Here is a 144179-nt window from a genome sequence, read left to right on the forward strand (position 1 = left end):
TTATTTATTTATTTATTTATTTTTTTGACAGGCAGAGTGAACTGTGAGAGAGAGAGATAGAGAGAAAGGTCTTCCTTTTCCATTGGTTCACCCCCCAGTGGCCACTGTGGCCGGCGCACTGCACCAATCTGAAGCCAGGAGCCAGGTGCTTCCTCCTGGTCTCCCATGAAGGTGCAGGGCCCAAGCACTTGGGACATCCTCCACTGCCTTCCTGGGCCACAGCAGAGAGCTGGCCTGGAAGAGGAGCAACCGGGACAGAATCCGGCGCCCTGACCGGGACCAGAACCTGGGGTGCTGGCGCCGCAGGAGGAGGATTAGCCTATTGAACCACGGTGCGGGCCATGATTATGTTTATTTTGAACACATTTGGATGTTTACAGCATTGGACAAGAAGCTAAAATGTAGGTTAAACTGAACAGTAAACAGGAATGAAATTTGGTAATCTACACACATTTTACGTAAAACAACTTAACAATTGGTGGCTTTTTTTTTTTTAAGAAATCTGCATGATTAAATCATCTGCTGCCAATGCTGAAGTGAGAGAAAACTAATTGGTTATTAGGGAATGACCATCAGATAAAATACATTAATTTTTACCTCAAAGTAAATAGTTTCATAATATTCTACTTACTTTTTCCTGTATCAGAGTACAACAGTTGAGTCTCCCTCCTGATATGAGCACTCTGGATTCATGTACAAACAGGCATTTAAAGCAAACATAATACTAAAATTATGTGCAGAAAGTTAGCATGCATCAAAAATGTAAGACCTAGAAGTGATCGCCAGAAAAGCTTCTTAAAAATCAATTTCAAGTTTGCATGTTGGGTTGAGCTGCCTAAATGAAGTGGCACCACAGAATCACTCACAGTGTTTAAAATCATCAAGAGGAGACCAGGGAAGTTCATCTTGCACAAGTCACACTAAGTTAAGTTAAATGCATTAATAGACAAAGAGAAGCATGAATAATAGATAGAGACAATTAAATGTGCAGATGTTGATGGCCACTATTAATTATGGAAAGAAGAAAATTTTGCAAAATGGATTTAAAAATGTTAAGCTATGCAGCATGAAGGAACTGGGACTACTTGCCATTGCTTAGTTTTTCTTCAGCAGCACAATCCTCATGGGAGGAGTTATAAAGCTGGCTATTAGCTGTAACCCAAAAGCCAGAGTGCAGAGAGAACCCAATAATCAGCTTCATTTGCATATATTAGGAATGTTAAATCTTTCTGAGGCTGATTATTTCTTCCTATTAGCTTTCTGTCCTTTGGTTTCCTTTGACAACTCCTTACAGAGTTTGTTCTGACACATAACTATTCTATTAAGATCTTCAGTTTGATAAAGGGCATTTGCTTCAGTCTCCTAGGTAATGCTGTCCACCATCCTCATCTGCTAGACACTATGCGTCAGCTCTTCAGGAAGAGGGAGAGGAAAACCATAGGCTTTGCTACTAGCTCAACGTAGACTTTGTGTGTGTGCTTTACCACTTTAACATTTTAATAGTTTTGTATCTCTAGGATAGTAGGCATTTCTTGCTTCATTTCTTCATCTGTAAAGTGGGATATTAGCTATCCTTTGCTCTTGTGGGGTTACATGCAAAAATGACTTATCTCATTATTACTTCTGATCATTTTTTTTTAGAATATCATTAAGGAGTCTGTCTTCTTGTGAGGTTACATGAAAAAAATGGATAACCTCATTATTCTTATTTTTTTGAATTTTTTTTTTTTTTAGAATGTCAAGGAGTCTGCCTCCTGGGTAAGTACCTGTGTGTGTTCTTGCAGGCTGACCACAGATGACTTCAGGGTTTTAACTGACAGGGCTCAACTCCAATGAGTGCCCCCATGGGATGCTGGCATCACAGGCAGCAGCTTACTTAACCTTCTATGCCACAGAACTGGTCCCATTCTTGGTTTGTGAGTATGACAAAAATTGTCCATCTAGTGTTCTTGTGATAAATTTTGGAAGCATTGTCTATATTGATGCCTATATTCTAGTGATGGTTTGAGTTAAGATTTTTTGACTTAGGCCAGGCATTGTGGGTAAAGCTGCTTCCTGAGACACTGGTATCCCATATGGGATGGTTTGAAAAACAGGTACTTTTACTTTTCTTGTTTGGGTTTACTCTCAGATTTTTAATTTTTAAAATTCTTTCTATAAAGCTTTGTTTAACCAGTAAACTTAAGCACAAACATATAAAATGTTTTTAGTTTCTTTCTACCAACAAGTTTAAAACATGATACACAGATTCAGGTCCCACGAATTAAAATGTATCTTTGATTGATTTTAGCAGCTTAAATTTATGGACAATCTTATCTATAAGCCAATTAAAATAAAATTCTTAATAAAATTTTCTCATGTGGACATACAATATGTACACACATATAACATAACATAATAGACCAATATAGCAATTTTAATAATAGCTTTTAAAATCTTTAACTCTTTTTGTAGATTGCCAATTGATTTGAATTGCTTTTTGTTTTTAGTAACCTCAGTTAACCATACTTTCTCTCAGTTGGTACTGTCAATACATTATTGGCTTCATCTGTTTACAGAGCCATCCCAAAGTACTGAATACAATAGAAGTGGCTGGAAAAGTCTATAGGAACCTATAGGAGGACAGCTAAACACAGAACCAACAACGCTTTAGTTTTATGAGCAGCAAATCATATATAACTGTGGATGACAAAAGACTTTAAGTTGCCATGTTTAAAATTATAAACTCATCAACCAACAAGAGGCACTTGCTTACTTCACAGTATTTTTGAAAGCACCTGTAGGATTTTACAAGTATTTAACCCTTTAGGCCTCTGGGGCTTTCTCATTAAGATAACTATCATGTCTGGTAACACAAGATAATTAGACTTTTTAATTCTCAAACATTTGTATTAATAGCATTTTCCATTATAGAAACTCAAAATTTAGTACCACATCACATCTTGACAGTCCTTCTAATATAATCCAAATAGTCCGATTGGCTGGTGTCTCTATAAGATGAGTGACATAGGTCCTTCAATTTTTTCAGTTTGGCCCAAACTGGAAAAACCAAAGTCCAAGATTTACTGGAAATTTTAGAGTCCAGATTGTTTGAAACTTTGATTTTTTGAATGCAAGAATGCCAAGAAGGCTCAAAATCCAAAATATCTTGTTGAAATAAGATTCCTTAAAATCATGACATAATATAGACCAAGTTAGATATTTAAGAGGTGTTTCCAAATACATGATTCTTAAAATTTATAGAAGGCATTGGACCTTCTGGTAAATGTTTTCTTAAGTTGTTATCTAATGCTTGAAACCGTTTGCTAAGTATTCATGTGATATTGGTATTGTCAGCAAGCGGTCTAGGACTTGCTCCCTCATTTCGCTATTCTAAGCCCAACTTGTTCTTTCATTTCTCTATTCTCTTCAAGGTAGGAAACTAATTCTATTATGAAGGAATCTGTAGGACACAAAATTTAATCTTTAGACCTTATAAAAGAGATGGCTAACATTTTTCTGTAATAACTTAGCCAAAATAAGAGCTTAAATTATAATCTCATAGCTAGATTTATTTCACCATCAGTGAAGTAAACAGTAATTAGAAAAAACCTCCCTTTCAGACCAAAGGGAAAGAATGTTTTAAAGTGAGAATATAATTTTCCTCATGGGCATTGTCTACCTTAGAAAAACTACTACAGAACATGCCTGTGACTATAGACTTGTAGTTCAGGCCACCGAAGATTAGAGATGGGACTTGGGCACTCCCTTGACTTGCATCCTCTGGTCTGCTTTAACACAAACCAAGAGGAAAAGAAAGCTAGGCATCAGAAGCAATGGGTGGCAGGCCTATTAATGGCTGTTCTGTACAGTGATCTGCCCTCAAGGAGACCCAACAGTCCAGTCCACTGCAGTGGCTTTCAATGTGGTAAACCTGGGCTTCAGCAGAAGTCAACTTGTGAAGAGCCCTGGAAGCTCTGCCAAGAGTTGGATCACTGGAAATGGACCTGCCCTGGAGTTGAAGGATGCCCAGGTCAGAGCCACAGATTTTATTGGCTCTAAGCTTAAAAGCCCTTCACTCAGCCCAACTTCCAAAGTGACCACTGCAGCTGAGGGGACGGCCAAGTAGGGTCAGCAACATTACAGGCAGAACTGTAAATTTCGTGTTAGAGATGCCACCTGCCTTTACCTGGCCAGCTCTCCTCCCAGGCCAGCCAAGCAATGAAAGTCAACAGAGTGCCTTCCCCTAGGAGGTTCACACCTCCCTTAGGATGTACCCCATGTGAAGAGATAGATAGGTCTGGACCTCTTAACTTACAAGGCCTAAAGCCCACCAGATTATTATCAAGCCCCTTCTACCAGGTTCTATTTGCCTCTCAATCGGAAATCTTAATTGTAGCTTAGACAGCACCTTTCTTAGCTCCTCTAATAATGACTCTGTCCTTTGTTCTAGACCCTGGCTAGCGCACTTGGGCCTCATTCCTTTGTAATCATAACCTCTACTCTACCACCAATGGCTCTACTACTAACCTGTGTGTACTGATGGTCCTCTTCCCCACTTAATGCTGTATAATTGTTTAGACCTGGTTAATGCCATTCTTAGGATCATTGGTTACTATCCTCACCCTGTCTTTTATGACCTTGTCTAAATATGATTAGAGTTGGCGAACTTGGAAGGCTTCTATAGCCTTGGCAACTCATGATGACAGCCTAGGGTGTTTACTGGTGCCATAAACTAGAGTGTCAATTTGTTGGGTCAACAACAGGAGTCACTGTGCACTTGCTCCTCATGTGGGATCTCTGTCTTTAATGTGCTGTACATTGTGATTTAATGCTATAACTAGTACTCAAACAGTATGTTTCACTTTGTGTTTATATGTGAGTGCAAACTGTTGAAATCTTTACTTAACATATACTAAATTGATCTTCTGTATATAAAGAGAATTGAAAATGAATCTTGATGTGAATGGAAGGGGAGAGGGAGCGGGAGAGGGGAGGGTTGCAGGTGGGAGGGCAGTTATGGGAGAGGGGAGCCATTGTAATCCATAAGCTGTACATTGGAAATTTATATTCATTAAATAAAAGTAAAAAATTTTAAAAAGTTTTGTTTTATCTGTTTATTTCATTAAATGCTAGGAGGTAATTTATTATGTTGAATATTCTTTTACAATGAATTTTGTGGGTAATGTTTGCAGTGACACTGTAAAACTCATGCTGAAAATTTAGTAGCTTGCTAATTTAAAAATTTAAATCTTTGAGTCAGTGTCAATCCTGAAAAAAATAAAATATACTATAATAGAAAACCTGCAGTCATTTTCAAAATGTAGTTAGACACTCCAAATATGCATTATTCTCTTGAGGGTGCTTCAGGTATTTGCATCTTTAGGAACGCTTGTCAGAAATGTAGTTTATTTACATGTTCTACTCCAAATTGACAGGTTCCAATTTGCTGTTTTATTAGGACATCAAGCTAAATTCCAGGTGTCACTTATTCTGTTTGCCATCAAGTTGTCAATTCATATTTTATGAAATAAAGTGATGGTAAAAGGAGTTATTATAAGCTTAATTTAAGAGAATTTATTAAACATTACATTTAATGTCTCCAAATATTACCCTTACTAAATAAATGCGTTAACTTTTTAATTACTATAACCAGAAGAAAAAATAGAGTAAAAAAAAAAGATGTTAATGCAAGAATGATTATATGCAAGTCGATGTATTGCTGTTGTTGCTGTTTATATCTGGCAGTCATCCACTAGAGGGAATTTTGTGGAAATGTCTTCTAAATGAAGAATGACATTCTGCTTTGATTGGCTAGCACCTATTATCTGACTTAAATGTTACTTCATTAGTGAATACATATAAACAAATTACAAAAAATAGTTATGTTTCATCATTTTCAGCTATTGATTTCCAGATATTTATATTTTATGCCAAGTTATAAATGTACATGAGAAATATCTCAATAAAGATTCTTTTTAATGTTATTCCTATTCTCAAAAACTCCCCCATTCATGTTATTCATACCAGACAACACATCAGCTTTTCTTAGGATGTTATTTTGGGAAGGAATAACAATCAATGTCATTTTGGAATGTTTAGTTTTACTGATTACTTTATGTGATCTGTGAATAAAATAACCTTATTTTAGGTTGTCTGTGAACATAAATTATTTCTTGGAAAATTAAATTATAATTCTAAACAGTGTACAAGCAAAAAAGCATTTTGAAAAAGGCAATCTTAACATTGCAGACCCATTAATTTTGCTGAATAAATATATATTTTAATCCTAATTGAATTTTAATATTTGTTCAGAAACTAACCCTCCAAGTTATTACTGCTCCTATAAGATGGCTGGTATAAATTTCCTTACTGCTGATTATTAAAGTAATATACTGTCTACCCTACTGTTTATTGTATGTCTCTTCTATAAGCAACTTTTCTACAGAAAACACAAATAAAGTAGAAGTAGATAGAGTTTATGAATTTGGGGTGGGGCGGCTTATATAGAAGTGATTACAGGTAAATAGGGGCTGGGAAATAAATAACTTTAAGTTCTTGGATCCGAGATTCCTTTGCAAACATATGAGACTAAGGCCTGACATTACTAACATTACTACAACCACTGGCAATGATGGCTTCCAATTAGTTCTCCAAGAAGACATTGGGGAAGAAGTGAAAGCTGAGGGAAGCTATACATTCCTGACTGCAATGAAGAAATAACATGTTAAACTGATTCTCACGAAATATTGAAACATTAAATTGTTACTAATCTTATAGCTTATTTTCTATTTACAATTGTTTCCACAACTCAGACCAGAAATATGAACCCAAATATTTAAAGTATAAGATAGGAGAAAAATAGACTGACAATATAATTGAAGAGATATAAAATATTGAAGGATAAAATAAAAAAAAAATAATTTTTCAGTCATAGCACAAAGAATGAAAAGTATTGCAGTGATGTAAGTAGGACTTTTTAACACATGGAACTGCATTTTGTGTTTTTCAATATCTCTTCCTATTGTTATGACCCCTGCTATTTCTCTAATTATTAGTTTTTGTATTTACATAATAACTTCAGATTCAGGTGGTCATTTTCCTAGTCATAAAAGTGTATATATTAAGAACAAGTAATTCAGTTACCAAGGAACCTATCCAGTAAACTATCCAGTAAACTTTGTTTTGCATTCTCCTAATTCACTCATTATTTAGTCAAATATGTACATGCACCTTTATGCATGTACACACAGACACAAACAATTTTAAAAATCCTTGAATTAGGGTCAGCAACATTGCAGGCAGAACTGTAAATTTTTTGTTAGAGATGCCACCTGCCTTTACCTGGCCAGCTCTCCTCCCAGGCCAGCCAAGCAATGAAAGTCAACAGAGTGCCTTCCCCTAGGAGGTTCACACCTCCCTTAGGATATACCCCATGTGAAGAGATAGATAGGTCTGGGTCTCTTAACTTACAAGGCCTAAAGCCCACCAGATTATTATCAAGCCCCTTCTACCAGGTTCTATTTGCCTCTAAATCAGAAAACTTAATTGTAGCTTAGACAGCACCTTTCTTAGCTCCTCTAATAATGACTCTGTCCTTTGTTCTAGACCCTGGCTAGCGCACTTGGGCCTCATTCCTTTGTAATCATAACCTCTACTCTACCACCAATGGCTCTACTACTAACCTGTGTGTACTGATGGTCCTCTTCCCCACTTAATGCTGTATAATTGTTTAGACCTGGTTAATGCCATTCTTAGGATCATTGGTTACTATCCTCACCCTGTCTTTTATGACCTTGTCTAAATATGATCAGAGTCGGCAAACTTGGAAGGCTTCCATAGCCTTGGCAACTCATGACGACAGCCTAGGGTGTTTACTGGCACCATAAACTAGAGTGTCAATTTGTTGGGTCAACAACAGGAGCTACTGTGCACTTGCTCCTCATGTGGGATCTCTGTCCTTAATGTGCTGTACATTTTGATTTAATGCTCTAACTAGTACTCAAACAGTATGTTTCACTTTGTGTTTCTATGTGGGTGCAAACTGTTGAAATCTTTATACTAAATTGATCTTCTGTATATAAAGAGAATTGAAAATGAATCTTGATGTGAATGGAAGGGGAGAGGGAGCGGGAGAGGGGAGGGTTGCGGGTGGGAGGGAAGTTATGGGAGGGGGAAGCCATTGTAATCCATAAGCTGTACACTGGAAATTTATATTCATTAAATAAAAGTTAAAAAAAAATCCTTGAATTAGATGTAGAAGGTAATTTTCATTACAAAAATAACAATCCCAGAAAATATGGTGTCATTCCAATAAACCAGACAATTTCCTATATTGGTTATTTGCCAATAGCAAAGGAATCCTAACCAGTATATATATATATATATATGCAAATAACTTTTACTACCAGTGGTGTGAAATGCTGATTATTTTTTAGTGTATTAGAAAGAAAAATAAGCATGAAAGATAACATAGAATATGTTATACAGCTATTATGTCTTGAAATTCTTAGGACAATAATCATTTTGTCCATGTGATTCTATTTATTGTCTTGCCATATATTTGTTTTTGTTTTTTTTTATTTGACAGAGAGACAGAGAGAAACGTCTTCCTTCCGTTGGTTCACCCCACAAAATGGCCACCATGGCCAGCGCTACCCTGATCCGAAGCCAGGAGCCAGATGCTTCCTCCTGGTCTCCCTTGCGGGTGCAGGGCCCAAGCACTTGGGCCATCCTCCACTGCCTTCCTGGGCCACAGCAGAGAGCTGGTCTGGAAGAGGAGCAACCAGGACTAGAACCCAGCACCCATAGGGGATGCCGGTGCCGCAGGCAGAGGATTAACCAAGTAAGCCACGGCCCCAGCCCCCTTGCCATATATTTGTTAACTCACGCACTCCTTGAGTATAATATTCAACACATTGCTATGTGCCACATACCTACATTAATAGACTGTATGTATAAGCATGCACATACCCATATGTGGATACACATGTAATTACTTAACAATGTATTTCACAATTTTTGATCGCTTAGAGTAATGCAAAAAGTAAATAACAAGCCATGTTCAATTAAATAAAAATGCTTTCTGCTGTGATTTTGTAGGAATTTATAAAAAGAATTATTGGTCATTGAACTTCATACTAGCAGGTCGATGTGTGTGTGTGTATATGTATATATATATATATGTATATATATATTCTTCTACAGAAAATATACTCATTCACACAGTGTAAATTTTAAAAAGTGAAGTTGTTAAAATAATAATTTTGAATAATTTAGAAATGTATTATATTATTACAAATAAAATATAATTTTCATCAAACTGGTTTATCATTGCAAGATGATTAATATTACATCATCATAGGGAAAAATGTTATCCAGTCATTGCCTCATATCATAATATCCCCCAACTTACGTTGTTTTGGCCTCTGCTATCTTCTTGATGTACTCAGTATGTTCTTTATCTTTAAATGGGACACAGGAAAGAATAGTTCATTTGTCTACCCCTGCGTAATGGTTAAAAGCATTTTTTTTCAAAAAAGGGTTTTCAAAATTTCCCAGTGCTGAAATACTCTACAAGAAATATGATAAATGTAGCTGTGAGTTGAGATGCCCAGGATAGGAATTAAAATCAAAGTCACCTCTAGAGGTGTGATGTACAAACAGCTGACTACGGATTTCTTGAGATTCTGCTGTCTTTTTATCCATATAATGATCTTGGCACAGACATAAATCTATCATTGACATACTTGACCTGTCCCAAAAGTGAAATCTTGCTTTTTATGATATAAAATGTCAATGTCACATTTGAATGCCGATACAGAGCCAAAAAGAAGTCACCAGGGACAAATTCTACAAAAATTGAAATTTTAGGGTGAATTTCTACTGTTTTTCTACCTGCTTCATTTTCTGAACTATAAGATCCTTACATGATATGGAACCTTACACTGAGTGGTAACAATGTGTCACATATTAAGATAATTCAGCAGATTGATAAAAATAATTCTGATAAATTAATTGACTCTACTTCACCTAAATGTATAACATCTGTTATCCTTGCTTTTGACATTTTCAAGTATATTAATGTTCAATACTTGATGATAAATTTTCAGTTCTTAGGTCAGAACCTTTTGTTTTCTATTAAATAAGATAAATATTACTGGCTACAATAGACTATACTTTAGCTCGTAAGTTTCTTTGTGGAAGTTTCATATTCGCTATTACTTTTTTTTTTTTTTGACAGAGTTAGAGTGACAGAGAGAGAGACAGATAGAAAGGTCTTCCTTCCGTTGGTTCACCCCTCAAATAGCCGCTATAGCCGGTGCACTGCGCCAATCCGAAGCCAGGAGCCAGGTGCTTCTCCTGGTCTCCCACGCGGGTGCAGGGCCCAAGCACCTGGGCCATCCTCCACTGCCTTCCCGGGCCACAGCAGAGAGCTGGACTGGAAGAGGAGCAACAGGGACAGAATCCGGTGCCCCAACCGGGACTAGAACCCGGTGTGCCGGCACCACAGGCAGAGGATTAACCAGTGAGCCGCGGCGCTGGCCTATTACTTCTTAAAAAGCTTTTAGGTTGTCACAGCAATTTTTTCATCGCAGTGCTTCCATGCCAACAGAGAGGTCAAATGTAAACTGCCATTAAATGCGTTGTGTATTAAAAATGACTTTCAGGCGAATAAAAAAGCAGGAGACTGTGACCCTTTGTATGCAAATGCGTTTGCTGTATGCAGTTAATCCAAATAGTGAATAACTTTTTTTTTCAAGAAATTTGATTGTGCATTTTGACTTTGAATGTGCAAAGTTCAGTCTCTTTTCTCCTTTTACTTATTATAACAACTTTATTAGGATTTATTCCTACAGTAACCACAGAATAAACTATCACTATAGTACAACAGAAATTTATTTTCTCACAATTCTGGAGGCTGGAAGTCCAAATCAAGGCTACATTCTGCCTGAAGTTTCCTGTAGAATATGCCCCCATGCTTTGTCCAGTTTCTCATGATATATACCAACAACCAGTTCACTCCTGCCATGCCAGCCACATCCTGGAGCCCAGAAAACAATCCAAATGTTCCACATTACGTGGGCAATGTGCAACCAAGAACTTGAGTCATCATTTGCCGACTCCCATGGTGTGCATTAGAAGGAAGTTGGATGATGAGCTGAGCTGGGACTGGAGCCCAGGTACACTAATATAGGATGCAGGCATCTCATGTGGCTTCTTAACTGCTGTGTCAAACACCTGTTTCTAATTATTGTTATGGTTGTGTGCATAGTGTGGGTGTGTATGTGTGCACATGCACACAATTTCCCCCATCCCTCTGAAAGCCTAATATTTCAAGAACAAGAAACTAATAACATATAATTGGTGATGTGTGAATAAAAGGCAATATCTATTTTCATAAGGATGTGAATGAAATAACAAAATGAGTTTTATGATCAAGAGTATCTTTCTGTAGATGGCTGAATGTTTCCTGGCAAATGTTGAGATGAATCTGAGCCATAAATGGGTTCAGCTCAGCATTTTGTGTCTTCTCATTCTTCTACACACAATACATGCTGACCAATCAGCATCATCTCCTAGGATTCAGTAATTTAGGAAACCAGATGAGAAATAAGGCTGTCATCTTTGACATTGCTAACCAGAATGGAGATATATAAACAATTACTCTTACGTTAATAAAACACTGAAACTTTAGAAAATATTTTTCTACTATCAATAAATTTGTAAAGGTAGTTAGTTATTTTCATCATAATATTTGAAATTTAATTTATTTGAAATGTAAAGCAATTTTGTAATACATCTAAAGCTATGAGAACAAGGACCAACATTGTGCATTAGCAAGTCTTCTTAGGATTCAGATTCATAAAAATCATAGACAATCACTTCTTTATGACACTATTGTTTTTATTGTAATTTAGGAAACTATAATTGTATATATTTCACAGAGCATAAAATGTTGTGATAACAAAGAAATACATTGTATAATAATTATATCAACCTAATTAATTTATCTGTTGCCTCAAATTCTTATTTTTTGTGGTGAGGATATTTGCAACTTAGCATTTTTGAAATGTCCAATGCACCATTGTTAATAAAGTTCTCCACACTGTGTGATAGATCTCAAACAACAACAAAAACAAAACCCCTGGGACTGGTGTCTTCAGGAGAGACTTCAGAGTAGGAGTTACACATCTACTTTATCTTTAGTCCCTCTAGGCTTTCTTTTCTCTTTTCGTTCCTTTTCATTTTCTTTGTCTTTTTTTTTTCCTTTAAAAATATTCATTATTTATTTGAAAGTCAGAGTTACAGAGAGAGGTAGGGACACAGAGAGATGGAGTTTCCACCAGTTTGTTCACATCTGAGGTGGCCCCAATGTCTAGGAGACAGGAGCTTCTTCTGGGTCTACCATGTGAGTGACAGGAGCCCAAACACTTGGGCCATCTTTCACTGCTTTTCCCAGGTCATTGACAAGGAGTTGGATGGGAAGTGCAGCAGTTGGGAAGGCCATATGGGATACCACCATTAAAAGTGGCGGCTATTACCCACTGCTCCACAAAGTTGGACCCATTTTTTGATCTCTTCTAACTCATTCCTCAAGTGCCCGTGATGACCGGAGGAGGAGAGAACAAAGCCAAGAGACATCAAGGTAATCCAGGTCTCCAACATCAGTGGTAGGAAGCAATCACTGGAGCCATCACTGTTGCCTCCCAAGGTCAGCATTAGCATGAAGCCGGAGTCAGAAGACAGAGTTGGGTCTGAAACACAGGCACTCTGATTTGGGGTGCCAATGTGGTAACTGGTGGCTCAACCAATAGGCCAAATACTCACCCCTCTAGGTTTCCTGACAAGATGCTACCTTCTACCTTTGCACAAGCCTGATCCATACGATTTTGGTGAAGCAGCTCAGTAGCCCAGGAGCAGCCCTGGAAAAAAAGATGTAGGGTTAAGTTGTTGGGAGTGAGATTCACAGAGCTTAAGGGATGAGTGAGCAGAACCTGTAAATGAAGCCAATCGAGTCGTGAAATATGGAAGTACAGAGCTTTGAAATTATCAGTACTTCTCTAGGTTGCTCTTTTTTAAGGACTTATTTATTTATTCGAAAAAAAAAATGACATAAAGAGTAAGAGAGGGAACTCCATCCTGGTCTCACACATAGATGTGTGATGGCAGAGACCCAAACACCTGGGTCATTTTCTGCTGCATTCCTGGGCACATTAGCAGGAGGCTGGAACAGAAGTGATGGAGCTGGGACCAGCACTCCAATATGGGATGCTGTAGTCACAAGTAAATTAACCCATTGCATGAAACCATAAAGAACAGTGGCCCCTGCTTTTAAATATTGTAAATTACATATTTCTATGAAAATGAATTCTATTTTTGCATCTGTAAAATCAGAGAATTAATAGTTTCAAAAATTTCAGTGACAAAATAGGAAAACGCTAAGCAGCAAGAGTTGGGTATTATAGGTATATGTGAAATAACTGTATTAAAAAGTTGAAATATTTTGCTTCTCAGAATTCTCTAAAGGGCTTGCATCTATTAACTCAAAGTAACTCAAGAACAGCATATGAATTAATTTGGAAATACTTTTTCAAATATCAGATAGCTTGGGTTTATAAATTTTTAATAGAAAACAGTCCCTACTGATCTGTGATGCAAATCTCCATATATTTATTTATATTAATAATATACTTAAATTATCATTCTATGGTGAAGTAGTAGTCATTCAAATGTGATTAGAATGTATTCACAGAGGTTTAATATGTATAAGGAAATATGTATTTCTATAATCAATTCAAAACTGACATTTTTGAGAAAAAAAGGACTAAAAATAACTCAACATCACAGCATGTTTTCTCCTTACTCTTTATAGAATTTTTTGTTGTTAACCTCATGAGATAGCATTATAAAATATGAACAATAAATCAAATGTTTCATGAAAATAAAGGTATATTTAGTTTCATCAAAAATAATTCTCCTCCTTTCAGGATGCAAGAAGTTTATGTCTTGAAATTTTTATTATGTAGTTACAAATATATAGCTTTTCTAAAAATATTAGATGCAGTTTTATTTATAGATTATAAAATACATCATGTTTTAGATATGCTAGAAATCACAGCATTTTATGATACATGAAATATGTCAGTTTTGAAGTTGTTTTATGGCTATAAATGAATTATATTATGATAGATGTCTTAAAAATGAACACAAAGCAGAATAAAACAAAACTCCCACAAGAAAAACTTGTCACATCCTTGTTCTCCTCTCCTGCAAAATGACAATCAGATTGAAATGTTTGAAGTTAAGTCATTTGTGACGCACAGCTGCCTTCTTTGGAACACTTTATCTGTCTTGTGATTCAGGCAGATATACTCAAATTGTGGCTTCTGTTTTAATTCACAACTTCCCTCTCATAACTCAGTTGCCAGTGTGAACAATTTTGTTTATCACTTTAGAGCTCCATATTGATGTCATAAAAGCGTTTCACAGTTAGACACTCTTCAGAAACAAAAGCGCAGAGCCCTTCTGCACACACTTGACATTCTCAGTTTTAGTCTCAGTAAGCAACATTACTGTGCACTGAAATATTAGAGACATAATAGTTTCTAATGCTTGTGCTTTTATTTTCTTCATTCCCCCAGACATTTTATCATTAAGTGTATAATTTATAACTCACAAATATAGCTCAAATTTCCACCTTCCAAATTGCCATTATTCTGACTGTATTTTATGATTCTGTTTCTCATCTTCATTAACATCAGAGGCAGATATACTGGAAAATAAAACATGCAACTCACATACTTACTGTACCCAATTATTTTTTTTTTTTTTTGGAAAAAAGAATAAAGCCAAGATTCCCATTGACCTGGAACATTCTAAATACATATTATCTATTATTCTTACCTTAACCAGTTTTATTTTGATTAGTATTATGAATCTTAAGTTGATCTTTATCATTTTTTACTTACAATGTATTGCTGACACTTTTTTCACATTAATCTACAAGTTAACTTTTTTCTTTACTTTTATCTCATTTAGAACAAATAGTAAATTTCTATTTGCAAGGATACTATTTCTTATATGTAAACTACAATTTAATCCTTTTTAAAAATCCTTCACTGTTGACTAAAAGTATCATTTTTCTTGTTACTGTCTAAAATAACTTACTTTCAAACGTAGATATTATCATCTTTTTCTACTTTTTATGATTTCAGTATCTGTAACCCTATAACTTAATTAAGTTGGCTTTCTTCTGCCATGGCATGTTTCCTTTTGTTTTATAGTTTTATATCTTATGCTCATTTTCAGTTGAGTTAATTAGTGGAACATGTAAAATTGGAGTTGACAGTTTATTCCTGAGAATACGTTACATTCTTCTTCTTCTAAGTACTTAGACTGCTACATATCCAAGTCTAATTTCAGTAAATTATGTTTTTTTCTGTTTGGATAAGGCAACTATTGGAAATTCAACAATTAGATATGTTAGAGGGCAATTCTGTGATGAAAATTTCTCAAGGCACTTTCTTGTTACACATTGCTCAGACATACAAGTATTGGATTTCCTTATTAACCACTTCTTTTTGCAGTCTGTTCTGAACAAGATGCTCTTTTTGGTTCTGTAGCTGCCTATTACAATGTTGTCCTTTAAAATACTTTGTTAAGTTCCATACCATCTCTCATTCTCCAGGGAGAACCTTTAAAATTTCTACCCTCTCATGTACTGAAATGAGAAAATTCCACGAGGGCAGCTCAATTATTCTCATCTGGCAAGTTTAGAGCTCATTCTCTTTTTTTTGACTTTTGCATCATAGTTGTTCTAATTTTTGAAATCAGAAAAGAATTAATTTTTTATATTCAATATTTTATTACCAATTATTTCTATGGTAACTAGTTTTTATTTTATGCTATTATGTTTCCAGAAACAAAATTCTCATTTATTTTCAATAGTACAATATTAAATAACTTTTAAATAATAGCATCAAAACAGCTCTGAAAGTTAATTGCAATAATTTTTATTTCAGTGCTGGAGTTATAATTTGTTATCTGCTCAAATCTCATGAAGGACTTCCTGTGGCATGCAGGAATATAAATGTTTGGTGAAATCTCTTACATGTTAAGGTGTAATCATGTTCCCATTAAGTTGTATATTTGAGCCTCTGATTGATTTTCTCTTGTGTTTACTAAATGTGTTTGTAATTGTAGTCAACTTTCATTCTCTTGGATGTGTTCTAGCAAAACACATAATATAAATGCATGTATCCAATGTCTTGAACACTTGAGAAAAAGCAATAACAAATCACAAGAGTTATGGTATGAGGGTTTGAATTTACACCAAAGCTGCCTTGGGGACAAAGGACAATAATAAAATTGTTCAATCAAGGAGAAGTACAATAATCAGCATTCTGTATATGCTTTTAACATTTTAAAAGTGTTTAAAATGCATTTTACAAAATAAAACCTCTTAAGGAAAACTCAGTTAAAAGGAACATACAAATCTGGTACATTTCGCTAAGGTAAGCAAACTGGGGCTCTGAGGAGTATTGAGACTGTGGAACTTCAGAAAATAGGTGTTCTCCAAGGAGAACTGTCATAGACAGAAACACAGGAGAGTCAGCAAGAGACAGAACTGACCATAACTGACATTTGAGACCACAGAAATGGCCACTTTCTAGAACTACATTATGGAAGGAATACAAATGGAAACGAATGTGCTTCTGGACCTCTGGAGAGCATCTTCCAATAATCAGTAGGTTGCAGGTGTAACAAGCTGCCTAAAGGAATTCGAAAAGGAAAGTCTGTCATATATACAATATAAGGTAGAAGTAAGATAACCAAACAATAAGGACACTCAGAGGGTCAGGAGCCCAGTGCTCTTATTTCTTTTAGGACAATACTTAGAGGGCCAGTGCTGTGGCATTGCAGTTACAGCCTCCGCCTGCAGTGCTGGCATCCCATATGGGTACTGGGTTTGAGTCCTGACTGCTCCACTTTCAATCCAGCTTCTTGTTAAAGTGCCTGAAAAAGCAGAGGAAGATGACCCTAGTCCTTGGGCCCCTGCACTCACATGGGACACCCAGAAGGAATCCCAGGCTCCTGGCTTCAGATAGGCACAACTCAGCTGTTGCGGCCGTTTGGGCAGTGTACCAGCAAATGGAAGACCTCTCTCTCTCTGCCCCTCTTTGCCTCTGCCTCTTTGTAACTCTGACTTTAAATAAATAAATAAATCTTTAAAAAAAAGCAATACTCAGACACATCCTTGCCTATAGGTATTTATAGAGTGTCTGGCTCTCATTCAAAGTCCTGCTTTTAGCTCCCTCAGGATCAATTAGCTTCAAAGTAAAATTCAAAGGCGGTTTACACAATATTTTAAAACATGTATCAGACTGCAAGTTGAATTTTTCAGAGGTTTTATAAGATGTTGAATACGGTGTGGTAAATTTGTTATTCTCTGGTTTTTGTAGCTTTGGAGTATTTGTTATTATTGACATAAAATATACACGATTATAGAAAGAATGCATAATTCACTACCCAGATGCATACTTAAAGTTCATGAGACCCCTGTCCCCTCAATGTAACAAACATAAACCATTCTCTAGAATGGTAAAAGTGTTTTAACCTACATTCTGAAAAAATAACCTTATATACACATTTTAAGGGCCGTATGTTACCAGTGCATTCTTATGTTGAACACTGTGTATAATAATAAAAAAAAAAAGAAAATGTGTGCTTTTTGAAATTATCTTCTCTTCAATGATATTCAGGAAATCTAACAATCCTAAATGTCAGATTAAATCACTGTGCATTAATATCACATATTGCAGAGAAACTAATAGAAAACTGTTTATATCAGTAATGTCAATGATACTCTGTCATTGCTGAGACTTTATCTCTTAAGTACTCTACCAATCTATTCCAATTCTCCATTTTCATTTATAGGCTATATTAACGGAACTTTTTATCGATTGAATGAGTATATGATTAAATGTATTCTTCCCATTTTTTTTTAAATTTATCAACTGATGTTCATGTTACTAGTCGATCTAAATTCCAAACCTGGGGAATGAATGTCTAGTAAGATACTAATATTATAGAACCTATATTCATATAATTTTTAGAAAATGTTTATATTTAATTTCCTTCTTGGAGATTCCTAATACATTTTACTGCATTATAGCAATGAGGACATTTATCCTACAAACATAATTTAGGTTCCGGAGTTGTGACATTTACATGGGTAAAGCCACTCCTATGATGCCTGCATCAACATGGGCATTGGTAGGAATCCTGTTGCTTCACTTCTGATCCAGCTCCCTGCTAACGGACAAGGAAAAGCCATGGATGACAGCTCAAGTGCTTGGGTCCCTGTCACCCACGTTGGACACCTGGAGAAAACTTCTGACTCCTGGGCTAGTCCAGGCCACTGTGACTTTCTGGGAAGTGAACCAGTGGTTGGAAGATCTCCCACTCTGTTTATTTGTCTATCCCTCTCTACTCTCTGTAGCTGATTTTTAAATAAATAAAATAATAAATAAATAAAATAAACCAGTGGATAGAAGATTTCTCCCTCGTTCTCTCTGCAATTCTCTTTTAAATAAATAAATACATACATCTTTAAAAAAGCCCCTTGTTTTCACATTAAAATTAGTCTTTAAATGTTTTTCTAAGTGTAACTTGGGAAATGCTTACCCTAATCAGTAAGCATCAAACATATTCTTGCAATTGTTCAGTCATGGATCTGTCTTTGACTTGGATCTGCATATCCATTGTTCACTGCATGTCTTAAGCACTTCATTGATAGTTTATTCTATTTCAATAATATTCTAGCTATTCACTTTCTTCCACAACCCTTTCAAACTGCTTCACCAAAAATCCTTTCAATCCGAGGCAGAAACTAGAATTTTATCTTGTTAAAATGTCAATCATTGTCATTCCTCTGCTCAAAACTCTCCAATGGTTTCCCATTTTACAGTAAAAACAAAATCACTTGAAGTCATGTATGTGGTCCCTACTAAATATGGCCTCCAGTGCTCCTTTGACTTCAGTATTAGTTTTTTTAAATCTTTTCACTATTTTTCTTTCATTTCACTCAGGTATACCAACTTCCCAGCATATCTACCTCTTGTATTTTGCACTTGTATTTTTTTTTATTAGAAATGTCTTCTCCCTGGGGACTCCAAAGCTAGTTTAATTATTAAACCCTGTTTATCCCACTTACTCAAAAATACATTACTTGGTTACACCATCCAAAATTTTGAATGTTTGAAATATTTTAATCTTTTACTCAATTAACATTAAGCTAATGATATATAAATTATTATGGTCTTATTAATTTTATATTTGTTCCACTCTTTAGAGTACTTTGACTATGTAGAAGGGAGAATTTTGTTTGATTCTGCTTTCTTTCTGATTTGTTCACTGACTGATTTATACCCTGCACAAATAAGTGAGCATTCAATAAATATTTTTAATGAGTTGATGAATGAGTGGATCAGTATAATCAGATGGAACTGCTTGCAAGACTTGAAAAAGAGATCTTCAGAGTGTATTGGTAGATATGGAATCTTCGAGCTGAGAATACAGCTGTTGGAGATACAGAGTTTACTTATCTTAGCAAAAGAATCTAGAGAGCATAGAATTACAATAAAGTTCTATATCTTCCTACTTACTGTAATATCTAGTGATGTAGAGAAGAATGAAAGGTTGGTATGCAATGATCAAAACAAGGGTGCAGAAAGCAAAAGGAAATCCAGGTCTATGTGATATCATGAAGTCAAATTGTAAGGCTGAAAATCAACCAATCAACAAGCAAAATGTAACATAAAAAAGTGTCATGACCTTTTTAATTATGATAAGTGAAGACTAAGGGATATTATTAATCAGATAAAGGTCACTGGTGAGTTAGTAAAAACAATATAAAACCAAATAGAAACTATTATATATCATAACCTCTTATGCAGGTAATAAGGCATCAGGAATTTGAGACATCACATGCTGTCTCCCAAAGAGCATTTTAACAGGCTGCTAGAATCAGAAGCAAAGTCAGACAGGTCTCAAAACAAACACTACATGATGGCATGTAGGCATCCCAAATGGTATCTCAGTCACTGTTCCAAATGGTCACCTCAGATTTTAAGATGTTCATGAACAAAAAAGACCAGTAAATTGGAGGAATGGAGTGAGCTGGCAGGGCAGAAATAGGAATCCAAGCAAGATTATCTACCCTGAAAAATAATTGCTTTAATGTGTCTCCTTTGTTACTGCCCTTAGCCTCTTTTGTGAAAGTGATTGCCTTGCCACTTTGAAAGATGGATGCTAAGGTTCTATATTTCTGTGAACTTAAGAATGGGATGGTGATTGCAGAGGCCAAAGTCAGCAGAGATACTGTCAATTCTGTGAAGATGCCCTATAGTTGGTTTCCAGGTAGCACGACCTTATAAGAAATACCTGTGACCAAGGCAGCACCTATAGTGCACTCAGAAGGAGTAAGGTTTATATGTTAGGATCCTTATCAGAAGAATGACTAATGACTGTGCTGTTTGCTTCCCCTTGTGATAGAGATTACATTCATTTGTGGGAATTTGTATATCCCCTCTTTAATCAGCAATCAAGTTTGTTTTCTACTACCAGATACCCTTAATTTTTCCATGAGGTATTCTTTGATTTTCAATGTGATTGGCAGTCAAACATAAATCTGTACACTTTATACCTGACTCTGCATGTACTAACCCTGTAAGAATAGTATACATCCTGTCATGAAACTTATGTTTGTTAGCAGCCAATTATCTGACTTCTTGTTTCCAGGTTTAAATCTTTAGTGATACTAAATGAATGAAATCTAACTTTTATTTTTTAGCTAGACTGTTTCAGTTGATGTTATTATAACAGACTCCTGTTTCTACTTTTCTTATATGATGCTGAACAAATTTATTATGTGGGGGTGGGTATTGTGGAGCAATGGCTTTGTTTTCCACTTGGAATGGCAGCATTTCATATCAGAGTGTCTGGTTTGAGTATTGGCTACTCCAAACTTCCAATCCAGCTTCCTGCTAATGCGTTTAGGAGGCAGTGGATGATAGTCCAAATACTTGTGTTTCTGCAAACATGAGAGAGACCCTGAAAATGTTCCTGGCTCCTGGTTTTGGCTTGAACCAAGTCCAGAATTCACAGAATTCTCCTAAAACTTCTGAATATTGTAGTGCATTTATTCCATTACTACTGTGAGTAGGAATCAGAACCTCAAAGTCGTAACACATCCCTCTTTCTCTAACAATCAATGCCTACAGTTAACCAGAACCAGAATTCATAGCCACCATCTAATATCTACCATCACTAGAATAAAAGAGCCTTTATTTGTTACCTCTATTTATTAACTTATATATATAGTAATTTAATGTAGTGAGAAAACAGGTCTCAAGCATAAGATTCTAGCTGGACTCTGATACTTATGGAATCTCATACAAGTAGTTAAGTTCTTTAGGGATTCATTTTCTTTTTTTTTTCCCACCTTCCAAAGAGACTTTATTTTTCACATAGCTGAAATGCAAAACATAAGCTGACCATTTTTAATAAGCACAATGAAGGTTTTAACCACAGAATATCTACAAGAATTAGAATTCACTTTCATCTCTGTAAATTTTTTTTTTTTTTTTGACAGGCAGAGTGGATAGTGAGAGAGAGAGAGAGAGAAAGGTCTTCCTTTTTGCCGTTGGTTCACCCTCCAATGGCTGCTGGGGCCAGCGCATGGCGCTGATCCGAAGCCAGGAGCCAGGTGCTTATCCTGGTCTCCCATGGGGTGCAGGACCCAAGGACTTGGGCCATCCTCCACTGCCTTCCCGGGCCATAGCAGAGAGCTGGCCTGGAAGAGGGGCAACCGGGATAGAATCCGGCGCCCCAACCGGGACTAGAACCTGGTGTGCCGGCGCCGCAAGGCGGAGGATTAGCCTGTTAAGCCATGGCACCGGCCACATCTCTATAAAATTTATGGCAAACTTATGCTGTAGAGTTTCCTACATTAATATTTTAAGCAATTTTTATAAATTGTTTTCTATTTTAAAGGTATTTGATAGTAATTGGAGATAAAATCTAAGGATAAATTACAATCCCCATGAATGTGATTTCTGTGTTGATTAATTTCTCAACCCTGCCATGATTTCTCTTTTTTTAAAACTCTGACAATTTGAGTCTGGTGTATTTACTTCACTTACCATAATGATCTCCAGTTGCATCCATCTTATTGCAAACATCAGAATCGTATTATTTCTTATGGCTGAGTAATATTCCATCTTGTATTAGATCACATTTTCTTTATCTGATCAACAGTTGTTGGGCATCTAGTTGATTCCATATCTTAGCTATTTGAGCTACTATAAACATGGGAGTGCAGGTAATAGTTTCATATGTTGATTTCATTTCCTTTGGATATATTCCCAAGAGGAGGATAGCTGGGACATATGGTAGATCCATTTTTAGTTTTCTGAGGAATCTGCATATTGTTTTCCATACTGGTTTTACAATTCTTTATCGTCACCATAATAACGTAGCTTTTGCTGCACATCCTCTGCAGCATTTGCTATTTTTTGAATCTTGGATAATGGCTATTCTAACTAGGGTAAGGTAATATCTCACTGTGATTTTTATTTCCATTTTTCTCATGTGTACAGTGATCTTGAGCAATTTTTCAGTATCTGTTGGTCATCTGAATTTCATGCATTGAAAAAGGCCTTTGCCCATTTCTGAATTGCATTATATGTCTTGTTATTGTTGAATTTCTTGTGTTCCTTTAGTATTCACAATGTTAATCTTTTATCAGAAATATGGCTTGCAAATGTATTCTCTCATTCTGTCAGTTGCCTCTTCACTTTATTAATTGTTTCCTTCTTAGCTTGGTGTAATCTCATTTGTCTATTTTCACTTTTATTGCCTGTGATTCTGGGTTCTTATCTTCGAAGTCTGTGCCTAAGCCAGTGTTTTGCATTGTTTATTCTGTGTCTTCCTCTAGTAATTTGATCGTTTTAGGTCTTAAGTTTAGATCCTTGATCCATGTGAGTTAATTTCTGCATAAGATGTAAGGTTGAGTTCTTGTTTCAATCTTCTGCATGTGGATATCCAATTTTCCCAGCACCATTTGTTGAAGAGACCACTTTATCCAGCGAATGATTTTAGCTTATTTGTCAAAGCTTGGTTGTAGATATTCAGTATAATTTCTGATCTCAGAAATTCAGTGGTTCTATAGCTCTATTTTTGTGCCAATAGTACTAGGATATTTTGAAGTAAAACATACCCAAAAAGAAAAATGCCATATGTTTTCTCTTTTTTATGGGAAGTCTAAATGAAGATAAAATTATTTTAGTATCTATTAGCACATAATTCTTAGTCTCAATTTCCAGACTTAATGATAAGAGTTTCACTTTCTCTATGCATAGGTTGACATCTCCCTTATGGAGGGTTTATCTTCTGCTTTCAAGAAGGAAAAATATGGAGAAGGTGTCAGGTACACCCTTTTGTATAATGGCTGCTTTAAAAAAAAAAAAAACAAAATAGTATATTAAGCACAAAATAGTCATTGTGCCATGGTGCCACCTAGTAGCATGGTTCATCATATTTCAATATCAAGCTATATTTTTTAATTTTTAATTTGTGTTCATATGATTCCTGAATTTTTCCATATTGTATAAGACCAAAAAAGTAGAATATGCTATTATAAGTTTCTTACATTAAACTAGCTCCAATATGCCTTCCAGAAAATGTCATATACATTTATAATTTGAATATTATTTTATAAAATGGTTAAGTCATTAGTGCCAAGTTCTTTCTCAGATGTACATCATTGAGATTATCATCCTCAGGGAAGCTCTAAGTAATGTACTTGATCACTAAAGAAGAATGTATAAATATGATTGCATGTGTGATATTGAAAAATATTTCTATATTATAGCAACAGAACTTTAATTTCATTGTGAATTAATTTTATTATGGTGCATTTTTTTAATAATTCAAGGCCAATAAAAGCAAACAAGGATATGTTTGTTTATATTATATTAAAAATTTTGAAGACTTCAGAATTGGAAAATTTTCAAAGGAAGATGAAATTCCTTACTATTTATATGATGTTAAAATTTAAAATAAATACTTTCAGAATTCATTCATTTAAAAAGAGTTTTCTCTATTTGTTAATAGAGATTTACATTCTTAAACAGTTAACTACTTTTGCCAAAAGAAAAAAGTGTAGCCTAAGAAAGCATCAAACAAAATGGAAAGAAAATGGGGCACTCTGTGGCATAGCAGGGTAAGATGTAGGACCAGCAGCATTCCATGTGTGCAACTGTTTGAGTTTCAGCTGCTCTGCTTCTGATCCAGCTCTCTGCTAATGGCCTGGGAAAGCAGTAGAAGATGTGCCAAGTCCTTGGACTTCTGTACCCACATGGGAGACATGGAAGAAGCTCCTGGCTTCCGGCTCTGACTCCAGCCTGGCACAGCGCTGGCTGTTGTGGCCATTTGGAAAGTGAATCCAGGTATGGAAGACCTCTGTCTCGCTGTCTCTCCCTCTCTCTCTCTGTAATTCTTTTAAATAAATAAATTAAATCTTCAGGAATAATGGAAAGAAAATATAAATCTTCATAACCCTTGGCATATTTCTTTATTTCCCAATCATTTTGCACATTTCTTTGAAAACTTAAGTACTTATATTTCGATTTTAATTACCATTATTCAGCAGTGTGAATATTAACTCTCACAGTGATAAAATGGGAGTGAATTCAAAAAGGAAAAGCTTAAGCTAATAGTTTCTCCAACTAACATTTTGCACAAAGAAACAATAGCTTTGGTTTTCCCAATTTCTGACTTTTAGATTTTAAGCAAATCAAGGAATCTTCTTGGGTTTTGTTGTTGTTTGTTTGTTTTGCTTTTTTAAAAAATTGTTTATTTATTTGGAAGTGAGTTACAGAGAGAGAGGGAGAGACAGAGAGATATCTTCCATCTGCGGGTTCACTGCACGTAAGCCATAGGAGCCAGGAGCTTCTTCCAGGTGTCCCACATGGGAGCAGGGACCCAATCCCTTAGGCCATATTCTGCTCTTTTTCCCAAGTCATTAGAGGGAAGTTGGATTGGAAGTGGAGCAACAGGGGCACTAACTGGCACTTATATGGGATGCAGGTCTTACCAGCAGTGGCTTTATTCTCTACAGAACAACACCTGCCCCTCATGGAGTCTTTTGACTTCTACTTGCTTTTGCCATCTGCCAACACTTAGTGCCAGGTCCCTTCAGCTACATGGAGTGGCAAATATGCCAGACAGACAGGGAAACTAAGGTCTAGGAAGGCAAAGTTTTTCACTCAGTATTATAAAGTATATCAATTTACAGATTCAGAGTAAGGACTGGGACTATGCTCTCCCTTTCTATTATTATCCAAATACTATCAGAAAAGTAGAATTGGTTTAAGTTGCTTTAAAACCCTTTGGAGACAAATTTATATTTAGTTTTAAATATTAATATGTGCTCATGTTTGTGTTCAGGAATTAAATCCCTAAGAATCACATATGATGCCTTAAAAATTAAAAATTTGATGCAAATGTGTACTAGGAAAAGACTGTGCAATGATTTGGAGCTTTGTTGTGTCTAAGTAAACATACCTAATTCCATTTCCCATAAGCTTTTTGGAGTGTTCTCATGCACTAGGTCACCCTGACTCTGAAAGCAGAGAACCTCAATCTGCTAACTTTAGATTCCTATATAAATGTAAATGGTTAAATTGCAATACAGTTAAAAAGCAGAGGAATCATTTGTGAAATCTCTATCCCATCAAGTCTATAATAAAATGAAATTAGGGCAGGGAAAGGATGGATGGCAATGAAGGAATTGAATCCTCTGATATACACAAAATAAATAAACTAATTAAATACTGAGTGGGGAATAGAAAAATAAAATTCCTTTTCTATTACTATTAGGAGAATAATGTGCAGCAATGAAGTATTTTAAATAGTCAAGAAAACTGAAATGTTCACTAAGGTTGACACATGAAAGAAAATTGTAATGAATTTCTAAAAGTATATAAACTTGTGTTCCTGTATTTGGGAATATCACTCTGATGTAACTCCTTGTGCATCTTATAGCTGAAACATCAATCATACTATCTCCTCTGGGCTTGAAGAGTGATGAAAAGGAATAGTTTCATATCATCTCTCCTAAAGATACTGGTTTGCATCTTGCTACTTTTTCACTTGTTCTGTCTAATGAAGGGTTGAGAGAATCAAGAGAGCTTCACAGTAAATAATTTTAATGAGCTTTACTTTTTAGCAGCCCTTAGGAAAATATGACAAATACAATCATCCTGTAAACAGCTCCACCCATAAATTCTCAGATTTGCAGTGGTCCATAACTTGCATTAATCTACAGTGCCATGGCAGAGAAATAATAGATAAGCAATTATATCCTATCTAAACCAGTATTATTAACCTTGCTCTTTGCACATATCAAATTGCATTCTGTGAGTTAATTAATGGTGTGAAAAATATTTGCAACTAAATTGTCCCTAAGTATAGAAACAGCATTGAAATCTAGTTTCTGTTCATGTATAATCCGATATGTCACTGTTTAAAAAAACACCTGAAAAAGTATTGCAGTGTACCCTATGCATATGTATGCATGCATATTTGTATTTGTAGACCATAAAACTACAACAACTGATTAACAATTTTATAAATTTCATATGATTAGGAAAAGACTGAAACACCTAGAGAAGTACAAGATTTTTTCCCTCAAATAATGGATTCTAGTCTTTAGACCAATCTTATTGACATTTTTAAATTACATGGACCATTAGAGCTGGAGACACATAAAGAATAATTGCATCAATAAAATAAATTGCTTGACTAAATTCCTGATTTTGGTGATAAACCATTTATAAGCATGTTTAAAATTATCATTGTTTGTTATAGTACCTTTTAAAGCAATTTTTTTAAACTCCTAAGGAAAAAAATGCTTTGGCCTAAGATTTCAGTTTTAAATATTGCCTTCTTGGCCAACCAACATATATTTGTGAAATATGAAATGATATCATATTACAAATACTCCAAAGATTAGATGTGATGATAGAGATACAGAGTATGCTGGAGACACACTATATTTATTTATTTATTTTAAAGATTTATTTTATGTATTTGAAAGTCAGAGTTACAGAGAGAGTTATAGAGTTACAGAGTTACAGAGAGAGAGAGAGAGAGAGAGAGAGAGGTCTTCCATCCTCTGACTCACTCCCCAAATGACTGTAATGGCTAGAGTGGGCCAATCCAAAGCCAGGAGCCAGGAGCTTCTTCCAGGGCTCCCATGCAGGTGCAGGGGCCCCAGGATTTGGGCCATCTTCTACTGCTTTCCCAGGCCATAGCAGAGAGCTGGATCGGAAGCGGAGCAGCTGGGACTAGAACCGGTGCCCATATGGGACGCCGGCGCCTCAGGCCAGGGCTTTAACCTTCTGCACCATAGCACCAGCCCCAAGTGTAACACCTCTTTTACAATATATATAAGATAATTTTCACACAGAATTTACTTATTTTGTTTGAAAAATCAGAGTGACAGAGAGAGGGAGAGACAGCAATCTTCCATCAGCTGGCTCACTCCCCAAATGACCTGAATGGCTAGAACTGTGCCAATCTGCAGCCAAGAGCCAGGAGCTTCTTCCAGGTCTCCCACATGACTTCAGGGGCCTAAGCACTTCAGCCATCTTCCACTGCTTTCCCAGGCCATAACAGAGAACTAGGTTGGAAATGAAACAGCCAGGACTCGAACCTACACCTATATGGGGTGCCAGTACTGTAGGCAGTGGCTTTACCCACTATACCAGAACGCCGGCCCCACGACTCTCTTTCACAGATTTAATGCAGGTTCTAAAAACGCTGAAGCAGTAAAGTGTTTCTACTGACTCTTGTAAAATCCTTGACCCTCAACTATTCATCCCTCCTGCTAACTCAGTGTGAACAACTCTCTGACACTAAAATAATAGTATAGATCTATTAGACTATCACACTTAGGGAAACCAAAGTTATCTATACATCCTGAACTTAAAATAGTTAAAATTCTTAAATTGATATGCTCAGCTTAAGTCGGTTTCAGTGCTTGAGTGATAATATTAGGCCTAAAGTTGTCTCCATTATGCAGCAAACAAAAACCTAACCTACCTTGTCAACTGCAAACTGATTTAAGCGTATATTCTTGCAGCCGGTAGCAGAGTCTCAGCCAATCACAATCTGCTGACCAAACAGATCAAGTCTGTTGTGTCATCACATCATGCCCTAACAAAGTAAATGCTGACGATAGTCAGGTTGTTTCTGAATAACCTGCAACCCTTTCTTTGGCTATGCATGTAACCTGGGCATGTGATGGGTTGTGCATTCTGAACCAGCTGTGGAATTCTGTCTGATTCTGGAAATTGTCCCTTCCTAAACTATTTTATTTTTTAGTTTTCTTAAAAAGGTTTATTTATTTACTTGAAAGACAGAGTTACAGAGAGAGGAGCAGGTGTGTGTGTGTGTGAAGATAGAGCGAGCGAGCGCACTTCTATCTGCTGATTCACTCCCCGAATGGCTGCAATGACCAGGGCTGGGCCAAGCCTAAGTCAGGAGCTAGGAGCTTCATCTGTGTTTCTCATGTGAGTGCAAGGGCCCAAGAACTTGAGCATATTCCGCTGCTTTGCTCAGTCACATTAGCAGGGAGTTGGATAGGAAGTGAGGCAGCCAAGTTCAAATCGGCACCTATATGGGATCCCAGTGTCACAGGTGGTGGTATTACTCACTATGCCATAATGCCAGCCCCTTTTGAAAATATTTGATTGCCATCTAAAACTTGTCTGTTTGTATGGAGTACTGAGCAGTATTTCAACACATGCATATGAAATACAATCCGATATAACCCAATCAAACAGGACAACCAGCATTTCTGTTTGCTTATTTGATCTCCATGTTTAAAGCTTAGCAGCTACTCTCTTCCTCTTCATTATATAAATATTTAATATTTAAAATGGATGTCAAGGGCAAATGGTGTGACACAGTAGGTTAAGTTGCAGTGTGTTTGGAAGTCCTACATTCCATGTCAGAGTGACAGTTCAAGTCCCAGATACTCTGCTTCCAATTTATCTCTCTGTTAATGCTCCTAGGAAACAACAGATGAGGTTTCAAGCGCTTGGGTTTCTGCCACAAACTTGAAAGACCCAGCTGGAATTCCTGGATGCTGACTTCAACTTGGCCCAGCTCTGGCTGTTGTTGTCATTTGTAAACCAGCAGATGGAAAGCGTATCTCGCTCTCTCCCTCTCTCTTTGTCTTTCAAGTAAATATCATTCTTAAAAATGGATACTAAATAAAACAAGCCAATGAGTGGATACTAAATAAAACGAGCCAATGAGAGATAAATACTGTATACTCTTTCTCATATGTGAATGTTCAAAAATGTAGTCTATTTGAACTTAGAATAGTGATTAACAGAGGTTGCCAAGGTTAGAGAGATGGGGATGGAAGGAGGCTGGATTATGGGTACCAAAACATAGATGGGAAAATCAAATTCTAGTGTTACACTACATTGTGTGGAGACTATAGTTCACAAGAGTTTTTCATTTTTTAAGGAACTTCCACATCGTTCTCCCATAATGGTTGTGTTGGCATTCTTATCATTGTGCAAGGGTTCCCTGTTATCCACAACCACAAGCAATTACTTTTTGTTATTTTGATCATTGTCATCATAATTGGCCTGAAATAACACCTCACTATGGTTTTGACTTGCGTTTCCTGAAGGACTCATGATGCTATGCATTTTTCTTATGTATTTGTTATGGCTGTTTGCATGTCATTCTTTGAGAAAAGATCATTCAAATCCTTTACCCATTTCTTGATTGGGTGTTTTTTGTCATTGTTGTTGAAATTTTGGGGTTCCTTAAATACTCTATATATCAATACCTTTGCAGATGCACAGTTTGTAAATATTTTCTCGTATTCTTGTCTCTTCACTTTCCAACTGTTTATTTTGCTGTGCAGACGTCTTGGAATGATATAATCTCACTTGTCTAGTTTTGCTTTTGTTGCCTGTGTTTTGGGTGTTTTGTTCAAAAATGGTACTGCCTATTCCAATATCTTGAAGTGCTTTTCCTGTTTTCTTCTAGTAGTTTCATTGATTCAGATCATGTATGTGTATATACCTTTGACCTTTTTTGAGGTAAGTGTCATATAGTGGGGATGGGGGACCAAAGGTTTAATCTTCCACATTTAGATATCCAATTTTCCTGGTACTATTTGCTGAAGAAATTATCCTTTATCCAGTGCATATTTGTGGTTCCTTTATGGAAGATCAGTTATCTATGGATTTGTGGATTAATTTTGGGGATCATTATTCTATTCTGCCTGTTTAGTTGATGTTATTCTTGCTTATTTTTTGGAGATACAGTGAGAATGATGGAGATAGAGAGAGTGAGAGAGAAAAAACATTCCAACATACTGGTTTACTTACATATTCCTGCAATGGCTGGGGCTGAATCAGGGCCAAAGCCAAGAGCCAGTTACTCCATCTGAGTCTCACACATGGGTGATGAGAATTTCATTAATTCAGTTGTCACTTACTGCCTTCCAGGGTATGCATTAGCAGGAAAGTGGAGTCAGAGACCAGAGCTGGTAATTGAACTCAAGTGGGATGCAGGCATCCTAACTGGCATTGTAAAATGCTGGGCTAAACACCTGACCCTGTGTATCTGATTTTCACATCAGAACTATGCTGAATTCATTATTATAGCTCTGTGGTATGTTTTAAAATCTGTTATGATGCCTCCAAGTCTGTCCTATTTATTCAACATTGCATTGGTTATTTGGGTCTTCTGTGATTACACAGGAATTTTAAGATTATTTTCTAGTTCTATGAAAATTTCATTGTATTTTGATGAGGATTGTATTCAGTTTGCAAATAGCATTGTATTATATGGACATTTTAATAATACTGACTGACATATTGGAGTGCTCTCTGCCTGTTTTCTCTCTGTCTCCCCCTCTTTCCCTGTCTCTCCTCCCTTCAAATAAATAAATATGTTTAAAAAACAAATAACCTTTTAAAATTAATAATATTATTTTGTTTTCCTAATCAATAAATGTAGTGGGTCTCTCATCAGTGCTTTTTATTTTTCATTATAAATCTGAGGTTGGTTTTTCTCAATGGATGCATTGTTGGTGTATAGAGATGCTAGTAATTTTTATGTGTTGATTTCATATCTTCAACTTTACCAAATTCATGTATCGATTCTAATAATCGCTTGACACAATCTTTAGATTTCTCATTATATAGAATAGTATTACTTGCAAACAGGAGTAATTTGATTTCTTCCTTTCCTATTTGTTGCCTTTTGTTTTGACTCTTGACTCGTTGCTCTGGCTAAAACTTCCAACACCATATTGAAGAGGAGTGTTGAGAATAGGCACACTTGTCTGGTTCCAGATAAGAAATGTTCGCTTTTACTCATTCCACATGATATTGGCTGTGGATTTATTATATATACAGCCTTTTATATATTGATGTTTATTCCTTTTATACCTCATTTGTTCAAAGGTTTTATAATGAATGAATACTAAACTTTATCACAGTTTTTTCTTCTGTGAGGATCATATAATTTTATTATACTTTTATTATACTCTTCTTACTTTTGATGTAATTTATAGCTTTTATTGATTTGCATATATTGAACTTCATGCATCCCTGGGATAAATCCCAGCTGATCAACATGAATGATATTTTGCTGTAGCTAACTTCAACTGGTTGAAAATTTTTTGCATCTGTGTTCATCAGAAATATTGGTCCATAGTTTTCTTTTTGTGGTTGTTAGGTCCTTGTTTGGTTTTGGAATCCAGGTAATACTGGCCCTTTATACTATGTTTAAAATGATTTCCTCCTGTTCAACTTTTGTGTAGAGTCTGAGCAGAAATGGCATTAGTTCTTCCTTAAATATTTGGTAGACCTCAAGATGAAGACAACTGGTCTTGGACTTTTCTTTGAAGGGGTACTTGATGACTGATTTAATCTTAGTACTTATTATCTGCCTGTTCAGGTTTTCTGTGTTTTCCTGGTTCAATTTTGGTAAGTTGTATATAGCCAGAAAATTGTCCATTTCTTCTGGGTTTTCCAATATGTTTCCATGTAGCTATCCACAATAGTCTATAATAGTGCATTGTATTTCTGTGGCATCAACTGTAGGATCTACTTTTTCATCTCTTAATTAGAGTTTTCTACCTTTCCTTCTTATTCTAGCAATATTTGTCAAATTTATTTATTTTCTAAAAAAACACTTCATGTTATTGTTCTTTTATACTACATCTTTAGATTATATTTCATTTATCTCTGCTCTAATCTTTGTGTTTGCTTTGTTCTTGTTTATCTAGGTCCTTCTGATGCATTTTAGGTACATTATTTGATATATTTCTTTTTTTCATTTAGACTCTAAAAGTAATAAATTTCTGTCTTTTCACTACTTTCTGATATGTTGTGGTTTCATTTTATGAGTTTCAAGGCATTCTTTAATTTCCCTTTTGATTTTTTTTGGTGATTCATTGTTCATGCAGTAGCAAGTTGCTCAGTTCCTGTATATGTGTCTTATCTCTAGATTTCCTTTAATTGTACATTTTCATTTATATCTCAAAGTGATCAGAAGAAAATACATATCATTTTAATTCCTTTTAAGTTGGAGTACATTTGTTTTGTAGCATACTATGTGTTCTGACCTACAGAATGTTCCATATGCTGATGAAAATAATGTAAATTGTATAACTATTGGATAAGAATTTCTCTAAACATGTTACGTCTATTTGACCTATAGTGCAAAACAGATGTTGCATTGCTTGGAAGTGAGGGAGGGGTGACTTGGCACCTCTTTCCTTCCTCTTTATTCCATGAATCTTTCTGATGATATAACAACCAGGCATGTTGGTTGCCCACAGGGTTTCTTTGTTTCTTGTGAAAGTGACTTGGTGCCTGAGAGTTCAAATTGTTGTCTTTCAGGAGATGCTTCTTGGGAGTGTGCTGATCAGCAACAGTCTTGCTCTACCTCTTCAAACTTTTATTTTTTTCTCAAATAAATTTTGTTACATTTATCTCATCTCATATTTGTCCTTGACAATACTAAACTTTGACAATCATCAATTTAATATCAGAATGCTTTGGGTTGTGATAGGCATAAAGTGCAGCAGTTAAAATGTCGCCTCAGGTGCTCATATGCTATATCAGAGTGCCTGGTTAGTGTGCTGGCTCCTCTGCCTCCATTCCAGCTTCCTGTCGATATGCACTTTGGAAGGTGATGACTCAAGAACTTGGGCCTCTGACACACACTTGGTACCTGGCTTGAGTTCTTGGGTTCTAGGATTTGGCCTAGTCTAGCCTTGGCTATTAGATGGACCTACAAAGTGAACCAGTGGATTTCGAATAAGAATAAAATAAATCGATTTTACAAGAATGAATTTTCCTTTCAACCCGTAGGAAAAATTTGCATGTTCAGCTACTTACTGCAAGAATTTTTGTAGAGAACTTAAACAAATGGCTTGCACACATGTTAATGAGCTCTCTTCTGCCAAATTTCTGAGAACAGTACTCTACAAGTTGCTCAGTTGTAATTTTCCTGGGTTAAAAGTTTTTACATATCAATAATATCAGATAGACCTTTCAGCTTCCTTATTGCATCAAAGTCAACAATGTAGTTCCTCTGAGAAATGATGTGAGGAAAACGAAATCTATTATTTTATTTTCACTAGAATAAAAACTTTGTCTCCTTGGTCATTCATTATTTATGGAGCTCCCTTTTCTACTCAAGAGTAGTGATTCTTTATCTTTTAGTTAGCATTTGAATTAGCTGGCAGGTTCCTTAGATATGCCAGAGCTTCGGATTAAGTATTTATATAGTTGGAGTGAAAATATACTTTTATAAAAATTCCCTGGTGATACTGAGCTGATATTACAGGGAACACACTTAGAACCAAAGCTCCCAAGTCTTTTTTACTCCAGGGAAATGTTGAACTGAACTGTAGGACATTAGAATTTTTTTCCTTTTTGTTCTTTTTCAGGAAAGCCTATTTTAAAAGAAAATTTCTATTATACTCCTATTTTACACCATAGAAGCAATTGAAAAATTGACCACTTTTACAAGTGTCCTTTGAGGTCAAAGGAGGCTGAACGAGCAAATATTTTGAACATACACTATTACTTGAATTTACTCTCTTTATTATGTAAGAAATCAAGACAGTTTTTAAATAGTTTTATAATAAGTATCTCAATGGAATGATTTTATATAAAAGTATCTTAGTATTTTTATATTTTCTTTTTAAAATTTTACTTATTTATTTATTTATTTGACAGGCAGAGTTAAACAGTGAGAGAGAGAGAGAGAGACAGGGAGAAAGATCTTCCTTTTCCTGTTGGTTCACCCCCCAAATGGCTGCTATGGCCGGCGCGCCAATCCAAAGCCAGGAGCCGGGTGCTTCCTCCTGGTCTCCCATGCGGGTGCAGGGCCCAAGCACTTGGGCCATCCTCCACTGCACTCCCGGGCCACAGCAGAGAGCTGGCCTGGAAGAGGAGCAACCGGGACAGAATCTGGTGCCCCGACTGGGACTAGAACCTGGGGTGCTTAGTTTTATCTATAAACTCTTCTTTAGTTAGAAAGGTCACTAAATTTGTTTAATGGAAATAAGATAAATAATTCCTATTTGTAAAAGAAAATCATTTTCCTTTATGAGGGCAAACTAATAATTATTGTTCAATGTAAGATGATGTCAATTAAATAAATAAGCTTTCCAGTGTAGCAAAGCTTTAAAATAAGTAAATTGTATATAAAATGTGGGATTATTTTCTTCCTATATAAGTCATTTAAATAATTTCTGCTTCACTTAAGGTAATTTGTGTCATGATTTAATTTTTATATATATGTTACTTTAAATAACTTCTTTGGAAATGCTTTTACAACGTTTCATATGAATTATGCAGTTACAACTATCATTAGCTAAATGAAGTTAAGTTCCGCTTGTCTTATGAGTGCACCTACATTTTTTAAGTGAACAAAGCTAGCTACATATTGTGCATGGGTTTGAGATGCTGTTACTCATTCCTCACAAAATCTGCTTTATTCTTAAAGAGGCTTTATTTTTATTAACATTTTATGGCAAATATCTAGGAGTTCTTTATTTAGTTTCTTCTTTTGTCCTGTTATATACTGTATGAATATTGCATATTATAATGGATTTAGTGCCAACTTTTCTTTGAGAGTGTGCATGAATGTCCCTTAATCATTCTCTCTTTTTTAAAAGATTTATTTATTTACATGAAAGGCAGAGTTACAAAAAGAAGGAGCGACAGAAAGAGATCTTCCATCCACTGGTTCACTCCCTAAATAGCTGCAATGACTTGGCAGCAGAAGCCAGGAATCAGGAGCTTCTTCTGGATCTCCCACGTAGGTGGCAGGGGCCCAAACACTTGGGTCATCTTCCTCTACTTTCCCAGGTGCATAAGTAGGGAGCTGGATGGGAAGTTGAGTAGCTGGAACTTAAACTAGCACCCATGTGAGATGCCAGCATGGTAGGTAGAGTCTTAATCCACTAAGCCAAAATGCTTGCCTTCCTAAAGAATTCAACTATTAAAAGCATTTTTTTCTCAGCCGGCGCCGTGGCTTAACAGGCTAATCCTCCGCCTTGTGGCGCTGGCACACAGGGTTCTAGTCCCTGTTGGGGTGCCGGATTCTGTCCCGGTTGCCCCTCTTCCAGGCCAGCTCTCTGCTATGGCCCGGGAAGGCAGTGGAAGATGGCCCAGGTCTTTGGGCCCTGCACCTGCATGGGAGACCAGGAGAAGCACCTGGCTCCTGGCTTCGGATCAGCGTGATGTGCTGGCCGCAGCGGCCATTGGAGGGTGAACCAATGGCAAAAAGGAAGACCTTCCTCTCTGTCTCTCTCTCTCACTATCCACTCTGCCTATCAAAAAAAAAAAAAAAAGGCATTTTTTTTCTCAAAATACTATAATTAGATGAGGTTCCAATAACTTTTTTTCACTGATATGGAAGCCAAGATACTGTAGGATTAAATGATGGTTTTGCTCAAAATTGATTGTCCTTATCCTACTTACGCAAAATACGTAGTTCTATTTTTCAGATGTCTCTACTCCACTCGACTCCACTAAGCTGAGACCATGTATTTTAATCAAAGAAAGAAAGTACAGTTCTATCCATTTGCAAAGTTGTTTCATTTTTACTTCTTTACCCTCTAGAATAAACTAATAAGCATAGTAATGTTAATGACATTTAAATCAACATTATAAAAATAATTCATAAACATGTGAAACTAGAAATACTAAAAATTGTAGCATATTTCAAAAAATAATGAATTAAGAGATATTCAAAAGCAAATTTTTTCTAAAATATATAAATATATTTTATATAAATATATTCTGGAATTTTCTGTATTTTCCTGAGAAATTATTTCTTTTATAAATTCATAACATTTGGGCTTGGCACTGTGGCCAGGTGTTAAGCCTCTGCCTGCTGTGCCAGCATCCCATATGGGCACCTGTTCATGTCCTGGTTGCTCCACATCTGATTCAGCTCTCTGCTTATGGCCTGGGAAAGCAGTGGAAGATGGCCTAACTGCTTGGGCCCCTGCACCCATGTGGCAGACCAGGAAGAAGCTCCTGTCTCCTGGCTTTGGATCAGCTCAGCGTTGGACATGTTGTGGCTATTTGAGACGTGAACCAGCAATTGGAAGACCTCGCGCTCTCTCTCTCTCTCTCTCTCTCTCTCTCTCTCTGACTCTGTCTCTCAAATAAATGAAACCTTTTTAAAAAAATCATAACATTTATAGTAATCTCAATCCATTGGCCTCAATGGCTTCTACTTCACTCCTGGTAGCATTCTTTTGCTGTTTGAGTTATGAAATATTGTATATGAACAATTTTTTTTTAATTTGCTCTCAATCACAAATGCTTTTCTAACGAATACTCAGTGTTATGTTCATTTCTGTTGTTCTGTTACATAGGCTCTCAATTTTAATTCCTTACGTGATGTTGGCAGAATACCACATCTCTTCTTGTATGCCATTGAATCCAAGTTTTCACAAGCTTGAGAGACTATATTTGGCTGTGATAACCTCCTGTCTTCTTTGGAAACCATGAATGTGTCAACTGGATTTATTATTCTGGTTATATGTTTTTCTGTTCAGTTGCATGCACTGAACAGGTTATCTTTATTTCTAGTGTGTGTGTGTGTGTGTGTATAGGAAGATATGGTGTGTGAACTATATATATATATACTATATATGTGTGTATATATATATATATATATATATACAGTGACAGAATGTTTTTGTTACCAGTATTGTGATTTGTACATTAACATTGTTATTCTCTTTGGATTATTTTGTTCACTAATACTTTGATTTTGTGATTATGTTAACCATAATTTCAATTTTCAAAATCTTCCAAAATTTGGTTTTAAAGCAAATATTTTGTACAAGTTTAAATATTTCAAATTGATACTTTTAGCACTTTTATGATGACATTGTAGACATTTACAGTTAATATCACTGATTATGTAGTCCTCCCTATCCACACTTTCTATATTCATGTATTCAACCAACCTCATATCAAAAATACTATGAAAAAATTGTGTATACTTAATTTTTATAAGATTTTTCTTGATATCTGTCCTTAAATATTGCCTCATAACCATTCAGATAGCATTTACATTGTCTTGGGTCCTTTAACTAATCTAGATTATTTAAAGTACAAAAGAGGGTTGCAAGGTTATACACAAATGCTATGCCATTTCAAATAAGGGGTTTGTCATGAGCATGGTAGGATTTTTCTCCTCAAAACTGATGCAGGTGTTTAAGCTCAGATGTCTTAATGATAATGGTTGATGGATAAAGGACAGCGACTTGATCTAATTTTAATGGAAGGAGCTAGAACCCCTGGGAGATCTTTAGAATACTGGGGGTCTGTTTTCAGACCAAGATTTTTACAAAGAGTTGGTAATTATTTGGAGTTCAAGTTTAGCCTAGGTTTCCTTGCTTCCTGGCCTGCCATATGATCACTCGCCCATACTCACCATAAGCAGGTACCCTAGACGCCAGACTATGGGACATCCCGAACTGTAACCTTCAAACTTTAAGGTACAATAATCCTTTCCTTTCCCAAGGATCTTTTGTCTGGTATTTCAGTTAAAACAATGAAAGAAGACTAATGCAGGCATTTCAGACTTTGCTGTGTTATCAGGGTGAACTAGAACCAGTTTCCTGTGAATACTACGAAATGACTATGTTAATCATCTATGTCATTTATGTGTCTTGTTTTTTCATTTCTGCTAATTACTGATTATTATCACTAATTCATTTTTCCTACATATAAGTATTATTCAAAAACATTCATTAATATGAGCAATAGAACAAATAATTTTTAAATGCTAGCAATTTCTTTTTAGTGTCTTTTGAATTCATCTACTGACACCATCCCCATCTAATATATTATTGTATTCATCAATTATTATTTTAATATTTACTACTACATAAAATATTATAACTAGGTGAACAGTTGTAAAATATGAGCCAAGACTGTTTTCTTCCCTTATCATCGGAACATATCACATTGTCTCATTTGCAGTAGAGAATCTTAACCATTTGTTAAAATCATGAATGAATATTTTCATTATCACTTCTCTTTCCCAGAAACACCTCTGTAGGAATGAGCACAGAAGGTTACGTGAGGGCCGATAAATATCTGTGACTTCTTCCTGGGAAAACCAGATTTGCCATGGTATTTGTCAGTGAAATTGAACATTAGTGCCATGGTCACACTCCAACAGGAGCTTTAGGATTCAAAAGTACGAGAGAAATGTGTAGCCACACTTTTTCCTCTTTTTCTCTGTGCTGGATGTTTTCCAGATAGAAGCTGCTTCATCAGCTTGGAGCTGGAAAATAAGATGAGACAATGCATGATGAAAATGTAGCATGGAGAAATAAATCTTTGTGAGTCTCTGATATTTAGAGGACCATTTGTTGCCTCATAATGGTTACCTATGCTGACAGAGGCACTGGTTATTATAGTAAGCATTTCTTTTTACTCTGATCTTATGCTATCCACACCCAAGTTTTATCTTTCTCTCTCTCCCCCAGCTCCTTACACACACACACACACACACGCCTTCTTCAAAAAGTGTACAGAAAATGAATAGAAAATATTGTGCCAGGATTTCAAAAAGATTTGCATCAAAATAAACTGATATTGGCCGGCGCAGTGGCTCACTAGGCTAATCCTCTGCCTGCGGCGCCAGCACACCGGGTTCTAGTACCGGTCGGGGCTCCGGATTCTGTCCCGGTTGCCCCTCTTCCTGTCCAGCTCTCTGCTATGGCCCGGGAGTGCAGTGGAGGATGGCTCAGGTGCTTGGGCCCTGCACCCACATGGGAGACCAGGATAAGCACCTGGCTCCTGCCTTCGGAACAGCGTGGTGTGCCGGCCATGGCGGCCATTGGAGGGTGAACCAATGGCAAAAAGGAAGACCTTTCTCTCTGTCTCTCTCACTGTCCACTCTGCCTGTCAAAATAAATAAATAAATAAATAAATAAATAAACTGATACTGTCATTCCATTTCCATGTATTTTTGAAGTACCCTATATGCATACATACATACACACAGTTAAAGAGCTTATAAGGTATAAAACATAATATGTAAGAAAAGATGAAATGAATGATTATTGGCATATATTTATTTTAAAAAACTATTTATGGTATTATTTTACATATATGCTGTTTTCTTTTTAAAGATGTATTCATTTATTTATTTGAAAGACAGATTGTGTGTGTGTGTGAGTGTGTGAGTGTGTATGAGAGAGAGAGAGAGAGAGAGAGCACTCCCATATCCTTGTTCACTCTCCAAATAACCTCAACAGCAGGGAGTGGGCAAATTCAAAGCCAGGAGCTCAGAATTCCATTCAGTTATCCCACATGGGTGCTAGGGTGTCCAAGCACTTGTGCCATCATCCAAAGCATTTCTAAATACAGTAGCATGGAGCTGGATTAGAAATCAAGTAACTTGGATTTGAACTAGCCTTCTGATATTGGATGCAGGTATTGCAAACCACGCTTTAACCTATTATGCCACTTTGTTGGCCTTTGTTTTCCTTATTTATTATCATGTCATATAATAAGATATAGTGATAAGTCTAGTCACAACTGTCATTTTTATGTAATGATATTGTCAAGCAATATATGATAGAGACAACAATCCTACTGATGACAAAGTCACAAGTACTATAAGTACCACCAAAGCATTTGCTATGTTAGTGATTGAAATAAAATGCTGCCTTTTCAGTAGGAGGTCAGTAATAATAACAAGATTTTTATTTTCCAGGAACTTGAATTCTGTCTGTATATATCCAGAAGACTCTATGGACCACAACACAAAGAACTCATGAGAGAGCAGAGAGAAGATTATGACAAGGAGATACAGCTATGATTCTGCAGATGTTTGCAAAAGAGTGAGTAGACAGGGAAGGATTTTGTTTATCTTCATAATGATGGATACATAGAAAATGTGTATTACATTTTAAAATAATGAGTTATAAATACTATTGATGAACTATCTTACAAATCTTATCACAACAATTTCTTCAAAGATTTGACAGATTGCCAAATTGACAGCATAAAATATTTTTAATATTTAAAATTTAATGAAACATTAAAACAGAAGATGAACATAAAATATTGATTTTTAAAGTGAGCATATATTACAAAGATAGGTTCTGTACTGAGCTCCTGTCTCTTTCACGGCAGCATATTATTCATTAGCTCATGAAACTAAGAGCCCTGCCAAGGACCTATCACTTGTGATGGGGTGAAAATATGGAACTAAATCTGTATTCAGCTTGGGAGCACTCAGGTACACATATGTGTCACAGTAGGCAATATTAAGAAAGTAAATTCATCAACATCTGTTTTTATTAATGTACTTAGAGAGCTATTAAATTTAACCCACTTTTTCATATAGTGTGGAAATACATCATTGAACAGTGTTTAGTAAATGAGATCCCCTAAATCAAATAGTTTAACAGGCTTCAGCTACTGAAATATCATTGAGGATTTTCATTTTATACTTCAAAAATTGCCAATTAACTAACACAATAGGAACCATTTTTAAAGTAAATTCATAAACACCCTGGAAATAAAGTGGAATTTTTGCATGCATATTGGTATACTTTTATTATTATACATATATTTATATGATATATGCATACATGGAGAGAGAGAGTATAAAAGTGTATTGAAATGAGAAAGAGAGGGAGTATTGAAATATGTGTGTGTTGTGTTTTAAATAAAACATCTACTTTTTAAGCTCAGATAACTGAATTCCTAGAGACAGAGCAACATGAAACTAGAAAAGCATTTAGGAGAAAGTTGAAAATATTTTGAATTTTTCTTTACATATTCTTCACTTTAAGATTTCACAATTTGAGCATTTTATTTGACAAAAAGTAAGAGAGCATCCTAATAAGTGCCACCACTATTCCTTATGTCACTAATAAATAAAAATACTTCCAATTAAATGATGATACAATGGTTGTTTTCAACTATCTTCACAGCCCATGATGGATGTGAAATGCATTAAAGATCTTGCAAATTCCTGTGCCTTCAGTTGCATGTTATACTATTGCCAGCAATCCTTTTATAACACAGTTTCATTTACTTATGAGTGTTTTCCATTCTAATGTTCCATAAACATTCGGTTTGTGTTTTGCAAACAAACAAAATAAAATATAAAATGAATTCCTATGTTTCTTCCACCCACAGTATTTGTTCTAAGAATGTCAAATTTATGCCACTATCTTTGTTTCTAAAGCTATAATCTCTAGTTCCCTAATAGAGGTACATAAATGGCACTTTTCACTTTATTTCCAAATTACATTACAATTGTCATCTATTTGAGGTGTAGAGAGACAGTCATACAGACATAGGAGGCGCTCTCATCGACTGGTTTGCCATCCAAATGCTGACAGCCTGTAGGGCTGGGCTGGGCAGGGCTTGAAACCAGGAACCAGGAATTCAATCTGGGTCACCCAGGTGGGTGAGTGAAAAGCTCATCCTGTTATAAACTGCCTAGATGGATAGATAGGATTTTTCTGGAAGAGAGAAAGAGATAGAGATAGAGATAGAGATAGAGATAGAGATAGAGATAGAGAGAGAGAGAGAGAGAGAGAGATTAATACATTATTATAATCAAAGTCTTTTGGAATACAAGTCACATTTTTAAAACAATTTTTTCAGCTGGCTATTATTCTACATGAATTTTAGACTTGTGTTATTAATATTAATAAGTAAAAACTAGCAAAAATGCAGTTACTATTTTATTTGGGCATCTTAAGTATATATTTAACTTGGGAGGAAAATAGTATTTTATACAAATGAGTCTTCCCACTTAGTAACATACTGTGACCTCCATTTATATAATATTTCTTTAACGCTTTGCAATAGATTTATTATTTCAAATATATATAAAATATAGAATTGAGTATTTTACTACTGAAATAAAAGGAATTCCATAAAGTGTTAGAACAATATACAGATTAGCGTTGGTTCATACAGTTCCAATGCAATATTTTTATATTCTATTATTAGGTTGGCAGCATCCTGATGTCTCAATAATCAAGCAACTTATTAAAATCCTCTAATATTATTCGTTTGGAAGAGAATTACTTAGGCTCACCGATAGAATTCTATGTCCAATACTTCTGCTTAGGCTCACCCATAGAATTCTAATTCCAATACTACTAGCAGAATTCTTCTCTTTCACTAATGACCTATTTTGAGGGATAACACCTGACTTATAACAACAGCCCACTCATGTGTAATAATTTAAAATTCTCTTACAAATAATTCAAGGGAGAAGTCTTTTCATAGATAAATTTGCCATGCGTTTCACGGAAGAAAGCAAAGGCAATAAATCTGAACACCTAAGCAAAGCAATCCTTCCCGTCTTAGACTATTCTCATGGTTGCCAGCCTACTCAGCAATGTCCATATGCAGCATCCTAGGGAAAAGCATATTAATAATCTAGAATATAAACTCTGGAAAGTATCTCAGATCTCAAGACAAAATAGAAAAAAAAACATATTCAATTATTAATAAAAGTTATAAAATGTAAAGAATGAAATTTTAATATTGAAATTAAAAAAGAATACTTTAAATAAACAAAAATAGTTGAACAAAAAAAAATCAAAGAAATGAGAAAAGAGTATTTCCAAGAAATGAAAAACCCAAGTTTGAAAACTTAATTATTTATATCAAAGGCTGAGTAGACTCTGGCTGCTGTCAGGATGACAACTAAGATGAGGTATGAATTTTAACTGAGAAGATGCAAAGGAGAAAGACTGAGGGTAAAGAATTAGTGAGACTGTTGAAAATGCTTAACAAAAGCTTGTGCTTTCAGTATGTGCGTGTGTTTTGTGTGTGTGCGATTGTGCGGGTGTGGGTTTGTGTGTGCTAAAACATGACATACGGGTTGGATGCGCTACATAAGCACAGGAGCAGGGATCAGTGAGAACATCAGCAAAAACATATTTCAGGATTTTATTTCTCCTATTTATCTTTACTTTCCTCTCTCAACAAAGAGCTTACCTAAATGGTTGGTCTAAACTGAAACATATTCCTCTATGAAATCCATGATACTCAAGGAGGGTGAAAAAAATGAATAGAATAAAAAAAAATTTAAATTAAGGCCACAAGCAAAAGAGAAAACAGACAATAACACACATGAGGTACTTCAAATCATTAATGCAAAATGGAATTAGAAGACAATTTTAAGTTGGTGCAAATTTTTTGAAATTAATTTTTCTTTTCTTGTAAAGGCATAATAGCACTCATTTGATACCTTTTTCTCTAATATAAGCATCTAATGCTATATTTTCCCTCCAGCACTGTTTCAACTACGTCTCAGCAGTCTGACTCTTTGTTATTTTGTTCAGTTCAAAATATATCTAATTTCTCTTAGAATTTATTCTTGAAATGTATGTTATTTAGAAGTATGCTATTTTCATTCATCTTTTGAGAATTCCCAGCTATACTTCTGTTCTAAATACCTAATTTATATTTACCTTCTTCAAAAAAATACTTTTTGATAATTTCAATCGCTTTACCCTTGTTGAAATTTGTTTTATGGTATATAATTTTCTGTATGTATTTATAGAAAATTGTGTGTTCTGCTATTATTAGGGAAAGTGTTTAATGGAAACCCTTAGGCTATCAGAATAGAGTATTTCAAATTTTCTATTTCTTCCTGATTTTATGTCTACTTGCAATATCAATAGCCCACAATGAGGGTACTGAAGTTTAACTCTGAACTCTAATTATGTATCTGTTCCTACTTTGATTCTGTCACTTTCTGCATACTGTGAACTGTGACGTGCAATTTTCTTAAGGATGCTTCACCATGCATTTGAAGGCAAGTGAGTGTACAGTTATTTTCCGTGCTGAAGTAAAGTAAGCTAGCTTGCCCATGAATAAAGGATCTTTTACTGGGAACACATTTTTCTAAAATACAGTTAAAACTGTAATTACATTTTCCCCATTACAAATAAGTATATGACTATTTTCCTCCAAGGATGTAAACCCTTAAAGTATTCCAAAATTGCTACCAAATTTTTAAAAATTCAAGTATACTAGAATATATTGACAAAATATAGCACTGTTTATAAGATCAATAATTTGCATTTCATTGTGTTTTAAATTTACAATAAATCTGATGCAATTGCAAATTTGACTAGAAAGCAGGATATGCCAAGAGCAGCCTGTTCTTCAATTATCTCATGGGTCTAGCCAACCAGACCAAGATGGAATTGACTGTTTTTCTCTCTCTAATGTACTCTGAATTTTTTGAGAGTCAAAGTATATAAAGTGGTTCCTTCTGCTGCTGAAAATGGAGCAAAAATGTCTATAAGCAGAGATGATTAGAGGTACTGTCAGACAACTCGGTCCCAAGTGCAAAAACTTCCTTAAGTAGTACATGCCGTTCACAGCTTTAACTTTTTCCTACATCTCAGTTGACATTTCACTAGTTAGTAGAAATAGATAAATGGAGATCATTGTGGTGGTACAACACAGACTTCTGTTTAAAATCATTTATCACTTTCCTAAACCAAACCATTGCATATTTTGTATGTTCAAATCTAATCCTCAAACATTTCTGGCAATGATGAAGCAAAAGTGTGGCTATATTTACCATCCAACCTTGAACTACAGGAAAACATGTTTATGTGTGCACACACACACACATACCCCAAGTGTTTTCAGATTTTAAATAAAAATTAGAGAATTATGGTGATTTTTGGGAACTGGGAAACTCACTGGGCAAACCCTTACCTTGTTCAGGCCACTGTCTGGAGTATTTTTAGGATGCAATGCAGAGAAGGAAATTCATTCAGAAACAGATAGTATCAGATTGAGGAGAGACATCAAAGCAGCTAGAATTGGTGTGGCAGAGTATTGGAGAAGTAAAGAGCAGTGCAGAAAGAGTCCTCCATGATTACCCATTGTGTCTTTGGCAATGGACTCATAATTACTGGAGGAAATGAAGGAGCCTACGTGAAGTCACACCTTTCTGTTACAGAAATAAATACTGAAATAAGAGTCTAGTACAAGAGGATGAGCTAAGGTACCTGTGTTATATAAATATCTAAACTTCCTGTGGAACATATGGAGAGGGACCTCAGAACTAGGGAAGCAAAGAGAAACAAGACCAACTCAATCTTAGTTCAAATCTCTACGTCACAGCCCTCTGCTCACATGTACTAGATGTGCAAAACAGGATGTCAAGATTCCACTGCAGCAAACCACAAAAAGGTCCTGTTTCAGCAAAACAAGAAAAAGAAAGTCCTGTGTAGACACACAAAAATCACTCTTTTCCTGGTAACAGGAGCCACTGACTAAGTCTCCCATAGGCCCTTAAAGATTGACTTGCTCGTATGTTATAAATACCTTTGACCTGTGAATCTCAATGATTTGGTCTTTTCTCCAACAGCCCTTGCTTCTTCTGGGAGCCTTTTTGATGTCTTCCTAATAAACTTTGCTCCTCTTTCCTCCAATCCACTCCATTTTGTCATCCTTCTTCAACTCTCTGACACCAACCTGGATCTGATCCACAAAATTCTCACAAAGGTATGTTAAAGAGAGGGATAGACATTCAGCCTAGTGGCCAAGATTCCCACGTCCCACATCGGAGTATCTGGATTCAATTCCCAGGTCCAGCTCCTTAGTTCAGCTTTCTGCTAATGTGGACACTGGGAGCAGTTGATGACTCAAACAGTTGGGTTCCTGACACCCAAATAAGAGACCATGATTGAAATCTTGACTCCCGGCTCTGTTTCAGCCCATCCCTGGCCAACAAGGGCATTGGGAAGAGATTGAGCACATCGAGCAATCTCTCTTTTTTTTTCTCCTGTTTCTTATGTGTGTCTTTTGAAAGAGATGTGAATTAGAACATGATCATGACACTTGGGAGTTATATAAGAGCTTCAAGAGATGTTAAGATGAGGAGAAAGAAAACCAAGAAAAATATTTAAGAATGGGTCACACAGATTAAGGTGTAAAAGGACTGTGAAACAAAATATCAAAGTTCTTCCCTAGAGAAATGTGTGTTCATCTTAAATATGTGTATAATATTTGGCCATATAAATTCTCTGGAAATCCTTCTGAATTAAATTAACAATTTCAGATTTTTTTGCTTCAAATTTTTTATATGATTGGTATATTTTTCTTGCAGAATATTGTAAGTTTCATTTCAAACAATTAGTTTTGTGCACACTTAAGAATTATCAGTTAGACTTTGTGTAAGGCATTCTGCTATTCATCAACACCTGGAACAGAATTATAACTTGTTAAGCTTTTATTTTTAACAAGTGTCAAACATTGGTAAACAATGAGCCTGGGTGAGCAAGCAGGGAACTGACTTTTCTTTAGAGACTCTTTCAGATATAAAATAGATGAGACAATTATTTAGGAAGCTCTGAGAGTACAACATATGTCCATTATGGGATAGCATTACTTTCCCTTTGAAGTTGCAAAACAAAAGAGTAAGTGCTTGAAAATAGCAATGATTAAAGATTAAATTATGAAAGTGACAGAATTATAAATATGCATATGATTTACTATGACCTCTTTATGGCTAAGATTCTGACTTGTAAGAAAATTTTTGTGTCTGTAGAAAACTAAATATTAACATCCAAAGCAAAGTAGAAAAACAGCTGTACTTCTTAAGTTTATCTATTTTATTTTAAATATTATTTATCTTTATATGTAATGAAGATAACTTTATTAAGACTTTGGTTAAGAGTTATGTTTTGATTAAGTACTAAAACACCAGATGCTTCAAAATATTTTTATACTCTAATCTTATTTCAAAACAAGTTTCAAAGACCAGCATTGTGGCGTATCAGGTTAAGCCGCCACCTGCAGTGCCAGCATACAATATGGGTAATGGTTAGAGTCCAAGCCACACTACTTCTGGTCCAGCTTGCTGTTAATGTACCTGGGAAAGCAGAGGAAGATGCACCAGGGCTAATGCTCCCATGTGGGAGACCTGGAAGAAGCTCCTGGCTCCAAGTTGGTCTGGCCCAGCCTTGGCCTTTGTAGCCGTATAGAGAGTAAATAAGCAGATGGAAGACCTCTCTCTCTGTCTCCCTCTCTTTCTGTAACTCTGCCTTTCAAGTAAATAAAATAATTTTTTTTAAAAAAATGAGCTTTGTAATAGTATTAGTTGATTGAAAGGTGGCCTCCCAAAAATATGTCCGTATCCTAACTCCTCAAAGCTATGAATTTGACCTTATTCAGCTATTAAGGCGTTTGAATGTATAGGTAAAGACTTTGGAATAAGTTTCCTAAATCCAATGTCAAATTGTTCTTACAGTAGAAAAAAGAGGAAATATATAGACACAAAGGAGAAGGCTATGTGACGCTCAAGGCAAAATAGTGGGCAGAGGTTTAGCTTACTATACCACAGGACCAGCCCCTTTCATGAACTTTTTGAAGATCCTTCACATATAGTGCCTTCTACATTTTTGTGCCAAAATACACTTGTCTTTTACTTATACTTTCCATAAGCACTTCAAGACATTGTAAATTTTATTCCCTTTACATATGTTTTCAAGCATGTCAAAATTATGTCTTGGTTATTTTACAAAATTTATTGCTTTTAGGGGCCAGTATTGTGGCATGGTAGGTAAAACTGCTCCCTGTGATGCCATCATCCCATATATGTGCCAATTCATGTCCTGGCTTCTCCACTTCTGATCTAGATGCTGGATAATGGGCTGAGAAAAGCAGCAGAACATGGTACAAATGCTTGGGTCTTTGACACCCATGTGGGAGACCTGGAAAAGACCCTGGCTCCTGGCTCCTGGCTCTGACCTGATTTAGCCTTTGCCAGTGAGGTTACTTTTGGAGTGAATCAGTAGATGGAAGATCTGTGTGTGTGTGTCTCTCCTTCTCTCTGTGTAACTCTGACATGCAAATAAATGAATAAAATCATTGTTTTAAAACATTTGTTGTGGGCCTGGCAATATGGCATAGCAGATAAAGCACCAGTTCCAGTCCTGTCTGCCCCACTTCCAATCCACCTCCCTGTTAATGTGACAGAAAAAGCAGCAGAAGATGCCCCAAGTGCTTGATCCCCTGCACCTACATATGAGACCCAAATGAAGTTCCTGTCTCCTGGGTTCAGATGGGCCCAGCTCTGGCCAATGTGGCCATTTGGGGAGTGAGCCAGCAGAAGGAAGATCTCTCTGTCTCTGTCAATCTCTCATTCTCTAACTCTGCCTTTCAAGTAAATAAATATTTTAAAAATATTGGTTATATAGATAGATAGATAGATAGATAGATAGATATTTATCTTTTTCTACTGCTTTAAACATCTAACAACTAAGCAAATATTGCTCAAAATATCAAAATGTGAATTTAAGATATCTAGATGTCTATCTGCTGAATGATTATGAATTGAGGTGTCAGAAGAAAATAGAAAATTTTTATCATGTGCTTTTTTATCTTTTGAAGGTTTTTATTTAATGAATACAAATTTTCATATGTACAGCTTTTAAGGATATAGTGTTTCTTGCCCCCATTCCCACCCTCCCACCCGCACTCCCATCCCACTCCCTCTCCCGTTCCATTTTCCATTAAGATTCGTTTTTAATTGGCTTTATATTTAGAAGACCAACTCTTTACTAAGGAGAGATTTCAACTATTTGCACCCACACAGGCACACAAATATAAAGTGCAATTTGAAGACAAGATTTACCATTAATTCTCATAGTACAGCTCATTAAGAACAGAGGTCCAGCGTGGGGAACAAGTGCACAGTGACTCCTTTTGTTTATTTAACAACTGGCACTCTTATTTATGACGTCAGTTATCATCCGAGGCTCTTGACATGAGCTGCCAAGGCTGTGGAAGCCTTTTGAGTTCACAAACTTTGTCGTTTTTTAGATAGGACTATACACTGGTTCATCATTTGTCTTGCAACAAAGGCAACGTGGAGTCAGGGGAAAATGAGAAATTATTTAATACACTTCCCATTTTTTGTTAAGTGGTGTTAAAGAACCAGAGAAATGGAGCTATGTGAAGGTCAGAACAAGCATCTTTCAATCTGATTATCTATTAATACTGCTAGTGCTGGAAGAAACCATTAAATAAAGATATAAAAATTTTTGAAAATGTCATTTGGTTTAGATGAAACTACACTGACATATACTTTAAAATGATACATGGACTCTTCTTCAGGAGGTATTTATGAATGAGTTGTGAAATGTCACCATTTGCACACAAAGTTTTGTGCAATCTTTCTTTACAGGTATTCAACTTTTCAATTAAAACTAATTGGAGTATCAAGACTCTTCCATAGGGTGCTAATATTTGATGTGTTACATTTTGCTTACTGACTTCTCAGTTGATAAAACAGATCTGTGTACATACAAAAAAAAAGTTCTTTGACATGGTTTTATTTTGAGACTATTAAGCTGAATTCAGTCTATATACATAGCATTTTTTAATTAAACTTTTATTTAATGAATATAAATTTCCAAAGTACAGCTTATGGGTTACAATGGCTTCCCCCTCCCAAAACTTCCCTCCCACCCACAACCCTCCCCTTTCCCACTCCCTCTATATACATAGCATTTGAGAACGAGTCAAGTTCTTTGTACCTTAGCATATGATGTGTGGACAGCATAAACATTAAATTTAAATTCTTTTGCAGCAAGTTATGCTATTTAAAATGTAAAATATGAGCTTTGCTGGATGCTGCTAAATCTGGTTAATTAAAGTTTCATCTTCCCCTCAATAGGATATAAAAATATATTTATATTTTATATGCATTGGGCAAGTATCTTCCTTGGGACAGGAGCTTTATAAATATTAAGTCATTAATTCTTATAATAATCATTGTAAATAAGTGCTATTGCTCCCATTTAAAAAAATAAAGTAAGAGCACAATGAAATTCATGCAGAATTAGTAAAGTTCAACACCTGGTAAATCAGACAGGGAGAACTTAAAGCTGAGTATCTGTAAATAGAACCCCATACTGTTTTTACAACTCTGCATGATAATAGCAGTATGTGATTTGGATGTCTTAAAAGATTTCCTTTTTGAGTGTTTAGCACAATGCTATGACACACTATTCATTAAATACATGCTGATTGATTGTCCATCTTAAATGCAATCATTATGAGATCATAAGTGATTTAACAATTTTCAGTATTTATTTTGAATCAGGGACTACTGTGATTTAATCCTCTTTTTCTTAATTCTTACATCAACATTTAAAAGTCAGACCTTATTATTTCTTATTTTATATATATTTAAAATGAAGTCTTAAAATTTAAAATATTTTAATTCATGCAATGAATAATATAAATTCCAGGTATTGTGCAAGTTACTTAGTATATAATATGTGCGAAAAATGGCTTTGTGCTCTGCCCATATGCATTCTACAGTGAAATGAAGAACAACGGCACCCTTCCAAAACTCTTATGGTTGAATTTTGAATAACAACTCCCCAAGGAAAATGTTATAAATAAAACTTCATGCTACTTTCAATTATATGAAAAACACATAGAAATCAGTACTATCACCAAGTGATCACTCATGTCAACCAAAAGTATATTTAATTTTCATTCTTAAATCAGCAAACACATTTCTCAATAGAACTATTTCTATTTTTTTAAGTCAACTGATAAAACAAGGACATAAGGCTCAGCTATTTAGGTTGCTTGCTATCCCTGCCTTCTTACAAGAGTTCAGTTCCATCTCACACCCTGTATTATTCTCTACCCCATCCCCTGCATTCTCCCCCAGGTTTGGAAGCCAATGGGCCAAACCTGAAAAACCAGTATGGAGAAGCTCATTTCCACCTACTGTCCCCTCATCACCTCCCCCAGCTCACCTAAGGTATAAAAAGGCCCAGCCTGCTGGAGTCAAGGACTCTGTCACTTGTTCCCTTGGTGAGCATGATGGCATTTGGTCAACCTCTGCAGATTTATTTTCTCTTAATAAATTTGGTCTGGTTGCAAATTTGTATTTTGTCTCCTCTCTGTTCTGCAACTCTTTTCCTTACATTTTGGTGCCCCGTGTATGGCAGCACCAATCTGCACTCTTTTCCTTACATCAATTGATCATTTTTATTTTATTTTTTAAAGGCTTATTTATTTATTTGAAAGTCAGAGTTACAGAGACAGAGAGAGACAGAAAGAACTTCCATCTGCCCGTTCACTCCCCAGATGGCAATAGTGGCTGGGTCTGGGCCAGGGAAAAGCCAAGAGCCAAGTATTCCTTCTGTGTCTTCTACTTGGGTGTCAGGAGCCCAAACACTTGGGCCATCTTCTGTTGCTTTCCCCAGGCCAATTGCTGTGAACCGGATCAGAAGTGGAGCAGATGGAATACAAACAGGTCTCCATATGGGATGCTGATTTCATAGGTGGCAGCTTTATCCACTAAGCCACAAAACTAACCCCTCAACTGATCATTTTTAAAGAAGAAAGGAATGCAATGGGGAACAACAATCTTTAACAAGTTATGATTGCAGAATTTGAAGAATATGTGGAAAAGTGAATACAAAGACTCATCAGTTTGACCTTCAACAAAAATTTTCTCATTTTGAAACTTATATGAATTTTACATTGATGTGTAGAGATTTATCTATTTGGGGAAGTGTGACAACTTTACTAAAAGAGCCTTCAATCTCAAACAACTTTCAGAGTTTTAAACACGTCCAACAGCACAGAAACTAAATTTCTCTGGAAAATTTACATGTCGCTACAAAAAAGCCCTTCAATCATACAATGACAACTTGTTCCATTCTAAAAATTAACGATTTTCTACAATCTCTAAAATCCCAAGAGCAGATGAATCCAAATTTCTGATATCATTAGACAAGCCATTCTCAGAGAAATATAGGTATGTAAATACCATTAACAGTCCCTAGAATAGCTTTAGGACAAGTATCCCAAAACCATGAGCAGGGAACAGATACATTTGTAACTTCCTGCTCTGTGACTCATTTCATTTTGATAAACAAGAGTAATACTATTGCTACTACTACTGACAATGAGTAATCACACCAAAAATAAACACTACTTCAGAGGAATTATTATCATTCCCATTTTATAGGAAAATGAAATATAACATCATAACTCAAGAAGAGAGCACATTTTTTCCAGTTCAATAAAGGCTTTTAATTTCAATGATTATTTCCCACTGTGCTTCTTCTTGTATAAAATCTGTCAAAATTCCATGCATTTTGATAAACATGGTTAAATAAAAATCATATTTCAAACTTTAATGACCCTAATATTAGACATCATTACTTTTGAACTATTGGCTCTAGGTTCTGGGCCCCAGTAATAGCTCTTAGATCAATACTCTAGCATAGGTGGAGGACCTTTTTTTCTGCCAAATTCAATTTGAATATTTATAACATCATTTGAGGACCATAAATGTATCCACTTAAAAGTTCACCTGCTATAGATTTATTGAATTGTAAGTCCCACCTGCACTTGCATTGGAAAACCAAACGAAATGATTTCTAAGGCCTCATACCTTAGATAGGCTCTACCCCTGCAAGGGATGACACAAGAATCTGTTTCAACAAGAACTACAGTTGACTTTGCTATGAATGGTGTCAGAGAACCAAATATCAGAAGACAACTGTCTCAGTCTACATTCAAAATTGTCTCTGTGAATTCTTTTTCCACAAAATGCATGCCTTATGTAATCCTATCTCCTTTGTTAGGCAAAATATGTGAACATGATGGGATTATTATCATGGTTGTTAATCTGATGTTACAAGACAAGAGTGACAGTTGCTCCCTTGATTATGTCTATAAGAATCAGATGAAATAGATTCTCAATGAATGTACAGGAAGAATTAAACTTCCATATTGTGATCTATTTTTGGAATGTAAGTATAAAAAACTACAGGTTGCCCTAGGAACTGAGTGATTCCTGACTCTGTCACAGATAATAAGAAAACAGAACCTCAGTCCTACGATCACAGTATGTGGATTTTGTCAGTAGTGTCAGTGGTTTCGCAAAAAGACCCCATACCTCCGATGAGACATTGCACTAAGGGATACTTTATTTGCAGTCTTGCTATGGTCAAGACTTGTGTCAACATAGACTGGGAGATGATGAATGGATATTGTTTAAAGCCATGAAATGATAGAAAATGTGTTACGCAGTAGTAGGAGACCTTCATAAACACAAAATGTTCACATTTGTTTTCTTGCATCATTTTTGGTGAAATAATATATGTGCATAGAATTCATTGCTAAAATAATTTTTATTTGTTTTTATATGGAAACCTTATTCCTTTGCATCAAAAATGTTTTTTTATGTTCCTCATATTTGTTTGCAATATATTATGAATTTGACAGAGGTGCAATCAATTCTTTTTGTTGTTGATCAAATCATCCAGTCAGTGAATTGAGGATATTTTTGTTTTGCTAGCTAGCTTCTCTTCAATATGTTATTATGGTGGTGAAGTCATGTAAAATTTCCTGCCATAAAACTACAAATAATAGGTGTGAGTTCTGTACCCCATGTGGCATCGCTTGTGAGATATTTGGTGTAAATCTAGTTCTCATATTCAATCAGCTCTGAGAAAAAATTACTCATTTTTTAAGGCTGAAAATTTGACCTTAGCCTATACCAAACTCACCAACTACAATGTCATCTTGGAAGACTTCTGTGCCATTCATACCAGGAAGTACTTCCTCCTTAACGAGTGTCTCTGAAATCGCAGTCAAATTGAAGGGTGCTGAGAAACGTGTCTATGTCTCTTCCAGTTTGTGTCAGCACTGCACAAATAAAGTAGAATATGGCCATCTTCAATGAAATTCAGTTGAATTAATGAGTGAACTAATTATCAGTTTAAATGGTTGAATATTACAAGAATTGGATAGTAACTCAGCATAACTCAGAACAATATCTCAAAATTGATGTCAGCAAATATGAGAATACTTCAAAATATCTCTGAAAAATCCATGTTATCTTTTAATTTTGTTTTCCACAAGCTTTCTGAAGCACCCTTGTATATATACTCCACTCTGTAACCATATTCCCATAACATGTTAGAATCTTAGTTTCCATGATCTTAAGCATATGAACAGCCATTAAGTTCAGTGTTGTTCAAGCATTTTATTATATACAAAATTATTACTCATATATATTTTCTGTAAAACAGAATTTTAATGATGTATTTTCTGGTTTCTATTTTTAAAAACTTGGAAATTATTTGAAATTATCAATTTTCATAGTAATTATAAAATTCAGAGCCTCGATGCTGATATTTCGTACTAAAACAGTGTTGAATTATCCTGTTAAACATAAGTTATCATTAAAACAAAAGTATTTATTGAGAACTTTCTTTTTTTTTTTTGTACACAAATGTTCATTGCAGCTTTATTGAGAAAAAACAAACGAAATCTGGAAACCACCTAAACGTCCTTCAACTGATAAAGTATTAAACAGACTGTGGTACATCACACCAAGGAATACCACTCAGCAATTTAAAGAAAAAACTCTAAAGTGGTTGCTGGGTTAGATACTGGTAGGAGATGGGGATGAATATAAAAGAATATAAGTGAGTGTGCCCATTGTGCCCGTGGTTATGAACTTTCTTTATGTACCAGGTAGTGTTTAAAGGAAAGAATAGGTGACAGGTAGGTAGATAATTATAAGCCTCAGAAAAAAAAAGAGGAAAAAAGGGAGATTATTATATATCATCATCAATAGTGATATATGTTATGGATAAGTGGAAAGGAAGAACTGTGGAAAGAGCAAGACAAGGGCAGAGGGCATCATTTTCAAGGGAAAGTTAAGCACCACATTAAGTTAGTTGGTGACCTTACAAGAGGGTTGGAAGAAATGAAGAGTGCAGCATGTGGACCTTTGATGAAGAGCATTCTAAGCAAAGAGCATAACAAAAGCAGGTATCTGCACTGTAGCTGATGATCCAGGTAGAGACTGGTGGAAGATGAGAACTAAGAGCTAATTTGATACAGAGTACAAAGACCTTTGTAAGTCATTCAAGACCCTCGGGCATTTTGCTATGAAGATGTGAAAGTACTTGAATACTTTTCATAATAAAAATGAATTGGCATGACTTAGAGGATTACCATGGCTACTCAGTGGCGAATGAACTGACAGCACCTTGGGAGCACTTGAGAAGCTAATATGAGTATGTAGGAAATAAAGGCTACCTATAGGGGGCAGAGAAGCAGGGAGAGAAGATGGGGAGGGAAGACAAAGTGAGAAATCAAGAAAGAGGAAAGGAGAAAGGAATGATGATTTAGGAATAAGGTATTTGTAGTGAACGCAGTTAGATTCTGATTATTTTAAAGGAGTGTCAACAGTTTTGCTGACAGATTGTGTGTAGGATGAGAGAAAAAGAAGAGGATAGGAAATGGTTGTAAGTTATTGGACTTAAACTACTAGAAGGATTGAAGTGCCATTTTTCTTACAATGTGGAAGAACAGTTTGGGGACTGGAGAGAGGAAAAGTGCTGTCTGTGACATAACTTTGAAATATTGGTTATATATCACTGAGGATATATAACAAGGAATTCAATACAAGGTTCTCAGAAAGAAATACACAAAAGGTGTTTAAAGACATGATTGGATGAAATCAGCAAGAAAGGACATAAGTCACGTGTGGACTAATTGGTCCTAGGCAGCACTATTCACATGGTGCATCCACAGTGACAGGAGGGATGGTGAAGTTTGTGGACACGGATGCAGCTCTCTGAATGGATGTGATAAATTTGTGGAAGCGCTCAGTGAAGTCAAAAGAGAGGTGGTGTTTTGAGGTTAGGCAATAGACTAATGGTATGATGAAAACCTACTAGAGATAAATTATCAGCCAACTACATCAATTACAACTGTGTTTTTCACCAGTCAGATTCTAGCATACTGAAAGAGAATCATGAGCTATGGAGCTGACTAGGGTTGGAATTTTCCAGAACATTAAAATGAAAAGAACAAGAAACAAATGAATTGGAAATTTAGGCTTTTTTTTTCAAAAGCAAACTGTGACATTGGAAATAAAATAAAGATTTTTCTAGATGGCTTTCTTTGCAATGCCACCAATATACAATGAGAGCTCTTCAACAATCCCTCACTTTGGTGTGCTTTCCCTTAAGACAAAAGGATTTACAGAAGAAACTTACAAGTTAGAATTCAGGGGGCCCGCGCTGTGGCACAGTAGGTTAACGCCCTGGCCTGAAGCGCTGACATTCCATCTGGGTGCCGATTCAAGACCTGGCTGCTCCTCTTCTGATCCAGCTCTCTGATGTGGCCTAGGAAAGCAGCAGAAGATGGCCCAAGTCCTTGAGTCTGTGTACCCATGTGAGAGACCGGAAAGAAGCTCCTGGCTTCGGATCGACACAGCTCTGGCGGTTGTGGCCATCTGGGAAGTGACCATCGGATGGAAAACCTCTCTCCCTGTCTTTGCCTCTCCTCTCTCTGTGTAACTCTAACTTTCAAATAAAATAAATAAATCTTTAAAAAAAAGAATTCAGAAAAATGAGACTTGGTTCTTAAATTGTTCCTAGTAACAGCTGGCTAACTGTGCAGGCAAGTCAGATACATTTCCATGGTCATTTTTGGACAACCCTGCTTTTAATATTATGGTAAATAGTAGTGTGAAACCATGGCTTACAAGTATTAAAAACATATGATCTAACAGATTTATGTAGCTAACAGTATGAAAAGAATAACATCTATTGTAAACACATTTAATCCTTTCAGTCTAAATTTTGTCTTGAAGTGATTCCCTACCAAAGAATATAAATAATTGTAGGTAAACTGGTCCTTCCATGACCTATCCATGACTTAAACAGCTGCTAAATATATTGATGATTAAAAAATATGAATCAGAGTTTATCAACACATGCACAAAAAAACTATGAATGTGTGTGTATATGTGAATATATTTATATAATTTTATTCAGAGAAAATTTACTGAGAATGAAAATTCTAAAATGTGCATAGTAAAACAGGAAAAGAGGATTAATTGTATTTGAAAATCAAGAGTAAAATAAAAGACTGGGCAAAATTACATCAAATTCTCCAAGGCTACTGTAATTTTACAGCAAAATGAAATGATGAACTATAAAGCAAGGCATCTGCAAGAAGAAAACCTTCTCATTGATCTGTTCCTTTTTAATTTCAGAAAGAACCCTTTTGATCTTTTTTATATTCTTCTTTGTGAAATATTTAACTGTACCCTGGGATATAAAAATAATGTACAAGAGGAATTAGAATGAAGCATGATTCTGCTAAAAAAATCAAAGAACAATTACACTTGTTCTTCCTCTGTCTCTCCCTTTCTTTTCCTTCTTTCCTCTGTTCTTTCTTTCTTCCTCTTGCCCTTTCTTATTCGTCTTTAAAAGATTTCAATAATTATTGAATAACTACTTTTACAGACATGAACAAATATGTGTTGCTTTCTTTGTTGCAACATTGAGCTGATGGCTCAATAATAATGTACACCTTTATAGTCAATAAACATATTAGAAAATCACTTTATATTAATAGTACTTTTGCTGAAAAACATTGATTTAATGAAGTAAGTATAGTCATTTGAATGACTGAAAATCTGCAAAAAAGAGACACTTTCAGAAAAAAATCTGTTTAATTCTGTAAAGATAATTTAGTTGGAATTCGGTAGGCTTTCACTCTTGAGTCCTCTGTGTTCAAACATCTAAAGAAACCGATTGGATAGAAACCAATTGGATTATGGCTTTAAATTGGACTATGCCTTTATAAAATATATAAACATATATCATACAATTTAAAATTCACCTTCAGCCTTATAATATTACTGATAAACATACCTAAATAACCAAATGAGATTATCATGAATTCTTAAAGTCATTCCTTTCTTCCTTTCTTCCTTCCTTCCTTCCTTCCTTCCTTCCTTCCTTCCTTCCTTCCTTCTTTCCTTCTTTCCTTCTTTCCATTATTTTGCATCCAGGGGGACAGAAAGAAAGATCCTATACACTGGTTCACTCCCTAAGTGCCCACATCTATATGAGAAGGGCAGAGGCTGAAGCTGGAAACCAAGAATTCAACCCAGGCCTCTCACATGGGAGGAAAAAAATCAATGACTTAAGACCTCACTGCTGCCTCCAGGGTGTGCATTAGCAAAAAGCTGGAGTCAGGAATGGGGACACGGTTTGAACCCAGATACTCCAGCTGGAGAAGTAGGTGTCCTAACTGGCCTCCTAACCTCTAGACCAACCCCCACACAGGAGATTGTTTTATTGCTTATGATTAAAATGAATAAATCACATATAATTCTGTCAAGATATATAGTCTATATTGACACCTTTAAGTTTTTTCCCTACAAAATAAGAAAGTAGAATGCATACATATCTTACATTAGAGCATTCATATAACCCATTAAACTTGTGTCATATATATTTGTCTGAATATTCTCACTGTTCAGTAAATAATACCCTTAATGTACCAGAAAGGCAAGCATCATTCATAATTCCTTGTAAAATCCTACATTGAATACAAAAAAACAGCCCAGTTTGATCAGCCTCCATTGCTTCTAGCACACCTCAATACCTTTGTGTAATTTATTTCAAGTCACAAAAATGTCTTGTTGGCCTAGATACTCCCCCAATGCGTACACAATCCAGCTCTATTTTTAGCACATGTGACTTTTAAAATCGATCACCTATTCACCACAATTGTCTTCCTAAAATAGTCCAGTGACTCTCATAATGGAACCAAAGTCCAAAATGTGATTTAATGTTCTTTGCAAGGTACTGTTAAATCTGACCCCTGCTTCATTCTCTACCTTGGCCTTGTTCTTTTCATGATTACTAATGTTGGTTGAAGATTGAGTGTATGATGTGAAGGTGAGAGATCTTACCATTGCTGCAGATTGCGAATTTAGAGTTACAGTCATTGCATTTTTGGAATGCCAAAAATCAATCCACTCATTCCTGAATTCTTGTCCTTTGTTCAGAAGCATGCCTGGCTATGGGAAACAAGTTAAAATGAGCAGGAAGTAATTTGTCACAAGAGATACAGAAATGTTCAATAAAGATTTGAAACTATTCTCAATCCTCTTAAACATTAAAATACAAACAAATACCAAGGCCAAGGATTTTAAGGCAAATATACTAGAAAAATTTTAAAAAGTAATTAGAATGAACTATTGGGAAGATGTTAGAGGCAGTATTAGAAGTATAATTCATCACTAAGAGAAGTATAAGTTGCCAAAACTTCCAAAAAATAATATACTAAACTGGCATTGTGGTACAGTGGGTTACAATGTTACTTGCAATGCCAGCATTCAATACCAGAATGCCAGGTCTTGACTTCTCCAGTTCTTATCTAGATTCCAACTAATGCACCTGGGAAGGTAGTGGTGATGGTCCAGTGCTCCAGCCCCTGCCACCCAAGTGGGAGACCCAGATTGAGTTCCTGGCTCCTGGCTTCAGTCTGGACCATTCCTGGCTATTGTGGGCATTTGAGAAGTTAACTGACAAATGGAAAAACTCTCTCCCACCCACCTTGTCATTTTTGAATTAAAAACATCCTTTAGAATTAATTTACTGGTGACTTTTAAAACATTAAATGTATATTAGTTCAGGAATTCCCCTCACATGTATATTTTTACATATAATAGAGCACAGAGTATATGTACAAGTATGACTATAGTAAAGGCAGCATTTTAACAATAGCAAATATGTATAAAAAGTGTAGGTGTTATTCAGAAGTAAGGTAGATAGATGAATCATGTCATATCTACACGATTAAGTGATAGGATGACACTGGATGAAATGAGGGTGCTTATGTTTAATAACCTAAAATATCTATGACAAAATATAGGAAAGATAAGGCAAATTACCTATCAATATTAGATGTTTGATCACATTTTAATAAGATAGCATGTGCAAAATCTTCTGTGAAATGTGATTTATATTTTGCATAGAAGATATTCCTTTGTAAAGGCTAGATAAATGAGTAGGCGTAGAAAAATTTCGAGAAGAGTGGTGATCAAACAATACATAGCAATTTACTCTGTAGAGTGTGTAGGGAAAAAGGCTATGTTTTCATCCTTTTTTTTTTAACACAAATACATCTTTTAAGGATTTATTTATTTATTTATTTAGTTGAAAGGCAGAGTTACAGAGAGGCAGTAGCACAGAGAAAGGGGAAGAGGTCTTCCAACTGCTGGTTCACTCTTCAAATGGCCACAACGGCTACAGCTGGACCAAACTGAAGCGAGGAGCCGGGAGATTCATCTGCATCTCCTATGTGGGTGCAGGGGCTCAAGGAATTGGACTTGACAGTAGCCTCCCCTTATCTGCAGAAGATATAGTCTAAAGGCCCCTGAAACCACAGATACTACTCAACAATATGTTATTTTTTCCTATTCATGCATACATATGATAAGTTTAATTTATAACTTAAGCACAAAGAGATTAGCAGCAATAAGTAATCATAAAATAGAATAATGAAAGTTATGTGAAAGCGGCCTCTCTCTCTTTCTCTCTTTCTCTCTCTTCCTCCTTCTTTTTCTGTTTCTTATGTGGGGTATGTGTGTGTGTCTCAAAATATCTTCTTGTACTGTAGTCATCTTTCTTGTGATAATGAGAGAAAATAATTAAAAGAAATAATTTATTGCTAATCTCCTGCATTTTGAAGCAATTATTAAATATTCAAGGTTAGTTGAACACAAACATTGCAATACTATGACATGAAATCTGGCAACTCAGCCTGCCACTAAGTGATGAAGAGGTGGGTAGTGTATGCTGCATAGATCCACCAGACAAAGGGATGATTCACATCCATGGTGGGAGGGGGAGGAATACTGCAGGGCAGTGCAGGACTTGATCATGCTAAAGAGAACAACACTCAGTGGAACACTTATGAATTGTTTATTTCTGGAATGTTCTATTTGGTGTTCTCAGACCACAGTTGACTGTGCATAACTCAACTATAGACCACAGAACAATGGGAAAGGGGAAACTAGTGTATTTCACAAAGCGTTCATTCTCCTTAATAACAGATGAAAACTGCTTCATTCCCTTCATTTTGTCTGCACTTAGTGACTTACGTGAATATGGCATAACTCTTGTGTAGTATCTCAAGGAATATTTATTTGTATATTGTACCATAATAGATTATTTTCTCTATTTTTACAAGTCTTGAAGTTAACCAGCTAGCATTGTATTCTAATTTTCTACACCTACCACCTTTTCTAATAATATTAATAGCTAAATATTCCAATCTGCCTGTTCTTTGAAAAATTGTCCCATGAGAACTCAATAAATTAAGAAGACTTTCCTATCTGTGGAATTGCTGTACTGGGGCACTCTGACAAACTAATAGCACTAATTATCTTATCCCTTACTGGATTTCCCTTCAGATTCTGTACTTGATGAACTAATTCTTTGTTTTCCTACTTTCCCAAGTGGGAAATCCCATTGATTTCCACTCAGTGTATTTAGTCTCTACATAGTTAGGCATGTAAGTAGTACAGTAGTAATGATATTACATTGGCTTGAAGGCCAACACATAACAGATTGCATTGCATTCTAAATTCTGATATCATTTCCCAACATGTTGTTAATTGAAGAAAATGCCATTCATGAATACTGGAGTAGTGATAGAGGAGAAAAATGGTCACGAATAATATGAGAGTCAATGTATAATTCCACTACTTCTTTTACTAGGTTTTCTGTAATATTGCCATGAGAGATTTATGAGAGTAATCACAGGATCAGACTTAAAAATCAGTCATTTCATCATGCAATAGATAAATTCTTCTGTATGATAGCATGACACTACTATTGTTTTAGTCACTTTTCCTGGCATTCAACATGATTTCTCAACACAAGAACATATATTTCTCAAATACACACAGGGGATAACCTATGGGATATCAGAGAAAAATTTGATCAGTAAAGTTATTTAATTCATGGTTTTAGGATGCTCAATAACCATTTGTATTTATGCAATTTGTTTTTATGCAAAATGTAATCCTTTTTGTCAATTTACTCATTAATTTATTCTCTTTACATTTCAATGTAAAGGCCCATTCAAATTATAAATTTAAAATTTAATATATGAGTCTTTATTTGGAAAGTAAACTACATCATAGTTCAATGTGCCATATCAAATCATCATATAATTTGTGATAACATAATTTTAACAAGAGATGAAACCAATAATTAAGGTTGTTATTTTTTCATGATGCAAATAATGAATATAATGTAATATGACTACATATTCACTTATTAGTATTAGTTAAAGTGTAAATTCAGATTAAGAACTTCAATTACTATTGAAGAATGAATGTCTTGAAATTTACTTCTAGAGACTCTATTGCTCACACATTGTCTCATTAAGTATTATATTGTTTTCATGCTGTGAAGCATTTTGTTTATAACATCTTGAGAACAAAGAAGGAATATGAAGTAATTAAATGAAACATTTTCTTATATACATTTAAAACCATAAGAAACATGTAAAATGTGTTATGAAATAAATTTGCACAAATAAGAATGAGATATAAGTATATTACGAAAACTTTTGTGTGGTATGCATATTGCACCAGTTTTCATTGACTAAGTTAATAAATATTATACATATTTCTAGGAATTATAGGTATTGGTTCATAAAATACTTGAGAAACTTAACCTTTTGTTACTAGTAACAACCTCTGTTTTTATAATTAATATTTATAATTAAAATCATTAATCTAAATTAATTTATATAAACTAATTAAAACAATATTTTATTACAAAATATTATATTTTTCAAACACAAGAATACAATTTATTAAACAAAATTAATTAAAATTTCAAAATTAAACACATTATTTCTCTTAAAAGCCCACATGTCAAGTGTACAAATAAATGTATTTTTTGTGTTCTGATCAAACTCATAACCAACACACCAATTAAGAACAAAACAATACTAGTACTCCAAAGGTCCTCACTATTGCCTTGTCCTTTTTTTTTAACATGGGAAGGAAGACTATATTGTCTCACATCATTTGATTCAATGAACAATCTTTGTAACTATGTTGCAAATGATATATCTGCACACTTTTTATTATCTCTCTCTCTCTCTCTCTCTCTCTCTCTCTCTATATATATATATATATATATAACTATGATAAATAAGAGAAGGCGTGTGATATTTGTCTTTTGCGGTCAGGCTTTTCCAGTTAGCATAATGGTACACAGTTGCATTCATTTTGTTTCAAATGTCAGTACTTCATTTATTAATCATTTATTACTTGCTTGATGTACAGTTGTGAATAAATTTAAAATGTAGGTCTATATTTTTCTCACCTTAAATTTCTTTGTGACTAGGAAATATATAACAAGTAGTCACTGAATGAATAAATTATATATTACATTAGAAGGTGATAACTATTTTGAATTCTTTAAAAGATTTATTTATTTTAAAGATAGAGTTACAGAGATAGAAGAAGGGGAGACCCTTAGTACACTGATTCACTCCCCAAATGGCCACAATGGCCAAGGCTGGGCCAGATCAAAGCCAGGAGCCAGGTGCTTCTTCAGAGTCTCCCTCGTGGGTGGCCTGGGCCCAAGCACTTAGGTCATCATCTGCTGTTTTCCCAGGTGCATTAGCAGAGACCTGGATGGGAAGTGGAATGACTGTGATTCAAACCAGTCTCTTTATGGATTGCTGGCATCATAAGCTGCAACTTGACCCACTATGCCACAACACTGGGCCCCTTTTATGAATTTTTAAAGATGAATTTGATACACAAAGGGCAATTTGCAAATTAAAATAAAGTGGTGCAGTTGTCTGTCTTTCAGAAGATGATTTCTGAGTGAGAATGTAAAGGAAATGATGGTGTGAACTACATGGATACCAGGGGATGAGTTCTCGGAAGTGAAGTATGTGAGTAATATTCTCTATCTGAGCAATGCAACTTGTTTGAACAAACCATGGGTATCTATGGCACTTGCTCTGTCTCATCTAGAGTGCCAACTCTTCAACCTGTCATTAAACTAACATGAACCTCATTTCACTGCACATAAAACCCTTGGCCTTTTTCTTTTACTGATCCACTCTGAATTTCCTTATTAGTGTGTTTCCTTGCTTGGCAATTAAGATAAGTCTGCTTTTAACTTTTAGTTTTTTTAATCAATTTGTCTAATGATTAATTCATTTTTTAGTCTTGATGGTTATTTATGATCATCTGAACATATTTTTAAGGCAGTACTAATAGCATTTCCTGATAAAATTGCAAACAGATCTAGGGAGAGAGAGAAAGCTATAGATAAATCTAAATTGCTTGATACAAAGCCTAGATTCGGAAAGAGTATTATTGCTTATTACAGAAAACATATTTCAAAGTGTGGGAGCTGAAGAATTGAAAAAGAGCAATTACAACAGATATCTGGGAAATGAGTGTTATATTATGTCTTGGCTTGATATTATTCAAGATACAAATTGAAATATGCAAAACGCCTTTAGGCAGCTCAGAAGCAGCTCATTTCCTAACACTCAGAAGCCACTACTGGCCCACTCAGCATTTGCAACACTAAAAATGAATAAGACCTCTTCAAGGTCTTTGTGAGTTCTAGAGATAATATATTTCTCTTCTATTTATGCCTACATATGTTGCCACTTGCAAATCAACCCTCCTTGACTAAGGACTCTACAACAACTTTGGAATCTACGCAAATCACCTTTCTGCAGACACTCCTCATAGTTTCACCAGACATGAGTTGTTTCAGGCAGTTTCTCCCTGTGTGTTCCCAGCACATCCCATAGACATCTTTGATAACTACATACAAGACACTGGGGAGAACTGGTTGATTTAAGGTATCTGAAGAAACTGTTCGTCAATGGGGTCATAGAAGGAACACTTCTGCAGAGCAACCAACATAGTCCGCTAATTTTTGGTTTCTAGCTATGAACTCATATGGTTCATTTGAGTATGATAAATTTTAACATCATGCTCTGACAAGTCTACTCAGTGAGTACAGCCATTGCTTAGAAGTGAATACCAAGCAAAGGTTAAGTGCTCAGGAGATATTTGTAAGCCATGAAAGCTGAACTATGCTGTGTTAGTATCTCTGGTCATTTTTCTTGTATCAGGTAATTATCAATGGATAAATTTGGTCCTAGAATCATCATTATTATTTAGAAATTGTGTCTGAAGCCATTATGATATATTTACAATGGCCTATATATTTTTATTTAAATAATTTTAAAGATGTATTTATTCATTTTAAAGTCAGAGTTAGAGAGAGTGGAGAAACAGAGAGATCTTCCATCCACTGGTTCACTCCCCAGATGGCCACAATAACCAGGCTGGGCCAGGCTTAAGCCAGGAGCCAGGAGCTTCTTCCAAGTCTCCCACATGGGTACAAGGGCCCAAGTACTTGGGCCATCCTCCATTGCTTTCCCAGGAGCATCAGCAGGGAAATAGATCAGAAGCAGAGCAGCCAGGACTCGATCCCATGCCCATATGGGGTGCCAGCACTTCAGATGGTGACTTAACCCCCTGCACCACAACATCAGACCCTTATTTATATATTTCATAATCAATTTAAAAATAGATAACATGTTTATCCTTGATAAAAATATTGATCATTATGGATGGCTTGTTCTTCTCCAGGTAAAGTTATATTTAATCTTTGTTGAAATCAAGAAAATGCTTTTTTTAATCATTCATTATTATATGTATTAAATATTGGCCACAATTTCATGTATACATTCATTTGGGCAATATGTTAGATATAGTACTTTAAAAAAGCAAAAAAAATATTAAATAACGCAAAAAATGATACTTAAAATCGAATACTAGATGTTCTGGGATGGGTTATATTAATAATGACATTGATCTCCATATAAACTTATATAATGCAAAGTTCCTCTTTGGCCATTGGTCTTTGGAGGTTTAAAACTTTCTAAGGTAATGAAAGAGTTATTATTCTAACTTGATGAATGGTAGGTGGATGGTCTAGATTGAATGCCTAGTATATGATAGTTCTAGGTCTACTATCAAGCACTCCTGAATCAAAATGAAGTACCATAAGTGTACAGATTTACCTATTTAGGGAATTGAGATGAATACCTATGAGAATCTGTGTAGTTCTAAAGATATATCAGTCTCTCACACACCACCGCAAAGTCCCAAAAGCAATAAGTACAGATTGGGAGAACAATGAAGCCAATTAGAATACACAGGGATCATATAACTTTAATGATGGAAAATAAAATTTTCAATGGGCTTATTGACAATGGTGAAGTTTTCCACTTCGAAGTGGAAAGCATAACATATCTATCAAAATTATGCACCCATTCATTTAGTTATTCTTGTATTTATTCATTTAGCAAGTGTAGTATGAGAATTCCACATCTAGAAGACACTACAAGGTATATAACAATAAATTGAAATCCGTATAAAACAAGCAAGAAAAAATATTCAAAAACCTACAATTATTTATAAATAAAATGTTTTCCAACTGATACATTTTTTTTAAAAAAAATCTTTTTTAAGTTGTGCAATGGCTCTATCAGTGGAAGATGGTTACTATTCTTCCTATTTGTATACACAGCAAAATGGGGCTCTTGGAAAGACAGTGTCCCATTATGATCACACAGATAATGGCAAAGCTAATAATATCAGCCCAGTGTTTCCACATCAACACTTTTGATATTGTGCAATGCAGTCTAAACAATCCTTACATCAGGATCTAAATTATTTTAAAGTGATAAATTCACCCTCTCCATAATTAAGCTATAATTTTCCAGGTTATCTATTAATCAGACAAGGCAGACTTTGTAGAGCGAAAATATTTTAATGGCTTTATTGTACATGATTTTGTTTATAGTTTCAGATTCAATATATTAATTCCTTATTTCATTTTATTGCAGTCTATAAATAAGGCCTTAAATATTTAGGTGCAAGAATAGCTTGAAATGTAGTTAATATTCACCAGATGGATGCCAACTCATTTCTCTTCTTGTCAGCATTGGATTAAACACCATAGTAATGTATTATTTATAGCCTAAGGGAAAATCCTCTACTGCTGTAACTTTTAGCAATGTTTCTATTAACCAACTAGCCGCTCTGTGGGATAATATTGTGTACAAACTCAACACCATCACACCTCCCCAGGCATATTTTTGTTTAGGATAATGAGAACATAGAAAAGAAAAAGCAAATGTGTTCTAGGAAGGGATTTACTGGTTTTTCAAGAGTGCAGTGATTGATTTCATTAGTTAGTCTAGCACCAATTTAGGAAACAACAACAAATGCAAACCTTGTTTCAAGACACTGTCAGTTATATGGAGCTAACTTCTACTAATACCCTTTTAAAATGTTATTAACATGACTTGTAAGTCCACAACATACTTTTGTTTATGTTAATTTTTCCAGTTAGTACAAGAAGTAAGACAAAATTAGAGATTAGTAAAATAAGTCCCCTTGGGGCTGGCACTGTGGCACATTAGGTTAAGCCTCTGCCCATGGCGCTGGCATCCCATATGGGTGCCTGTTCATGGGTTTGTGTCCTGGCTGCTCCTCTTCTGATCCAACTCTTGGCTAATGCCCTGAGGAGGCAGAGGAAGATGATCCAAGTGCTCCAGTCCCTTCTCTCATCTGGGAGAACTGGAAGAAGCTGCTGGCTCCTGGCTCTAGGTAAGTGCATCTCTGACTACCGAGGTCGCTTGGAGAGTGAACGGCAGATGGAAGACCTCTTCTGCTGTCTCTCCCTCTCTCTGTAACTCTGTCTCTCAAGTAAATAAATAAATCTTTGTAAAAAGTCCCCCACATAACGATGGCTCTCCGTACTTCCAGAGAACATGATAATTAAAGCAGTAGTATCTTATATTGAAGATACACCCCACCCACCATCACATGCTGAAGGAGTCTCCAGTGGCATTTTATTTTATTTATTTATTTATTTATTTATTTATTTATTTATTTATTTATTTTTTGGACAGGCAGAGTGGATAGTGAGAGAGAGAGAGACAGAGAGAAAGGTCTTCCTTTGCCGTTGGTTCACCCTCCAATGGCCGCTGCGGCCAGCGCATCTCGCTGATCCGAAGCCAGGAGCCAGGTGCTTCTCCTGGTCTCCCATGCGGGTGCAGGGCCCACAGACTTGGGCCATCCTCCACTGCCTTCCCGGGCCATAGCAGAGAGCTGGCCTGGAAGAGAGGCAACCGGGATAGAATCCGGAGCCCCAACCGGGACTAGAGCCCGGTGTGCCAGCGCTGCAAGGTGGAGGATTAGCCTGTTAAGCCACGGCGCCGGCCTCCAGTGGCATTTTAAATACTCTCAGAAGTGGGACCAGCACTGTGACGTAGCAGGTAAGCCGCTGCCTGCAGTGCCAACATCCTGTATGGGAGCCAGTTTGAGTCCTGGCTGCTCCACTTCCGATCCAGCTCTCTGCTATGGCCTGGGAAAGGAGTGGGAGATGGCCAAGCCCTTGGGCCCCTGCAACCACATGGGAGACCCAGAGGAAGCTCCTGGCTCCTGGCTTTGGATCTGCACAGCTCTGACCGTTGCAGCCACCTTGGGAGTGATCCAGCAGATGGAAGACCACTCTCGACTCTTCTTCACTTTCTGTGTAACTCTTTCAAATATAATAAAATAAATCTTTAAAAAAAATACTCTCAGTTGATGAAATCTTTACTTAGTATATACTGAATTGATCTTCTGTAAATAAAGATAATTGAAAATGAAAAAAAAAAAACCCTGGTGTTAAATTGAAAATTGCATAGAAAATTAATTAATTTTTTAAAAATATCATGTAGGATCTCTGTCTTTAATGTGCTGTACACTGTTATTTAATGCTATAACTAGTACTCCAACAGTATTTTTCACTTTGTGTTGCTATGTGGGGGCAAACTGTTGAAATCTTTGCTTAATATATACTGAACTGATCTTCTGTATATAAAGAGAATTGAAAATGAATCTTGATGTGAATGGAAGGGGAGAGGGAGCGGGAAAGGGGAGGGTTGCATGTGGGAGGGAAGTTGTGGGGGGGGAAGCCATTGTAATCCATAAGCTGTACTTTGGAAATTTATATTAATTAAATAAAAGTTAAAAAAATACTCTCAGAAGTATCTGTTACCACCTTTTACTTGGTGATAACAGAGCTATGGGTAAATTTATAAAGTTCATTCTAGGTATCCCTTTTTCTCTATTTATAGCCCTTGGAACTTGTGTCCTAAGCTTCCTTTTTATTTCCCAGTGCCTCCTTTTTTTATTCCCAGTTTACTTATTCCCCTGTGTAAACTGGTTACTACTCTGTAACCTGAAAATTTCTTCTCCAGTACCACACCAAATTTATTTCTATCTGTACCATTCATCGTCTTTCTAAACAAAGCTAAATCTTTACCTATCTTTATGTCCTATAAATACTTTAATTCCCTTTTTTTAAAGATTTATTTATATATTTCAAAAGTCAGAGTTACAGAGCAGAGAGAGAGGGAGAGAGAGAGAGAAAGAGAGAGAGAGAGAGAGAATGAATCTTAAGTCCGCTGTCTCCCTCCCCACATGGCTCCAATACCCAGTGCTGGGCCAGGCCACAGCCAGGTGCCAGTCGCCAGGAGCTTCATCCAGGTTGCTCACTTGGGAAGTAGGGTCCCAAACACTTGGGCCATCTTCTGCTTCTTTTCCCAGGTGCATTAGCAGGGTGGATTAGAAGTATTGCAACTGGGACAGGAGCAGTTGCCCATATGGGATGCTGGAGGTGGCAGCCTTACTTGCTATGCCACAAGGTGGCCACACAAAAGATTTGCTCTTAAACATTTTATACATTTATACATTTTATACATTTATACATTTACTTAAGAGACAGAGATAAAAATAGAAAAAAATAGGGAAAGAGAAAGAGAGAGAATGCACTTCTATCCACTGATGCACTCCCTAAAAGTCTATGTCAGATACAGCCAGGTGGGCCAAAGCCAGGAGCCAGAAACCCAATCTAGATTTCTCATATAGTGGCAAGAACTCTGTTAATTGAGCCATCACTACTACCTCCCATGTCTTATGCAAATGTATTTCAATGTAGAAGCATTTTTGCTTTCTTTTCTCATTTCATTCGTCTAGAATCCCCAGTAAAATGTTAAATAGAAGTAGCAAGAGCAGACATACTTATCCTTGTTCCAGGGAAAGTTTTCAATGTTTCAACATTAAATATGATCATAGCTGAGAATTTTTATAATATGTTCTCTATGAGGTTGAAGGAGTTTTTTTTCCTTCCTATTCTTTATTCTTGATTGTATTTTACTGCAACAATTTGTTTATCACTAACTTTGCTGTTTCTATAAAAGTTATCATGAAGTCTTTATGTTTTTTCTTATGATTTATTACAATAATTAAATTTTGTATGTTGAACTATCCATACAGTCCTGGTAAGATCCACTTCCTTGTGGTACATAATCTTTTTATATTACTGGATATGGTTTTCTAATATTTTGTCGAGGATTTTTGTGCCTACATTCATAAGCGATTTTTCTCTTTTAGTTTGTAGATGGTGGATTACACTAACTCTCAAGTGTTAAACCAGCCTTGCAAGTAAGGAATAAATCCTATTTGGTCATGGTCTACAATCCTTTTTTATGTTGCTGGATTGAGTCTGCTAGTTTGTTGAGGATTTTTACATCTATATTCAGAGGCATATAGATCTGAAGTTTTCTTTCCTTGTGATATCTTTGTCTCATGCTGGTATCACAGTAATACTGGCTCCATTGCTAACTGTTCCCTTGTGTATATTTTGAAAACATTTGTGAAGAATAAGTGCTAACTCTTTTAAAATATTTGGCAGAATTCACTAGTAATTTATATGTACTTGGGCTTTTCTCTGGGAGAAGTTAAGTGTGTTTCCCTGTCTTTATGGCACCTCATTTTTCTGAACATAAAGCTGCTTTAGAGAAAATAAAACCTGACAATTAAAAAAAATGAAGACCTTTGACTACATACAAAGTTCAAAAATTACCAAAAAAGTTCACAATGAAAAGTGAATTCCCAATCTTTTTTACTTCTATAAACTTAGTTTCTCTCTTCAGAGACAATCGCAGATATCAGTTCATTCTAAACTATCCTTGAGGTCGTGCATACGAAAGTATATGTAGAGAAATATTTTCTCACAGAATTCTGTCTTCATTGTTATGAATCTTACCCTTATATATAATTATGTATCTTGGAGATTGATATTTTCAGGTAGATGTACAGCTTTCTCTATGTAACAGGTGTATAGCTCTTTATGCAACAGATATGATTTATTTAATCAATTAGCTGAAATGTAATATGTATGCATTTGCTAGTCTTTTGCTACTAAATCACAAGGAATAACCCTGGATATTTGTCTTAAAAAAGAACATATTCAGTAGCTACACATGTTAGCTGTGGAACTGATGCTGAAGTGGTTTGAATCACATTTATCCACTTACACTTAGAGTATAGAGTTTATGGGCATAGCCTTACTTACAAAATACCATACTTCATAGATAAGATATAAAAATTAACACACTAGTATACATAAAGTTCAGAGAACCAGTAGTAGACAGTGATTGAGATCTAATGGTGTTTGTGAGCAGTATGATTAAATATACAATACACATTTGAACATTTCTCCTAAGAGCATTTATGGTTTCATAGCTGCTGACAGACTGATTAATTTTAGAAGTTATAAAATATGTTTTGATTCTAAATTTTCTCCAAAGTTGTATTTTCACTTTGTTTCTGTAATTTTGTTGTTCATGGTGGTGGTTTTTTATGTCCTGAGAGAGAAAAGACTAAACTGTGTTTCAGGCAGCTTCAATCTCATGTACAAACCTTCTAAATTATAAAATATATTTACAACAATGATTATTTTATCGTTAATGATTTAGTATTTATTGTCACCTATGATTTAGTTTTATCTTCATTTTTTCTTAGAACACTGATGTATCTTACATTTACACCCCTCTTGGTTATATACATCACTTACACATTTATATTCAAGCATCAGTTGATTTTTATTGAATGTGATATGTGTCATATTATGAGAACTGAACATGAAAGCTGTTATTACTACCTCATTGGGGTACAGTTTTTCTTTTCCATCATTTATATAATATATGTGCAGGTATAGCATTTTACAAATTGAATTGTTACTTAATTAATTCCTTTAGATTAGGGTACTAGTATGTATTTAAAATGCCATCCTGTCTATGTTCTTGCTTCTGGTTATTTCAAAAACCAAATGCAGACTATTTTTCACTCAGAACACTACCAAGTTTAACTTATTAGCACTTTCCTACAATAATTCATCCAGACCTTCACTGTGATATGTAAGAAACCATTTCTTCAAATGCTTCTAAGAACTCTTGCCCATGGGGATTGTATGACCTTAACTAAGTGCAACTTAGTCAAACAGTATCAGAAAATACCTAGATAAATACTTTTAAGTTCTAATTGACTCCTAAGGGGGTGTTTGAAGTTCATTGATACATTTGAAAGATTAATTTTATTCAAAAAATAGGATGGAGGAAAGAAAGTCGATATATGTAAAACAAACCACTGTTCTGATTAACTGCTTTAAAATTAACATTTTCTTTTTTAGACAAATATGTGAATAATGAAATTTATTAGCATGTTATTTTCATCATTGGGGAGTTAGGAAACTGGTACTTTCTCACAAATATTTTAAGATGTGGTTCCTCACAAGGATTTTAAATGAAATTTGTACCATCACAGTTAATTAAACACACTTTTTAGTATTAGTTTTCCTATTGAGAGCAAATGTATCTATTTTCTAGGCTGCGTGTTTATTTATTATAAAATGAGAAGCTCACTGTAAACATGAACTATGCCTTATTCCATAGTTTATCTTCCACAAAGCCCAGCAGGATACTGTGATGTATAGATCTACTCAATAAAATAGAGTTAAGGAACTGCTAACTATGCTAAGGTAGGAAAATGATAGTAAGTTTTTGCAAAATGTTAAATATTTATATTTTGGTTTCCCACTTAAATTATGTTTTCTGGCAGCTTAAATACCTTGCCCTGACTCCCCTCCTCATTACCCAGAAAAAAAACCTCATATTCTTAAACTCATTAATGATAGCATAATAACCTGTCATTGTTGTGGGGAAAAAAAGGATCCCTCCCTCTCTATTTATTCTCTCTCTCTCTCTCTCTCTCTCTCTCTCTCTCTCTCTCTCTCCCCTCTCTCTCTCCCTCACTCTCTCTCTGATATCACTTTACCACTCATTTTACTATAATAAGAAAGCCTAACACCTGCTCTTTTCTGTGCATATGTATGTATGGCAATATTCAACTAGTCATTTTAAAAGGAGGGATTCTCCTTCTATTTCTGTGTTCTCCTTCTAAGTATTTTAAGCATGAAAAGAAGCATAGAAACAAAATGTGACAAATAACAAGCTTCCACTTTCTTCTATTAAGGGATATGTTGATTTTATGCTTGAAAGACACATTGTAGTCACCAGATATAAATGAAAGGGAGTGAAAATATCATGCTTGTTGATGTAGTCCCACAGGAACTTCAGGAAAAAAAATGTACTGCTTAGTTAACTTATGTGCTCAATAATAAATTTTTATTTTTGTTTAAGATCTATGTTTAATATGCATCAGCCTTGGATGGTGACATGGCAGTACAGTTAGCCAATGGTTGGATGGTAAATTTATTTCTTCCCTTGTTTCAGCTCAGTTTAAAGGATAAATAAGGATTCTGGTAGGCAATTTTAATGAGATTCTCACAGGCTGACAATCCTTCTGTCTCTGGTAAAATGACTTGGGGTCAAAATGAAGATGAGTGCATGGAAAAAGATCAGGTAATGTATTAAAATCTCAGAGCAACAGTGAGCAAAAGATCAGTAATCTCAGAAGTTCAAAAAAGGAAAATCTCGATTTCTAGCCACTTTTCTAAATGTTTACTAGTTGTCTGTTTTGTACAAAAGGCCAAGATGTCTGAGAACACACTCTTCATTTTCAAGGATCCTATATTCTCTGTGTCATCAAAAAATCAAATAAGCCACACCCACCTGTTATGTTTTTAGACACAATCTTGAATAAGGTGATAAGAATGATAGGGGAATGGATTACCCAAGCAGACACTTTTCTCAAGGAATTTGTAGTAAATGTAGGGCTTTTTTTTCCTCTTGCTACCATGCTAGTGGTGGTTTCACAGAGTAGACAAATTGTAAGTAATAAACTGCATGTTCTCTCTGTAAGCATATACTTTGAGTGATTTTTTTAAAAAAAGAAGAGATTTATTTCTTTATTTGAAAGTCAGAGTTAGAGAAGGAAAGAGAGAGAGAGCACGAGCGAGCATGCTTCCATCCTCTGGTTCACTCCCCAAATGTCCACAATGGCAAGGACTGGAACAGACAGAATCCAGGAGCCAGTAGCTTCCTCCAGGTCTCCCATGTACATGCAGGGGCCCAAGGACTTGGGCCATCTTCTGCTGCTTTCCCAGAAACACCATCAGCCTGTGTGTGGCTCCTCCCAACGACCTTTGGATGGTGCTGCAAATTTCCAGGCAAGTTCATTTGCTGCCAGCCACGTGGTCACTCCCTGGGACCCTGCCAGGACATGCCTCATTGCCCCAGACCTGCGGACAGAGCCCTGAGCACCTTCTGGACAGCGCCCCTTGGTTCAGAGCTTCAGCACCATGGACAGCGGCTGCCACAGCCCCTTCATTCTGGCCTGTTAGAGATTTGAGGTGTGTTTGGGGGGCATCCCACCCCAAGTTGTGGCCCGTGGCCTAGGATGCCCAAGGGTATTTCATGACACAGTAGCCTGGGGTCTTTGAGAAGGTGGCTCCCCACAGAGCAGATGAGATATGGCCATCCCTAAAGTTGCCAGTGCAAGGCAGGAAGGTAGCTTTGCTCCCAGGTCCCTGGGAAACCCACAAGTACAGATATGAGGGCAGAGGAGGTGGCTGCAATGCAGAGGCCACACCCAGGAATGTAGGACCTGTTGGCCAGGTGCTATATTTGAGGGGTCTCCAGCCCGGGGATCCTCCCCATTGCTCTGTGACCTTGTGTTTTGTTCCAGTGCCCTTCTGCCTGGATGGGTTGGGAAAAGCCAAGTCCCAGCCCAGGGTGGCTGGGAGGTTCTTGTGGGCCCCAACCCTAGCCTGTTGGAGAAAAGGGTGCACTCACTGCTACCTGGACCAAGCCAAGGACATTGGCCATCCTCTGGGCCTGTGGGGCCTCCTGTCTAAAGGCCACCTTGGGGAAGAGACCATGTCACTGAACACTGCCGCAGTGTGGACCTCTATCAAGTCCCCAAGACTCAGGCATCAAGGCTGTGACCTGCCCCTAACTGTGAGGCAGCCTGGCTTCTTCGGACCAGCAGTGGAAATTGATTCTAATTTGTAAATGTTGGTTCCAAATATGAAGAAGTTTTAATTAAAACTCAGAAAATAAAAAGAAAAAGAAAAAAGAAGCATCAACAGGGAGCTAGATTGGAAGAAGAGCAGCCAGCAGTTGAATCATGCACATACAGAATGCTGCACTGCATGCTGCTGCCTAACCAGCTGCTTAAGTAGGTTGCTTAGCCTCACCTCACTAAGTTGTCAACTAATCAGTTCATTATTGATTGACTAGTATAAGATACAAGTTCATAACATAATAATACAAACTTACCCAATGTGCTTTAGGGATTGATATCATAGAAAATTTTGAAAAATATTAACAAATTACTATGTTTCCCAAAATAGTATCAAATGATCCCTTGGAGATAACTGAAAACCATTGTTAGCAAAATTAAGACTAATAATCAGGGACATAAAAGCACATTTCAAATTTGTAATAGGATAGTTTGATTAAAGGAACAAAGAAAGGGAACTAGCTGCAATGCATTGGGGTGAAGGTTTTACTCAAAGGATAGAAATGATCAGGGTAATGGGGATTTTCAAAGCCCATAAGTTTTAACCTATTTGCCTATGACTTGCTGCAAATTAATGAAGATTTCTTCTTTCTATGTTTATTTCACCATAAAAGGTGCTGCAGTTCTGAGCTACTACAGATAGAAATCCAACCTCTAGGTTTAATCTGATAAGTTTATATTCAAGTGATAACCCTTATTTTCAAGTTATTTTTGCATAATTGAAATTCAGTTAAGGTGGGGATTTGGCGCAAGAATTAAGACATGGTGTAGAATTCCCACATTCAATATCAGAGAGCCTGGATTCAAGGCCCAGCTCTGTCCCTTTACTGACTTTTCAGTAGTGTATCCTGAAAGGAAACAATAATGGCTGAAATTATTGTATCCCTGCCACTCATGTGGAAGACTTGAATTGAATTCCTATCTCCTGGCTTTGAAATGGTCAAGCCCTGGCTGTTTTCACCATTTGGAAAGAAAACCAGAAGGCAGGAGCTGTCTCTCACTGTCTCAAGTAAATAGCAACTAAATAAAACTTGTTTTAAAAATCCAATGTTTTACCAAATAGTTCAATCTTTTTAAGTTATTATTCCTGAGGTTTGTAAACATATCTATATATGAGGAGTCTTCCAAGTACTCATAAGAAAAGTATTCATGACCTTTTAAGACTTTTTGTGCCAAAAATAAATTATCATTTAATGCCACTTTCCAAAATTTTTGAATTACCTTTGTAAAATAAAAATTCACTTTAAAACACTTTTTGTTCTCAGAGTTGAAATGTATTTCTAAAGATGAAATACTTGAAAGACTAAGTTTCTCTTTTTGTCATAATATTTAGTAAGAGATATATTGAATTTCTATCACATCAGTTGAAGGTCTTGTACAGATAACAGTTTAAGGTGTCAATCTCACTTTTAAATGAAAGACATTGGAAGTGTTTAATAAAAAGGTAGCAGAGGGCTTAATAAAGAATTTTGTCTTACTTTATTTTTGTAAAGTACCCTATGTACTTGCATTCAAAAAAGTTAAAATATTTCATTTGGAATCTTCTTATTGCTCAATATCTTGACTTTCTCATTAAGATAGATGTAGCAGTTAGAAAACTTGCATGGGTTACAAATAAGAAGTTATTATTGCCGAGTTCACTAAATATATTCAAAATTCTAATGATGGGGAAAAGTAGACATATTTTTGAGCACCAAATAATAAATGATCAATAACATATAAAACTCGAACATATGAATTAAGTTTTCCTTAACCAGAACTTAAGTGATATAGTATATTATTTACTTTCACTAGAAAATGAAAAATGAACACAGATTATAATTCATTCAAATATCAGCTAAACAGATACAATCAGAGAAAATAAAAACAATTGCATTCTTAGACACTGAAAAAAGAATGAGTGGATCCAGCAGATGAAATGTAAATATCCACACAAATATTTATCAGGCTGAAATGTGATGAAAGTGTGAATCTCTTAACTGAGTTGTTTGTATCAGAGTTAACTGTAAAGCTAGTTCTCAAACTGTGTGTGTGCATGTGCAAATTGTTGAAATCTTTACTTAGTATAGAGTGGTCTTCTGTGTACAAAGTTAATTGAAAATGAATCTTAATAGAGAATGGGACTGGGAAGGGGAGAAGGAGGAGGAGGAGAGGTAGGACTATGGATGGAAGGGTGAGTATGGTGGGAAGAATAACTATATTCGTACAGTTGTACTTATGAAATTTGTATTCCTTAATTAATTAATTAATCTTAAAAGAAAGAGTGAATCTCTGGGGCCTGCACTATGTCATAGTGGGTAAAGCCTCCACCTGCAGAGCCTGCATCCCATATGGATGCCTGTTCGAACCCAGGCTGTTCCAGTTCTCATCGGCTCCCTGTTAATGCTCCTATGTAAGCAGCAAAAGATAGCCAAAATGCTTGGGCCCTTACCATTCACGTGGGAGAAGCTCTTGACTCCTGGCTCCTGGCTCTTGGCTTCAGGTTGGCCAGTTCTGGCTATTCCAGGGATCTGGGGAATAAATCAGTGGATGGAAGATTGATCTCTCTCTCTCTAGCTTTCAAATGAATAAATAAATCTCTTTAAAAAAAAGAGTGAATCTGCAAGATAAAGGAAGTCACAAAGTACAATTTGTGTAGAGAGACAGTTTTGGAAGAAAATTCAGTTTTCTAAATCCCCAGAAGGCTCAGACAGTATAGTGGAGACATAGAATTAAATATTTTTCTATCATCATTCAATATTACAAATATTATATATTTAAATATGTATTAGTACATATTTTCATAATATTTTATTATGATTACCTTGAGCTATTATACACAATTAGTCCACTAAAGTCAAAACTGGAATTTTTCCTGTTTTTCTGTACTGGTATAGTTTTAAAGTATTTTAAAAGGCCAGATTTTCCTATGTTTATAAAATAATTACACATAGTAAGCTATATCAATAGTAATTTCCACTGAACAAGCCTAGCATGCCATTTAGAATAAATCATTTCTAGATTGCTTATTTCCAGACACAAAAATTTAATTGCTAGTAACCTTTCAATTTTAAGCTCATTTGCAAACTATAGAAAATTGAACAGATACAATTGATGGTTCTTTCAAAAATGAAGATAATTTTCTGGAAATTGGATGTGTTATGCTAAATCTTGAGTATAGTTGCAGAAACCAAAACAGCTCACATAAATGTAAAATTTGTCCAGTTGTTTAAAAATGTGTTGTCATTTAATATATCTTTATTATAATGATAAAATTCTCACAACTTTGAAGAAACTAGAGTGATTTGATGAAAATATAATTTTACCAAAATATTTTGTTATGAGAATTTCCTTGGTGTAAATATTGTTGGCTTCTACAATTGAATATTATATGATTTTAATAAATATTTCTGAAGACATATAGAGCAGAAAAATGTTTTCCTTGCATAATAGCATTAGCCACACTAAAAAAGTTGATTTGATTAAATTAATTATCAGCCTTTTAGTTTTGGTTTTTTTTTTTTTTTTTGGACAGGCAGAGATAGACAGTGAGAGAGAGACAGAGAGAAAGGTCTTCCTTCCATTGGTTCACCCCACAAATGACCACTACGGCCAGTGCGCTGCACCAATCCAAAACCAGGAGCCAGGTGCTTCTCCTGGTCTGCCATGCGGGTACAGAGCCCAAGCACTTGGGCCATCCTCCACTACACTCCCGGGCCACAGCAGAGAGCTGGACTGGAAGAGGAGCAACTGTGACAGAACCGGCGCCCCAATCGGGACTAGAACCCAGAGTGCCGGCACCGCAGGTGGAGGATTAGCTTAGTGAGCCATGGCGCCGGCCAAGCCCTTTAGTTTTCAACATATTTCATGGATTTCTGTAGGATATGCTGTAGTAAATGAAATAAGTCGAACTTTTAATTCAAATATCTCTAGAAAATAAAATAGGCTATTCCACAACAAATCTCATTACCCTTAATCCAAATTCTATCTAAAACTTGTTTAGAATTTCACATTTCTACTATACTATTGTTAGAGTCACCAATGTCTTAGTCACATACAAAACCAAGCCTCTATGTAGTGACTTTAGATGCCGTGGTCTCCCGCAATCTCTCAGTCTTCATCATGTAGCTTATCATTTCCTTGTGTTGCTTGTTTTTTTTTTTTAATTTTTAAAAATCCTTACTTTTTTTTTTATAATTTTATTTAAGGTATACAAATTTTACATATTTCATATATACAGATTTAGGAACATAGTTATACTTCCCACACTATCCATACTCCCACCCAATTTTCCACCCTTCTTCCTTCTCCCCCTCCTATTCCCATTCTTAATTTTTACAAATATCTATTTTCAGTTTACTTTATACTTAGAAGATTCACCATACACTAAGTAAAGAAGTTGACAAATAGTGTGAAGAAGAAAAACACTGTTCCTCAACAATAGAGACGAGGACTGTAACCAACCCTCAAATCTCAAAATGTCAATTTCACTCCTATACATTACATTTTGGGTACTCTGTTATTACAGATCAAGAAAAACATATTGTATTTGTCTTTTGGGGACTAGCTTGTTTCACTAAGTATAATAGTTTCCAGTTGATCCATTTTGTTGTAAGAAACAGGATTTTATATTTATATATTGTATTATATATACTGAAATTTCTTTATCTAGTCATCAGTTGATGGACATCAGGGTTGATTCTATATCTTATCTATTGGAAACTGTGTTGCAATGAACATGGGGATACAGATAACACTTTCATATGCTGATTTCATTTCCTTTGGATAAATTCCCAGGAGTGGAATGGCTGGGTCAAATGGAAGATCTATTTCCAGATTTCTGAGGTATCTCCATACTGTCTTCTACGATGGCTTCCCACAAACAGTGGATTAGGATACCTTTTCCTTCACACCCTTGACAACAGTTATTGTTTGTAGATTTCTGCATAAGAGCCATGTTATCTGAGGTGAGGTGAAACCTCATTGTGGTTTTCACTTGTGTTTCCCTGATGGCTAGTGATCCTGAGCATTTTTTCCTTTGTCTGTTGGCCACTTGAATTTCTTCTTTTGAATAATGCCTGGTCAAATCCTTGGCCCATTTCTTAATTAGATTGCTTGTTTTATTGTTGAGTTTCTTGAGTTCCTTATAGATTCTGGACACTAATCTTTTATGAGTTGCATAGTTTGCAAATATTTTCTCCCATTCTGTTGGTTGCCTCTTCACTGTGTTGAGTGTTTCTGTGGCAGTGCAGAAGCTTCTTAGTTTGATGTACTCCCATTTGTCAATTTTGGCTTTGATTGACTATTCTGTGCTTTGCTTTTATGGTTCTGCTTACTAAATTAACATTCCAGACTGAGGGAGATAGTAAAACCTATAAGGTCTTCTGTCTCCTTTATAGATAACTTCCTGATGTCCTTATCTTCACAGTGTTTCCAGGAACACTGGGCCCTTAGCAATGTAACTTCCAACTTAGATTTTTTTTTTGGGGGGGAGGGTTCTATCAGATGGAAAATCATGCATTATTTTTATGTGTGTGTGTGTGTGCAGTTGTCCCAAGCTCAAATAGTAAACATGTTCAGATAGTATCACAGAGAGATAATTTTTGCCAATTACCTCTTATACTATCCTGTGTTAATTGAATTGTTCCCATATACTTAAGCATGTAGCAATCAGAGAGATGTGTGTCACAAAAATGCCAGAGAGGTAAAAATCACAAAATTCAGAGATTACATTGAAATGACCCTCCAGTGGATACCAGAAGGAAGCCACTGGTGTATATGATACAATATCATACTGCATACTTTTACTATGATTTCAATAAATCTACGTACATTTTAGAGTCTGTAATTCATCTAATAAGATATTCTTTTTTGGCAAAAAGAATATATATTTCATTTATTTGAAAGAGAGAGAGAGCCACAATGACCAGGGCTGAGTCATACCAAATACAGCAGTCAGGATCCTCTTCTGGATCTCTCACTGGGGTGTAGGGGCTGAAGCACTTGGCCCATCCTCCACTGCATTCCCTGGCACATTACCAGGGAGCTGAATTAGAAATAAAGCAGCTGGATCTCTAACTGGTGCCTAAATGGGACATGGGTGTTGTAGGTGGTACTTTAACCAATATCTCCACAACACCAGCTCCTCAGTATCATATTGTTCAAGCTCCTCTCCCCCAACCCTCTCTCTCTCTTATATTAATAAATGTGTATTTATGATTTTATTTTACAGCATTTTATTTCTGACCATTACATTGTATTCTTAAAAAGTGTCCATTTTATTTATGCTGTAATATACAAAAAGAGGTTTTCACATTGAAGAACTGTGAAGAAGATAATTTCAGTTCCCAATTAAATAGGATGAACCACTTTTTGGTTAATATACAACACCTACATATTTCATTTTTCTTAATTTTACTAAAATTATAAGAGAACAAAAACCCAGCAGTGAATGTTAGGACAAAAACAAATTAGAAATTGTTGTAGAGAACTTGCTCCCATTCCAATTAGAAGTATGATCCTAGTTTTAGAAGTTATATGAATTTGAATGAGTAATGAGGAGTGGTTAACTGACACTTCTCATATTCCCTTGTCAATGTTGCCAATGTGAAATTTTTAATGTGATTTTCAACCAGTTCCACCACATTTTGTTAAACTGTTTTTTAATTATCTTCACAATTTATATTTTTCATATTTCCTTTGAGTTTTTGGAAAATATTAATTCTCTTTTTCTAATTTTAGCATAAATATAGGCTTATTTTATAGGAAATTCATCTAGCATAAACTAAAATCTACACTTTAGAGAGAGTGAAAAAGTCATGCGATAATCAAAGTATGGAACATTGTATGTGACTTATAAAGATTAGAAATAGCAAAACTATTTCTATGAATTGGACTAAAAATAACAGAACATGTGAATTACAATTTACTTAAGAGTAATTATTTTTCCATACCATCAACAAAATTCTATATAAAATATTACAACAGAAATAAAATATTTTAAAATCAAGACACCAAAAAGGGGAAAGCAACTATAGAATAGAAAATAAATAGCTTCTATGCACATTAGTAGATAATAAAAGTTGTCATAGACATCAAATTCCTGGCAGTAGAAGACAATATATCTAAAAATGTAACATATAACAGCTTTTTTAAGAAACATTATAGAAGTATAGGTAAGACCAAGTAAGACAATAAGGTTGATATACTTAGGAATAGTTAACAATAAATCCATTGGTACATGCCGGTCTGGAGAAGCAATGAATACAAAGATATAACCAGTATCTACAAGGAAACATGGCTCTAGACTCTCTGGACATAGGTGGAAGAACATAGTAGAAATGCAGTGGCATGGCAAGGAATGCTGCAAATTCACATTCTACACTTTCTCCTCTTCGACCTCCTTTTTCTTCCTAGTGCCTTCCATTTGCCAAATCCCCTTGGAAGCTATGGACATGTGTGGGTTCTTCAGTACATGGACATCAGTGTACTGAGGCACTGGGCTTTGATTCAAATGCCAAGGATACAGAGAAGACCTGGATAAATAGAGATTATTAAACACAATATGTATTTTAAAACACACATGAGTAAAACTGGCTTTTTAAAAAGAGATTAAATAAATTCAAGTCTCCAACCAGTAACTATAATAGCATATATTTTGAGGGATTGAAAATGGAATACAGTTTCAGAAATATTTAGCATGTCTATCAAGAAAGTAAACCTGTTAAACAGAAATAATTCTTATAAACAATCATTTTATATCAAAATATTATTGACATTCAGAATTTCCAACTATCTTCACAGCCATGACAAGTGGACTGGATGAGACAAGGTGAAATTTAAGAGATAAACTTTCTCCGAGCTTGATTGAAACACCTACAAGATAACAGCACAGTATGAAGCTTAACAGGAGTCGGTAAAACACTTTTAGCAGGTTCTACCTGTGGTCAGTCAGCAACTTGAGAATCAACAGTAGCCTGGGACTGTTTGATCTAGAAACCAAATTGAGGGTTAAAAGCAATGCCTTGAGCCATAGTGCTGTTCATTATTTTGAATTCATAATAACATACTTACTGTCCACTGACAAAACAATATAGCTATTAGTGAATTTACATGATGGCTTCTTCCAAATGGTAGTTCTCAGAGTCTTAAACAACATGATAAAATGAACTTTAAAAATATAAACAAGGATCTAGTGAATGAGTACCATAAATTAGTTCCTGCAGTAGAGATGAACACAAAATAAAATATTTATAGACAATGATTGTGAAAGTGTAAAAAAGTGTAAAATAATAAAGTGTAAAATTAATGACTAACACAAACTGATAATGTACTCTCTATTAGAATTATCTTTATTATTATTATTTTATATGCTATATGATTTTATTAAATTATTTTAAAATTGTACATATTTATAGATAGCAGTATAACATTCAATATATTTTTATAATGTGTATTGATCAAATTGAGGTAATCAATATTTCACCTTCTTTAACATTACTTTATAATTTTAGTATTAAAATTCTTTTAGCTTATCCATTGATAAACATGTTTTTAAGTAATTAATCTAAATTTTCTTGTATTCTCATATCACAGATCAGGAAACTATCAGAGAGGAAAGTACCTTGCCAGAATTTGTATGCATCAATCTAGTTTCAGAATCCATACTTAATAAACCTTATATTATATTGTCTCCCCAGCAGATATACTTATGTGCTAGAATAGATTAAAATCATTGCTTCTGGTGTTGGATCTGATGTGCTCCCTAGAGCATTAGAATTCTAATACTCTTTTGAAACATTTCCCAGGATTCATCCTGACTCTGCATTCCTTCTTTTTATATGTCAGTAGAACTCAGCCCTCCAGTTGTTTTTATTTAATGATTTTTACCCAATTCACATCATAAACCATGATCTAGAAATAAACAATCTCAAATTAATGTGTTCACTTTGAAGCTCTCCACTGAGCTCCTATTTAAGAGGTTCTGTTTTCTAAATTTTGATGCCTCAGAATTCTGCATTTTCAATGTGTCTACCACTGAAACAAACACCAGCTAATTCTTCAAATCTGCTCATAAATCACATATCAATAGAAGTATCTATTACTACTATAATACTAAGGGAAAGGGCCTATAATAAAATTGCAATATGTCAGAATCTATGTCAATTGTACTCATCACAGTGCTGGTATAACTTATCACAGATGCTGAGATATATAATACGCATATTGAATTACGATTAAAATGCATATAGTGTTAAAAGGATACAATATATGCAAATAACAAGAGTACCTAATATACAGGTACAAGTATTTTCACCACTTGACAACCATAAAACTCAACTGATTATTTTGTTTTAGAGCACTTGCATGTAATCTACATCTGCTTACAATACCTAAAGTAAATTGCCTTGTCCTTAATAGACACAGTCTAATGGGAGACCCACCAACAACTCAGGGAGTATATGGAAGAGCCTTGGTGAGGTAAATGTTATCTCTGATATTTCTGTCACTAACACTATGGCCACTTTGTTCTTGATTCCCCTGAATGAGTGTTGAGAAGATCGTAGATAAAGTTTACTAACAGCTTCAAATGGCAGAGTTCTATTTGACATTCTTTGATATTTGGCTTTGCTTGTTAGTTAAAATTCTGTTTCCAAAAGGCAGCTAAAATGCTTTTTGACAATTAGTTGTTTGTTTTCTGTCAGAGCCCAAGAGCAAGGCACAGTAAGTTTCTCAGAAGAATAGGATTTTCCACTTACCAAAGAAAGTATGGTTTTCCTCCAAAGAAATACAGGCATCTCAGTTGTTAATGTTCCAGACGAGCTTACTATATAGTTTACACTTCCTATAAAATAGCATTTGGAATTATATAATACCTGTAGAACTGAGTCCAATTGGTTATAAAGAGCACCATTTAAAGACAAGTCTCTTATTCTGGGTCTCATTCAAAGCCTTAAATAGGTCAAAGTTTTACAACTAAATATTCACAAACTTCCTTCACAATCTGTAAAGCCCACAAGTAACTTACTTCTTCAGTGTAGAAGAGGCAGAATGTGAAGTGTAGCATTGTGCCTTTTACTTTGGGTAGACAATGCAAAAATTCTCCATCTTTGCCACCAGTACATTGGTTTTCTCGCAGTGTATCTCCATCATCTGTCATGTATGTAAACAACCTAAACAACTAGAGTGTATTCTTTTGTCATGTCTCTTAACCAAGTTGTCATTTAAAAAGTAGATTCTGTGATGCAATATCTGTGATATTTCTTCTTACCTAAAATACAGAGTAATACAAATTGCATTAATTACTAAAAATTAACCAGAAAGTTTCTAAAGCAAGACGAGGCTTCCGTTGATGATTGAAAGACTTCCGATTGCATTGCTTAGCTTTAGCCATCCATGGATACTGTGACCTGAAAATTGCTTTTCCTCACTGAAACTCGTGTTGAAATTGAATCCCCATTATGATAAATTAAGAGGTAGTATCAGATAGGACTTTAAGAAGTGATTAGGGCTATTCTGCCTGATGAACAATTTAATCCATACATATGTCTAATGGATTAGTGGATCAATGGGTTAATGGGTTAATGAGAATGGATCTACAATATAAAAAAAGAACAGTTTGGCTGGAAGTCATGGACTTCCTGTTTCTTACCGCATAATACCCTCTGTTCCCTCAGGCTGTGGCAGTAAGAAGGCCATCAGTGCAGTGACCCTTCAACCTTGTACTAAAACTATGAGCCAAGATTAACCTCTTTTCTCTGCAATACCCAGCCTGTGACATTGTGAAATCAGCAACAGAAAACAGACTGAGACAATTGCAATCATTCTTTCTGATGTTTTCAATGTCTCTGAGCCATATGGGCCACATAGAGATTGTTGTTATTAGTTTCATAAGATTTGCCTGTAATGAAAAATTTTCTCAGATGAATTTATTAACTGAAAATTGCCTACCAAGGGCTGCCAGGCTTTTATTATTCCAAATTACCTAGCACCAGTCTCAGTTCTCCTGGTATAATTCTAAATTCTTGACAATGATAATTCTTGCTTATATGTGATTATATCTTACACAAGGTACCTTTATTATCAATGAAATTTATTGACAGATAATTCAATCGCTCCAAATATGGAAAATGCTCTGAAAATCAAGCTCACTGAAAATCAAATAAAAATTAAGAAGCCACAAAACTGCCAAGAGAGCCTTCTCACAAATTACTTCTTTTCAAGTAGACATTCACTTCCTCTTCCACTGGGCTCACCATGTGTGGAACAAGTGCCATCATCCTGCTGGATACTATTTTGCTTGGATGCTTGATCCTGGGTCAATAGACCCTCACTTTGTTGATTCTTCGACCAAAAATCTCTAAATGTCATGATACTTTTGCTTCATTTCCTCAAGATTCAAAGTCTTCAGGGGTGGGAGGGCAGGAAGACATGACTGGTGAGCTTAGATAACATGCAGCCAAGGGAAGGGATTATGTACCCTTCTCCGATGGGTACAAGCAGATGGCTTGGCTTCCACCTATCTTGAGATTTCCCCAAAATCAAAAGGGTAGCCAAAACAAGGAAAATGCTCAAAGAACTTATTAAACAAAATTTGAAAAATGCATGTGGTAAAAAAAAAAAAAACCACAGAAGTATAAAAAAGAGAGTTAGTAATAGGCTCAGTTCTTTAGATTGAACCAAATTCATCATTGCAGTGTACTCTATGAATGACTGATTAAGTTCAAATGTGACAATTTTTAAGCTTACTCTTTGAAGTGTCACATGTCCACTGAATTTAGAAATTTCAGACATATATCTATTTGAAGTTTGTTAAATAGATAACTAACAAATTATCTTTAAAACATCCAAGCAGAAGAAAGCCTAGAACCATTCTACAGAATCATATAAGGCTTTTGTATTATCAACACTATCCACATAACAGTGAGTAATAACAACAATAAGAATCAGTTAACAGCAACAGTAATATGAGTTGAGTATAGAATATGAGACCCTTGTACACACCAAGAGCATACATAAATAATTGACAAAGTAAAAATGAAAAAATAGTAATATTTGAGTCCTTACTGCATTCCTGGCACCAGAAGACTAGCGCTACCAGAGTCCAGTGTTGTGGCACAGTGGGCTATGCCACTGGCTTCAGCCTAGCCCACACATAGCTATTATATCAATTAGGGTAGTGAGCCAGCAGATGGAAGATGTCTCTTTTTCTGTCTTTCCCTCTCTCTGACATGCTTCCTTTAAAATAAATAAATAAGCCAACTTTTAAAAAATAATGTCACTTAAATTACACCAAGAATCCTCTCTAGGACTCCACAAATTGAGTTGTGAAATGTTAGATGAACATGCACAAGCTCACACAGTTGGAGGCTGATAAATACAGAATCTGATCCCAGTCTTTCACATCTAAATAAAGCTTCCACTTACTGTATGTATGTGTGTTTATCTGATAACAGTATTTTCTAAATGTAACTTCTTGAATGTTACCGAGAGCTCTCATGAGACATCAGAAAGATAATGTTATCATTAGTACAGTATTCATATTTCTTATTTTGAGTGAACTCAACTGAAATTGAATAAATTAAATAAGATAATTTATTGTTCTTAAATGCATTGATTAAAAATACCTATTTTAGGAAAAATGCTATAATACTTATGACTCCTCTGTCTAAAAAGCAAAATCTACATTAGTTTAAAAAATAGTCCTTAGTGAAAACAATACATAAGGAACTAAAGCAACTCAATTTCAATAAAATGAGCCAATTAAAAATTGGCAGTAGATCTAAAGAGACATTTCACAAAGGAGATGCGTAGGAAATATTCAACATCACTAATCATCAGGGAAAAGTAAATCAAAGCCACACTGAGATATCACTACAGTCCAGTCAGGCCGGCTATTACTAGAAAGACAAAAATGCTGGCAACAATGTGGAGAAAAGGAAAACACCTGCATTATTGTTGAGAATGTAGTTTAGTACAATTACTGTCAAAAACAGTATAGATTTCCTCACAAACCTGGACACAGAATCATCATACAACTCAATAGTTCCTTAAATGGGAATAAATACACAGAGCGTGAGATCACCCTGCAAGGAGGTGTCTGCATTCCCATGTTTATTGCAGCACTATTCACAATTGCCAACAAAGGGAAATACTCAGTATCCTTTGAATGATGAATGGATGAAAGAATTGTGGAACTATTCACCAATAGAAATGGCAAAATCTCAACCTTTGAAACAACATCGATTGAATTGGAAATCATTGTGTTAAGTGAAATAGCTCAAGCACAGAAAGATAAGTACAGAATGACTTAACTTACATGTGGAATCTAGAAAAGTTCCTCATGCAAGTTCGGAGTACAGTGCTAACTGCTAGAGGCTGGGGAGAGTAGTATGGAGACATGGAGACAGAGATTATTTAGTTGGTACTATGATACAGTTAGATAGGAGTAAAAATGTCCTGGTATTCTATTTCATAGTGTGATGAGTATAGATAATGATAATGTACCTTAAAGAAAAAATCTCAAAGGATGGGTTTTGAATATTTTCACCATAAGTAATGGTAACTGTTTAAGGATGTAGATATGTTTAGCTTGAAGGGAACTTACACGATGTTTCCACGTATTGAAATGTTGTACAATTTGTACAAGGTTTTGATGTAAGTTAAAAATACGTGGATAATTTTAAATTTTTCTGTATAAACATAGGATTTATTTTACATATTGTAACTGTTGTGACTAGGTCTGTAAATCTAATTTTTGAAAAGGCTTACCAAGTTGACTCTTAGTTTCTGACTTCCTGGATCCTGCAATGTGACATTGCTAAGGTCTGGGGACAGCAGTGGTCCTTCCTGCTTGGGAAGATGGTACCTGGATGAAGGGCACCCTTCTAAAAGTTGGGCACCCAGCTGATCCCCTTGAGGCAAGGTCAGTGAGCCCTGCCACCTTCTGTCTCTGACCCTACCCCACCCTTGAGGCATTCACCCGGAAAGGGCTTGAAGACCAGGCCTGATTTTATTAGAATTTGTTTTTTAATAAAAACCTTTTTTTTTTTAGTGGTGAAAAACTACTCAATGATTTAGTTCTACATAATAATACCTGAAATAGATAGGTAGGTAAGGGGGCTGGCACTGTGGCACAGCAGGATAACGCCCTGGCCTGCAGTGCCAGCACCCCTATGGGCGCTGGTTTGAGACCTGGCTGCTCTACTTCCCATCCAGCTCTCTGCTATGGCTTGGGAGAGCAGAAGAAGATGGCCTAAGTCCTTGGGTCCCTGCACCCACGTGGGAGAACCTAAAGAAGCTCCTGGCTCCTGGCTTCAGATGGGCTCAGCTCCAGCAGTTGCGGCCGATTGGGAGTGAACCAGCAGATAGAAGACCTCTCTCTCTCTCTCTCTCTCTCTCTCTCTCTCTCTCTCTCTCTGCCTCTCCTCTCTCTGTGTAACTCTGACTTTCAAATAAATGAATAAATCTTAAAAAAAAAAGATAGGTAGATAAACAGAGAGATGACAGATAAATTAAACCCAAGTTAAATCTAGGCCAGCCTGAGTAATGCCTCTACTCGCGCCCTGGGAAAATGCTGACAGTTATCACACAGTGATGTGCTGGTTACTCATGTGAACTGAGGATTACTGAATACCCCACAACTGTACATGTAAAATTTGCCCAGCACAAGGAGGCACAGATGCACACTGCATGTGTTAGAATAATGCATTATACTTAGAAATGATTTACAAATTAGCTAATGGAAGAATCTTATTTTATGAGGGAAGAAACGAAGGTTGAGAGAGGAATTAAGTGATAAACCAAAAAAAAAAAAAAAAAAGAAGTAAAAATGTGCTAGAGAACTTCCTGCTTTTCAGTCATGTGAAGTATTTAAGACAATCTGGACCACACTGGAAATTTAAAGACTAATTCTTGGTTGATTTTGTTTAGTGGTAAAGCATGCTAGCAAAGTGTAATGAAGAGACATAATGAAGAGTCTACATACTAACTCTGAGAACACTGAAAACCTACAGCATCAGTTGTAATTAAGCCAAAAGAATACTAAAGACTTGGAAGATATTTTCAAAGAAAATCAATTGATATTTTAACATGAAAAAAAAAGAAAGGGACTTTGGAACCAGGCTGGGATTGAACCTGACTGAGTCACTAAGTGTGTGTGTGTGTGTGTGTGAGCTTGAGTCCCTTATTTAATACCCCTGTGCTCGAGTGTGTGTGAAGGGAGAAACCTGATCACTCTGGGGGATTGTGGTATCATAGACAGAATGTAGAATTCTATCAGGCACTTGATAAAGAGTGACTTCATAGGTGGACAATGAGCATAGTAAATAAAACACTATGTGCTTATATCATTCTGGACAGGTTCTTGTCCTGATTCAATCATCATATGAACATTTTAAGCCATATGCTCTTGTAGACTAAATTTTGCAAGTGAGGAAATAGAAGATAGGCATGTCAAGTGACTTGCCAAAAATCATCTATCTACCCAGAGTCAAAACTGGTAGAGACTCCCAGGCAGTAATTATAAACCCTGCCTCTGATCATTGTGACACTAATTGAGGATGTAGGTACATTTAAACAGGTCTGTTTAAGCAGACAGCATCAATCAAGATAAAATATTTTTTTGTGATGTTGACCATATAACACCCATCTAGAAAAAAGAAGTTATGCTGGCCGGCGCTGTGGCTTAACAGGCTAATCCTCCGCCTTGCGGCGCCAGCACACCAGGTTCTAGTCCCGGTTGGGGCCCCAGATTCTATCCCGGTTGCCTCTCTTCCAGGCCAGCTCTCTGCTATGGCCCGGGAAGGCAGTGGAGGATGGCCCAAGTCCTTGGGCCCTGCACCCGCACGGGAGACCAGGAGAAGCACCTGGCTCCTGGCTTCGGATCAGCTCGATGTGCCGGCCGCAGCGGCCATTGGAGGGTGAACCAACGGCGAAAAGGAAGACCTTTCTCTCTGTCTCTCTCTCTCACTATCCACTCTGCCTGTCCAAAAAAAAGAAAAAAAGAAAAAGAAAAAAGAAGTTATGCTAAAACATCCATGTAAATAAACGGTGATAAGTATTTATAAGTATTTTATTAAATTCAAGGCAACCGGAGTGGATGTTTGTCCATGGTACCACATTGGACACTGGTGTCCCACATCCACATGCCTGGTTCCTGTCAAGTTTCCCCTTTGATCCAGCTTCCAGCTAATGCACACCTGGGGAGGCAACAGATGATGGCTCCACTACTTGGGTCCCTGCCACTCATGTGGGCTATCCCACTGGACTCCAGGCTTCTGCCTGGCCCCAACTGCTGCAGGCATTTGGGAAGTAATTCAGTGGGTAGAAAAGCAGAGGCTTTTCAAATAAATAAATATTTTAAGAAAGACAGCTAAAAATGAAAAGAACTACATGTATCTTATACATGTAAGAGCATTACTTCTAATCCTAATATCAAGTGTTTTAGCTTATCAAATTTGAACAGAAACAATTATTTCACTTGGAGCACAAAATAGGCAGTTAGTCTGCTATACTTTGGATATTCTTTGTAAGGAAAGGGCTTGGATTTGGGGGTTACTAAAACAAATTCAGGGACAAAGAGGTGGGTAAGACTTGAGAAGGAGTGGGAGAAACTAGGTTCTACAAGTGCACAAACCAAGAACAGGTGGTGTGAATGATTAGCATGAGAGGATGCCATGGTCCAGCACTGAAAGACAAGCAAAGTCTGGCAAGACTGGACATGTAGCAGTCCAGGTGTGGAAAACCTAACCCTAGATAACTCTTCCAGGTGTATTTTTCATAATCTATCAGGTCTACACCACGCTGCTCCCCATGTTCCCCATAATCTTTAGTGTGGTAGCTGTCAAGACACTTTCAAGCTTCTGGGGTACCCAGGAAGATGATGTAGTCCTATGACCTAAAAGTGAAGGAGGCTAAAAGAAAATATTGTCAGGGTTTTGGATCTATCTGAAATGGAGGAACTGGGGTTGGAAGTTTTTTTTTACTTACTTTTATCAACTTATCATCATAATGATAAGAAATGTCCCCCAAAAAACCCTTCATTGTTATGGTTGCTTTCTTCTGTGAACTTAACATCTATGACTTTGAATTCTCATTGTCTTGGTCTAAAGAGATGGAATTGGAACTTCAATTCTGCCCTGCCCAAGTATCTGAACAAACGCAATGTCCACAGATCTTACCATGAAACTCTAACCCTGTGGAATACTGCATCTAGTTTAACATTCGGATCAAACCTTAGTAACAAATCAGTTTCTTTATAAAAATTCTTCTCTCCCTTCCTTATGGGAAATGAGACATTTATTTCAGAATAGACCTCTCTTATCTTCCCTTGTGTGCCACATGTATATGAAATATAAATTATTATAAAATAAGATACATCCTATATTTATAATTTTATCATAAAAACATAAAAGAAAAGGTGTCTATATTGGGAAATGTACATGTATTTTAATTAGAAGAGTTATACCACTACAAATGTCTTCATTTAATAGGAAATATATTTATTAACATCTACTTATGAATGCATGTACTATTTTATTAAGAAATATTTTTACAGTAAACATGATATACATGTAAAAGCTAATCATACAAAATGGAGAATTTGATCCATTCTAAGCCACAGGTAATCAGGAAAAGAAAACAAAGATTTTAAAGGTCAAGGAAACAGCCATCTGCTTAATGACCCAACCATCTGTGAAAGATAAGTAAAGGCCAGCGAGGAATTCACAGGGCTCTAACTGTTGCCTAGAAAGATGTTATTCCCTGTCTAAAATCACAGTGTGGGGGACTGGATTTCTGAAAATCAATATTATCCAGTTTATTTTCAGATCAATTTAAATTGGTCTTTAAAATTTATCATAATTATAATACTATAAAGAGGCATTAAATAAAAATCATGTTAGTATTCATCATTATGATTAAAAATAGTACACTGCTAGGATATTTCTGATGAAATTGTACACTTGAAAATGTATATGTTTAACTTATATATAGAACTATGCTTTAATTTGCAATGCTAAAAATATGAGTTGTCATAAAATATTTTTCTAAATGCATTTATAAAGACTATTGAGTTCATTTGGCAGTCAGGTTATAAAATGCCAATATCTTATTCATTCTCTCTAAGTTTAATCTCCAAAAAACTGTGGAAACTCCTAAATAAAATATAAATATCAATGTATGTGTGTGTGGTATTTTTGAGCAACTGGCCTTGAGATTATGCATTATATTGAAACATATTTGAGATTTCATGATGAAAAATAAGCTATTTTCTTCTATTGTACACTTATATCACTTATTTTACTGTTTATTTTAAAGATAATGTTTCTGGCCGGCGCCACGGCTCACTTAGCTAATCCTCCGCCTGCTGCGCTGGCACCCCGAGTTCTAGTCCCGGTTGGAGCACCGGTTCTGTCCCGGTTGCTTCTCTTCCAGTCCAGCTCTCTGCTGTGGCCCAGGAAGGCAGTGGGGGATGGTCCAGGTGTTTGGGTCCTGCACCCTCATGGGAGACCAGGAGGAAGCACCTGGCTCCTGGCTTCGGATCGGTGCAATGCACCAGCTGTAGCTGCCATTTTTGGGGGTGAACCAACAGAAAGGAAGACCTTTCTGTCTCTCTTTCTCTCTCACTGTCTAACTCTGCCTGTCCAAAAAAAAAAAAAAAAGATAGTGTTTGTGCTCATTCCCTAAATTTATTCCCAGAACTTAATTTTTTGCCTTCTAAAACGATTATTTTCTTCCATTATTTAATTATTTTCATTGCATAGAATATTTATTATACATTTGAGAGTTGGATAGTCTAACAAAAATAAATTATTATAGTGTTTATGTTTGCTATTAGTTCATAGATGAATTTTATAATTTTGAGCAGGAAAATCATACCATCTGAAAGTATAATAACAGGAACTAAATACTAGATCTAAACAGACTGCAGTACCAGATATTTGTAGTGGTACAACAGGTAAAGGTCTTCACATGGAACTTTTATTTATTTATTTAAGATTTATTTTATTATTTATTTGAAATGCAGAGTTACAGTGAGAGAGAAAGAGAGATCTGCCATCTGCTGGTTCTCCTCCCAAAACCACAATTGGAGCCAGGAGCTTCTGGGTCTCCCACAGGGGCCCAAGCAGTTGGGCCATCTTCTGTGGCTTTTCCAAGTTGCATTAGCAGGGAGCTGGATTGGAAGTGGAGCAGGCAAGACTGGAACCGGCGTCCGTATGGAATGCCAACACTGCAGACCATGGCTTTACAGCACTGGCTCTGGAGCTTATATTTAAAAGGAAGACATTCAGAAAGCAACGAATAATTTTATGATGAAGTACATAATATCAATGTTTTTTTTAAAGTTTTTTTTTTTTTAATTTGAAAGTCAGAGTTACACACAGAGAGAAGGAGAGGCACAGAGAGAAAGAGAGGTCCTCCATCTGCTGGTTTATCCCCAAGTTGGCCAGAATGGCCAGAGCTGGGCCAATCTAAAGCCAGGAGCCAGGAGTTTCCTCCAGGTCTCCCATGCTGTGCAGGGGTCCAAGGACTTGAGCCATCTTCTACTGCTTTCCCAGGCCATAGCAAGAGCTGGATTGGAAGTGAAGCAGCTGGGACTTGAACCGGTACCCATATGGATGCTGGCACTGCAGATGGGGGCTTTACCCACTATGCCACAGCGCTGGCCCCAACACTTTTAAGATATTATGATTTACTATTCAAGAATAAGTGTATTTGCTGATCTATTCAATTTTTCTCTCTAGTAACTATAGTCACATATACTAATCTCTTTAGGATCAATTTGGTTATGCCTCACTTAAGAAATCTTTCAGGGCTTGCATATTTGTGGCACATTTCATTAAGTTGCTTTCTGCAATGCTAGCATCCAACATGGGTACTGGTTGTTCCACTTCTAATCCAGCTCCGTGTTGATCACCTGGGAAAAGCCACAGAAGATGGCCCAGGTACTCCCATGTGAGAGACCCAGAAGAAGCTCCTACTTCTTGGCTCATGGCTTTGACATGGCCCAACTCATCATTGTAGCCATCTGGGGAGTTAACCAGTGGATGGAAGATCTCTATCTGTCTCTCCCTTTCTATCTGTAACTGCCTTTCACATAAATAAATCAGTCTTTAAAAAATCTTCCAAAACCTCAAAGAATAAAAGATTTTAATTGTATTTTACTAATCAGTGTTTTAAGGTTTGATTGTTCATTGTTGTTGTTGTTGTTTAAACTCTAAGACTTCACCAAGTCTGAAATTGACCTTTGTGTATAGGGTGTGGCATTGATTTGAAGATATTTTATGTCATTTTTTAAAACTATTTTTTTTCAGCTTTTCCTTATTTCTTTACCTACCTAAAAACCTCTGACAAAAAATTGCCTGTTCATGATATCTCTCTTCTATTCTGTTGATTAATCCTGTCATTGCCACCATATCAAATTAAGGAATGCGGCCAGCGCTGAGGCTTAATAGGCTAATCGTCCACCTGCGGCGCCGACACACCGGGTTCTAGTCCCAGTCGGGGCGCCGGATTCTGTCCTGGTTGCTCTTCTTCCAGGCCAGCTCTCTGCTGTGTCCCGGGAAGGCAGCGGAGGATGGCCCAAGTGCTTGGGCCCTGCAACCGCATGGGAGACCAGGAGAAGCACTTGGCTCCTGGCTTTGGATCAGCACAGTGCGCCGGCCACAGCGGCCATTGGGGGGTGAACCAACGGAAAAAGAAAGCCCTTTCTCTCTGTCCCCCTCTCTCTCACAGTCACTCTGCCTGTCAAAAAAAAAAAAAATTAAGGAATGCTTCATAGTAAATCCTAGTATCATGAATAGAAAGTTGTCCCTCTTAAGACTTTTTCAAAAATGATCTTATTATAGTCAATATTTTATATATTTGAGAATTTTCTTATTCAAATCCATGTGTTATCCTGATGTGGAACCTTTGTACACTGTACTGACTGTATTTAAATTTGGGGATAATCTTCAGTTTCAGATTATTTATTCTCCTAATTGTAACTTGATATATGATTCATTTTAGTTATTCCTATAATAATATATTTCAGTAAAATTTGGTATTTTTGTCTTGTAGAAAGAGTCACATAATCTATCTTATGGACTAACAAGGAAATGAGGTAATAGGGAAACATATCTCAGAAGCTGCAACTTTATTTTTATTAAACACTGATTAACTTTAATTTGTGAAAATAGTTGAGTGTTTATATGACAGACAGCAACTCACAAGTTGGTAACTTAGATACACTTTGTTGTTTTTACCAGAAAGCTTTACTTTGAAAATTTGTGGAAATAAACAGAATTATCCATTTTTATCACCTGGGTCTATATACCCAGATAATCTAGAAATACTGATTTATTACTCTTTTAATTTATGTTATATTCATTTATTAGTTATCCATTAATTAGTAATTTATCAAAAATGTTATGTATTAAAAATCACCAAAAACATGAGTAACAAATTTTAGTGACAAGACATACATATTGCAATATTAGAACTCAATTTAACTTTCTTCTTCTTAAAGTATATTCTGATTATAATCATCATTTAATTAATAAAATAACTTGGAAGAAGCCTATTTGCATGAGTAAAAGTAAAGTTTACCAGTAAAATGTTTCTCCTCTATTTCATGAAGAAGATTGTATTTGCATATAGTTAAATAAATAAATATGTATACAGAGAAAATGAGGAATAATGTAAAGTCCTTGTGAGGTGTTAAGAAAATAAAAATCAATTGCCACTGGAGTGTGAAGTAAAGAGCTATTTAAGGGAACATTACTTTAAAAAACACATCAGATGTTTCTTAGAGATCAGGAAGTTGGAAATGCATTTGGAATGCATAAGCATGTATTTATTGTTGTCTTATTCTAAATGCTTTATGATTTTGATGGAAAATACCTAGGCATATTGTAAATGACAGTCTCAAGGCTGTTTGGAGCAAAAATATCAGCTGACAAAGCATGTTTGTGACCTAGAAATGACACTGTCACAAGTGATTAAGACTTACAAGACCAGCTCGTGCTTGTAATTTGAAACTTGCTTGAGCATCAGATACCTTTTATGTGTGTAGAATCGCCAGGAAAGTAATTAGTTCACTTATAGCAAAAGCAAATTCAGCATTTTGAGTATTTTTTTCTTTCCTTAACTGATGTACATTTATCTCTACTCAGCTGAGACAAAAAAAAAAAAAAAAAAAAAAAAAAGCAGAGGTCTGACTCAGCAAATGTGCTTAGATTCATTAGTGCACTGAAGAGGAGCAAAATCCAAACCCTTTTCCCAACTCTCTACTTAAAATCCCAATGATATAATACAGAAATATTTCCAACGTGTTAAAGTAAACAAAAAAATCCATATACTCTTTATTAAGTTATAATTTTCTGGTATTAATACAGTGGTTTACAAGGAGATACTTTATCTCTCTTAAGAATTAAAAAACCCTTTTGGAAATTTTGAATCTCCTAAGGAGTAGTTTAGAAAATGCTATTCCTAGGACATGTCTCCAGGGATTCTGATCTAATTGGTGTATTATGGAAACTGCCACTCCATATCTAAAAGCTGCCAATGTGTTTCTCCTGTGTAACCACAGATGAGAGCCACTGTCTTAACAGATCCCTTCTGCTCGGACTCAGCTTTGGAAGTCATTAATTTTGCTCAGCCACTATGGTATTGCAGTTAGGTGTAGATTATCTGAACACATATTCCTAATCACTATTAATAAATCAAAGGTATATTTGTCTTTGCAATTTGAATTTGAGATTCAAGCAGAGCCATGCTAGGGAGCAACCATGTATAAGCATTCAGGATCAGTCTTACTTCCACTCCTGATGTAGCTCTCCTTTCAGCAGTTTGAAACATTTTGAAGACAGAGAGAGAAAAAGCCATAGATCATTTGTAAAAGTGTTGTCGGAGTTAAGTGCTGCTTACCATCCTTAGTACGTGATGAGTAGCTCTTTCTTCCTCATTCTGGGGGAAATTCAGACAGTGGGGGAAGAGCTCCGTCTACTTCTGTATATTCTTCAGATAAAAACAAACAGCTACAAGAAACATGATTAAAGGGAACTTAAATTCTGGGAATTACAGAATTAGAAATAGCCTCGACAGCATTTGCTGAGAATGACTGTAAGAATAGAGAAAGTGAAGACTTATCTTTTACTTCAAAAATATAAAAAAGACTTAAAAACAGAGAGGAGAATATCATTTTCCAGCAAGTGATTGCAATGCCTGCCTTTTATTTTATTTTATTTTTTTTTTGCGCTTCTCATTTTTATTATATTTTACTTTCCACTGGGGAAAAGGATCTTTTCCATTTCTCCAGCTGTGAGGTATGGTATCCTGGTTGCAGAACTCACTAGTTGGGCCGCCTCTCAGTCACTGGATGGAGGTACCAGATTGAGGTACCTATGTAGGCTTCAAGAAAATCAGCCTCCCATTGGATTGTTTTCTCATGTCTTCTTTTCTGATCGTACAAGCTTCAAGAAGTGTAGGCGTCTTGACCTGATGAGAAGATCTTCTTCATCTTGACTGAGCTACATGAGCATTTAGTCCTAGTACAATGCACTGACCAGCAGATGTGCCAAAGCGCTTGTTTTCTCTCTCTCTCTCTCTCTCTCTCTCTCTCTCTTTCTCTCTTTTAACTTTTATTTAATAAATATAAATTTCCGAAGTACAACTTTTGGATTATAGTGGCTTTTTCCCCCCATAACCTCCCTCCAACCCGCAAGCAACCCATCTCCCACCCCATTCTTCATCAAGATTCATTTTCAATTATCTTTATATACAGAAGATCAATTTAGCATATACTAAGAAAATATTTCAACAGTTTGCACCCACACAGAAACACAAAGTATAAAGTACTATTTGAGTACTAGTTATACCGTTAATTCACATAGTACAACACATTAAGGACAGAGATCCTACATGGGGAGTAAGTGCACAGTGACTCCTGTTGTTGACTTAACAATTGACACTCTTATTTATGACGTCAGTAATCACCCAAGGCTGTTGTCATGAGCTGCCAAGGCTATGGAAGCCTCTTGAATTCACCAGCTCCGATCTTATTTACACAAGGCCATAGTCAAAGCGGAAGTTCTCGCCTCCCTTTGATTGGATGCCTCTGGCTGGTGCTTTTGTCTTTCCAGAACTCATTGCTAATATTCAAATTCAACATAGATAACACAACAAATAATACATTTGAACGAGCAATTTCTTGCAGGATTTCTCTCTTCTCACCAGTCAGATTGATTTATCAGCAACTGACAGTCAAAGCACTGTAACACTTGGGCCATATGGGGAGGTAAGGGATATAAGTCATTGTGTTTAGAATTCTTCCCTGTGGTACCCTCTTGTCTATCCTTCAAGTTTCTTTACAAGACATAAAATCTCCACCATGTACCTATGCCAATTTCAGCTGCAATTCTGCTATTGGCAATCCAAAGATTCCTCAACCTTACAGTACTATAAATATATTGTGTATTTAATAGGATATTGGAAGTATGTTGTAAAATACAGGAATAAAGGATAATTTCTTTGTCACTTATAAGCTGAAAGAGTTTTGGGTAAGGTATTAAATTACTTCTAGGACTGCATGTCCTCATCTCTAAACTGGAGGCTACATAATCCCTCATAATCTTGATAATTATAATATTGAGTATGAGAAGAAATGGTGTGCATGATACACAGAGTCTGGCACATAAGAAAAGAAATAAAAGTGTTAGTAATTTAATTAATTGCAAATCTATGAGTTCAATAGTATTTTCCTGATTAAACACACACACACACACACACAAAGCAGAGTGAGATTAAAACAATTTACCTAATGTTACAATAAAGTATAAGAGGCTAGGAAATAAAACTTCGCTTGGCCAGTATAAGCCTTAATCTGTACTTTTTATTATTTGAAGTAAAGCACAAATGCAGATACACAGCTGCAGATACATATAAAGGAACAATATTTACAGTCGTTTACACAAATAATTATACATTTACAATTCCTATGGAACCTCTGCCTATATAGAGAGACATATTACTTTTGGCACCCCCAAAGTTTCCCTCACATGGAGTTTGTCAAGAGCTCTGACTTGATACAGACACCATGCCTGACACTGGCCTGCTTTTGACCATCGTATAAATGAAGTCATGAAGTAATTATTGTGTACGTTAAGACTCTTTCACGGGATCTTTTCATGTTGTATAGAGGGTGAGTTTGCCCATTTAAATTGCTAGTTAGTATTACACTGTATATATTAGCCATTCTACATATACATATAAGTGCATGTGTGACCATTTGGGGAATACTGCAAAAATGCTTTTATGAGTATCTACGTATATCACATGGTGTGTGTTTGCATGCCTTGGTGCCTTGGTGTTATGTGGATGTCTGGAATGGAATTTCTGAGTCATAGGATGTACATATAAATATTGAAGTGGTGTTGTAGTACTAGTTCCTTCCCCCCGCCAATAATGTATTTTAATTCCATTTTCCTTATTTCCTTTGCCACACTGACCTCCACCTCCTCTATAGGCACTGATTGGATTTGCATTATTTATATGGAAACAAAATAACTTCAACATTATTAAATTCCTACTAGTAGCCTCCAGCAACAAGTCACTAACCTCTGAAGCACTAGCTTGGGGAAGTCTATCATTTAAAGAATGAGACAAGGATCCTACTTATAAATCACTAAAAGAAATGAATTAATCAAACTTACTCTATCAATCCTAATTTAGGCAAGCATTTCTCAGTAACTTCTGGTTTTATTTTTTAAACTTTGATTAATATCGATTTCACTTATTTCATAGATGCATTTATAAAAAGTAACCATACTATATAAAATATAGTATACAGAATGGTTCTCCCCAAAATATGTGTGTCATAATACCTGGAACCTTTGAAGATGACTATATGAGAGAAAAGGTGTTTTGCAGATGTAATTAAGCTCATGGAGTATAAAGAGGGGCACTACCCAGGATTTTCCATTTCGGCACACTCTAATCACATGAGCCCTTTAAATAGGGAATGATCTCCAACTAGAGACCAGAGATGGGGTTGGATGGTCATAATTTTGCCCACTCCTGTCAACAACATGAGAGTTGAGATAGAATCTGGCCCCAAAAAAGCCCTTGAAAAACTTGATACAGGGGCCGGTGCTGTGACATGGTGGGTAAAGCCAAACCTGCAGCGTCAGCATCCCATATGGGTGCTAGTTCAAGTTCTGGCTTTTCCACTTTCAATCCAGCTGTCTGCTATGGTCTGGGAAAGCAGTAGAAGACGGCCCAAGTCCTTGGGCTCCTGCACCTTCATGGGAGACCCAGAAGAAGCTCCAGGCTTCAGATCGGCGCAGCTCCTGCCATTGCAACCATCTGGGGAGTGAACTAGTGGATGGAAGACCTTTTTCTCCCTCTCTCTGCCTCTGCATCTCTCTAACTCTGCCTTTCAAGTGAATAAACCTTTAAAAAAATACATTGGATGTGTGATTTTTCAGAGAAAATCTTGGAGCTGATAGTTTCCTTCTGATCACAAATACCATGCTACAGAAAGGGGTAGATGGTGAGAGGGTACCTAAAGGTTCTTACTGGGAGAATGTGCCCAGTTTCCACTTTTCTTCAGTTCAAGAACCTCTCAACTAGTTTCTGAATCTATCACAAAAGGAATCTGTTCATGTATTGTTGAATCCATTTATTTTTTGTAGCAAAAATAAGGCCCAGAGTATCTTTTTCCACTCTCTTGCTGATGTCACTTTTCTCATGCGGTTTCATGTTCTTCAACTACTATCTTTATCATCCTGGTCACAAGAATTAGTCAAATTTTCCCAATTTTTTTACTCAAGTATATTTTGAAGATACTGTTCCCATAAGGAATCTTCTTTAACTTCAGAATTAATGAACATATTCATTTATGAGTCTACTCAAAAAGTTTATGGAAAACTGAATTGTAAAGCTACTATATTTTGATGCAAGAAAATTGAAATACATGCATAACTTTTTCTTGGAATACATTTCCCATAAAATTTATGAAGTTAACATACAGCTTCCTAGTTGATATGTCACATCATTAGGTCTGTGTATGCAATATTATTTCATTGACCTCATGTCATAAAATGCCAAATCATAAAAAATTCTAATTTTGAATTAGAATTAATTATTTTCCACTTTACTTTGTGGACTGCACTTCACTTTTTTATATAAACCAATAACATGCTGTGGTATATTTAATGAAATACTGAATATGCCTGCTAAACATTTTTTAAAGATTTATTTTATTTATTTGAAAGACAGAGTTACAGAGAGAGGTAGAGACAGAGAGAGAGGTCTTCCATCCACTGGTTCACTCCCCAGATGGCCACAACGACCGGAGCTGCGTCGATCTGAAGCCAGGAGCCAGGAGCTTCTTCTGGGTCTCCCACGTGGATGCCAGGGCCCAAGGACTTGGGCCATCTTATACTGCTTTCCCAGGCCATAGCAGAGAGCTGGATCAGAAGAGGAGCATCTGGGTCTTGAACCAGCACCAGTATGGGATGCTGGTGCTTCAGGCCAGGGCTTTAACCCGCTGCGCCTCAGCGCTGGCCCCAATCTGCAAAATTTAATAGAAAAAATGTCCAGGAATTTATGTATATGTACCTATACATTTGCATGTATGTGTAGGAAAATTTTTCTATAGGAATTTTCACACATTGCTGATAGGAATCAGAGTCACTGTTCTCTTAATTTGCCTTCATCATGAAGTTAGAGATGATTTAAAATGGCAAGGGAAGGTGGGGCCTTTGTCTTTGTAATAGTTGTTTAAGTTACTGCTTGAAGACATGATCTCTCTAGAGAATTACACTTCCCCTTTCTGAAGAAGAGGTGTTCATATATGGAGCACTGAGCAATATTCTGATTCGGACTACAAAATTTAGTCTTTATTACTGGTGAAGGTTTGTCCATGCACGCAGAGGTGATTTTTTTTTTAAGATGTATTTATTTATTTATTTACTTGAAAGTCAGAGTTACACAGAGAGAGGAGAGGCAGAGAGAGACAGGTCTTCCATCAGATGGTTCACTCCCCAATTGACCACACGGCTGGAGCTGCGCCAATCCTAAGCCAGGAGCCAGGAGCTTCTTCTGGGTCTCCCATGTGGGCACAGGTGCTCAAAGATTTGGGCCATCTTCTACTGCTTTCCCAGGCCATAGCAGCGAGCTGGATCAGAAGTTGAGCAGCCGGGTCTCCAACCAGCACTCATATGGGATGCAGGCACTTCAGGCCAGGGTGTTAAACCACTGTGCCACAGAACCCACGGTGCCACAGTGCCAGCCCCAAGAGGTGATTGTTAATACATGCGAACAGACATAATTTCTGTGGTGGAAATAATGCAGTTGCTATGAAATAGGGAAGAGAACATTGAATCACATGAATATTTAAAGAGTTTAAAGAGAAAAACAATGAAGAAAAGAGCTAGTTGTAGTATTTGAATGAGAAGCAACACTTTATAGTCCCAGAGAAATCAAGAGCTGACAGTTTCTAATGAGATGATAACCAGCAGTTGCATTTAACTTGACTTGTCCCTAGTAATCTCTTTATTCAGAAATGCAATATTAGTCATTCATTTTTATTTCTTATTAAGCATAAATGTGCGATGGAATCCTACATGTTGATAATTCAAGAAGACAGAACTGATGCACAAAATATATAAAAACCATTCAATTGCACTGACTTCTGAGCCCTGTAGTTTCTGAAACACAAATTGACAGGTTAAACAAGCAACACCAGCTTTAAGTTTCTAAAATATGTCATTTAACATAGGGAACAAAGTAACCTTCAGACACTTTAGACAAAAATCTTTAATGCAGTAAAATTGTTTAAATATGTCATTTATCCATTAGGCTGTCAGAAAACACTCCCACACACAAGGAAATGCCTGCTTTTTGACAGCTAGAGTTGAGTGGGAAGATCTCTGCACTGTAGTGACTAAAATAAATGTCCTAAATATATTGCAAGAGAGTGCAATTTCAGTTATGAAGAAAACATGGAATTAATGTAAATAAGTTGTGCATCTGAAAATACTAAGATAAAATTAGTATTAGCATATGTTTAAATAATTTGTTAGTTAAAAAAAATCTTAACCTAGGCTAGATAAAAAGAATAAAGTAAGAAGGCAAAGAATTTGAAAAAATTCTAACCATAAAAGTCAAATGAAAAGAGATGGTTTTTAAACTTGTGATTTATTTCTTAAGAGACAAAATATTTGATTTAGAAGCAAATACAGAATTTATTTATATATATAGAAATGTATTTTATGGATAACTAAACACAATTGCTTTTCCACGAATCAGGAAATTCACTGATAGAACAATTTTATGAGATAGCTATGTGGAGAAAAATTGTCCCTCATGAGAGAGCCAGTTACAGAAAGATAGGTGACCACTTCAAATTGCAACTTTTAGGACTGACTGTCCCAGAGATAATCAGGAAAAACAAGACAAATCCCACCAGCATCACCACAAAATTTTTCTTTATTTAACTGGTAGTGGTGTGTTTCCTCTATTAGGCCCTGCAAATAGAGTGGATAATTCCTGCCAAACCTTTGCAAGGGAAACATTATTACTGTCACTTAACCAGATTGGAAAACTGAGAGAATGCTTAAAGGGCCTTCCCAGAATGACAATTTATAAAAACATGATTGTGGGGTTCAGCTCAAATCATTTTGCTCCACAGTTTCTTCTTTTCTACTTAAAACAAATATTTTCATTGTTTTAGTGCATTGTGTAAGGAATAGTATAGACTTGTAGATGAAATGTTGTTTTAGGTTGTGAAACAATTTGCCATAGCTTTATTTTGTCTATTTTCCCTATACCTCACTTTTTTTCAATCTACATAACAAAGAAGTTAGTATAGATTAATGATATTAGAGCACATTTTTCACTTCTTCTAAGCTATTACTTTTTTTTTTTTTTTGACAGGCAGAGTGGACAGTGAGAGAGAGAGACAGAGAGAAAGGTCTTCCTTTTTGCCATTGGTTCACCCTCCAATGGCCGCCACGGCCGGCGCACTGAGCTGATCCGCAGCCAGGAGCCAGGTGCTTCCTCCTGGTCTCCCATGGGGTGCAGGACCCAAGGACTTGGGCCATCCTCCACTGCCTTCCCGGGCCATAGCAGAGAGCTGGCCTGGAAGAGGGGCAACCAGGACAGAATCCGGCGCCCTGATTGGCACTAGAACCTGGTGTGCCGGCGCCGCAGGTGGAGGATTAGCCTATTGAGCCGCTGCGCCGGCTCTAAGCTATTACTTTACCAAATTTTCTCTTCTTTCATGCAGTCATTGTCTGAGAAATTATAATGAGCTTTGTCTTTGATTTAGAGACTGAAGTTTTTGTGATTGAAAAGATAATACAAATCCCAGATTGGAGTGATTCTATTTTAAACATTATGAAATAAATTCTAAAAATGATATAAATGGTATTTCTATATACTTGTATACACAAGGGTACATTAAAAATTAATGGAAAACGAATTTAAAATGTTTATTAATATAAGTTTATTAATTAACAAGTTATTATTTATTTATTAAAAAACCTTGACCATGGATAATCTATGTGTGTATATGCAAGGATATGCACGTGTCATATAGATTACATGTCACAAATATGTGTCAAATCAGATTGCAGAGTAAATTGTGACAGATGGGAACTAACTGTATAAGGACAGTTTGCTAACATGATGCTTGAACATAGTAAAACAGAGGTGATGCCCTGAAAAAGAAGGAAGAAGTGTAACGAAAGACATGGGAATAGCAAAATGAAAAGCCTGAAACAACATTGAATTCCTTGTATTTTTGAGCAGAAAAGAAAAAAAACTGGCAAGGCCTTATTGTAACAAAAGGAACATATTTCATGACTCCATAGCAATCACTCAAGTGTGTACTTATTTTATTTTGACATTGAAATAATCTCCACCAGATCTTTCTGTTTCCTTTAGTGAAATCAACTTCAGTCAATACAATATGTATTAGCAATAGAAGTGTGTTCAACAGTCAAATCTATTCCTCTCTTCAAAAACTTCCACTAATTACGGTCAGAATACAAATCAATCATTTCCTATGCTCTGAAAATCTCCTGATGTTTACCTGTTTCAAAACTTGTTGATCGGCTGGCGCCACAGCTCAATAAGCTAATCCTCCGCCGGCACACCGGGTTCTAGTCCCAGTCGGGGCTCTGGATTCTGTCCCGGTTGCTCCTCTTCCAGGCCAGCTCTCTGCTGTGGCCCCAGAGTGCAGTGGAGGATGGCCCAAGTGCTTGGGCTCTGCACCTGCATAGAACAGGGGAGGCACCTGGCTCCTGGCTTCGGATCAGCGCGGTGCGCCAGCCGCAGCGCGCCGGCCACAGCAGCCATTGGAGGGTGAACCAACGGTAAAGGAAGACTTCTCTCTCTCTCTCTCTCTCTCTCTCTCTCTCTCACTGTCTACTCTGCCTGTCAAAAAGAAAAAAACAAAACTTGCTGATCTGCAGCTGATCAGGTATGGGAAACAGAATAATCAGGAAAGGCCCTCAGATTTTGACCTGGCTGTCAAATGAAGATGTCATTTATTCTGCTGTGGACTATGAAGAGAAACCACTCTGAGGAAGAGATAATGTATGTAAGATTAAATAGTGGGCCTATTATCTAGAAATGCCTAATTTCTTTCCAAGTGAAAAGGATTAGTGGTAATGATAAATCCAATCAATCAAGTGAGAAAATATTTCATCACAGGGAAGATTTTCTTGGAAAGCTAGTACATTGAGGCTATAATAGATATGGTATATACGGAGGTGTGTTTTCCATAGTGCTTAACCAGGAGAGAGAGTCTGATGTATAATCTTTAGAAGTGTGGAATTATTGAAGATAAAAATATTAAAGAAGTAACAAAGGCTTGTAATTTACCAAAGACATCTGACAGTACAGAATGAAAGCATACACTTGAATTCACACACACACACACACACTCACACACACACCCCTCTTCCCTTTTCAAAAGGGAAGAATTGTTCTTAGGGAATAACTAGGTTTCATTAAAGGCAAAATTAAAAGGATATTTAGAAATGGAGTATAATCCATTGTAAGAATTTCATTTATGACAGACTAGATTCCAGGAGCAATGGGACATTTTTGGGGGGATAGGGTTTAGGGGTGTATATTTGCTTGGATAAAACTCTTACACAAATAAATCCTACAGGGAAAATGGTCTTGGAGATCTGTTCAGAGCTATAACTGAGCAGAAATGACCTCGAGAGCTGAGTGTTCAGGGAAGCATTGCAGAAGGCAGACTCCTCAACAAGTGTGTGTGTGAGTGGGAGGACAGACGATGGATGGTAGGGACTCTGAGGGACAGATATTAAAACTAATGAGTGAGCATTGTTTTAGTTCTCTATGAGCAATTCCCTCTCATGGCAGAAAATGCAAATATCTCCATTAACTATATTTGAACAGCAATACAGATTTTTTAAGACAAATTAGCTAGAAAATGTTGAAAATGGGAATGAATATCTAATCCAACACAGTATTAGATTTATAAATAGAATAAAAAACATCTTCCAATGTGAATGGGACATTACATTGTTGTGCTTCTCTTTTATGTATTTTCTGTTACTATAGAAACTTCTTACAAGGAACCATATGTCTATTTTAATCTTGTCAAGCCTTTCAGGAGATGAAAATGATCAACATTTTTAGGAAGATATTTATGGAAACAGATTTAAGAGTTACAAAGGAATATCTAATTTTTAAAGTATTTTATATGTAGCCAAGTGCACTTATTACTTTGTATGTGCTATGTAGATGCAAAAAAGAACATTCAACTGTTCTATGACTTGAGTGAGTACAGTGCTGATCTTTCATTCTCTAACCCATTCAAAACAAGATGGTTAAGCTAGCTTAATCTACTGACTGACTATTCTCTGGGTGGCAAAATAGACTAGATAAACATAATCATAAAACTTGAAGTCAGATAAATTTTGTTTGAATCCAAGCTCTATTTATTATTACTCATACAAGATACTAATTCCATTAAGGTCCAGAGTCTGCTTTTGTAAAACCAGAGTAATGCAATGCCTACCTTATAATTATGAGTATGGTGGTGGCTATTTGATGCAGTTAAGACAGTTTTGGATGCCTGCTTCCCTTTCTAGAGTGCATAGCTTCGAATCCCAGCTCCAATTCTGATTCCAGCTTCCTGCTAATGTATACCCTGAGAGTGGAAGGTGGTGGCTCGAGTACTTGGGTCTGTGCCATCCATTTGGGAGACCTGGGTTTTGTTCTCATCTTCTGGCTTTAACCAGGCCTAGCCGCCCTGGTTATTGCAGATGTTGGGGAGTGAACCCATAAATGGATTCTTTATCTCTCTTTCTCTCTCGCTGCTTTTCAAATAAATAAATATTTTAAGAAATAAAACAATTGTGTATGAAATGAAATGATATATTCAAAATACATAGTACTGTGGGCTCATCCTACAAGGCCCACACTGTTGGGATGGTAGGGCAATGGCATTCTTCAACAAAAGCAACACAGTTTTGGTGAACATGTCCATTTATTAGCAATCAGGTGCAAGCTTTTATAGGGCAGGCAAAGGGAAGAAATAGCAATGGGATAGTGACAGCAGTTCTCTTGGGAAGAGGGAGTGTTGGCACCAAAGGCCTTTACCAATTGTCTTATAGGTCATGTAGGTCCTAGACCTCTTACACAACTTGCCCATAGCCAGGAGTCGTCTATCTTACTGATGGTTACAAGGCCCCTCACCTGGAAGCAGAGATGGGGGAAATGTGCCTAGGGACCCTGCCACCTGCTAACAGTCAGGACAAGTGTAGGTCTCAGAGTGCTGAGTCCTCAACCAGGGTTTCTCTTGGAGGGAATTGTGTGCCATGCCCTCTCGACCCCCTGCATAGGCTAGACAGGCAGCCAGGCACAGGATCACCCACAAAGTACAGCACCTTTAGAAAACGCCCACTTTAAGTTCTAGTGGAGCTTAGGAATGAAGGTGAATCCTGCTACAACAAGAGCCTTCTCTACCATTTGCTGACTGCCTTGTCTTGTATTTAATATCTGTCACAGTTTCCTCAACCAAAGGGTAGGCATAATAATAACTTCTGCTCCATAAGCTTAATGTGAGATTCAAAAACACAAAGCACTTAAGAACTTTATGAGAAATGACAAGATTCCATCCAGCATTTTCTATATAATGCTTTCTCAGTGTTCAGTTCTTAAAAATGTCTCTGACCCAATGACAGAGAGGATTGAGAGAAAGCAGCAGCAAAGGTTTCCTGTCAAATATATATGTAATATGAAGTATATATGTGGATATGTTTATCATTTTTTCACAAATTCCATAGATGAAAGCTCTCAGACTAAAAATATGGAATGAAATGCCTGAGACTCCAGGGAAACTCCCCCCAAAAATTAAAGACATTGAATTATGTTCAGAAGGAATAGATTAGTAATGTACAGCAGGGCACTTATTCTCAATTGTCAGGTGATACTAAGTTGAATATTCCTGGTAACACATTGGAAGATGCATATCATCCATAAGATGGAATCTAAAAATTAGAGATGAGGTGTCAAAGACTGAATGAAGTTCTGAAGGAACAATTTTTAAAATAATGCTTTCTGATAGAAAGCAAGTAACAAAGAAAATGAGAGGAGAAAGTTGCAGCTAAAAGCATATAAATAACCACAAATGACAGTGAATCTTCAACCAGAGATATTAATGTGGGACTAGGAGCTTTATCCACAGTGTTCAGGATTTTTCAAAAGTAACAAACTATAAATTGAACATTCAGGATACAGTTCTTTTAGTTAGTTAACAAGCCTTGAAGATTTCTCTGTCTACTTTCAGTTGGAGAAAAGGAAAAAAGAATATGAACAAAACTTCTAACCACTCTGGAATACCATATGGGCGCTGGTTCAAGTCCTGGCTGCTTCACTTCTGATCCAGCTCCCTGCTATGGCCTGGGAAAGTAGTAGAAGATAAGCCCAAGTCCTTGGGTCTCTGCATCCATGTGGGAGACCTGGTGGAAGCTCCCGGCTCCTGCCTTCAGGTCAGCCTAGCTCCAGCTTTGCAGCCATTTGAGGAGTGAACCAGTGGATGGAAGACCTTTCTCTCTCTCTCTCTCTCTCTCTCTCTCTCTCTCTCTCTCTGCCTCTGCTTCTCTGTAACTCCACCTTTCAGGTAAATAAAAAAACTTCAAAAAAAGATATTTACTTTTATGTAAATTGAAATTGCACACCTAGCTTTTTCATAATACACATTTTCGATTTACTTTTTTGTTAGGTGTGTTACACTACACAAACCTAAGTAAAATACAGATTCAGTGCAACTTCTATTGAATTTCTAATTTCATTTTCATAGAAGTAGGAAAAAAACCTGTTCTAAAATTAGGACAGATCCAGTAAAGTCTCTGAATAGCCAAATGACACTGAGAAAGAAAACCAAGATTGGAAATACTGTCCCTGTCTCCAAATTATACTACAAAGCTCCAACAACCAAATAGTATGTTAGTGGTATAAAAATAGACATGTAGACCAATGGGTCAGAATAAGAAGCCCAGAAATAAAGTCAAGTATAAATATTGAACAAATTTTCAACAAGGGCACCAAAAGACACAATCTGAAAAGTATAATTTCTTTAATAAATGATGTAGAAAACTAGATATCCTCATTCAAAGAATGAGCTGGACCCTCATCTGACACCACACATACAAATAACACAAAATGGATTGACTATATAGATGAAAGACCTAAAATTGTAATGCTTCTTGAAAAAACATAGATGAAGATTTCCTTGATATGGATTGTGGAAATGACATTTTGATATGACTCAGAAACTCAGGAAATAAACAGAAAAATAAGCTGTATAACATCAAACTAGAAACCTTCATAGCAAAGGAAACAATGAGCAAAGTTAATAAGTAGCCCTATGGATTAAAAAAGAATATGAGAATGATATGTGTAATAAAGGATTAATATCCAAAATATGTAAGGAACTCACACAGCTTAATGGCAAACAAACAAGTATTTGTTTAAAACAGGGGACAAAGGGATTCAGGCTATAGACATAAAGGGTAAGTCATTTGTATTCCATGCTTGAGTTCATTATGTCACTTATACTTGGAATCTAAAATATCAAACTCATAGAATTAAGAACCGGTTATCAAGGACTAGGGGTGGAGAAAGATCTGCAGAAAGTGGTCCACGGGTACAATGTTAGTATTATGAAAGTTAAATCTGGAGCCAGCACTGTGGCACAGCAGGTTAGCACCCTGGCCCGAAGCACTGCCGGCATCCCATATAGGCGCTGGTTCGAGACCTGGCTGCTCCACTTCCAATCCAGCTCTCTGCTGTGGCCTGGGATAGCAGTACAAGGCAGCCCAAGTCCTTGCGCTCCTGTACCCACGTGGGAGATCCGGAAGAAGCTCCTGGCTCCTAGCTTCGGATTGGCACAGCTCAGGCCGTTGCGGCCAACTGGGGGGTGAACCAGCAGATGGAAGACCTCTCTCTCTCTCACTACCTCTCCTCTCTCTGTGTAATTTTTTCAAATAAGTAAATTAATTAATTTAAAAAAAGAAAGTTAAATCCTCCAGATCTACTATATAATAATTAACTGTATAGTTAGTAATACCTTGTGTGCTCAAAATTTTTGATTATCTAAATCTTTAAATGTTCTCACTACATAAAAAAGGATGACTGCGTGCAGTGATAGATGTTAATTTAATTACATGTGCTGAATATAGTTTCCTTCATACATATATCAAATCATTAACTTAAATATACCAAATACCTATTTTTTAAAATTTCCAACACCTCAGTAAAGTTTGAAGAAATAAGCAAGAAGTGATAAGAAAGTATTTATTCCAGAGAATCTAGTCTGAGGTGAATAAGTGGAAATCAGCACAGATCTTTGTGCTAGGCTTGTTGATAGCAAGCAAGTACATAAACAGGATGTGTTTCATGAGTCTAATTATCCTATAAAAGGATGATTACAAAACCATTAGAGAAAGACAGAATTTTCATAGAGTGATAAAGTCTGAGAAAATATTCCTATAGGGACTTGAAAAAAAATTGATGCTGTCTACAGAAGCAGCTTGTCAAAGTATGGATAGGACGATAGATGTGGGATTATTTCTCAGTATTAAGCAAAGATCATAATGTTAGAACCAGGTTCTCTGAAACTGTTATTATAGGAGGGAATTGGAGTACTGTCATTAAATAACTTTCTGGAAAAAATTTGTCAGCTTTGATATGTCATTGTGGGATAAGGTAAAGAGATGTTAAAATTCTTTATATAGAGAATTAATCTCAGTTTGTGTTTTCTTTTTTTAAGTTTTATTCATTAATTTGAAAATCAGAGTTACAGAGAAAGGGAGAAACAGAAAGATCTTCCATCTACTGCTTTACTCCCTAGATGGCTGCAATGATCAATGTTGGGCCAGGCTGAAGCCAGGAACCAGGAGCTTCATCCAGGTCTCCCATGTGGGTTGCAGAGACCCAAGAACTTGGGCTGACTTCCACTGTTTTTCCCAGGCCATAAGCAGGAAGCTGTATCAGAAGTGGAGCACCTGGGACCTGAACTGGCACCCTTATGGGATGCTGGCATTACAGGTGGAGGCTTTACCTGCTATCCTACAACACCAGCACCCTTAGTTGTGGTTTTGTATTTTGAATCTCATCCCACTGAAAAAGAAGCCGTCTTTTGCGGGGCATGATTGCAGCCATGGCGCGGCCAGGCCAGGCCCAGGGGCTCCACATGCGCAGCTGCCCCCGGGTGCCCCCGCCCAAGCTGCGCAGAACGGAGCCGCACGGAGCCGAGTAAGATGGCGCCCAGAGGTAGTAAGATGGGCGGAATCCAAAGTTGTTTACCACTAAAACTAATTGGCTGTCCAACATCAGGGGAGGTAACAAAACTAGTAACAAGTGTATAGACATATGGCTAGTCCTATAGAAATCCCCCCGTAAGGTGATTTTTTAAGTGATTGGTTGGTCCTTAGCCCTGCCCCAATGACTCTGCAGTTTTGTGCTATAAAAGGTACTATTACGCACAAAGTAAATGAGTTCTTGCTACTAGACTTGGCTCCCCGCTGCCTCTGACTGTCTCCAGGATTGGGAGGCTGGGGAACGGGCGAGCGGCGCACTCACCCTTCCTCGGACCCAGTCCATCCTGTACGAGTGGACTAAGACTCTGCAGTCTTTGCTAACTACTTCTGTATCAAAGCTATATGCTGATTTGGGTCATTTTCATTGCTGTTTGATAACTCGTCTTTTAATGATAGATCTTGCTTTCAAGTATACTTAAGAGAAAGCTAAGGAAAATTTAATATACTATATATGTCATCTCTGATTTCTCCATAAGCATTAATGTAATTGATTTTTGTCCCTGCAAATATCTACATGAGATATGAGAGTAGGAGTGCAATGGTAATCCCCATTAAGTAAAGACTTCTAACATTGTGTTACTGCAATTACGTGTTCAGTGTTAATAGATTTGCATCTGACCAATGATTACAAGGAAGCATGTTGTGAGAATCCTACTGCAATTCACTCTTGGATACAAATAAATATCTTGGAACGTTTCCACAAAAAAGAAAATATATGTTGCATGACCATGGATGACAGAGTGATAATATGTGATTAACAAAATGATCATGAAAAAAATCAGCCTAATACAATTTTCAGGGTTTTTTTTTTTTTTAGAACTTTATGCCTCTTGCTTAGCTGTCATCACTTATGTCAACTCCACTGTGTGTATGAATGCCATTTCTATAGAGTTTGCATCTCCTAAAACACCAATATGCAACTATCACCTTCTATTTCCTCACTTAAAGGAAGTATGATGAAAAGATTCATGAACTATTCAAGTTATGACATCACAAATCAAGTGGGAATCATGCTTTGACAAGGCACCAGAAAATGATGACTTTCTACGGTTTCAGAGCTACAAAAACAAGGAAAAAATTACCGTGTTTTTTCAGAAAACAGTGTCCCCTTTTTCTAGTCCATATCCTAACACATTTGTATACCATCAAACTTCCACTATTCAAGTTTGAATGGGGAACTAATCTGAGATGATATGAGGCTAGAGTCATTGTTGTTTATCATGACAAATAGATCCTATGTGAAATATGTAACAGAGTGTATTAATAAAGACTTAAATATTCCTTGCAAATATTTACTTCTACAGAAATAAGAATGTACACACTTCTTAAAAACTTCTTAAAAAGATGAGCTAGCATTGTGGCATAACAGGTAAAACCTCCACCTATGATGCTGGCATTCAATATGTGTACCAGTTTGAGTCCTGGCTTCTGCACTTCCTAGCCAACTCCCAGCTAATGAACCTGGGAAAGCAAAGGATGTTGGTCCTAGTGCTTGGGCCCCTGCCACCCACAAGGAAGACCTGGAAGAAGCTCTTGGCTCCCAGCTTCAGCCTGGCCCAGCTCTAGCTGTTGCAGCCATGTGGGGAGTGAACCAGTGGATGGAATACATCTCTATCTCTCCCTCTATCTCTGTAACTCTGCCTTTAAATAAATACATAAATAAATCTCTTTTAAAAAGTGTAGAGAAGAGAGAAAGAAAGAAATTTTCATTCAATGACATAGGTACTGGGTAAATGAGACCAAAAAAAAAAAAAATCCAAGTTGCAAGTAGACAGAAAAATAATGTAAATTATCTTTCTTTTTTCTTTTTTTTTTTTTTTTTTTTGGACAGGCAGAGTGGACAGTGAGAGAGAGAGAGAGAGAGAAAGGTCTTCCTTTGCCATTGGTTCACCCTCTAATGGCCGCCGTGGCTGGCGTGCTGTGGCCAGTGCACCGCGCTGATCCAAAGCCAGGAGCCAGGTGCTTCTCCTGGTCTCCCATGGGGTGCAGGACCCAAGCACTTGGGCCATCCTCCACTGCACTCCCAGGCCACAGCAGAGAGCTGGCCTGGAAGAGGGGCAACCGGGACAGAATCCGGCACCCCGACCGGACTAGAACCCGATGTGCCAGCACCGCAAGGCGAAGGATTAGCCTATTGAGCCACGGCACCGGCCGTAAATTATCTTTAAAAATCAAAGGTTTTTATAAAAGCATATCCTGGACACTGGATTAACTAAGTAACCAGGACAAATGTCTTTAACAAGGATTTCTTCCCCTTGACATTTTAGATTATCTTCATGGTACTTTATTTTATGATTACAAGAAAACTAGAAATTCCAGGACTCAAATTCTACAATGAGCATCTTGAATTTATGTATATATAATATATAAAATAAAAATCATTTGTACATAAGTGTATATAATATCTTATATTTATAAATAAATTCCCAAATGTTCCTAGAAAATTCGCCTATATCTCATGGGTTGGAATTCTGGGGCATGTTCAGATACCCCTGTCCCAATAGATCATTAGCAATAAGATTGAGATGGGCAGGAGCAGGAAGAAGGGATTGATGATTGGATTAAAATAGTACTGCAAGCCACAGTTGCCTGAGGAACTATAATGTAAGTACAGACTCAAGTTCTGCTTCCGAAGATTCTGGAAGCTCATTTTGGAGTGGATTTGAGGAAGTTACTATTTGTCTTAAAATAATTCCATATCGATCTAAATCAAATAAGTAGCTTTAACTCATTAGAAACTCTGAAGGTTGTTACTGTGTCTTCTCAGCTCAGAGATTTACACAAATCTGGAACTCACCTACACAAAAGCATGAAAGATCATCTTACACCTAAAAAAAAAAAAAGTGCTGTCATAGAGAATGTAGAATCACAGATATGCCTTCCATATGTTTTAGACGGGGTAAAAACAAATAAACAAACAGAGGAGGGATGAGGTCCAGGCTTTATCACTGAGATGGTTGGAAACATATTGACTTGAAAAAAAAAAAAAAAAGAATAAAGTTGTTCTGTCATCAGGTAGGACCTAGTATTGTATAAACCAGGAGCAAACTGGTTAATGAGTCTCCACATATAAATCCTCCAACGCTTATCCCAAGAAGAAAGATTCATTGCCAAAATGCAAATACTAGGTGAGCTGTTTCCTCCTTTCTGGGCATCAGCATGCCACTCTCTCAGTGCACAGCACACATGATACTTGGTCTATCCTTTTCTGCCACTGGAGAACGTGCTTCCTCACACAATGTCCTAGGTCCTTTTATTATCAAGGAAGAGGGAGTCGGATTCTGAAACTAATGGAACCTGAAACAGTAACTCACACTCTGACATTCTGAACTGAGGCAGTGGCTGGTGACACTTTCATGAGAGTTAAATATAATTTTATTCTCTATCCATTCTCAAGAAAGTCCAAGATAATTTTAAAATCATCTATTTAACTTGATAAACAGAAATTACGTGCAGAAATGAGAATGATGGGAAATAGGAAAGAAAAAAAAAAAAAAATGCCCCGGCTCTGGTGTTGTGGCTAGGTGGGTTAAGCCACTGTCTGCAACGCTGGCACTCCATCTGAGCACAGTTAGGTGCCTCGGCTGCTCTACTTCTGATACAGCTCCATGTTAATGCACCTGGGAAAGCACTAGAAGATGGCCCAAGTACTTGGGCCCCTGCCCCAGAGACCTGGAAGAGGCTCCTAGCTCCTGGCTTTGGCCTGCCCCAATCCTGGCTGTTGTGGCCATTAATAACAGGCAGATGGAAGAGTCTCTCTCTCTCTCTCTCTCTCTCTCTCTCTCTCTTTCTCTCACTCCATCTCTCTCTTTCTGTAACTCTTTCAAATAAATAAATAAGTCTTTTAGAAAAATGTTCAGTTGACAGCCAAGTAAAAGACATATATATATATATATACACATATACAAATAGATTGATGAATATGAGCATACTCTATAATATTCAAGTTAGTGTATAGATAGAGCAAAAGACAGATCTTACAAATTACACCTGGATTTGTGTGCACATGAAGAAAGAAAATGTTATTATTAAAATATGTGAAATCACCAGTGTACATTTTTATTCTTAATATGTGTCTACACTTTTGGATGTTAATTTTCTACTCCCTTTCATCTTTTGAATAATGAAGGCTTTGATTTAGAAAAAAATCACTATTTAAAACTTGTTTGAAATAATAAATACTTAATAAATTGTAGTACATCAAGAAATAAGGTCAAAATGTGTTTTGTTAAGATATACAAAACACTAAGTATCATTATGGACTCAAAATCTAACATGCATAAAAAGGATATGAGTTTTCCACAAATTCCATTCCCAGCTCCTCTCTTGGATTTTCTTTCTGAACTATTTTAACACTGAATTTCCATTTTTGGTTTTCTTTGTAGTTTTTTAGTCTTAAGTCAATGTTTTTCCCAAGTATGTATGTATGTATGTATGTATGTCAAAGGGAAGGGGAGAGAGAGAGAGAGAGAATCTTCCATCTACTGGCTCATTCCCTAATGGCCACAATAGCCAAGGCTGTGCCAGGCTGAAGGCAGAAGCTGGGAATTACACCTGGGTCTCCCATGTAAGTGACAAGAACCCAAGTATTTGAGCCATCAGCTGCTGCTTCCCAGGTGCGTTAGTAGGGAGTTGGTTGAAAGCAGAGTAGCTAAAACTCACAGTGGCTCTCTGATATGTGATGTGGGCATGCCAAGTAAAGGTTTAATCTTATGTGCCACAATGCCTGTTCTTAAATCAGTGTTATTTTAAAATTTCATAAAATACAACTTGAATAGACTTCATCAAAAATCGCCTTAAGTATGATGTAAAGTCTCATTGTTTTAAAAGAAGCTATATATGAAGGTACTGCAGCAAGTTCATGCAAAATCAAAGTTAAAAGATAAGCTTTTCTGATGTAAATAATTTTGAAATCCACATATTTTAATGTGCCTGTTACACAAAGTTTTTGAAGATGCCTCACACGAAGTAAAGCATTTAAAAATTACTAAATTATTAAAGAGATAAAATCTGTCATTCTGGAATAGAAATTGTGTAAACTTTATTTCATTTCCTTAATAAAAAGTATATATATATATATTTATATGGGTAAATGACAGATAGTTGTTTACAAAGCTTAATTTGGTAACATATCTATCCTTTAAAATATTTCCAAATGAATTATGGCATAACCTTAAATTTTATGTATTTATTTACTTATATATTTGTTTATTTTTTGAAAGACAGAGACGGACACACATCTTTTATCTGTTGGTTCACTAGCTAATTGTCCATCCACAGGAGCCAGAGCTGGGCCAGACAGAAGTCAGGAACATGAGAATCCATCTGGGTCTCTCCTGTTGGTGGCTGGGACCAAAGTTCTTGAGCCAACACCTGCTGCCTCCAGAAGACTCCACTAACAAGAAGCTGGATTGGGATGTGGGGCCAGGACTAAAATCCAGACACTGCAATGCAGGATGCAAGACTGCCACGTGTTTCCTTAACCACTGTGCCGAAGTCCTCCTCTAATTAGGGTATACCTTATCTTAGAATTTCATGCAGTCATTTGTGAAACAGCGTTCTAGCAATTATGACTCAGTTTCTGGAGTCACGTACCTCAGACTGAAAGCAAAGAGCTGCTACTTCCCATAAACGAGAGCTTGACATGTTTCCTCTCGATTCTTCAGTCTGTCCTAAAATGAGTGGGGAGAGTAAGCACTCACTGCCACGGAGGGCAGGAGAGAGTCGTTTCTTATTAATAAATTACTGTGAAACTCAGAATTGTCTCCAAAATCGGCTTCCTTGTTCTTTGCAGTGTATTCTTGGAGGATGTAGGGTGGTCTGTTCTCTGAATCTGCTTCAGTAGCCAGCCTGGGTTGTATAATGAATATAATGAATAACAACGCTTGTTATTGTACGCAGGAACTTGCTAATGCATTTTAGTAGTGTAACAGTGCCTCACAAATGACTCCATCATATACATAACTTCCTTATCAGATTGTCACAAACTACTTGATGACAGAACCAAATGTTCTATTAAATGCAGAAAGCAATAGAACAAATCCCTCCTATCTAACTATATTTTGGTACCTGTCACCTATCCTTTCTCTGCCCAAAATTTACTATATATTGCAAAATGACTAGAAAAGAGGAGGCTGAATTGAGTAGAGGTCATATAACTTGGTGTATGGTTACAAACATCGCTTCACTGAACTAGACCAGGTCCGTGACAATATATCGTTCTTTCACCACATTATGATCATTGCCATGGATCCCTCTATTTGTGATATTAATACCCCCGTTTTCAAGAAAAAAATGTGTATATTATGTATATATTATCTGCATATGAAGTGAAAGTGGCAAAATGTTACAAATTGTTAAACATTAAAACTAAACACAGTACTTGAAGGAGAAAAAAGGAACCTGAAGTTTCCCAACATAAGGAAATGATAAAATTTGAGGAAATGGAAATGCTAATTTCTCTGATTTGAATATTACACATTCTATGCAGGTATCAATTTATCAAACTGTATGATATTAATATGCAGAAATATTATGTGTCAATTAAAATTTTTAAAAAATTATACAATAGACAGGGCTCTTCCAAAATTCAGTAAGATTTACTTATTTCAGAATATCTACTATTCATCTATCTTATTTCATGTATCTAATCCTTAAAGCAGTATCATTTCAGAATAAACAAAACTCGTTCAGAAATTTGAGGCAGGGGTGTGTGTGTGTGTGTGCGCGCACACTTTTTTCTTTTTCCTTTGCTAAGGAAGTGTCAGACAACATGTGGATGTTACCAACAGGTTTGTTCACATGCCCATACATTGCAGTACAACAAACCAGAACTCACTTCTTTTTCTAAAGTGTTTACTATAGACCCATAGTCATGCCCTTTGGTCACTTCCAAGTGGTTTCTATAAAGGGTATCTTGAGACCATTTATTACTTCCAATGGGGCATAAACAGTGGACCATAAGGCCATCCGAAATCATAACTCTGTTACATCACTTGAGGCAGGTTCAATGGACAGGGCATCCTATACACTTCAGTATAAACAGGAAATAACAATTGCTAGACAAAGGCAAGTTTTCCAAGGGGTTTTCCAAGCACTTCATATTACCTACTCTTGCTAAAACATGTAAAATATTGCTTTGTATAACTTAGGTAGTAATTATGGTTCTATGCTAAGAAGCAATAGGTAAATAAATACCTGGTAAATCTTAAATGGCCTTCCTGGAGACTGGGCAGAACTTTCATTAGAATGGCAGTTTCCATATATAAAGAGAAAGAAATACACTAAAACAATGGCATGTTTTGTTAGAAATTCAAGCCTGATACTTGTTTCAGTTCCAAATTTTCTTAATTCAAAGTATATCTTAATAAAGTCTGTCAGATAGTTGCCTATTTCAGCTGAAATAGTAGGATCACATGGGCATAGTAACAACATTATTTGCAAACTCTTGAGCCAGGCAAGACTAATTTTTAATGAAATTTTTAATTGGTGGATAATTCAAATTATTTCAGATTTTGTGCCCAGGGATAAGGTTGGTATTTTACAACAAACAAATGCAAATTAGTCAGTTTCTCATAAAGTATAAGTGGAATTGCATATGAACATAATCAAAAGGAAAAACAAAACATTAACAATGGTTGTATCTGGAAGATAAAATTAAATATTTTTTTTTCTCTTTTACACAATCTTTTAGGGAGGAAGAATTATTCATATTAACTATGTAAATTAAGACTTTTATTAAATGTTAACCTAATAAAAAGATAAAAATAAATGGAATTGTAGTAAGCCTTACTAGGCCATTTGGTGTATTAGATTCTGGTATTATGGGAAACACACATACATAAACACAGAAATCAGCATTTAGTAAAAGTAAGACATTTTCAATCTTTTGGAAATGCTCTTCACTATTATGTGAAGATATTGAGCATTTCACGCTAAAAATTATAAAATATATTATATCTTATTGTTTCTAAAATATTTTTCCCTTACTGTAAATGCCACAACTGTGAACCAGTCTCAAACTACCGCTCATTTGGGATGCTGGTGTCACAGGCGGAGGCAAGGTTATTGAATATTAATTTTTTATTGGTCACATATTTTATCCAGTATTTGAAACTCTTATTAATACAAAGCCATATATATATTTTTTTGACAGGCAGAGTAGACAGTGAGAGAGAGAGAGACAGAGAGAAAGGTGTTCCTTTTCCGTTGGTTCACCCTCCAATGGCCGCCACGGCCGGCACACTGCGCTGATCCGAAGCCAGGAGCCAGGTACTTCTCCTGGTCTCCCATGGGGTGCAGGTCCTAAGCACTTGGGCCATCCTCCATTGCACTCTGGGGCCACAGCAGAGAGCTGGCCTGGAAGAGGGGCAACCGGGACAGAATCCGGTGCCCCGACCGGGACTAGAACCCGGTGTGCCAGCGCCGCAAGGCGGAGGATTAGCCTATTGAGCCGTGGCACCAGCACAAAGCCATATTTTTTGTTTTACATGTTTTTATTTTCTAAAGGGTAAGACATTTTTCTTTCTTTCATATGTATATGTAGTTAACTTTTTTCTTCACCACACTGCTTTGCTAATAATGTAATACAATAGCTTAGAGAAGTGGTAATAGTATCTTTGTAGCTAAGCTGTAAAATTTGTTTTATATTTATCTCAAATGTTCTATATCTATATTTTATTTTTTAATATTTATTTACTTATTTGAAAGAGTTGCACAGACAGGGAGGGAGGGAGAGATGGGGGGGAGAGAGAGATAGAGAGAGATTGAGATTGATTCCATTCACTGGTTTACTCCCCAAATAGCCACAACAGTACAACAGCCAGGCAGCTGGCCCAGCTGAAAGCCAGAAGCAGAAATTCCGTCTGGGTCTCCCAGAAGAGTATCACAGCGCAGGCTCAGGTGATTGCACTACCATCCATTGCCTTCCTAGATGCATTACAGAAAGCTGGATTGTGCTGAGAGCAGCAGGGACACAATCCAGCGCTCTGATATGGGATGCTAGCACACAGTGTGGAAGATTAACCTCATGTGTTAACAGCATTGACTCCTCTCCTATACTCTTGATTGGTTGCTGTAAATTTATAATTCTTCGATTAGTTGGAACTTACTTGGTCATTCTTTTGGTTGGATATTTGACTGGTGTGATGGTTAATTTTACATGTGAGCATGACTGCTTAGCTATGTGGTCAGAGGAGACTCTGAGTGTGTCTATGAAGCTTTTTCTGGATTGAGTTTGACATTTGAATCAGTAGACTGGGTAAAATGAATTATCCTCTCTAAAGTAAGTGGATCTAAACCAATAAATTGAAGGCTTATGTAGGACAAAAAGATGGATCTTCCCATGTGTTGAATAATTCCTTATACCAGATTACAACAAGCTTGGACAACAGTGCTCTCACTGCCTTAAGCCTCAGACTGAATAGTGGATCTTTCTGACTCTCCTGCCACTTGACGGGATGAAGAACACTGCAAGCCTAAATTTAAGATCATCAAACACTGAGTCGATGTTCAAATTTTCAATTGCCTCAAAAGGTCTATTTACTTTCAGGTTTTGGAAAATTTCTTCCAAATAAAGTCTACACATTATATATCTCATAAGTGCACTCATTCAAGAAGTTTACCCCTCTTTCCAGTGAGTACTTGCGGAAATCCTTTGGGATATTAGCGCTTGAGGTGTATTAGCAGGTGTTCACCTGCTTCAATCTATTTTCTTCTGCACGAATGTTGATACTATGTAGGCCTTTTAGCTGTTGATGTTTGTGGGAAAAGGCAGGGATTTGTCAGTGGGTTGCATTGATTGTTTTTTAATCAATTTAGTTACTGTTCCTAAGTATGAAAAGGGAATGTCAGGGGAGAGAGATGGAAGATTCTCTCTCTCTTTCTCCCTTCCTCTGTGTGTGTGTGACTTTCAAGTATATAAAAAGTACATAAATATTATTGAAAATCTAGACTGACACCATTACCATGTGCCTAGTATCCTCAAGTCATTAGCTTTATTATCAAAATTGGTGTCATTTTCTTATTAAGTTTAATTAACTTGTATTTTATACCTCTCCCCTAACTTCTATTTATTGCCCTCTGATAGTAAATTTTGTTCTGGTAGAAGCTGAGGCTGCTCTTATAATTTTTCCCTTTCAATTATTTTTGTTTAAAAAACTTTATTTTATTTTATTTGTTTTCATTTTATTTGAAAGGTGGGATAGGGGGTAGATAGGAGAGAGAGATAGACACAGAGAGAGACCTTCCATCCACTGGTTTACTTCCCCAAAGCCCACAGCAGCCAGAAGAAGATCATGCAAAGCCAAGAGCGGGGAACACAATGCAGGCCTCCCATGTGGGTATCAAGAAGCCAACTATCTGGGCTCTCACCTGCTACCTTCCAGAATCTACATTAATCAACAGGAAACTGGGATAAAGAACAGAGCCAGGATTCAAATCCATACATTGTTTGCTATAATCTGTGCTAACTACTAGACAAAAAGCCCATCACAATTAACAAGATTTTTATAACCTGAGTGTCAGAAAATTGCATTTTAATGTTAGTAGCTTTTAAATATATTAGATCCATTTCTCAATAGTGTTTCTAATATAAACATTCCTACACAGATATTTCATTTATTTGCTCAATTCAATGTTTTTCTCTTTTTCTGCAGTCATTTTCTTAAGTTGCTCATGTCACTGATAATGGTTTTGCTGTTACCGATTTTATTATTATTTCAAATGTAGTTTAAATCACTACTAGATTACATTATCATTTAATTTATTTCCTATACTTTCTCAGATCACTTGTGATGTCCTATTTGGTTTCATCAAAATTGAGATTATTTCATAATGTATACATAGCCTTTGTTAACAGATATTTGTTAAAAGCTATATTTTGTTTGTTTAAAGTAAAATCACAATTTTCATAAAAATATAAATTAAACAAATTTTGTAGATTCAATTTAACATATTTCTTTTCTTTTTCTTTTCTTTCTTTCTTTCTTTTTTTTTTTTTTTTTTTTTTTGAGAGAGTGGACAGTGAGAGAGAGAGACAGAGAGAAAAGTCTTCCTTTTCCGTTGGTTCATCCCCCAATGGCCGCTGTGGCCAGTGTGCTGTGGCCAGAGCACCGTGCTGATCCGAAGCCAGGAGCCAAGTGTTTCTCCTGGTCTCCCATGCAGGTGGAGGCGCCCAAGCACTTGGGCCATCCTCCACTGCACTCCCAGGCCACAGCAGAGAGCTGGCCTGAAAGAGGGGTAACCAGGACAGAATCCGGTGCCCCAACTGGGACTAGAACCTGGTGTACCAGCGCCGCAGGGAGAGGATTAGCCTATTGAGCCGTGGCACCGGCCTCTCAATTTAACATTTTAATTAAGGAGGGAACCAGTAGATATTACAATGGAGTAATAATCAATTGTATGCTACCTGTCAAAATTTGCATTTGAAGAGATGTGCATCATTTATATTACATTTAGTTTTGCACATATGTTCCTAAAGAGATTCAAAGACAGTGAAAACCAGACATAATCCAGGGGATACAATAGAAAGGACGTCAGGTACATTTTTCTACCACTCTAGTACTTTTTACAATTTGGTAAAATTAAAGCATTTGCCTTAATATTTTCCATTTGTTAAAATAAGAGTTCTTGTAAACACTTTCCTTACATTTTCATATTGGCCATACCAGCTGCCTGTCTAAAACATAGATGGTGTAATCCGTACAGAAAATAGTAACACATTAAATAATGCCATCATCCCTCCACATTTATTATTTGTTGTTATTCAAATATCAAGGTGATGTAAACTCTGTTCATTCCGTCATGGTTTAATAGATTTCATAGAGACACTTAAGTAGAAAGGAAACATCCTTTCAGTTTTCCATCTATTAAACCAATATGTAATAGGTTCAACCAATATTTAATGTTTAACAGTATTATATTGCAAAGAGAACAGTCAATACAGGAGTTCATCTTCTATTTAATCCTTTTACAAAGCTGATTTTGCCACTAGCTTCCCAATTGTTAGCTACTGGAAGAACTATATATATATATATATATATATATATATATACACATATCTGTCGACTATATGAGTATGACTACTTGATACCTGAAAATTTCTACTTTGTTGATGAAAAAAATTAATTACAAGTTTACCTTTTAGTTTTAAAATTTAACAATTTTTACTATCTTGCCACATTCACTGCATATGTAGATATCCTGTATATATAAAAACTATTTTTATTAAAAATATTAATATCACAAGATGAGGGATTCATGATAATCCAACACAGGGAGAGAAGGGCATCCGGTCATTTACATGGTATAAATATGCTACTGACTTTGAGAAGTCAACACCTGCTGGACAACACATAAGAAATTGTCTTTCATTTAAAAATAGTAATTTTCTTCTTGCTTAGGTGTCAGATCTTGGGGATTAATAGCTTGGATTACTCCTAAAGAAGGAAAGTGCATAATTTGGAGTGAAGGGAATGATGTAACCATTGAGGTAGGTCAGTACCAAATTCTTTAGCTGCTGAATAAGCATTGAGAGGACAGCGTGTGCCTTGGAAGAAAGCAGAGTTTCACACATTCACACTGTAGAAGTCCACTGAATTATTTTCTTCTCACCACCCACTGCTGCCCATAAGTTTAGTTTAGTCCATGACCAAGAATGTATTTATAGCTTCACAGTCTACAGATAAAGCAGATTTATTCAACTGCACTGAACATTTAATATCTACTATACCAAAGTATTTATACTCCATCTCAGAAGAGCACTCACAGGAGTTATTTAAAAAGCTTTGAATCACAAAATTTCAAAATATTTGGATTATGTGGATTAAAAATGTGTAGGTTTAATGCAACAGAATACCAAAAGCCATTCTGTCTATCCTGTATGAGTGTTTTCCAAGATTCACTCATACAGTGAGTGAATATTGAATATCATAATTCTACTATAATTTCTTTTTCTATAGAGGAGAACCTTCTAAATTTTTTCCAAAAAGGAAGTAAAGAGCTCGGGATGATTTGGGATCAAGTAGTGGCATATTAATGCCAATAAAATATTGCCCCTTTAAGGTAAAAGGGAAACATTTATGTTCTCTCTTTCTCTTAATTTCTCTTTTTCACACACACACACACACACACATGCACCCAAGAGTGTTCAACAATTTCTTATAAAATCCAAGCTGTTATTACAGGAGATGATTGATAAAGAGTATTTTATATGCATTTTACATATATTTTACAATGTTCTTTTATATTTTATATATAAGTGTTGTAATTAAAGTTCTAAAGCTATAAATCTTGTATCTAAAAGCATTCTATATGTATATTGCATTTCCCTTTGATTTGTCATTTGAATAAATACCAATAATATATAAAGGTACGCAGTAGGTCAATCAATCATACACAAATCACCTGGCATACACAGCTACTCACACTCACAGTTGTTTAGCTTGCCTCCTACTTCATCACACAGCAGCAACAAAAACTGAAAAGGATGTCCCTAATTGCAATGAACACTTTACAGAAAGTATCTCTTTAGAATAGCATATGGTTCTTTAATTCAAACACACTGCAGTGTAAGGAAAGTGCTTCACAATGTAGTATAATGGAAAATAAATAGCTGTCTGGGGTTCTTTAAATATAGAAAAGACTTTTGGTAAGGAATATAAAGCTACAGTTAAACACAAGATGCATACTACACATCTTTTCATCATGGGAGAAAATATCCTAGGAATACCTAGTTTCACCAAATACACACTGAGCTGGACCAATAATCACCTGTTCTTTCCTGCCCTGCCCTTTCCATTCCGTATGTTTACCTTTATTCTTTTCTTTCTTTCTTTTTCACCAGGCATATTCCCAGGTGCTAGGGATAGAGCAGAGCTCTGGGACTAAGGGGTGGGGAGGGAAAGGTCCCATGGTAGTGCCTATCAAGATAGACATCTATGTGTATGGTCAGCTGTCCTAGCTGCATTTGTTAAACTCTATTAGCCTTATATTAGAGTTCTCCAAATAGTTCATGGAAAAATATATCTTACAAAACCAATTATTAAGGAATTTCAAAAGCTTTTCTGCACTAAAATAAACAACTTTTTATTCTATCTTTCCCTGAACTTTCTGAACTACACTCATATAGTCCATGTCAGCAATATCAACCCTGAGAAAGAAAGGGAGAATAATTTATCCACTGGCTTTTCTCTTCCGTTGGTAAAACATGTACTCCCTTACCATTAACTCCTCAATACTCCCAAGTACCAAAGACTGACTACCTTGGGGTTGTCCTAAGACCAGTAAGAACAATTTCAAGACACGAGGCAAGAGGTACGCTATGCTAGCTTGAGGTCAATTACAATCAGGTTGCATCTGGGCCCATGAATAACTGATTGGTGAATCTGAAACAAGAGACACGTGAGGCAAATTAGATATGAAATATTGTATTTACAGAAGGCTATCCCACGAGGACTATCAACTTATTCTTATGGTACATATGGGGTTTATACTTTTCAGAAAATAAGAGGACCTCATTTAATTTACAACAGCGGGGGTAAAGATTTGGTTAACCACAATATTCCTTTAACGTGATAGCCATGTGCAATAACTAAAATGCTTCAGTCAGGTGACATTCTCCAGCACTGCAGCAGGTCAGAGACTATTATTAACATTATTCTCTCTTATGCACCACAATATTCTAGATTACCCTCAGGCTTGGTTAGCGATTTCTCCAGTTGGGTTTACTCAGACCTTAATCCCCAAGGGACACAACTCTTCATTACCTTCAATTTAAATGTGCATGTTTTGAACACTGATTTGGAGATTAAGAGTCTTGAACTTGCCACCCATTTGGCCTAATCTCGATTTCATTCTCACTTATTCCTTATTACAAAATACCATGACTTTGACTTTGGAAATCTGTCAGGATGTCTTTGAAAATCTGCCACTCTCTATTTTGAACCTGGGACCAATTTTTCTGCACAGACATTTCTGTGGCTACAGAAAATGAAAATTTTCCTTAAAGTTGCCTTTGAGACCCCCTGTCTTTTTCAGTATACATTTACTTTAATTTTGTTGTTGTGGGCTTAATAATTTAATGTTTAAAGACTTTAAATCAGTTAAATGAAGTCAGCCAGTCAGTCTTATATTTTTCCCCACACTGGTTAAATACTCTCCAAACAGACATCACAGTAAGTCATTTTCCTCCAGTGAAAATCTCATGAATCATGGATGGGGAGTGGAAGAGGGACCAAATACCTCAGGCCACTGAATGCAGAGTTTATCACCACACATACCTCCTTCGTTGATATTCATATTATTTTTTTCTTACTAATTCAATTGTAAACTCACACCTTAAAGATCTACTTTCCAGGGCCATCTCTTATAGCAACTTGCTTTTTTAAAAAAAAAAAAAAGATTTATTTATTTATTTGAAAGGCACAGTTACAGAGAGGCAGAGGCAGAGAGAGAGAGACAGGGAAAGAAAGAGAGGTCTTCCATCTGATGGTTCACTCTCCAATTGACTGCAACAGCTGGAGCTGTGCTGATCCGAAGCCAGGAGCCAGGAGCTTCTTCTGGGTCTCCCACGTGGGTGCAGGGGCCCAAGGAGTTGGGCCATCTTCTACTGCTTTTCCAGGCCATAGCAGAGAGCTGGATTGGAAGTGGAGCAGCCAGGTCTTGAACCGGTGCCCATATGGGATGCCGGCGCTTCAAGCCAGGGTGTTAACCCACTGCAACACAGCGCCGGCCCCATAGCAACTTTCTTTACCTAGATTACCTACAAAATAAAGTAGGAAGAAGAAAATGTATGTGTTCTTCCTCTACTAAGACATATAATTCTGAGGCATAGGGATCAGAGATACAATCTTACCTGTTCAGTGTGGTACTCAGTCCCAGAGGATACTTCAGTTACATCTCAAAACTCTCACTTAGAGAAGAGAAAGGTAAGAAATGCATCTACTGGCTCCCATTTTCCAGCCACCAATATTTGCTAACACATAGCATTAATCACAATTTAATGTTGGACATGCACAGACACTAAGCAGGTTTTCACAGTGATGTCAGAAGCAAAGTCTAGAACAATAAACTTAAGGCAGTGGAGCACAATGATCAGGCCATATGGTGACAGACCAAAGCAGAAGCAGGTTTAAGCCCATGCACAGCCACCTACTGTGGGAATGCCAAGGGGACATTCTATATCTTGTATTGTATTTCAAACACAAACATCAGTGGAATTTGAACATACTACTCAATGTAAAGTTACCAGTTAAAAATAAATACCTGTGACAGTTTCAGATTAATTGTATTTTTTTTTATTTCTAGTACACATGGATATTCTTTGCTAAAAAGCATTTCCCAGTTTGGACCCTCATATCCCATTGCCACTGCTATAATTTAATCCTTTAATCCTATGATGTAATGTGTCTGTCCTCTATTTAATAACCCAAACATATTGCATCTACATTATAGATTCTAGACTGACACCATTACTGATTAAAATGATATCTTAGTACAAAGGACAAAAGAGCAGTAACATTAGAAAAAGAAACACTTCATAGAAAGAAAGCATGAAGGAAGCTGTTGACTAAATTACAAGGAGACAGTACATTAAGGGAAAAAGTGTAGTGACAAGAGCAAGTGGTTGTAACAGATTCAAGAGAACAACCAGAGCAAGTAGATCAGTAGCAACGTGATGATTCTGTCTCCCAGGTGTCATTACAGTTTACTAAAACTAAAAGTTTCTGCAAATATGTGAACATTTTTGATTGCAAATATTTTAGATTCCTTTTCTTCTTAATAGCGCATATTTTCTGATAATCCATTGTTGCACTACTCACATTTTACATTTGAAGACACGTTAACTACTTAGGTTCTCTCTCAGCATGGCAGGGTAAGCAAACAGCCTGTCTGATTGCCCAGTTTTACAGTTCTCTGTGTGATTGCTCTGTAGGGTCTCTGGTTTTAAGGGCCTAAGAACTTGTCTATGGCAATGGGACAAAATACTTCCTCCAATTCCCACTTCATTGTCTCTTCATCATTACATGACCCTGTCCATAGCCCAGGCACATTGTGAGCAAGAAGAGCAGCTGCCAGGTATTGTCTTCCCCACTTCCCCATGTTCTGGTTTTTGAGAAGAGATTCAATTATCCCATCATGATCTAGATTATAATGGCATTTTAAAGATTTTTATTTATTTATTTTCTGAGAAGTAGAGTTATAGGCAGAGAGAAAGAGAGGAAGAGAAAAAGGTCTTCCATTCACTGGTTCACTCCCCCAAATGTCCATAAAGCCTAGAACTGAGCTGATCTGAAGCTGGGACCAGAAGCTTATTCTGGGTCTCCCACGTGGGTGCCAGTGTGGGATGCTGGCACTGCAGGTGGAGGCTTATCCTACTACACCACAGCACTGGCCATGAAGCTAATACTTTAAAGCTTGGGATTCCTGAAAACTTGCAATCTTTTATCTGTGGGAAGGGCTGACTTGTGAAGTAGGAGGCAGGATACAGCCCAGTCGTGGCCGGAACTCCCTTGATGTTTGGACTGTCAGTCACTCATTTTTTTGAGCGTTATGGAAAGGCCTCCTGTCACAGACATCAGTGTGGTCTAGGTGAGTGGACACACCCAGGGAGGTATTACTACTGTGTAATCCATGACAGCTTCCAGAGGTTAGGTCCATGAATGAGGGACCATGTTATTGGTGTCTCAACCAAATATTTTACCAGAAGCACATGCTACCAAGTGAAGGGCAGAAGTTATCAACAAAACTTACAATGAGAGTCTTGTAAGGGAGAGAGGGGGAAATGCATTGAGCAACCAAAGATAGGGTTATTTAGTCAAATGGATTTAACCTTCTGGTGAAATGACCTACAGGTAGTTCATCAAGAACCATCATTAATGACTAGATAGTACAGTAGAATAAAGAATGAACACTACATTACACAGTGGAAGCAGCAGCTTTTATAAAGACAAAATACTGCTGCCATGGGTAAGCACAATAAATGTGTATCTATGTTGTGACTCTTCTCTTTAAAAATAGGAACATACTCAGAAGAAAAGGTAGAAGTGGAGCCAGATGGAGATAGCAAGAAAGAGCATTATCCTGAGCACAATGGGAGTACAACTGATTGTTTCAAATAAGCTAAGATTAAGCACTTCAGAACTAGATGACGATAAATGAGGGTTTAGCTACATATTTTATGATGGAATAATAGTTCAACTTTAACCGTAGAAATAATAATTTAAATAGCACAATAAAAGAGTTACTTTTCCTAAGCTACTTAAAGTGCTTTCTGAGTCACCAGGCAGCACTGCATTTTGTATTTCCTAAAGGACAAAGCATATTCTTGATAAAGGATCTGATTCACAAAGCAGTTGCCAAAGGTAATATTCTGGCTTCAGAAAGAGAGAGTGTGCAAATAGTCTATCATATTGAATAAGTCGATGGTGACACCCACTCAGTAATTCATTTGCCTCAGCTAATTCAATGATATTTTTCTGTCTCTAATAAATAGATGAGAACACAGAGTGGAGGCCAAAATATCTTCTTTTTTTAATATCAAAAGCACACAGTCCATAAACTGGATAACACATTAAATGATACATTTCTCTGGTTTTCTTTTTCAAACTACTTTCTTTTGCTCTATTTGACCTTACTTTTCATAGGCACAACATTGCAATGACTAGCAAATGGTCCTTTTTTATTGCTATAATCATTGAGGCTCTAGCATATGCTTTCTAAAGGATGAACATGAAAAAAGTAAAACTAATCATTTAAATGAGTTTCAGGGATACTGTTCTTGGCATAAAATAGACTTCATGAATCTTTTGCAGCTATTTCAACTCACCAATGTACCAGCTTCTGTAGATTTAACTCTCAACCTATCCTATATTTTCTTGACCTTGAATAGTTATTAACATTTTATGATTCTGGAACAGTACTTACTCCATAATGACCATACTCTTTTATGATCTATTATAATAATAGATTACACAATTATTTTATGGGATTATATATTAAAATTCACTGAATTTTTACAAACCCTTTGAGCAAAATGTGAATAGGTCTAACAAGGCAAAAGAAATGACCTAGTCCAGTTTGTTTAAACTCTGGCTTGTTTCATCAAAGCGAGTACCTGACTCAGCAAAATCTATCATAGCTATGAAAGCCTCTCTCCCAGCCCACAAACGGCTGTTTTCTATCTGCAGGTTGAAAACTGGAGTTAGTGTCCCTATTCATGCAAATATACTATTCCTCCTTAACTCCATCCTAATAATCAACATATTAATGTAACATTCATTTGATAACGTATCAAAGCCTCATAAGGGTACTTTGCCAGTAATTCCTATGAAATGAACTTAAGTCCTAGAAGTCAGGTACAATTTTCTTTCTAGTTTCATGGGTTAGTTTCCAGAGAGTGAAATAAAGTAGATTTGAAACCACTGCTGGATAAAACGGAGCCATAAAACTGTTAATCATGTTTGCAGCAAACAGAATTGCAAAGCCTCTAAAATTATCAGAAGACTTACATCTAAATGAACATAAAGATGAAATAGATAGAGGTGCATAAAATATTCCAGGGACTTTTTTACTATTATGTTCATTAGGGTTCCAGCTTAATGCATGCTTTATTGCCCAGAAATTCATTTCATTTGCATTTTAACTGGGTTTTAGTCATGTTAATCCTTTTCCTTCCCTTGCTAAGAAACAATTTTGCAACTACAGCAAAGTACTGAAAGAGAAATAAATTGAACTATTTTATTTATACTAAAAGTTAAAGCTGTCAGTTTGCTAAAGAAAAAAAAAAGTCTATAACTAGATCACTAGATCATGTTATTATGACACCAAAAATTGTGATGTATAATATAGAGTGAGCTCCATTAGATGATAAAAAACTCTATTCATTTATGTTACAGATTTAATATCAACAGAGATTCATAAAGATCAACATCTAATTTTCACAGGATTGAAAATGATAAAGCAGTTACACATTTAGAAGTATCTGATTTTCACAAGTTCCCACTTGTAATACCACATATTATTTCGACAGTTGTATGCATAAAAGAGAAACTTAAGTTGTATGAGTTTTCAAAAGGTTCATGGAAAATGCATATCATGAAACCACTGTGAACGAATTCAAAATGTTTCTGCATCAAAATAATCTTTTAACTCCATTTTCCATGAGCTTTTTGAAGACCTCTCATACTTTGAAAACGCAAGCATTCGTCTCAATATTGTGTTGATCTAAGGGAAATTTTTTTGAGAAAGGTATATTAATTACTTAATAACTTTAGTTCCATATAGAAACAAAATAGTCTAATCTATGAGAAATTACCTTAAAGTTCCATTTATGTGAGAAAAAGTATAAAGAAAAGCTACAGTACAGTTTATTTTAATAATTTCTTTGCAAAAGGTAAACCTAGTAATAATTAATGAAAAAATATTAAATTTCTTTAATTGTACTTTCTCTTTCTACATTTTCTGACTCAAGCACTTGATATAACTCAGCTATGTGATATTTCAGCATTCTTATGTTAATTTTATAACCAAATACACATAAAGTGAAAGAGTTAAAAATCATTGAATTTTCTCTAGAAAAAAAAAAAAACATGTTTTCAACAAGCACATAGATAAATCTTCTAACCTAATCAAGAGAAAAATATGTGTGTGCTTTGTGTTAATTAAATGTTTAATGCCAATATTATACTCAAGCAAAAAGAAGAGAAATTAAAACTAAAGAAATTATGTATTTTCCCCTCTGAGGAATCTTAGAGAATTTAAATCTTGATATGGGACACTAGAAAGGTATTCAATGCAAGGAAAACTGAAATTTCTTACCATGCATCCCTTTCCTTTCCTTTTTTTTTTTTTTTCTTCAAGATTTATTTATTTGAAAGGCAGAGCTACAGAAAGAGAGAGGAGAGACAGCCAGGCCAAAACCAGGGGCCAGGAGCTTCTCCTGGGTCTCCCACGTGGGCGCAGTGGCCGAGCACTTGGACTTCCCTCCATTGCTTTTCCCAGGCCATAGGCAGGGAGCTGAATTGGAGGTGGGGGCCCATTATGGGTTGCCCGCACTGCAGATGGAGGCTTTACCTTCTGTGCCTTGGTGCTGCCCCAGTATACATTCCTTAATGGGATAAAACAGGTTGAATCTCATTCTGCTTGATGTTCAGAGAGCATAACTGACCTGTGATGCTAGTTAGGAAATCTGAAATGTGATCTGCAAGTGTAAACGTATATCCACATGGCATCCACAGTGAATGCCTGAAACGGGGAATTGCAGGGCTGCAGGTTGTCAGCAGCTTTGACATTCCTTTGCCCATGGCAGCAGGGAACGGCAAATACATCACAGAGTAAAAGGACAGGTTCCTCAGGTTCTAAATCCTGGTTATTGTGGCCACTTATTTTGTGTTGAATTCTCCTCCATTTCTGATCAATATTTTGGTGGAAATACAGTGTAGAAATAGGAGATCTGGAGAAATCTAACAGGAGATGCCTTAACATCTGGGTAGTGTTTAATATAATCATCTCTGTGTGATATTCATAAGTTAATTTGTTAAATTTTGTGACTAATTATTCACCATATATATATATATATATATATATATATATATATATATATAATTCAAATAGGAAATAGCCTAATCCCAGGCATAGTTGAGTCAAAACTGTATTCCCTTAGGAAATAAAATGTAAAAACATGACAGCAAACAATAGCAATAATTTAGAAATAATCAATTTCAGTTAGTATTAGCAGACACTAGTATTGTTTATGTGATCCCTTTGACACTTAATCCTATCATTATAATCAATTATGAACTGAAACTGATCACTTTGACAAGTGAGATGGCTCTGAAGGGAGGAGAGAACTTCCACTTTGATTATGGCCTTATCTACGTAAGATCAGAGTTGGCGAGTTGGCGACCTCAAGAGGCTTCCATAGCCTTGGCAACTCATGACAAGAGCCTCAGGTGATTACTGATGCCATAAATATGAGTGTCAGTTGTTAAATCAACAATGGGAATCACTGTGCACTTACTCCCCATGTAGGATCTCTGTCCTTAATGTGTTGTACTATGTGATTTAATGCTATAATTAGTACTCAAACAGTACTTTATACTTTGTGTTTCTGTGTGGGTGCAAACTGTTGAAATATTTACTTAAAGATGATTGAAAATGAATCTTGATGTGAATGAGATGGGAGAGGGGGTGAGAGATGGGATGGTTGTGGGTAGAAGGGAGGTTATGGGGGGAAAAAGCTGCTATAATCCAAAAGTTGTACTTTGGAAATTTATTAAATAAAAGTTAAAAATATAATAATAACAAAAAAGAATCAATTTCATACTGCCAACAAGACCCTCTTTAGAAAACCACCCCAGATTTCTGTTAGTTTATCAAACAGACATCTCTAAGGCCAAGTTTTGATGACTTGCGTACAGCATATTTCTCAGTCCTATTGAAATTAGTGGGATATGTGTCCAGCATTCATCAGTAGTCTATAAACAGAAGTGATCTGCATCACTTGCAGCCTGAAGTATTTAAGAGAAAAACGTGAGTTCATCATGTTTCTTCTCACTGCATGAATAGTGTATAAGAATCGCATGTTTTGAGATGGAAAAGTGGCAAGGTAGAAGGCCCTGAATGATAAGCCAGAAAGTCATCCATCCTAGACTGCAGTTCTTATGAGCAAGGAATATATCCTTGATGAATTAAGCCACTGATGTTCTTTTTGCAATACAATCTGGCTTATCTTGAGTAATCAATTCAATTATAAAAGATATGTCCATCTTAGAGTTGCACACTCTTAGGCCCTCCTTTTGTTGAGATTTAATATACTCCATCAACTACTAATTTTGCTGCTGAAATCATATTGTGCACAGCGTAGCTTTCACAAAGGCCATTCTTTATAAATGACAATGTTCATGATGGAACATCTAGAACAAATGACATTCATGGCACAAAGTTGTTTTCAGGTATGTTGCTATTCCAGTACTTACTGAGCTGTAATACATTCTAAAATAGTGAGTAAAATATCCTTCTCTATTCTTAAAATTATTGCAATTGTTTTTCATCATTGATCATGAGATGCATCTATGATAACAGCTGAATAACAGAATAATTTTTGTGATCCATGATATAAAAATACCATGGCATGTGCAGCAGAAAACCTATCTAAGCGATGCACACATATTTATCAGTCGCCTCTCCAAGTCATTCGCTTAGCTCTTGGAACGCCGTCACCTATTACTTTTTGCTCAACTGCCTTAATAGTTAGGAGAATTTCTATTGCTTGTACTCATTGTTCAGTCTCTAAACCACTGGGCCACTCATTGTCAGCCATTGAAGTGAAAACACACAAATCTGACTTGACGGTAACAAGGATGCTTCTGGCAAGATGATCTTCTTCCTGAAAAATCAGTAAGTCTGTTATAGAATTTTAAAAGTGACTAAATCGTAGAACTATTCCAAATTTCTTATGTAATATATACGAATATTTTACAGAAGCAGAGCTGTCATTGGAGAAATGTACCTCTTTAAGAAGAAAACTAAGAAAAAAAGGGAACTAGAATATTATTGCTATAACTTGATTTTTTGAAGAGTGAATCTGGCGTTGTGGCATAGTGGATGAAACCACCCCTTGCAACATTGGCTTTCTGTATGGGTGGTGAGGAGTCACAGAAGAAGAAAAAACTTGCAAATGTTATTGTAATATTTGTGTCAAAATTGTATATATTGGGTAAAAACTTTGAATCTGTACTTTATGGTTGTTTTTTCTGTAATCTACAACTTCTAAAAAAATACAGTATTTATACAATTTAAAGTAGTTGTACCCAATAAAAAGACAAGTAATTCAATAAAAGACAAAAAACTTGAAATCCACTAGGCACATGAAAGTGTGCTCAGAATTATTAGCCAAGGTGATATAAATCAAAACCATGATGAGTTACCATTTCACAAGACAACACCAAGAATTGATGAGAACGTAGAGAAATTTGAACCCACATACATTGCAGTAGGAAAAGTAAATTGTACACCCACTTCAGAAAGCTGTTTGACAATTTCTAAAACTATTAAGAAATGAAGTTATTGTTTAATTGAGTCATTTTTCTCCTATCTATGCAAGAGACAGAAAAAAACTACAGTCACACAAAGATTTGTACATAGTATTCATGTCAGCATTAATTATAGTACATGAAATTTAGAAACCACCCAAATTTCCCACTAACAAAATAGTGGGGAAAAAAGTGACTTATTCACTGAGACATTATTTGTCAACACAAAGGATATAATATTGACATATGCTACAACAGGGAAGGACATCATGCTAAGTCAAAGAAACTAGTCATAAAAGACCCTATCGCATTATTCTATACATATGAAATGTGTAAAATAAGAAGTTCTACCTGAAGACAGAAGTAAAGTAGTGCATAGCTATGACTGCAGCACTGGGGTAGGAAGTGTGAAGGGGAATGACTGCTGAACTATGATGGTAGTTGCATCACTCTCTATATACACTCAAAAGCCAATGAACTATGCATGTCTACAAGCGAACTTCATAGTATACAAATTATATAACTGTTTTCCTCTGAATTGAAGTCTGGCTGCAACCAGTCAACACGGGGAGATCAATACACTCCAACAAGCCTTTGTCTTCTGTTTCCCAGGAATCTGTGAAGCCATGGCTTCTGAAGAAAGGATCTGACTCTTCTGCTGGTGCCTGTTTCACCAGATTCTATTTTAGCATATCTCCTAATACCCATCAAGAGACTGTTCCAAAGTTCCCTTCATTGCCTTGAAACTTTCCTAGCAACTGTGCAAAATTTACGTTTTCTCTTCCATTGGAAAAAAATGGCAGAAGCAAAAATAGTCTTAGCATAAGGGAAAGAAAAACGGAGTGACTGTCAATTTACCCCTGTGCCAAACCATATTATGAAACCACACCATGTCTTCCATAGTGTTTTACAATTTGCAACAGGTAGAACATTTCAGATTTGCTAAGTTCTCTTCAGAAAGCTCTGTGCAGAGTTTTCCAGTTTTTGTATAATGTGATGATGGAGATAGAGTTGACCTGTTTGGAAGGAGGAAGGAATCCCAGATTGGATGTCCTTACAGCTCCGTGTACCTGCTTAATGCTGGGTAAAGAACTGCATCACTTCTCAACTAGAAAAGACATGTGGTTGTGAGAAAAATACTCGGTTTACTCCCCACACCAGAACCAGAATAGTTTCAAGGGCATGCAGCTTGAGGACCCATATTAAGGAGAAAATGAATTATGGAAAAAATAAATCATTTTATTTCATTTAATTATTTATAGTTTGATAAATAACCAATAATTAAAAACTAATTCAAATGCATTTGTTATGTCATTTTAAATTACACATTTAAAATAAGAAAATAAATCATAACTAGTCAAAAATTTTAAGATTCTTTATTATAAAAGTTAGAAAATAATAGCATGCTTTATTTATTAAACTCTATATATGAATTTTCTGTAGTAATTTTGGATCCATACTCATAACACCTGCTAATATGAAAATTTTCTGTAATTTTTTTTTAATTAGGAAAGAGAGAGAGAAATTTCCCATCTGTTAGTTTATTTCTCAAATGATGCAATGACAAGGACTAGACAAGGGCTGAAGCCAGGAGCCTAGAATTCAGTCCAAGTCTCCCGTGGGGGCTACAGGAACCCCGTAATTGGAGCCGTCATTGCCTTCCAGGGTTTGCATTAGCAAGAAGCTGGAGTCAGGAGGTGGAGTGGGTATGAAACCCAGGCAGTCTGATGTGGAACATGGTATCTTAGCCAGCATCTTAACAACTAAACACCTGCCCCTGGTAATAATTTTAAAGAAAAGAGAAAAATGTGTCAGTTATTTTTGTAACGTAGTGAATACATTTTTATTATTAATAAATGCTTAATAAAACATATTGGAACTCAGAATGTAGTATTCACATGACATAACTCTTTAGAATTGTTAAATTTGAGGAAAATACCATCAAATATTTTTGATACATAAATAGTAAATTTCAGATTTTTTTTAAGTTGTTAGGCAGTGATAAATCCTAGGTATTTATTTGTCAACTACTTTGTCTTCAATATCTTATGGAAATAACATTTTATTACTCTTTTGTTCCTTCCATTTGTATTGTATTATGTGACTTAGATAAGCCATTGTTGAGATATGTTTTCATTTTTAATTTATGTGATATTGGATTAGAAATCCCAAGATCTTTTAAATTAATTTTTATTCCATTTTATCTATTCCTTTTAATGATTTATTACCTAAAATATTAACTGAAAATTGGTTACAATTTGCTTCTGAATATCAAAATATTTTCTGTTGATTATCACTATTGCTTCATATTCTATTTATTTTAATCTATTTTTTTAGTTCTTCAATAAGCAAATATTAATAAAAAATAAATGTTTCATAAGTGCCCAGACAAGACATCTGCTATTTCTCATGTGTTTTATAAAAACATTCTAAAATATCATTTAAAACTGCGTTGAATGATATTTAAGCCATATAAACTTTTTGAATAAAATTTAGCATTTTATCTATGTTTGGATTTCACATCTAAGATTTTGAAAATTTGTTTTTGAATTCTTAAGTTTTTTTATACCCATATTACAAAGCTTGAACAGCTTTTGTGTGGGTAGATTACCTCATCACACTTAAAAAGATACAAATTGTCAGATAAATCTAAAATAAAAGTGTACAAAAAATTGGAAGATAGAAAAAAAAAAACAAATAAATGTAGCTACTGTGAAGGCAGCTTTTTGCCTGATTAGATTAAAAATGAACTGTTTTGTCACAGACTTTCAGAAGTCTAGGTATTAGAAGTATTTATGAAAGACATCCCAACATCAGGAGGATTGACAGTACCTTAAGACACTTGGAGAATTACTTTGAATATAAACATATCATGCAGAATTCTGAAAAAAATGCACCCAGAATAATCTTCTCAAAACTGGATTCCAAAAATAATAACAGTCATTCTACAGTCACCAATGAGAAAGAAACTGCAAACCAGAAACAGCATTCTTATACAATTTTATTTAGGAAACTTTACACTTGCATATAAGACAAAATGTTGTAATGTGATATTGCTTGTGGAATTTAACTTCACAGTAAATCTTTAGATTAGAGAAAGGATTAAGAACACTAACATGTTCACTGGTGCTTGATATGATCACATACCCTATCAAAGTGCCTGGTTTGAGTCCCAGCTACTCCATTTCTGATCCACCTTCCTGTTTATGTGTAGAATGGGAGGTAACACATGATGGCTCAAATATTTGGATCCCCGCTAACCACATGAAAGAACTGGATGGAATTCTGGGCTCCCAGATTTGTCCCAGTGCAGCCCTGGCTGTTGGTATTTCAAGGGTGAACCAATGGATGAAAGACTGGCCTCTCTCTCTCTCTCTCTGTGTGTGTGTGTGTGTGTGTGTGTCTCCCTGCCTTTCAAATAAATAAATATACACACAAACATTTGGACATTTGGAAAAGGATGAAATTTCGTGAGCAGGAGAATGAAATGAATATAGTCAAATATGAACATTAAATATTTTTGAGTGGGGTTTAAAAATTGCTGGAGTAACCCCTGACTAATCTGCAGGATTTTGTGTATATTTAAATTTTCCTGGGGCTGGAGCTGTGGCGTAGTGGGCTAAGCCTCCACCTGTGACGTCAGCATCCCATATGGGTGCCAGTTTGAGTCACAGCTGCTCCTCTTCCTATTCTGCTCTCTGCTATGGCCTGGGAAAGCAGTAGAAGATAGCCCAAGTCCTTGGACCTTTGCACCTGCATGGGGGACCTGGAAGAAGCGCCTGGCTCCTGGCTTCGGATCAGCAAAGCTCTGGCCACTGCAGCCATTTGGGGAGTGAACCAGTGGATGGAAGACTTCTCTGTCTTTCCCTCTCTGTCTGTAACTCTACTTGTCAAACAAATATTTTTTTTAAATAAGTAAAAATAAATTCTCCTACTGGAGTTTTTTATTCTAAAAGAATTCTGCTTTAAATGAAGTTCAGAATGATGTACCTGAATTTAGCAACTACAAATCTTTGACTCACAATTCTATTAGTACTCCGTATTTGTTTTCTGAAACTGTATACGAAATTAACGGAAAACTCACTACGCTAAAGCAATACACTAATCATTTCACAGTTTATGTAGGTAAGGACTCCAGGCATAGTTTTGGATCCTTTGCTCAGGGTCACACAAGGTTGCATAAAGTGGTAACCTGGGCTGCATTCTCAGTTGGAGGTTCAAGTAGAAAACACTCTATTTTCAGGCTCACTTACATTATTGGAAAAATTCCATTTCCTTGTGGCTGTGTGACTGTGGCCTTCAAATCCTATATGCTGTTGAGCAACATGGCCAGGGAAATATGATATTAAAAAAGTATCACCAAATACAGAACCTGCAAATTAATATTAAGTGCAAGGAATGGTAAATACTATATCATTACTGCCACTTTCCTTGAAAAAAATCAGGATCTAATGATAATATAGAGTTTATATATCCCCATTTATTTTTATTATAAATAAATACAGAATCATTGAGAAACAAAGCTAATGAGCAAGTAATCCTGATCTTATATGTCCTGGAGGTTTTCAGAGGAAAGCAGAACACAGAGTGAATTGTTGAGACTGGGGAAATGGAGAGAAGAGGAGCAAGGAACTCTACAGAGAAAAGAATTAGTGCTACAAAATTTGATAGATGGGCTGGTGTCATGGCGTAGCAAATTAAGCCACTGGCTGCATTGCATCTCATATGAGCGCTGGTTTGAGTTCTGGCTGCTCCACTTGGATCCAGCTCCCTGCTAATGAGCCTGGGAAAGTAGCAACAGATGGCCCAAGTATTTGGGCCACTGCCACCCACATGGGAGACCAGATAAAACTCCTGGCTTCACCCTGGCCTTGCCCCATCAATTGGGAGGAATCAGCATATAGAAGATTCTTTCTCTGTCTCTCCCTCTGTGTGTGTGTGTGTGTGTGTGATGCTGTGTTTCAAATACATAAATCTTTAGAAAAAAAAAAGGCTAGTAAAATGGAAAAAGTATCTAAGGAGCTATACCAAACACCTGTTTGTAGTTAAGAATCAGAAGAAAAGAGAAATAGTTCTAGTTGCAAAGTTAGATTGGGAGCAATTAAAAAAAAAATGCATTTCCAGCTATGGTTCTGGATTTTATTATTAGGCTATGGGGATTCGTTTTAGGTTTTGAATGAATAATATCTGTATGCTAAAAGGCAATTAATTAGCATGGGAAGGCTATGCTAGAGTAGATGAATTTGCATATAAAGAAAGGATTTAAAAATAGACACTAACAGTTTTGTCTAGAGAAAGTTGATTAAGCAAACCAATAGGTTGCCTTTGCCTGATATCTGAAGAATTTGCCAATAGTACTACAGCATGCAGCAGAAAAATCAGAATCTGAATTTATAACCATGAAGATTAAAAGGGAAAAAGAGAAGGTGTCCTGCATGTAAGGAAATTCAGTTGCTTGTCACACCAAAGCACAGACCTGTCTAACACAGGGCTACTGGAATTTCCATAAATTAACATTAAGAATTTTAAGACAAGTTTTTATGGATTTCTGTATCACACCTATGTGAGTAACCAAGCATAGTATATGGCATGAATTCAGTTCACAGATAATAAAGGAGTTTTAAAAATCCAATGGCAGCTGGAATCAAGAGGAAGAATAAATATGAATAATATTTACCTGAAAGATAATTACTTGGCTGTAAAGAGTAAGATGGAAGCATTAAAGCTACCTTTATGCTTCTCGCTTGAGCAAATCAAAGATGATGATTCCATTAATAGAAATAGCAAAATGGGGCAAGCAATTATGATAGACAACTTCTGCTGATATTTAGAATATTTAAACACTTAAAATCCAAGAAGAAAACTATCTATTGGAGATTAGTAGAGAAATTTGATAGTGTTACAGGTTAAATTGACACTATTAGAATAGCAAGTAAGTTGTTATTCTAATTTTACTTATTTAGTTTTCAAAAGTTACCTGTGCAAATATAAAACATCTTTAACTTGTAAAATAATTCATATTGTTCTCATATCCTTATGGGGTTCAATGATGAAAATTAATGGGAATTATCACATCACAGTAGATAACAATAGTGGGTCTTCCATGAAGATTCAACCAGAACTTCAGGAGAATAAACACAATTCTCTACAACAAAATGCATCCTTTAGAACATAAATAGTCTGTATGTATATGATCTAGTCTGTTTTTGCCATCCAGAAGAGATTCTCAAGAAATTCATGGACATATTAATACAAAAAATACTATGCATGCATTTCAAAATTTGTTTACTCTAATGTGACATATTTTAATTCCAACGTTCATGAAATCCTTGACATACCTTCATATTGCATTATAACAAATTGCCTTAACAGAAATGGTTGTTAACCTCTGGTCTAAAAT

The sequence above is a fragment of the Lepus europaeus genome, chromosome 15 (genome assembly GCF_033115175.1).
Source record: "Lepus europaeus isolate LE1 chromosome 15, mLepTim1.pri, whole genome shotgun sequence".
In the NCBI taxonomy this organism is placed as follows: domain Eukaryota; kingdom Metazoa; phylum Chordata; class Mammalia; order Lagomorpha; family Leporidae; genus Lepus; species Lepus europaeus.